Source organism: Marmota monax, unplaced genomic scaffold, assembly GCF_021218885.2.
Source record: "Marmota monax isolate L192 unplaced genomic scaffold, Marmota_monax_Labrador192_F-V1.1 WCK01_AAM20220418_F8-fsc00041, whole genome shotgun sequence".
Lineage (NCBI taxonomy): Eukaryota > Metazoa > Chordata > Mammalia > Rodentia > Sciuridae > Marmota > Marmota monax.
This window is the reverse complement of record NW_026695238.1, coordinates 13104110-13211154: the sequence shown is the minus strand read 5'-3', so window position 1 is coordinate 13211154 and position 107045 is coordinate 13104110. Positions and strand designations below refer to the sequence as shown.

Sequence of the window (107045 nt, the reverse complement as noted above, 5' to 3'; positions counted from 1 at the left end):
ATTTCCGTTCCCCCAAACCTAGTCACGTTAAGGGAAGAATGAGAGCAATTCTGGTGTGAATGTCCAATAACAGTGTTTGGCTTTCTCTCATGTTTGCTGGGAATTCTAAAGCTGATTTTATGCACATATGTCAGAACCGTTGCTCCTTGGGAGGCTGGTCAGACCAGGAGCAGCACCCTAAGGCTGATGATCCACTTAGCCGTCCTCTTTCCTGTGGTGACTGGTGAGGAGCAGAGCCTGGTGGAGAGGGGAGTGCCCATCCAGGCAGCTGCATGTGGACAAGGCATGGGGATGAATCGAAGGCATTACTTTCTGGTAAGGTGCTGGAGGCACTGCATGCAGCAGAGATCCACCCGTCTAGCCTGTTACCATGGAACCTTCTGGCAAAACACCTGTCTAGTCCATCACCACTGGACTTTCTGCCAAAGTACCTGTCTGGCCCATAACCACGAACCTCCCTGTAAGCATTTCTCATCAACCCTACATCTCATATCCCATCTCCAGGCTCTTCCTTGGTCTCTTGGCAACCTATTGCACTCCCCTAGCACAACTGGGCATAGACAGTACAAAGGTGGTTCTTGGTGTTGGGGGGTTTTGCTCCACTTAGCTATTTAGGGACTCTGGCTGACAGAGGTTCCAACATCTTCAACACATGGCTTCCAACATCTTCATGGGAGGAAGAGGCAGCGACATGTCAAACATATGGGGGCAAGTGGTCCGGCAAAAGGGAAGAGCAGGGTGTGAGAAGAGGGAGTAGGGTTCAGTGGAGATACTCCATGTGGGGGAGATGTGTTACTTTTCAGTACTAGGGACTTAAACAACATTAGGCCCAAATTAATTCAAAGGCAGGCCAAGATGACCCTGTGAGATCCCAAGTCAGTTTTTTTTTAAAATAATTTTTTAGCTGTAGATGGACACAATACCTTTATTTATTCTTATGTGGTGCTGAGGATCGAACCCAGTGCCTCACTCGTGCTAGGCAAGTAAGTGCTCTACCACTGAACCACAATCCCAGCCCCCAAGCTAATTTTTAGTGTTTTTTTTTTTTGAGGATACCTTCTGGGGTACTCCATTATCACACTCTGAGACTAGTCTGAGACTATGAGGGCTTTCATCCCTTGTGCAATGGTTAGAAGAGATAACCCTGTGGATTCTGTTACAAAAGAAGAACCCAGGTACCTTTAACCTATAGCCAATAATTAAAAAGGTAAACCATCTGTTGGAAATTGCCCATTTGTATCCACAGATAATATTCTTGAAGTGGATTTACATTAGCCAGGGATTCCATTTTCTATGTTTTTGTTACTTAAAATGCAAGAAGGCGAGAATTCTGAATTGATCATTCAGAATAAATTCACATTGGCCTTATGAACTGCATATATGTGGTAATCTTCTGGAGAAAAGAGTATTGGAGGCAAAGCATATCTTTATGCCTGCAAATACTAGAACATTAAAATTGCCTTCCATGTTCTATAGACCACAGAACACTGCATTCTTCTGTTAATCCATTATGTCCCATTGTTCTATAAAGGATTGAAAACCTGTGACTTAATGGGTTAGTGGAAAACTTGAAAGAAACTTTCTAGGTAAGAAGTTCTGCTATTTAGTTACTGCTAAAAATATAATCTTTTAGTTCACCCACCGGAACTCCAGATTATATTATTGACAAGGATTCTCCAGAATGAGATTGGTTTAGTATAGAGATTTCCAAATCACTTTTGTAAAATCCAATAATCTAAAGAAGTTGGCAGGGGAACTGGTATTACAGTGAAAACTGAAGCTTGTAAATATTTAAAGGATCTTGACAAATCAACATGGAAAATTCGAGGTAGAGCCAGGACTTTGATCATTCAGAATTCATTCCATCATTGTTTGTTTTGAGCTTCTTTTTTTTTTTTCCATAAGAAAAGTAGAGACAAAGCATCATTATGATGTCAATTCTGTCTGCCATGTGAGTTGTTGCCTAATTTCCTACTCTTTTCAAGTTCCTGTTTTTAACCTTCCCTGGTTCATTTTCTAGATCCCATGAAGCAGGCGACAAAGTAGAAAACAAACTCACTTTGGAAAATGCAATTATGAAATACCCAACAGCAAATAAGAACTTATAGTGTTACAATGAACATTTCTTTTCCTAGAGAAAACAGATTCAAATTTTTATATGTTTTCCAATTAGAAATACTTTTGTTTTGGCTTTAGATGGTCACACGATACACTCTGTAATGGTTAGGGTAGGCCGTCTACCCTGGTCAAGGAATATAGTGTGCCATGACTCAGGTTCTGTGGATGTGGATTTTTTCCACCTAAGAGGGGCCAGGATGGCAGCACAGCTCTCCTCCTTGTCCCTCGGGGCCCAGTTTGACGAAGGGAGGTATTGCTGTTTTTGACTTACTGCATCATGACCACCCTGGGTGGACATCCCTCCTCCCAGGGGACAGAGCATGGCAGACCTATGGGCCAGGCTTTGGCATCACCTCTCCCACTTCTGCCCACGTTCCTTCACTGGATGCCCATGGCGATGGCTAATGAGGAGTGCGGGGCTGATCTTTGGGGAATGTGGGTTAGCTGCGTGCTCAGGAAGAGGAGGAGAACTTGGATTTTGGCATTTATAGAGAGTTCTCTGCAATGCCTTTTAAAGAGCCTATATATGTTTTTTTTTTCTTTTTGCTGAATTACAACACATCTTGATGTAAAAACAAATGATGATATCTTACACATTCTATTTTCTTCAGAAAATCTACAGTAAAGGATCACTTCATAATCCCATAATATTCAATATTGCAGATAAAAAATAGAACAATTTAGAAAACTGCTGAAATTATCAAATGAAATTGACTAATACCTGATTGAAAAATTCAGGATTTCTCAGAGGTTAATACGAAGTCAAAAGTGATGGATACAATGTAAATTGTTTGTGCTTGTCCCAGGCTGTTGATAAACCCTCAGCCAGTCCTCTTCATTGCTTACATCTGTGGTTTTCAGAGCCAATAAGCTTTTCCCTGCTCCTAGGCCAGCTTCATAACACCCCATCCAGATGATTAAATATAGAGCAGACCTATGCAAAGTGTCATACTGATCTGATAGTGATACTTCTATACCATACTTGGAAACTTCCATAATAAATTCTTCCTCCAGAGGAACAAAAAGCAATTTTCATGTTGCTGTTATTTAGAATTATTCTCTTGCTTGAATTAGCATTTTATGTACAGAATTCTCTCTCTCTCTCTCTCTCTCTCTCTCTCTCTCTCTTTTTCTTTTGCATGGGGGATTGGTTACTGGGGATTGAACCCAGTGGTGCTTACCCACTGAATCACAACCTCAGCTCTTTTAATTTTTTTATTTTGAGACAAGGTCTTGCTAAGTTGCTCAGGGCCTTACTAAATTGCTGAGGCTGGCTTTGAATTTATGATCCTCTTGCCTCAGCCTCCCCAGCTGCTGGGGTTACAGGTGTGCATCACTGTACCTGGCTACACATAGAATTCTTACTATGTGTAGTTATGATAACTTCATGTGTTTCTGGAATGATTTAAAAAAATATACATTCATAAACTCACTTAATCTTCAAAATTACATACTCCAGTGATGAAATTTCATTATTCAAACGGTGGAAATGGTGCATTGGGGACTTAATTTTGACACTGAGGTTGGGGTTCTTCCCTGAAGGCTGTAGTGGATGCTCTGAACCACTAATACTAATACGTGGTACTCTGTCCACAGCCAGAAGACAGTGGATCTGGGAAGCCATTAGGCAAGGCTGACAGATTTGTCTGGTAAAGAAACATGGAACCATTTAGGATTCAGTTTATTACTTGCCAAAACAGCAAAATCAAGAAAAGCAAAGGTGCCAGCTCCCCATGTCCTTATTGACAAAATTGGCCGAATGATGCAGTTCTCAGAATGCACCCTGCTATTAAATGACACCCGACTGTACATACATGTTAATAAGCTGTTTTTCTTTTCTCTTGTTAACCTGTTCATTGTGACAGGCAACCCAGATAAATACTTCGAAGGGTAGAGGGAAATTACTTTTTCCTTGTCTGTGCAAGCGTCTAAGAGCCAGTCCCCAAGAGCCAAGAATCGTCAAGGCTTCAAACAGCCTCTGGAAGCTGAAAAACAATCACTGAAGGGCTTAATATAAGATTTGAATCAATGAAAAGACATGATGTGATCCCTTATAGAAAGATTGGATACCTTTAATCGTAATTTTCACTCTAAATTACTCAATTAGAGACTTGGGTAAGACAGTTTTAAGTTTTATTAAAAAAAAGGAACAATAACAATAATAAAAAATGAAAAAAGAATTGTGACATGAGGTTATTTGTACAGGAACAGGCAGAGTGAATAGAGGACCATCAGAGCACCATGTCACTAGTGACACAACCAGAGGGTCCCCAGGGGGTACGCAGACATGGACTATGTTAACATAATAATGTGCTTAAACTGACAGATGCTCTCGCTTGTTTCTTGGATTGAAAAAATGTTTTTGAAATACTTCTCAAATATGGCTTCTATCTTAAGAGGCAGCTGGATGAATTTGTGGTTCTGGAAAAGCAAAAACAATAACCTTCTTAGCCATTGTTCAATGAGCCTAGACTCCCAGTCTCAGGTACTCCAGAGCCTCATTTAGACTCCTTCAGACGTCAAGTGAGAATCAACCCAGTCAAGAGGAGTTTATATTCCCTGATAGCTTGATTATTTCTTTTTGTTGGGAAGACAGAGAAGCAAAAAATAGCACTACAGGTTGAATGTCCTTCATCTGAAATGCTTGGGATCAGAAGTGTTTTAGATTTTTTTTTTCAGATTTTGGAATATTAGGATGTACATAATGAGATGTTTTGAGGATAGAACCTGAGCCTAAACACAAACTTCATTTATGTTTCATATAAACCTGCTATGGATAGCTCAAAGGTAATTATATGCAATATATTTAATAACTTTATACATGAAACAAAATTTCATGCTGTGGAATTTTTCACCCATGATGTCATATTGTCCCTCAAAACATTTCAAATTTTGGACTATTTCATATTTTGAATTTTGATGTTCCACCTGTAGATCACGCTCTAATTCTTATTCAGAAAATCATCAATTTAATTTTTTAAAACATTCTTGCTATTTGATTTTTTTTTGCTATTTGATTTTTAAAGACAATATTATTCATAACAGCAAAATATTGCAGAAATATCCAAGGCCAATCAATGGTGTCTTCTTATTTCCTTCACTGTTATTCTTTGGAAATCCTTGTTAGCTTTTCGATAATGGCACCAGGAAATTCTGATGGAAAGTGTTATGGTTTGTATGTGAGGTGTCCCCCAAAAAGCTCATGTGTAAGACAGTGCAAGAAGGTTCAGAGGACAAATGATTGGGTTGTAGGAGTCTTAACACAATCAGTGATTTAATCCCCTGATTGGGATTAACTGAGTGGTAACTGAAGTGGTGGGGTGTGGCTGGAGGAGGTGGGAATTGGGGCGTGGCTTTGGGTGTCTATTTGTATCTGCAGAGTGGAGTCTCTGCTTCTTGATCACTGATGTGAGCTGCTTCCCTCCGCCACACTCCCCAGCTATGATGTCCTGCTTCACCTCAAGCCCCAAGGAATGGAGCCATCTGTCAACCTTTGAAACTGTGAGCTCTCAAATAAACTTTTCCTTCTCTATAGGTGTTCTGGTCAGATCCTTTGGTCACAGCAGTGAAAAAACCTGACTAAAAAGAAATCCAAGATTTTGAAATTTGAGAAATTCAGTTTGCTATCTTCTTTTAGAGAAGAGCAAGACTAGATGCCTTTAAAATACACTTCTACTTCCTGTGGAAGATAATGGGTCTGCAGGGGCAGTTCTTCATGGGCAAGAATCAATAGTCTCCAAGCGAGCGGACTCGGAGTCCTAGCGTGGTGTCTGCAATGGCATCTGCTGGTTTGTTGTTATTTTTCCCACTTGTGCCACAGGGCTCTTAGAATATTTCCAGAATTTTTGCTGCTATAGGCTTGCCACATGGGAGGGCAACTTTACCTGATATAAAATGAAAGGCAAAGTTACTTAAAGAGAAGGGTTAGCAGGGGACCACTCACTCTGTAGAAGGCCTTGTTGTTCAGAAAGATGAGGCGCATGTCCCGCACAAACCCCTCCACTCGGTGGTACTTCTTCTTATTCAGCCTTTCCTTGACCTTGTTTAACCACATGTGCTCCTGGGGGTCTTGAGTCTGTTGAGGAGAACATGGAGCGGGGGCCATTAGCATGGTCCAGGCCTGCCTCCCACACATCCCAAACACTACGGTCTGAACGTTTGTGACCCCACTTTCTCCGATTTTTGTTCCAAAATGCTAACCCTCGAATGATGGTGTTAGGAGGTGAGTCTTGGGGAGCTAATTATGTTAGGAAGGTGGAGCCCTCAAGAGTGGATTTGTGTCCTTATTAAGACTCCAGGAGGTCCCCCCCTTCTTTCCACTAGGTGAGAACACAGTGAGAAGTGGCCCTCTGTAGCTTCTCCAGAACCCCCCAGGCACCCGGGCCTCAGACTTCCAGATAAATTTCTGTTGCTTCTAAACCCATTAGTCTGTGGTAATTTGTTAGGACAGACTGAACAAAGACAAGGCAAAGATGATGGGAGCTTGGACTCATAGGATTCAGATCACAAGTTTGACTAATGCAAGTTTCTGGCTTTGTTGCTGTTACTTACATAATATGGTTCTTGGGCAAAAAAGGCACTTTGTGAATAACAATAGACCTTCAATAGGATCAGCTCACATTTCTGTAAAAGACAGAGGAGATTTTAAGGAAAAGGTAGCATGGAGAGAAAGAGCCTGAAGGCAGTCTAGAGAGAATGCATGGCTCTCAGACCTGCGGGCTCTTTGAAATAAAAAGGGAATGGGGATTTTCTCTGGAATGTGAATTTTGGTGGTAGGTCAAGTAGTCAAAACACATCACGGGCCAGTGATTGCCATGGAGCACCATTTCTCCCACCTCTGCCAGTCTGTGCTTCTCTGTGTGAACAGAAAGGAGGGAGCTTCAGGGTCACACTGACTTACCAGCTGTTCCTCAGGCAGCATAGGCCTCTTCAAGACCTCAGATTCCAGATGACATGGTTGGCTTTCTGGGTGCTTTTCCCAGGCTTTTGTCCTGCATAAGGTGCAACTCCACTGGCTCCTGAGAGGTCAGGTGTAAAGTGAGCAAGGGCACCGTCTGTGAACCAGCCACTGTTCCCATGGCTGCTAAAGTTCAAGAGTGTCTAGTAGTTTCTGCCATGTATCCAACGTCCATATAGCCAAGGACATCCCCTTCCATCAATAGTGGTCACAGGGTGACAGTGTGTTGACTGAGATGTCCCAGGGAGTGGTGGACTCTTGTTCACCTCAAAACTTGGAATTCCCATCTGAGTCACTGTGAGCCTTGGTCAACTATTGGAATTTAGTACTTTAAGCCCAGAAGTTCTGGAACTTGATGAGTCAATCAGACCTTAGTTGAAATCAGGAAACCAGCTCCCATTTCTCAATTGGGCAGAGTAAGCACAGCGCACAGGCTAAGGCAGCCTCTCCTCTATCTGTGCCAGAGCTGTACCTAGAATCTGAGCTGCAGAAACTTCTTGGAAGGGAAATCTACTGACAGGGTGTCAGATGGCTTCCATTTGCCCCAGGATTCATTCTCTAATCTCTTCCAGGTTCTAGGAGGTGCTAGGAGGATCTTGGTAAATCAGGTGGACACAATGACCCATCCTAGCAATGTCAGCCTCTTCTTGGCCACCCAATGCTTACTCAAGGGGCCCATTATGTGCCCATGGTGAAGAGATGGGAACTATAAGTGGGTTGGACAAAAGAGCTTCTGTTTTCTGCCTCTGCAGATTGCCCAACCAGTCAAAAGCAGAGGCTTAAACTGATCCTCTGAGATGTTGTACTAGGAGCAGGGGACCACATCACAGAAGGGCAGTGCTCTGTCCCCACAGGGACAGTCACATTCCTGGTAGAGATCATTCTCCTGGCCACCGTAATTCTGCCCACAAAACCATTCCCAGAACCCCTTATCGACCTCTGTGGAGTCATGCACCCCATCACCTCTGTCCAAATACACTCAGCAAAAGAAGTGCATCCCAGGGGGTTAACACCGACAGAAGTCATGGGTCTTTTTAATGTGACCGGTTACCCAGACTTCAATTGGCTTGATAGACTGTTGGGCTGGACTTCTGACGGCTCATTACAGAACCAGCTTGATCAACTTTGCAATGTTCCCACAGCAGATGATATATGCCTAACATCAGCAGTCAGTTTCTGATATTACTGCCTGTCAGAGTGCACGGTCTGGGAACCAAGTAGAAGAGGTGGGAGTGACAGGCAGCTCTTACTACTATACCCAATAGGGGCTGGGATTGTGGCTCAGCGGTAGAGCGCTTGCCTAGCATGGGCGGGACCCGGGTTCGATCCTCAGCACCACATAAAAATAAAGGCATTGTGTTGTGTCCATCTACACCTAAAAAATAAATATTAAAAAAAAGAGGTGGGAGTGACAGCTCTTACTATTATACCTAATAACCACTTGCAAAGAACTTTTGCTTTCCATGAAATCTACTGTTGCCAGCACCATTAAATAGCTCTGGATGATGCTTTTGGATCTTGAGATGCTAAGCATCCTGCTCCTTCTGCATCAGGGTGCACCCTACCAGTGACAGAAGCTCTGCAGGATATGTGTGCATGGTGAAAGGAACCATACCCCAAGAAGAAAGGACAAGGGGTGTGGATGAAGGTGCTTTACCAACCTCTGAGCATCTACTGGTGGGATGTGGCAGTTCTGATGGTATGATCTTGAACAAGTATTGCAGAAGACCAGCTGTTTCTCTTGGCGGCATACTTCGCACTTATTTGAGTTTTTTTGCTAGAAGGGAAATGGTGTAGACATCACTGGGATTTGTGAGACCCAGAAAGTTAACACGTTGGGATTCCAGAGTGTGTGGGCTTTCCATGTACCAAGGTGACGCTTATAAACCTCTCTCCTCAAAATATTAAGAAACAATATTGAGTGGAGATTTTATAAGAGGACATTCTGGTCTACCACAAAGTTCAGAAGACAGTTGCTATGTGCCACACCAGAATATTTTTCTTCATGAAAACAATGATTCTGACATGGAATAGCTTGCAACAATAGCATCAAAAAAGGATGAATTAAAAATAATCTGATATACTTATTATGTGTCTGGTAAAGTCTGGTCCAGGAACACAGTGTCTTATCTAGTTGTCTATTTTTAAAATTGACTCAACGAAGGGTGAGTCAATTAAATTAATGAAATTTAATGAGATGGAATAAACTTCTGAGACATCATTGTATCCCATAGTCTTGGCCATAAGCTTCCCAGGAGTTGAAGAAAGGGTCTGGTAAGAAGGCCCTAGACTATGGGTTCTGTGTCTGGTGGGCCCTGGACCTGTGGCAGTACCATTGGGTGGAAGGACCATGGGTGCAGATGACCAGGTGAGTGCCAGGGAGGACAGGTTCTGGGGATCTGGAGGAAGATCCCCCATGACTCAGCCAACTTGGCATGTGAGGTGTGGAACACCATTTCTAATGTCCAAGGAGTATGGTCATGGCGACTGCCCAGGGTTGAAGACTGAGACTCTACCCTCATTTTCTGTGCCCAGGAAAGAGATGGTAAACTTGTTCTATAAAAGGAAGATGGCTGGGCCCAGAAAATTGGCCAGTACTGAATTTCAGACCAATCTCAATTTATATGACCTTTAGCCAGATTTAGTTTCATTTAGTTAAGAATTTGACAGTATCTATCAGGATTGTGGAGAGACTCACACATGTTCAAAATGACAGAATTTGTAGGTCACGATAGAAATTGGCTAAGGAAGGAGCTCACTGTTAAGCAAGGGAAATTACATTTCCCCTCTCTTTTTTGGTGAAAATTTACATAACAACTAACATTGGAGCCCTACATGCTATAATTTCTGGGTATGGGGGCCATGTGTCTATGTTAGAGAACTACCCTGACGGATGGGCCCTGCCTCCTCTCCTGGAACCATCTGAGCAGAAAGAGAAGAGTTCAAGGAGAACTAACTGTCTGGAGAGACGTGGGTAGTGCCTCTAGCCCTGGCTGAAATACCTGCACCCTGGGCTGGAAGGAGGAATGCACATGCTCATGTGACCATCTAGTAGTGAGGCTGGGGTGGGGATTCTGGTGGGTGGGGAGGAGGTGGGGAGGTGACAGGGAGCACGGTTCCATGTCTTCACAGTTCTCAGGTGGGACCTCTGTGTCTAGTCCTTCTAGAAATACTCTCTCTGCACCGTTCCATGATACCCCGTTCTCTTGGGGTCTTCTCTAACACTCTGTCTTTCTTTTCAGGTTCTGCCCTTGGAACGTGGGGATTCCTTGGGACTCTGTCCAGCGTCCTTTGTTCATTTCATTCTTCTCAACAACCAGCTCCTTCCATGACCAAACTCACCATGTGTGTCCCAGGACTTTTAGACCTGTATCCTGGTCTCCTTTTGAGCCTCCAAACATTAAAACTCTGCTCTTTGTCCTAGTGAAATGCATTTTGTCATGTCTAAAACCCATCCTGGAACAATATCCATTCCTTGTCTTCCTGTGTCACATCTGCTCCTCATTTATGCTCCTCATCTCCCCACAACCCACCCAGAAGCCTGGAAGAGAATTCTGATTCCTCCTGGTCTCCATCTCAGGGATCCGACCCTACCCCTGTCCTGCTGATTCTAATTTTAAAATATCTACCTCTTTCTCGGTGCTTCTGTAAGGTCTGCTGCTATGAGGGTGTAGAGCAAAATGCCAAAGCAAAATGCCCTGCTATTTGGGTTTAAAGTCATTAGTAGTCATTCCTGAGCCCAGTGAGTTGAGATGATTTATTTATAATTTCTAATTTCTCTTGATCTTATAAATTCAAGATAAGAAGAGAATCAAAAGTCACCCATATGAGCAAATTCTAGGTGGCAAGATGTATCTGGCCAATGTGTTCCCTTTCAATAAGAAAACTTGAGTGGCCTGTTAGGGAAATCATTGGGCACACCTCCAAGGACTCCCAAGGTCACCCTTGCATAGAGCCCGGCAACCATTTTTCCTTTTTGTCCTAACAGGTGAGACTTGTGCATGCTGACCATTATTTTTAGGTTTCTGGGTCAAGATTCCTGAGTATCATCTTATAAATACAGGGCAAGTGGGCCTTGAGAAAGAATGATTACTACAGGCAAATCCCATGCTGGAGTTACATGGTGTAGGAAGCCTGCAGACTTAAGGTTTCCTTCCTTCTTTCCTTCTTTCTTTCGTACTTTATTTTATGATGGTGATAAAAACCAGGGACTAGAGTGTGCTAGGCAAGTGCTCTACCATTGAGTCGCATCCCTGTCCCTCTCTTTAATCTTCTTAGGAAGAAAAATTTGTTCTTTTGCTCAGCAGTGGTTTCTAATCTGCTGTAGAATAGAGTCACCAGGAAGTTTTTAAAAAATTCAGGGCTGGGGTGTGGCTGAGTGGTAGAGTGTTGGACTGGTATATGAAAGGTTCTGGGTTAGATCCCCAGCAAAACACACACACACACACACACACACACACACACTTTAGATGGCCTGGGGCTCCAGGACCAGAGATTTTTCAACTCAGTGATTCTGGGTTGGTGGCGAATGTGCTCAGGTGGCTCTAATTCACAGTCATCAGGTGAGACCTCTGGGTCTAAGGCAATAGTATCTGGATCAGCAGCATCAATATCACCTGGACGTGTTAGAAGTCCACCGTCTTGGGTTCTACCCCTCAGGTGCTGTATCAGGGGCCAGGATGGGACCCAGCCAGCGGTGGCCTGCCTGGCTCCAGGGGGATATCACACACACTACAGATGGAGCAGCCCTGGTCTACAGCCACTCACAATAGGGGCTGCGCTAAAGAAACTAACAGAGGAGCTTTGGAAAATCATCATTCTCGGGAAGCACATTAAACCAATGACATTAGAATCTGGGGGGTGACCCCCACCCCTGGTGATTGCAATGTGCAGACAAGGTTTTCTTCTGAGCAAGGGCTGGGCTTGAAGAAGGGTGAGGACATCCTCACTGCAACAGTTGCCTTTTCATCTTCACAGAGGGTTTGACTATGGGCTGCAAGAACCATGACTGTTGTCAATCAAGTTATCCAGACTCCAGATGTGAGAGCTCTTCAACCACTGAAGGGTCCCAGCTCCAGCACAGGAACACCGGCTGTGTTGAGGTACCTAGATCTTGTTAGGGCAGTGCATTTGACAGCAAACCAGAGGGCACGGCAACCCCCACTTTTTATCCCTCTTGCTGGCATCCTGCATCAGTCCAGCTGCATAGCATTCTATAATGAGAGGTGTCCCCTGCAGTTGTGCAAACACCAGACCTACCTAAAAGGTGCATCTCATTTTCATGAAAAGAATCCAGGTGTGATTTGGCTTAGAAAGAGGAGTCATCTATGATTTGGGCAGACCCCAAAGCAGGCAGCATTATGGCAAGCCGAAAATGGACAGGATGCATGGGAACAGAATGCTTTGCACATTATTAAGCACCAGCCAAGCAGTTTGAATAAAAGCGCCCTGTGATTTGCTGAGTGGTGATGGTTTTGTCCTAACCAGCTACAGTACTCCCGATGGCTCCCTTGAGACTGGCCACAGGGGCTCCAAGAAGGAGCCACTTGCTCTGTTGTGCATATCTATGCATGATTAAGGACAGGGTCCAGGGTCCACACTTCGAATTGCCAGCTGGGCCCAGCCTGTTCCCTCAGGATGATACTGAAGACCATCTTGAGCTCTTTGCCTGCATCTGAGTGGATGTCGCATATTTTCCTGTCTATCCTGCCTTCTTTAAAGAGCTGTTTTCCAATCAAACTTGCTGCACCCCCTAATCTTCAGGCCAGACCTGTATTTTCCACTCAAGCTCTGCCTCTAGATACCCCAGTTGTCTAAGTTCAGCCTCCCATACCCACTTTTGAGGGGAGATGAGGGCACGGGAAGTTTTCCAATTAGACTGATGGAAAGGGTGGTTTCAGTGGAGACACCCAGCCTCAGAGCCATGTCCCTGGCTGGTATTCTTTGTTCATTACACACAGCAACATACTCCAACAGGGAGTGAGCGCGTCAGGGAGAAGCAGACATGATACAGGACATGTACCAGGGCAGAGGTCTGGGGATAAGCTGGACATAGTACTTACATGGGGGTCAACTAAGACATTGTTGAGAGACTCCCGTGTTTTCCTCTGAAAGAGAGAAACTTGGAGTGAAAATATTGAATGTGATGTTTTATTAATCACATATTTGAATAGACTTATTTATTGAAGGGATTTAGGCCATATCCTTCTATTTGTTTTGTTTTGTACCTGCTTTTATGGGCTATTTGCCCTAATGAGAATGAGAACACATTAAATTATGTGTCTGAGACCGTTCAGTCCAGTGAAAATTCCTTTCCCTGGCTCTAAGACTCAGGGCCACTCTGTGTGAAGTCATGCAGGGAGTCTGGCCCTCCTTTCCTGGTTGAGTTGGAGAAACCTCACTGATGCTCCTACCTGCAACCCTCCAGCATTTTCTGTATATAAGGAGGTGTCCTGCCACCCAGAGAGCTGCAGTGAGAATTAGGCTGAGGACTCATCCTTCAAGGCCCCCTGTGACCATAGGGCCCAGTCCTGGAGGCCATGCAGGTGTCCCTCAGAAGACTTCCACTGCCTCCTGCAGCTCTCCTGGAGCCCCTCCCTGAAGACAAAATGTGTCCAAGGTCCTTGGGGCTGTAGCGCCTCTTCCTGAAGAGAAGAACCTTTCCACTTCCCCTGAACCCCAGGAGCTGGCCTTGACCTTGGATACCTTTGAAATGATGTGCACTCCTTCCAATCTGGAGCACTGGTGGCCTCACATTTGCCTTCAGCCTGGGGCAGAGAGGTCATAGACAAAGCACCCGATGTGAAGCAAGGTACAACTGACTGAAGAGGTGACCCTCTCACTGCTCCTCTCTGAGAGGCCTGGAATGGGCCCCCACTGTATTAGTTATTCTCTCAGGTGAGACAAGGAGAACGCAGTCCTTGGGGCCTGCTGTCTGGGCCCCCCTCGGCTGCCTTTGATCAAGCTCGTTGCCTGGCACTAGTACTGCTCCCCAGATGGCTGGTGATTGAATACTCGAGGGCATGACGAGATGAACACGGTCATGACTCAGAAGAAGAGGTTTCTTAGCAGCCAGGAAGTGATCATCTTGGACTTTCAGATCTTATTAGCCCAGAGAGTCTTAGCTATCGCCAGCAGGTTTGATCAGGAACAGAGAAGATGCTGACAGTAGCACCTGCCGCATGGCGCAGAGAGTGACATGGGCATCAGAAGCCAACGGCCGTGGAAGGAAGGCCTTGGAGAGAGAAGGATGAGTGACATTCAACCCAACTAATCATCCCGGGCAGAGTCACCCCTGGCTCTGGGGCTGCGAGGACATGTTTGGCCTTAATAAATAGATCAAATAATGTCTCTTTTTCCAGAAAACCCAATGGATCCAGAGCCTGGTCACTGAGTGTCTGGCCAGGAAGCCCGCGAGCAGAGAGTTCCAGAGCCGGCCTTGTGAGGACTGGATTCTTGATGTGGAAGAGAAATACAAGCTCACCAGGGTCAGAGGTCAGGGAGTGGCGGTTCCCCCATCTCCTCGCTTCACCAGGTTCTGGGACAGCCAGGCTTGGAGAGGCCACGCAAGGCACCGACAGGCTCACACCTTCCCTGCAGTCCACACAGCAAGGAAACTGCTCCTCCCTGCACTCCACAGACCACTGCCATGAAGGAGAATCCGCCTTTATGGATGGAAGTGAGGTCTGTACAGACCCTCTGGCGGGGTCAAAGGGCCTCTCACAGAGGACAAGATTTTCCATGTCAGCAGCCGTAGTAATCCATATTGTGTTACTATAACAAAATACCCATGTCCGTTTTTATTAGAAAAACAAAGAAACGAGGTTCTGGAGGTTCAGGAACCAACATCTGATGATGGCCTTGCTGCAGAGTCCAAAGGTGATGCAGGACATCGCGCGGCAAAAGACAGGGAGTGCGTGTGGACAGCATCTGGTCTCGCTCCCTGTTCTTACAAAGCCACCGTATTCAGCCTTCGGGGCTCCACTCTGGTGACCTTATCTAATCCTAATCACTTTCCAAGAGTCCCACCTCTGGACACCATCGTTGGATTCAGTTTCTGTCCTCTTAATACCTCACAAAGGGGATGAAATCGCAACACACGAACCCTTGCGGAGCACACTCAAATGACATCCAAACATCACGGCAGACTTGCAGGGTACTTCTGCCTTCAGTCACTATATTCTCAAGTGTGTCATAAAGGAAAAACAATTCTCTTGAAGAAGTGTGTGTGTGTGCGTACGTGTGTGTGTGCGCGTGGTGTGTGTGTGTACGTGTGTGTGTGTGTTTAGTAGAGGAAAGACAGAAAAGAAAGGAGTCTGGTTTTTACTGTTGCTTCCCTGTGACACACCTTCCAAGGGGAAGTTTGCAATAGGTCATCTGGAGGGACCCTGGGATATTTCTCGGAAAACTTTTGCTCCATTCTTATTTCATTGAAGACACAACCCCCCAAACAGTGACAGACAGTGCTTAAGATGAGAACGCAGAGACAATGGCCATTAGAAGTATTGTTTTGTGAATTGCTAATTATGCTTGCTTTTCCAGTTCCAGCCCCATTATTTTTTTGTTTAATTCTAAGATAATGTGGCACTCAGACCTTTCACTAACACATACATACAAGGACAGTTTTGCTTTATTGTCTATTTTTAAGGATGGTTCCCACCGCCATCCATCTCACGTGTTCTAATGCTCAAAGAAGTTCTGACCTCTTATGCTAAGAAATGTTTGAAAGCAGCAACTACACAAACACCATTTGATGAAGACAGATTTTATCATAACTGATCAATTTAAAACAGAAATGGAAAATCAACAATTTGACGGTTGAGACATTGGCAGAAGGTCATGGGATAATCACCTTTTTTCTTGTTATTGGTGGGTTTGGTAGATGCCCTGCCTGAAAGAGAGAAAAGATTGATCAATGATGTGATGATGGGGCCTTATTTTTGATTTTTGAGGATGGTATTTCTGACTGCCTTCCAGATCTTTCTACCTGGATGTCTCACTGTCAACTCAAACTCAGGTGTCTTCGTGGAGGTCATTTGGGATTGAAGGACATTTAGGCTCTTCCTTCTGGCCACATGACCTCTACAGCCAGCCCAGTAACTGTTGGGTCTCATTGCTTCCAACTTCTCGACACTCCCAGGAGCCGAGCTTCCAGCCATCCCTTCTGCACTGTAGGATGCCCTGTTCTACACTGTTCCTTGTCAGAGCTGATCTCCTTTAAGACCAAGCTCGGTGCAAATTTTTTTATGCAAGTTTCCTCAACCTCAGAGCTTTCCGGAGATGACCATCCCATCCCCAGCTACTGGAGCTGTGTCCGTTGGTGCCTCCTGTTACAGCAGCGGCACCTGCAGTCCTGCTCTCAATGTGTGGCCTTAATCCTGGCTAAGGGCTCAGACACTGGATGCCCTCCTAGATTTGTATGTTGCTCAGTAAATATTTGCTGAGAGCAGACCTTTTCTTTACTTGTGCCACAAGTAAAGGTCACCTGGGATGTATGCAGAGGCAAAAGCCACGCAGGTGTTCATCTGCAACAGAGACCTATTCCTCTTTCCTCCATGTCGGCAGCTGATGTAGGAGGAAAGGAGTTATTTTAAAATGCACTTTATTTATACTCTTTTTTCAAGAGTAAACTTGAGGAGGCTGGGCTGTCTTGCTCAGTACAAGAGTGTTTGTCTTGCCCTCAAGGTCTTGGTTTTTCTTCCCAGCATCTCTCTCTCTCTCTCTCTGTCTCTGTCTTTCTCTCTCACTTTCACCCAACGATTGTTAAAGAATCAATTTGATGGGCTTATCAAAAGAAATGTTGTTGAAATATTCTATTACCAGGAACTACCCACACAGATGCATTATATTCGGGTATGTAATGGGTGACTTTTAACATTGGCCCTCCAAGTTTAAGGACACTTTCTCCCTCCACCTTAAGTGACTTTCATGTGACCAGATCTCACAGTTCATTAATGGCAGAGTCCCGGCCACAGTGTGCCATCCTGTCTTCAAGGACATGAGTGAACGTGCTTAGAGGGCCTCAGCCAGCCAAGGTACCGCCTCAGTGGCACGTCGTAAGGACACTCACATGATGACCTGAGCAAGGGGATCACGATGGGCTTTGGGACACTGACACTCTGCGGAAGCCTGGTGTTGATGTGGGTGGGCCTTTGATGGAAGCCATTTGTCACAGAATACCTCTATCAGTTCTTTCAAGGTCCATCCGTGGCAGCGCAGGCTTAGCTTCCAGTTCTTGGCTGCTGCGTGGTTTCCTCTGATCTCGAAGTCCCTGGGGGTGAGCCATTTTCCATCCTCAGTCCTTATGCTCTTCATCTGGGCCCCTGCAAGACCAAGGAAGCTGAGCTCCCAGCCAGGAAATGCTATGGTGGGCCTCCCTCACGCTGGGCCCAGGCTGCTGTGGGTCAGGAAACGGATTCCTTTCAGACATCAGGGACCCCAGTCCAGCCCAGAAGGCAAGGACAGAGGGGGACCCCCCTCATGTGTGTGTGTTTCTTTGACCTTCATGTGATGACAGGAATAATTACCACTGACGTTACCTTCTTAAAGTATTTTGTTCCATCAAAAGAGAAAAAAAATGAATGATCCTAAATAATGAGCAAGATTCTTTCTTCCCCTTTCTCTGCACCTCAGGATGGAACCAGCCTGGGTTTCAGAAAGTCTGATGAAGGCACAAAGCGCCTGCTGAGTTCCTGCGAACCCAGGTGGCCATGTCAAAGTTGTCACTACAGGTGCATCTGCCTCATCTTGTGCAACACCTTCTTCCTGCTAATGACAACTGATGATTTCTCAAATTTTGGAATAATGGCTATTTGATGTTAAAAGTAATTATGGAAGTGTTATGGAGGAAAACGTTAAATCACACATAGGCAGTAGAGTCACAGGGCAAACACTGATACCTGCTACCCACAGAACTGTATTGTGGGAGGGAGGATCAATTAGGAGAGATGAACATTCATGCTACATTTTAAATTATAATTGGCAAAACCTATTGTCTCTTTTTTTCCCCTCATAATAATATGGTGAGGGAAACTTTATTATTCTCATTTTGTAGAGGAGGAAGTTCAGGGTCAGAGAGACTGAGTTCCTTGATGCTGATGACACAGATGCTGTCCGCCATGGTTTGGATGTACTTAGAGTGTGTTTCCCAAGGGTTCAGGTGTTGAAGGCCTGGTCCTTACTATGGTGATGTCAAAGGTGGTGAGACCTTTAAGAGGTGGGGCTGCTAAGACGTCCTTAGGTCACTGAAGCTACTGCCTGGGAGTACTTAAGGTAGTTGCTACGGGACCCCAATAACTCTCTAGTTTTCCTATCTTGTGATGTGATCTCTTTCCCTACTAGAGACTCCCACCATGATGTCATCTTACCATTAAGCCATCACCAAGGGCCAAACACAGGAGGCTGTCAGCTCTTGGACATCAGACTTTGAAACTGTGTGCTAAATAAACCTTTTTCCTTATAAAGTATCCTGCCATGGGTATTTCATTATAGTAATGAAAAATAAACTAATAACCTGTTGGTATAGCTAAAACTTGAATGCAGGTTTATTTTAAAGTCCTGTGCTCTTCCTACTTAAAGCTGAACAAATGTTATAGGAAACAGCCCCGGGAAGGTTGGTGTTGAATTTCTCACATGTACACATTTTCCATCAAGTGTTGAAATGTTTCTCACTGCATCGGGTGCCAGATGGGCATCCTGTGGGCCTTTTTCATGAGTGAAAGGGTAGATGGCTTGGTAGGGTAATGTTTTATGAATTTTACAAGTGTGAAAATGCCACATTACTGCAGCCTACCTGGGATGTTGTGCCGTAAGGACTTAATACCGATAAGATCCTTCTATCCTGGGGCTGGGGTTGTGGCTCACCAGTAGAGCGCTTGCCTAGCACATGCAAGGCCCTGGGTTCGATCCTCAGCACCACATAAAAATAAATAAATAAAGGTATGTGTCCAACTCAACTAAAAAATAAATATTAAAAAAAAGAAACTTCTATCCTTAGAGAGGCTTACTTGCAAGTTGGACCCCCGGCTGGTATCTGGGAATATGGATCTTGGAAGCAATTCTACCATTACCCAGAACTGATGAGATGACTCACTGTGTCCAAACTGTCCAAGCAACATGGTTTATGCAGAAAACCTGTTTTCCTCCTGAGAGTCGGGATTTTGGAATGTGCTAGGCAGAGGGTGCCTATGAAATTCACCTCTGGTAAAAAATCCTGGACTCTTAGGCTCAGGCCAGTCCTAGTAGAAGACCCTTCACTTGTGTTGTCGCAGTTTGTTGATGGGGAATTAAGGGAGCACTGCGTGACTCCACCAGGAGGGTCCCCTGGAAGCCAGCCTCGGCTTCCTCTGGATTTTGCCACATGGGCCTCTTATCTTTGCTGATTTTATATCATCCCTCCACTTTAATAAATCCTGGGTGTGGGGTGATATCCTGAGTCCTAGGAGTCCTCCTGGTGGGTCCCCAGACCTGGATCTGGACCCAGAGACCCCCACACAGAGATCTACTTCCTGAACAAAAATCGAAGGTAACAAAACTCACCTTGCTTAAATTGCTTCTTATGGAGAGTCCCCTTAGCCTCACCACAGGTCACAGGAAGTTTAGGAAGGTTGAAATTCACATTTTTTTCTCTGGGAATTCTTGGTCCTGCAAAGAAGTAGTAGATGTTGTTGTTGTTGTTTTTAACTCCATCTTCCTCTAAAATTGTGCACTCTGTCTCCCCATCTATCTTGAGATCCCTCTTTTATAACTCAAAATGTATTGGATTTCAAGGTTTTTCTTTTATGGCCGATTAGATGCCCATCGATAATGTCACCCTCCACTCCCACCTTCTGAATTCCTAACATGAAGCCTCGTGAGGCAAAAGCTGAGCTCCCAGACTTGTGGGGCCACAACTCCTACCGCACAATGACTTTCCTCCTGGTGTTTTGAAGAAGTATTTCTAATCATGTTATGACTTTGAGGTTCTGCATGTGGAAAAAAATAACTAAATTTTAGTCTAGTCTCCCCATTCAAGGCTTTGACTGGGGGAACAGGGCAGGGCAGCACAGGGCACCTAATGGGGTAGCTTCTCTCTGTTTCTTTGTCTCTCTCTCTCTCTCTCTCTCTCTCTCTCTCTCTCTCTGTGCTCTCTGAGTTGCTTCACTTATCCTCCACTGAGCTTCCTCAATGGCTCAGGGTGGGGGCTCGAGAAGAAACTTCAAATGGCTCAGGGACCCCTGCAGTCCCCACCTGGGGTCACTGAGGTTTGATTCCACGGACATCAGTATTGAAGGTCTTAAAATGACCTTCTGCCTTTCCAGCCAAGATCCGGGAGATCCATCGAGCACACAGCCAGGACTTCTCTCTGGGACGGGGACAGTGAGCTGTCTATGGCTTTTCCTGAGCCATTTCAGAGATACAGACTATCAGAGCTGGGGGAGCCCCAGCAGGGAACTTGGTCTAATTTACCAAACACCCTTCCCCACATCTTTAAAGATGAGGAAACGGAGCCCAAAGTGGCAAACGACAGGCTAAAGCCACGCAGTCCAGGAAGTCTGGGGGTTAGAACGTGGGTTTGGTGTTACTTCTGTGCCATCTACAGCTTTCTACCTGGCCAGAGAAGGGTCTGCCAAGTATCATGACAATCACAAAGTTTATATTTTTTTCTTTATATTTCTCTCCTCAAAAGCTGTGGGCACAGTGAAAGGAGGTGCAGGACAGGGTGGCCTGGGGCCTCTCAGATCAATTGACTAGTCAATAGAATGGGAGTTCACGTTGATCTGCCGTGTGGTTGAAACTGACCACTGCCAACGAAGATCCTAATGTTCGGAATGGGCTCCATAAACCAATGATGGAAACTGATTTATCACTCAGAATGCAGACTGTAGAACAGGAATTTAGGTGTTTAATTATTAAAAGTCTATTGATCGCATCTTTTTACCTCTTTTTCTCCCTCTTTTCAAGGGTCTAACGTTGACTCTTTTTCTCCCTGAGAAAGTTGAGAAGCAGCACGATTATCTCTTGTTTACAACATTGCATTGCAAATAACCATGTTTTTCAAAAACACCATTTAAATGTAATTTTACAGGAGCTTGTTTAGAACTTAAAGAAAAATACAAATGCCAAGATCAAAAGTCAGGCGTTTTTTCTGTAAAGGTAGTAAATATTTAAGGTTTTGTGTCCATGATCTCCAGTGCAACTCCTTGACTCTGGAGTTGTATCAGGAAAACATCCAAAGACAATATATAAATGAAAGGATGTGGATTTGTTTAAATAAACCTTAAAACAAACATTTGGAGAACGGAATTTGCCCTGTGGGCCATAGTTTGCTGACCCCTGACCTACACTTAGTTCTAAAAGTAATGCTGCAAGACATAGTGGCGCCCGGTGCTTGGGAGACTGAGGCAGGTGGATTGTGAGTTCAAAGCCAGCCTCAGCAATTTAACAAGGTCCTAAGCAACTTAGAGAGATTCTGTCTCAAAAAAGTATGTACAAACACACATATATATATGTATGGATTAGGGATGTGGCTCAGTGGTTAAGTGCCCCTGGGTTCAATTCCTGGTATCATTACAATAAGAATAAAAGTAATACTTACCTGAGATTCACCTTACATTTCTTTATTAGTATCCACAATCCATCCCAAACACATCTGAAACACTGATTTATGTTGTTTCCCGAGCAACAGGGTGAGAACAATATGAAGAAAACTTTTGTCTCTACTAACTCCTTAAAACAAATCTGTTAAACAGCTACTACAACTATTCTCACTTTAAAGGTGAGGAAACTGATGCTCAGAGATTTTTAAAAAACAAATTAAGGGCTGGGGCTGTAGCTCAGTGGCAGAGCACTTGCCTAGCATGTGCGAGGTACTGGGTTCCATCCTTAGCACCATATACAAATAAAATAAAGGCATTCTACAACTACAAAAAGAAAAACTTTATAAAAAAAACAAACAAATTAAAGAAAAGTAGTGAAAATTTCCTTTGGGAAAGAGAAAAAAACGGCAATTCAAGGTCTTGGGACAGACCTCATGGCAGACTTCATCAATCACACGCCCAAACTTAAACTTGAAAGATTTTTCTACTGAAAATACTGGAGAAAATGGCTAAGGACTTCAAAACTAAGCTAGTGAAAGTTATCAAGGGGGGGAATTTGTAGAAATTAAGGCTCAAAGTCTAAGAGTTATAGAGCTAAAGACAGCACAAAAAATTGACTTAAAAGATATCTAAGAAAAATGTAGAATCTGATTTTATGTGTTGACTGGATGTGCAGAAAAAAAAAAAGAAAGATTGAGTCACTCCATGTGATAATTTAAGACTGTATCATTCTGTTGTTTGTGGCTGTTAAAGTCAGGGACATGGAGTGCCCGCTCACACTTCTCAAAGCCTGTGCCTGTGATTCCGTGCTCATGGCTGTCATTGTGGGGTATTGATTTGGCAGTATAGATCCTAGGAGAAAACCTCCTCCATGTACACAATCATACATGTGCTTTCCTTTAAGCTGACTGTGACCAGATTAGGCTGGGGAGAGGTCTTTCCTTTAATCTAGTACAAAGAACCCTCAGGGTGGATGTTATTTTATTTTCTGAACCTTTGCCGTAAGAGTTACTCAGAGGTTTTTGCTTTTATGTTTTTAAACCTCATCAAGATAAAAATGGCCCCAGATGACATTGATTGATGATTCACATCCCAAAATCAAGTTTGTCCTACCTCACAAGACATCACCCTTAGAAAGTTAATTAAGATAATACAGAGATACATGCAGTGAGGAATTACTAACCTTGCATGAAAGAACAATCAACTTGGCTATTATACTCAAAGTTTTAAGAAGAACAAACAAAATGGGAAATTGGAGTCCTCAAGAAGGTAGATGAACCTTTTTTTTTTTTCACACTCCTTGATTGTGCCTCAGAACAAATTGCTCTAATTTGATCAGTTTCAAAGAATATGATTGGGGTGTGATAGTTCCTGGTGGCCAGGGTGAAAGGTCATTGACACAGGTGTGGTTCTCTGTGGGACTCTCTCCCTGTCACTCATGGTGCTGAAGGGACTCAGGCCAACTCTCTCTCTTTCTCCACTCCTGGTTCCATGAGATGACACCTGTTCTATCTGCTCTCTCCTTTCCCATCAGGTGGCCAAACTGGAGCGCCAGCCTTGGCTGCAACTGGATCTTTCCAGCAACAGCCATTACTTTCTCTTAGTCTCTCTTTGTTTAAATCCTCCTAGGGCTAGTGGGTTAGCTAATCTCTCCTTTCAATCAAAACCTGCGAGGGCAAACAACTTCAGGGCGGAGAGACAAAAGATCATTGTGCTCCCTCTTAAGTTCATGGCTTAGAGAAATTTGGACTGAAGACCAGATCATATTTGATAAAGTGAACTTGGCTTTACAATGGCTTGCCCTATCTTACAGTCAGGAAGTAAAACACCCGGACAGAGCAGGATTTAACTGTGCTTGTGTGTACTAGTCTTAGTAACCACTTTACTACTACTACTACTGTTACTAGTATTAAAACTCTATATCAACTTTCAAAAATAACAATGTGGTCAGAAAAAAGTGAGTCATTAAAAATAATTTTGAGCAAAAGAGGTTAGGATGTTTAGGTGACTCGGGTTTTCTCCGAGTTCCAGCAGATGTCTCAGGATCCAGGAATGGTGTGATGGGATCCTAAATCCTCAAACAGAGTGCTGGTCTAGCCCTGCTCACAGAACACGATAGGAAAGGGGGAGCCTGGTTCTGCCAGCATCAGACTGCCCCACCCCCAGGCCTTATGAAAGAGCCTACATTTTTTTTTTTTTTTTTGAGACAGAGAATCGTCAGACATCTCCTTCAAGCCAAGTGAGAAGTCTTTAAGACATCACTGTGTCTGGCCATGGGGATGTGAGGGACGTAGACACGATCAGACTCACTCCTGCTCTAAGTGTGAAAGTTATGAGGAAAGTGGTGGCAGAGGACTGTGCTGAGGGCCTACAAAGGAACAGAGAAGAACCATGATTGCCAGGGCCTCCTGGGAGCAGGACTGGAGCATTTTTGAGAAGTACTCTGCCCAAAGTAACTGCAGAAGGGGGTGGACCTTCTAGAAGGACCATTCGACACCTCAATTTCAAAGCAAGTTTGTCACTATTAAGAATGGACAGGCAGTGAAGATACTGCTTTTGCTCTACTAGTGAGAAATTTATGGCCATATATGTATTTATATTTATACATATACGTATGTTTCTGTATGTACATATTCCATGTATACATTTATATACGTATCCAGAGAAGGTTGATTTTAGACTGGCTGAATCACAATGGGGCAACCTAGGAGACAGGCAGATAAATGTCTTCTCTGCTTGCTTCATCATCCCTTTGCCACAGCTTTCTCCTGGCTGAAAGAGAAACTCAGCAGAGTTCTAGAAGGATCAGCAAATTTCCCAGGGAGAAAGGGGGCTTTCTACATGGTAGGGTGGAACCTCTACAGGTGGGATGCAAAGAAGATCTGCAGGTGGACTCCAGGAAGATGAGGTGCTGTTCCTACCCTTCCAGGCAGCAATGGTGAGGGGCCATGGCAGACACTCCACAGGGGCCGGCTGTTCTCCCTGCAGGACAGGCAGCTGTCCAAGGTGCTCGCCGGGTTGGGTGGGAGATTCTCAAGGGAAGCCACGTATGAACGCGATGAGCCTGGGAGGGCAGCCAGTCTGATTCATGTTATTAGGAGTAAACTGAGGCAGAAGTGGCGAAGGGGCAGGCCCAAGTCTGCAGGATTACCACAGGGCGTCAGGGAAGTGGGAGTGGACACATCTCCTGTGAGTTACAGGTGTGTGTGTGTGTGTGTGTGTGTGTGTGAGCTATTTTGAGCCTTAGAAGTTATCAGATCAGCAGAGGCCACAGTGAGTGGCCGGGGACCTGGGGAGGAGTGGCAGACTCATCACTCACGTTTTGTTTGTAGTGTATTATCTTTCCTTCCCTGACCCATTTTGAAAATTGACAGTATCTTATATATTTCTTAACAGTCAGCACATCTACATAAAGCAATTAGGGAAACAGGCTTGTTACTAACGAACAAAATAAAGCACGAGAATTTAATGTTTGTTGAAAATGTTTCTTTTCCTTTCTTACCTTTTGGCCAACCTCTTTTCCTTTGAAGGGCATTATTCTGAATTGAGTGGAATCTATGTCTGCCTTTCTTTATTTCTGAGAAAAAAGGAAAAATATAAAACAGTTGCATTGCATAACAGTGGTTTTCAGATTTCTACTTTACTGTAACTTTTCAAGAGTCTGATACATAATGAAAGCTATGTAGTCCATAGCCTTGCAAATTCCAAGCCTTTAATAGTAACCTGGGTTCACCTGAGATTCCATTGTATTTACTCTGACATTGATCCAAATTCATTTACTCCCATGTCAATAAAAAATTAACATATTATACCAAAGAACATTGTGATAATAATAATGATATCTAACACTTAAGTGCTTATTATATTCTAGATAGTAATACAAGATACACACACATACACACACACACACACACACACACACACCAGGATTGAACCTAGGGGCACTTAACCAATGAGCCACATCCCAGCACCTTTAATTTTTTGAGACAGGGTCTCACTAAGTTGCTTAGGATCTTGCTAAGTTGCTGACACTGGCTTTGAACTTGGGATCCTCCTGCCTCAGCCTCCTGAGCCACTGGGATTTCAGGTGTGTACCACCAATACATACATATGCTAGTAAATTTAGGAGAGAAATTTTTTTAAACCCCATTACCAATGAAGAATCTGAAGCATACAAAAATTTAAAAAACGAAGTGAAACATTGTAGATTTCCTTTGGTTGAGAGGCAGAAATCAATGGTAGCAACATAAGAATTTGGATTATTCAGGGAGAAGGGAGGATCAGCTACAAGGATGAGACACTAACATCTTAGCCCTGGTCAAGAATTTGGGCTGAAAAGAAAATGAAAGTCACCAAAGACCTTATTTAAATAGTTTTGAACAGATAATAGCAAAAGGACACTGCCCTAGGGGAATTGTAGAGATAAATGTTAAAATCTTAGAAAGCCTAAAGGTTAAAGACAGAAAAAAGTGGTTCACTGAAACCCTATCTCAGGGAAAGATGTTCTCAGATTCAGTAGTTAGTGGGTGTGGGTGGAGAGCAGTGAGGTGGTGTGTGCAGGCACGGCTCACCATGCCAAGATACCCTCTTTCTCTCCCCTGGTTCAGCTGTGAACACCTTAGGCAAACACAGACTCTTTTTCTATCTCTCTGTGTCTTTCTCTGGTACTGCTATATTCACCTTTCATCAAAATATGTTGAGGTCAAACAGATTAAAGGCATAAAGTTGTCTGGTTCAGTTGACCCAAGCTCTCCTCATTAAGAGATCTTGGGCTTAAGACTTCCAATCCCATAGAGCTCCTGGACTTTCCTTTAGAGTCGTTCTTTTTAAGTTTTTTTTTTTCTCAAATTTAATTAAGCATACAGGAAATGTGGCTGTTCTTAGATTTCCTGTCCAATTGCCATTGATTGGCACCCTACACTTGCTATAGAATTGAGCTAAGAAATCCCCTCTCCTCAAGGAAAGTGAGAAGGCTTTGCCTTCAAGGTAATTGGCCTGCATCTCTAGGAATTTGGAGGAGCAGAAATATTTACAGCCTTGACCGTGGGACAAGTACAAGGGAGACTCTGCTAGGAGCCAGCCACAGGCCCACTGGAGCTTTGAGGAAGGACAATTTTCATGGGCTTCCCCGGGGAAAGTAGGAGTTCAGTTAGTTCTTCTTGAAAGATACTCTGTGCAGAAAGATCACTAGGATGGATCACGTGGACGGTGGCCCAGCAGGAGTGTGGATCTCCACAGCCGGTTAGTTTCTGCATTAAGGGAACTTGAGTTGAGAGATTTACTCTATATTGGGTCTCTAAAGAACTAAAAAAAATAATGTGGCTCATTCATTCACCATATCTGGGAGACATCAAGGATCTACCAAAAAGACGGCCATGGGAACCAGTAGAAGCTCAAAGGAAAAATGTCTCAGACCTGGGTAAGTACACATTTGGATATGACAAACATGATAAGATAGGGATGGAGAGGAAAATGATAGAGATGCTAGAAGTAATGGAAAGAAAAAAAATATATCCAAAGATGCTTTAACTCTAGAGGAAAAAAAGAAGCCCTGACACCACTACCACATAAGTACACTAGAAGTATTTTATAGAAACAAAACATTGTAGCCTGTGCAGCAAACAATGGAACATCCTATGTCTTCTTCCTCCAACACCCAAGTACAATACGGTGTGTGCTCTGAGTTTGGTTTGAATAGCTGTGTTTCCCAGGCTTAGACCCAACATGGTTCCAGGGCAGTAGCTTTTGATTTGAGTTCCCACCGTCTATTTCTCCTTGTTCCACCAGGGGCTGGATCAATTAGTTACAATACCCCCTTCTAACACTTTGCCCTCTCCTCCCACTTCCCAATCAGGGATGGCTCATCTCTGGCTTGTAATTCTGTGCTGCACCCCAGATTCCAGCTCTTGCTCATGCCAAAGGGTCTCAATGTGGAGAAGGCTTGGTTTGAACCAATGCTTTCCTCATTTGGAGGAACTGGTGACTTTGAATGCAAACGTGGAGGGCAAGTAGGCAGGCTGCTACTTGTCACCCACAATCATCCTCTCTTTCTTCTATAAGAAGAGAGTTATGGCTGCCCTCATGGATGCTGGGGAGAGATTATACTTCTCAGCCTCACTTGCAGCAAACTCTGGCCAAGTGACCAAGTTTTGGCTCATGGGATTTGAGTAGAAGACTTCTTTCCAAGAAACCAATGATGGTTGTTCTGTTCATTTCTCCCATTCCCACTGGTTGAGAGAGAGCAACCACAAGGTCAGTCTTGTTGGACCCAGAAATGGTAACCACATGTCAAGGAAGGCAGCTTCTTCCTACCACCCCTGAACGGTTAAATGAAAGAGATATACGTTGTTTGGTTTAAGCCTGCATTTGGGGATATCCTTGTTACAATGACTTAGCCTGTATTCTTAATAAACCAAGAGTTAATCAGTTATCGTGGTTCATAGGAGATTTAGGGGCTGCAGCAAAGGTGAGATCTGGAAGAAAGATCAGGACGACAGCAAGCTCAAGGAGTGAAGGCTAACATTTCTCCTTACCTTTTTGGAGATGGTTTACTTTATGAAGTCTTTTTTTCCCTTCAACAGAAAAGAGAGAAAACGATCCTTTAGAGCTATAAACAAAGGTTTACAAGCTTTATATATCAGTAGCTTTCAAGTATTCTATTTTTAAACCTTCATTCCACTATGCTTTTGTGAGGCTAAATCCCCATCTCGAAGAAACACACCACCTTGGTTATTGTCACATAGAAAAAATTAACACAAAAACCTATATTTGCATTGTCAATGATTTACTATTTCTTAAAAAGAATATTTACATGAGGTTTTTAACAAATTTTTTTTAGTTGTCAATGGAACTTTATTTTATTTATTGATATGTGGTGCTGAGAATTGAAACCAGTGCCTCACACATGCCAGGCAAGCACTCTGCCACTGAGCCACAATCCCACCAGTACATGAGGTTTTAACACTCACAGTAAATAAAAATTTTTAGAATTGCTCAATACCAGGCAGAAGGTGACAACAGAAGGGGAATGTCCAACAGGTGAAAACAAGATTTCAGACAATGTCGGCACACTTGCTGGAATTTAGAGGAATACCTTGAAAATCCAAAGTTATATTTCCTGTTTACAACATGCAGAAATTAAGAAATAAACCCATCAGAACAATGAAGTCAAACTGTAGGAGGAAAACAAAGGAGATGGGACAATTCAGAAATTAAAAAGGACATAGATTATAGAATTCAGAAAAGGAAACAAGGATGTTTGAGAACGATTGAGAAAAATCAGTAGAGAGAAAAGAGTCACTGGGAAACCATGAACAGATCATCGGAGTTTCTGAAGGAAAAAAAAAAAAGAAGGAATACTTGAAGATAAGTCAAGAAAAAGGTACATGAAGTTCTAGTATCACATAGAACACATGTATTACCAGTACACATGTTTTCAGCCTGTAGCAAAGACGTGCACTCAAGACCGTCAACCCTGAGACATATTCCAGAAAATTTACCACACCTCAAAGTTACAGGAAGGATTGAATGAGCAGCCTAGGCAAAAAGATCAAGAGAGGGAATCTTATCAGCTACAGAATTTTCCACAGTAACATTTAATGTGGACAAAAATCTACAAGATATTTCTATAAATAATTAGCAAATTGTTTTTCAGGTATAATTAACACACATAATTAATTTCAAACAAGAGAATCCTGGGGGATGTTGTTCCTTTGATCCCTTTTTGAGAAAATAACCTAAATCACTAAACCAAAGCAGTACTGGAAAAATGTTGGCAAAAGGACTAAAATATAAGGAGTGGGGGTGGATTAGAGGGAAATATGGGTGGTAGAGCAAGTTTTTTATTTTATCACTAGGAGTCAAAGGGTATTATTTGGACAAACCCAGGAGTAATTGTGAAGCATTTTTTAACAGCTGAAAGGCAATAATAATGGTCTAAAACTGAGTGGGTGAGGAGACTGAACATATTCTGATTTTACAAATCTGGATGGGAAACTAATGGGTACCGTCTAAAAGAGAAGATCAAGGGTATCATAAAAAGACAAATCTAAGAGTGATGACAAGAGCAGAAACCTAATCCTTAAATATCCAGTGTCTTTGCTCCCACCAGTGCACACTAGGAAATGGGCGGGGCCAGAATCCAGTCACCAGAGTAACTGTAAGGAATGTAGTGAGGTATAGTCTTAGCTCAGTGGCCAGGTGTCCAGCGGAACAAAAAGGCCAACCTTCCTAGGTATCTGAAGTACACACCCACACCCACACAAAATGCAAAGAGACAGAATGTAGAGTGTTGACATTTAAAAAACCCCAAACCCTAGAATTCGTAGTAGAAATCAATGGGACCAAACAAGATCAAGCATCTTGATGTCCATAAAAGTAAATGTGCTTGACTCATTTGAAAAAGAAAATTTTAGATCCAATTACAAAGTTAAACCCAACTTTTCACTACATACAAGAGACTAACTTAAACATATATTTAAAAACAATGAAAATAAATATGCATTAGCATATCTCTACAAGAAATCAGGGCTCATCACTGAATCTCAAAGAAAGTGTAATTCAGGCCAAAAAGTGTTCAGCAAGGAGAAATCATAGGAGACTCAATAAGAAGCAGAAATATACTATTAGAAGACTTTTTTTCTTTAGCTCATAAGAGATCACTGGACAAGACAGAGGAGGCTATGAAAGACCCAAGTAACACATTTAACAAGGCAGACGTGGTCCCTGTGTAATGAACTCCATAGCCAGAAAACAGAGCACATGCCCTTTCTTCCCCTTCTCTTCAATGTCTCCTGAGTCAAGGAGAAAATACAAATGCGAATTGTGGGACGTCTAGCCAATAACAACATTGAAGACACCACTTACAGGAACCTATAGAAGACTGATAACAGAATGCCCGCAGAAAAATATCAGCCTTAAATAATTAATCGGTGATAAAAATGACAGCAATTGAATTAAAACACCTGCCTCAGAAAGGTTAAAAAAATATAAAACATTCCAGATGATATAATCATAGGCTCAGAAACCCCCAAAGAAGCAATTAATAATATAATAAGAAAAATCAGAAAATTTCAGATTATGGAAATGAATAGCTTTCATTTATATAGGAGTAATGAGTGATCAGTGATCAGGCGCACTGGGAGGAAAGACAGCAATTACAACAGCAGCAGCAACAACGGACAAAACAGAAGGCCTGCATCCCCCATAGGAGAGAAAGCTGAAGCGCTACTGAAGGCAGGGAGGGTGGGCGATGGGCCACCACGCTGTGTTCTTGGTGGGGAATCTCAGCACCACAACACGCTGACCACCCGTGAGAGCTACGGGACCCTGACAGGCCACTTCCTGCAGCTCTACTCCATCTCTCCAGCTGGTGACCTCCCATGCCATTCTGTAAAGGACCATGTGGAGTCCTGTCTTAGGCTTTGCAATGAATGTTTTCCTGCCTCAGCTGCCTGGCTCAGTCCCTCGCCTCCTTAAGATCTTATACACGGTCTGTTAATGAGGTTCTCCTTGTCCACCATTCCTAAAATGAAATGTTTTTATCACTCTACACCTGCATTACTCTTTGTTCCTTTATATATTATTTACATACTATTGTATGCTATATAATAATATAATCTATTATTATTTATATGTTATTCCTTTGTTCCATATAAAATATTACACATTGGGCTAGGGGTATAGCTCAGTGGTAGAGGGCCTGCCTAACATGCCAGAGGCTCTTGGTTTGATCCCCAGAACTGCAAAAACATAAAATAAAAATAAAATATGATATATTTATTTGTGTATTTTCTACATACCCACAGTAGGATGTAAGGTTGATGAGATTTTGTTCATTTCTTTATCTCTGTTGTGCAGCTTGGAAATATCTGTTGAACATATAAATGAAGGATGTGAGAAGGAAACAATAGTGAGACCACTTGAGTTCATGAGCAGAAAGACTCAATATTTTAGACATGTCAGTTCTCCATTCTATGCAATTTTGATAAAAATAAAACAGGGTTTTAAAGGGTTGGCAAAATGACTAAAATTCATGAAGAAAGGTGGCACATGCCTGTAATACCAGTGGCTCTGGAGGCTGAGACAGGAGGATTGAGAGTTCAAAGCCAACCTCAGCAACTTAGCAAGGCACTAAGCAACTCAGTGAAACCCTGTCTCTAAATAAAATACAAAAATGGGGTGGGGATGTGGCTCAGCAGTTAAACGACCCATAACAACAACAACAAAAATCATGATGAAGGGAAAAATGGACATAAGAGCCTAAATAATTTTGAGAAAGAAAACCATTGGGAGAATATTAAGATATTATGCAATTAGAGTACTTTAATAGAGTATGATATGTACTAATACAGAATAGAGAGAGCAATGGATCAGTCTAGAAAGCCCAGAAACAAATCTGTCTGTCTATCCACCTACCTGTCTCTGTGTGTATATATACTACCACTGAGCTACAACCCCAGCCCAGCCATGTGTGTGTGTGTGTGTGTGTGTGTGTGGCTTGATGCAGGCCATGTGTGATATTGTAATATCTTTGAATAAACTGGGACAATTGGTTGCCATACTGGGAAAAAAATTAGACCCCCACCTAACGTCACACTGAAAAGAAATCAACTCCAAAGGGACTAAATATGTAAGTGAGAAAATAAATAAGGATGTCGCAGTCTAGTATTCTCAAAAGCAGATCTTATTCAGTAAGCTTACTCTTGAAGCAATCCCAAGGAGCAGGAGTGAGGAACTAGGAAGTGGGAAAGGGAAGAAGGAAAGCCAATTGGTGTCCAACTCGTCCTCCGTCTTACTGGGAACCCTCTGAAGAACTGTAATCGTGGCTGTCAGAGGAGCTGGGGAAGCGGCTCAATGGTACAGCGTTTGCCCAGCATGCAAGAAGAAGAGCGAAGAGTGGCCTCCACACTGTCCGTCTTGGATCTGACTGTATTGGTCAAGATGCCCAGCAAAGTAGGAGAGCAGAAAAGCTCTGGGATGCTCCAGGATTAGGCCATGATTCCTTAAACAAGACTGAAAAGCATGATCATACAGGATAATGTAGACAGGTAACACAAAGAAAGTATCTTTCGTACATCAAAAGCACGATCAATCAGGGGAAAGAGATAAAAGGGAGATGGAAATAGGCTGGGGGAGTTTCTAAGAAAACATCTCTCTGAAGAGGAGATTCTTGAGCTGAAACATGAATAAGGAGCCTTCTGCCCCAGGGAAGGCTTTGAGGCAGAAAATTGCTTGGTGTATTCAAGGACGGCCAGAGTAGTAACTGAGGTGGGGAGTGTGACAGAGATAAGATTTATAAGGTGATCGGGGGCAGCTTATGTAGAGCTTTGAAGGAATAGAAAGACATTTAGACTTTTTCTCTTGATTCAACTGGAAACCATTGAAAGAATATAAGCAGTTGGGTGGCAGGCTGTTGAGTAGAGAATGAATTATAAATGGGCAAGAAGGGAAGTGGGGTGACTGGTGGGGAGGGCTCTGGTTTACCCCATGCAAGATAATAGGACTTAAACTGGGGGAGGGGCAGGGGAGATAAAGAGTGAAGAAATGTGAAATATACTTTTGAAACTTGATGGATTGAATGTGGAGGGTTAGGAAAAGGCGGAAATCAGTACGTGCCCTACATTTTTTTGGCTCAAGCAACTGAAGATATATACCACTTACTGAGATGAGGGTGACTGGTGTGGGTGATAGGGTTGCAAGTACAAACCATGAAGTCTGTTTAGCACATGAAATTTGAGAGAGACACCTATTAAAATCCAAGTGGCTATTTGGAGTAGGAAGTTGAGTTTATGATTTGGCAGTTCAAAAGAAAGAGGAGGAGATATATAATTGGTAGTCATTAACACGAAATTTAAAGAACAGCATGGTTAGAATGGAGAGAGTACTGTAGAGATGGGAAGGGACCCAGGTCTTTCCATCATGTAGACGTCAGCAAGTTAAGAAGGCCCACCACCGGTACTACCATTCAACACCATCATCAACACAGCCAGCAAGTGACTGGGGAGGCACTATTAGACAGTAAGAGATCGTGGGTCCCAGAAGACAAAAGAAGAGATTGCATTTTAATCCACATGACTTGATGGGGCTGTGTTCTCCCCGTCACCCACCTGATCATGGTGGTGCCAAGGCCTGCTGGGTGCTAGAAGGCAAAAGGCAGCCAACAACCCCAACCTTTAAGAACATGATCGGGTGACCACCGCCGGCCACCCTCAGATAAGCCACACCAGCTCCATCCTCTAGTCTGGAGAACTAGCTTTCTGAGGTCCCAGGCTCCTGGGAAGGGGTCTCTCTCCCCTTCCACTATTACCTTCACACCTGCTGCCTTCCTTCTGCCTCACCTGTCACTCATCTATGGCCATTTGTACATTTGTCCTCGGAAGAAGCCCACTGAGAATATGTAGTCTAGAAGCAGCCTCACCCCACAATGAGGTCTGCAGAGAACCCACATTAGATTGCAGCATATCTGTGACAGAGAGCATAGATGATGATGTAGAAATAGATAACACTAGAGAAATAGACAATGATGGTGAAAAATCACCACTCTTCTCACGGGTAGTTTCCTGACATTTCTGATACATCTTTTCATATGTTTGTTTGTTTTAACTGTGTATTTTGTACAATCATATATTTGGATTAAACTTTCACACACTGGTAGAATTAACTTATTCATGAAAATATATCATTCGATAACTATTTATTGAGCCCTTGTAGCTAATTAACCCCAGGAGCTGAGGATAAAGTTGTGAATAACATAAAGTCCTTGCTACATGGAGTTTACATTCTGGTGGGGAGACAAATAATGAAAAATAAATACATAAGATGACAGAGTACTATAATGAAAAGTAAATCAGAATGAAGGGATCAGAGAGCGGTGGATGGGGCTGTGTGTGTGTGTGTGTGTGTGTGCGCGCGCACGTGCACTAATTTAATATAGAGGACTTGGGACGAATCTCTAGTAAGTTAACTTTTGAGCAGATATTTGAAGGAAGTTAGAGTCATTCATAGATTCTGTCCTTCATTGGTCAAGAAGCCCAGATCATTCCCTTAGGAAAACCATTGTAGGCTCTGAGTTGACTACCTTATCTGTGGAAGTGAGGGTCACTGTGACTTTCCTGCCATGTCCTGCAGGCTGAGCTATGGTGACTTCATCTGTCACCAATGAGATGCTAACCAGTCTTCAGTGTGACCATAAACTTGAGTAAAGGTTTTTGAAGTCTTGGCCTCTCTGCTGAAGCCTTGCACACTTGTTTGGGGGGTGCCCTGGTCCTCCCAAGTTGGCTCTTCCTTCATTTTCACCAAATTATCTATCTTATTCCAGTAACAGCGGGCAATTACAAAGACCATTTTGTATATCCTCACCCAAAACAGGTACCTTGAAGGGAAACTGAGATTCGATAATCTTTGATACAGATGTGTTCTGATTTGCCTGGAAAGAACACTTGAGGAAGGGCCAAGGATGAGAAGTGGGTAAGTAGGTCAATAAAAAGGGGGCTGTGGTGAGGCCCACAGGACGAGGTCTTGTAAGTGGAAACTGCATTTTGAAAAAAGAAAGAGTGTAGAAAGCATTTTAATGATGCCAGGGATGATTATTAGCCTATAAATACAAAATAATGATTATAAAATATAATATGATAAAGTATTAAAAAATAATAACCATCCTCCCACTTAAATATTGAAATAGTTGTTCACATTTTGTATTTAGGTGAAGACAAGAAAGGAAAGGTAAAAATAAAAAAAATAAGAGGTCTCAGCTGGCTCAGATTGAAGCAACAAGAATTATAGGCCATAGTAGAAAAATCTGTATACATCCTTATTTCCTATTTTTAGGTGAAATTCTTTTCAGGCCTTTCTCTATTTCTGCCAATAAAATCAAGCTCCACATATTTGCTTTTCTTATAAGACTAACAAGTTTCCAGAGATTGGGTTTTTAAATCCATGTAACAAAGAAAAACAATTCCAGAAAGAGATGAAAGAAAATTCTCTCAACACAGTTGTAGAAGGAGAGAGAATATCTTCACCACAAAACTAATAGATATGATCTGAAGGGTTAAAGTGAGAAGTTTTGTAAGAGTCTTATTCTCTGGTAAAATATAGGAACACGTGTCTATTTATAATTATTATCAATTCATTCTGTCCTCTGTTAATATAAATTTATCATTGGAAGAGTTGTAAGAGTAGAGTGTTTCTAGTGATGTTCTTCCAAGTTAGGATTATTGACATTTCTGATGAAACCAATTTCCAAAGGAGGCTGTAGTTCTGATTCATCATGCTACTTGATAGTTTAGAACCATAATATTTTAAGTTACATCTGGATCCTGAAACTGCATAAATGTTGTAAGATTTTATATCAAGTCAGCGACTTTCTGATTCCCTCACGTGTAAATAAGTAATAAAATGACTATGGATTTTCTATTTAAATTAAGATTTTGAGAGTCTTGTCTCATTTAAATTCATTGGGTTATTATATAGATGGAAAAACTATGTTCATGGTAACACATATTTATATAATATATACAACTCTTTTAAAAGTGCAGGAGCTATTTTAAGAAACTTCTTATTGGAAGAATATTAAGTAAAAATGAATAAATGGGTAAAAGTCTGTATTATTCCCAAATTAACCTGCATTTATGAGGTCAATGCATTTCTAATTAGAGATTCTGTTGGATTTGTGAAGGGGTAGGGGGGGAAATCTTGAAGTTATTCTAAAACTTATCCCCCCAGTAAGTCATCAGGATGATTCTGACTTCCGCTTTCTCTTTTGTAGTGCCTTCAGTCATAAAAGAAAAACTAATATAGGAATAGGGAAAGGCACTGTGTGATCTAAGTGGCAATTTAGATCACAATGCAATAGTGTAGGGAGTATTTTTAAAATTCCCAGCTCACATGTACACAAAGAGATGCACAGATCCCATGTGGATTATAGATAAGACTAAAAATGATCAAGTGTTTGACAAATATAGAACAATATTTTTGAAATTTTGATGTAGAAATGGCTATTGTAAATATTATATGAAACTCAGAAACCAGTGAAAAAAAGGATGACAAATTTGACTACCAAATTCTTAAACTCCTCTAGCATAAAAGATTCCATTAACAAACCTACAAGAAAAACAACCACTTGTACAAACTATTAGCAATACACATGACAAAGATTTAGTGTCTATGACATAGGAGGGTATCCATGGTCATTCAGCAGTGTGAGGAAGCAAACAAACAGCATCTATAGCAAAGAGATCTGGGAAGAAGAAAAACAAGTGATCAAGAGCAAATCAAGTCTTGTGAAGGAAGTCAGGTCCTAAGTCAACATGATAAAGATTTGGTCTCACTTTTTCTTCTATTTGGCACAGGGTCTTTGTTCTAGTGCCTAAGTCTTTGATCCACTTTGAGTTGAGTTTTGGGCAAGGTGAGAGATATGGGTTTAATTTCATTTTGCTACATATGGATTTCCAGTTTTCTCAGAAACATTTGTTGAAGAGGCTATCTTTTCTCCAATGTATGTTTTTGGTGCCTTTGTCTAGTGTGAGATAACTGTATTCATGTGGGTTTGTCTCTGTGTCTTCTATTCTGCATTATTGGTCTACATGTCTTTTTCGGTGCCAATAACATGTTGTTTTTGTTAATATAGCTCTGTAGTATAGTTTAAGGTCTAGTATTGTGAAGCCTTCTGCTTCGCTTTTCTTGCTAAGGATTGCTTTGGCTATTCTGGGTCTCTTATTTAATGGGATGAATTCAAACTGAAAAGATTCTTCTCAGCAAAGGCAATAATCAATAATGTGAAGAGAGAGCCTACAGAATGGGAGAAAATATTTACCCCACACACCTCAGATAGCGCATTAACCTCCAGGATATATAAAGAACTCAAAAAACACCAAAAAAAAAAAACCCCAATAAATATAAATAACCCAATCTATAAGTGGGCTAAGGAACTGAATAGGCACTTCACAGAAGAAAAATACAAATGTTTAACAAATTATGAAAAAATGTTCAACATCTCTAGCAATTAGAGAAAGGCAAATCAAAACTACTCTGATTTCATCTCATTCCAGTCAGAATGGCAATTATCAAGAATATAAGCAACATAAGTGTTGGTGAGGATGTGGGGAAAAAGGTACACTCATACATTGCTGGTGGGACTGCAAATTGGTGCAACCAATCTGGAAAGCAGTATGGAGATTCCCCAGAAAACTTGAAATGGAACCATCATTTAACCCTGTTATCCCACACCTCAGTATATACCCAAAGGACTTAAAATCAGCATACTATAATGATGCAGCCACATCAACATTTATAGCAGTTCAATTCACAATAGCTAAGCTATTGAACTAATCTAGTGCCCCCAACATCTGAATGGATAAAGAAAATGTGGTATATATACTCAATGGAATATTACTCAGCTATAAAGAAAAATGAAATGATGGTATTTTCAGGTTAATGGTTGGAGCTGGAGAATATCATGCTAAGTGAAATAAGCCAGTCCTCAAAGCCCAACAGCCAAATGTTTCCTCTGATATGAGGATGCTGACCCATAATGGTGTGTATGTGTGTGGTGGGGGAGCTAGGGAAGAATGAAGGAACTTTGGACTGGGCAGAAGGGAGTGAATGGAGGGTATAGGGGTAGTGGAATGAGACCGGCATTATTATTCCATGTGCATGTGTGATTGTACGAATGGTATGACTCTGCATTGTGTATAGCCAGAGGAATGAGAAGGTGTGCTCCATTTGTGTACGATGTGTCAAAATGCATTGTGCTGTCATGTATAACTAATCAGAACAAATTAAAAAAATAAATTAAAAAAAGAGCAATTGAAGAATTCCTGCCATACTAAAAGTGGGAAAAGTCATGTTAAAGTAGCCCTATAATATTATTTTCATAGTTCAATTAAAGATGCTAATCTGTTTATTATCTATGATATTTTAGTTTAAAAAGCAATAAAAGGAAAGAATATGTAGAATTATATTATTTAAATAAATAAAATATTTCAAAACATATTTATACATGCATAGAAATATTCTCAAATCTATACATTGATATTTACAAGAAACATTTAAAATTCAGAATAGAAACATTTAAAATTCAGAATAAAAACATGAAGATATGAACCTTTTGAAAAATACATTGTTACTTTCAAAGGCATTTTTGTCTTATGAAAGGTATAAAAATGATGATAATAAACCTTAGCATTAAAAAATAGTTCATTAGTAACATAAAAATCAAGCAAATACTTATTTGTTCTTACTTCTTTCCCCACTGCCTTTTCCCAAAGTAGAATTGTTTCCAACATCCGTGGTATCTAGAAAGTGAAGATGGGGGTCAGAGAACTGTGGTTTATAAATAAAAGTTAAAAATATATGACAATTCAGTGTGTGGAAGACTAAAGATCATACTGATGTGATGGGCTTCATTTCTCTATCTTCATTCTAAGGGAATGGACTGGTAGGGAAGATGTAAGGCCTTCCTTTAGTTCCCTGACACTTGGAGAAAGCTCTTGATTACTCTGTGTGCCTGTTTAAGGAAACAGGGATCCATGAAACAGAGATAGCAAGGGTAATCCTCAAATTTTAAGTTTTTTATGAAGATTAGATGATCTCATTGGTGAGTTAATAGAAAATCACTATATAAATCAATAACATGTTGGAAGACAGCTATTGGAACTATATATTTTTAGTTTAAGAATAGTTATGTGAGGTCTTTTTCCTAACAGGTAACAGGGCCATTTGTCCTTTTAGGCTTTCCCAAGGCTGTGGAAAAGCTATTCTACCATCTCTCAGATCTACCAGAAGAAGCACATTGTTTCCTTGGTTCTATAGGTAAGGATGGAAGCCATATAAATCGGATGCTTCAGTATTGATAATAAACAGGACACTGCTGTTTTTTACCAACGTATTTGTTTTACACGAACCACATGTAACCAGCAGAGCTCATCCTGTTAAACACGTGTATCTAACGCTCTCTTGCCTTTCTGCAGTTCCCAAAGGGTCAGTCCATGCAGATATAGAGAACAGGATTCTGGCATGGCTGGACCTGTTCCTTGTCACTGTGTACTCAGTAAGTGCTACAGAAAATGGAAACTCTTATTCTGGATTCCTGCAGCCTGGGGCCCGGGGCCCACCTCCTGTCAGTGAGCTAGAGTCTTCCCAATGTTCTCCTTGAACTTGATCACCTTGTTCACCCTGGATCCCATGATTTCTGTCTCTTTTCCTCTTCATGTGGCCCCACCGCCATTTTTCTCTCACCTTTTACAGCTTCCTCTCCTGACACAGTCCTGCCCAGCAGCTGTGGTATTTCTGAGCCACCTCCACCCTGATGCCATTGAGCAGACTTGCCTATTGGGTGAGATGCTCGGCCACTTTCCACCGTTGCTTCTTGGCCTCTTGGCACACCTTTTGGGGAACACAGGACACAGGAGCACTTCTCATTTCCAGTCTCTTGTTGCCCTGTTCCTAAATCATGATTAGTAAAGTAATTTTCATCCATGTTCCTTCCCCTGCCCAAGTTTTCTTTTCCCCTAACACTGGTGACTTCTCCCTCCCACTCCTACATCAAAGGATGGCTTTACCTTTGAAACCTCTCTTTTGTTATTCCTTAGTGCATAAAGGTGTGCATATGTGTGTGTACATATATATGTATAATATATATATGTATAAAATACACCTCTCTTTTTTAGTTGATCCAAGAATTTCTTCTTGAATGAAGAGATTAATCACTAGTGTGTTTTAGAGATAGAAAACACTGAAGGAGGAGAGTCTGGTTTTAGGGCAAAAGATGATGGGTTCAGTTTTGGGAAACTTGGAGTTTGGAGCGTGAAGGTCTTGATGTCCAAGGGAAGACTGGAGTCTTCAGAACCTTGGACAGAAGACGTTCTCAAACTCAGGCGGGAAGACTGGGCTGGCTAGAGAAACCAGGGGGTGGGTGCAACGCCTGAGGCAAGTCTCCTTATTATTCTGGGCGAGTAATCAGGGCCACCTAGATCCCCGGGGACACCTTACCCTGAAGACTCACTGCTACTGTGAACCATGCCTTGGGTCAGGTTGCTTTTGTCTCATGTTCACCCTGGATCCCATGATTTCTGTCACTCTTCCTCTTCAGGCGGCCCCACCGCCATTTTTCTCTCACCTCTTACAGCTTCCTCTCCATCGTGCCCCATGGTCCCTGCTCTTCCTGAAGGAATCATCCTCTACCCATCTCATTCCACCTGCTTTTCTGGGCTCATGTCTCTGGATCTCGTTTTGTTATTGAAGTGACCCTTTTCCATATTCACTTCCCTTTTTGTTCTCTATTTGACTCTGGCTTTGGTTCTGGCCATCTTATCTTGATATTTTAGCATTTTTATCTAGATCTGTGAACTGTTTTTGCAATGTCAATCTTTGCCTATCTATATTTCCTTCTTCTGGGTTCATTTTCATCTCACAGACACTACTTTTATCCTCATCAAATGCCAGTCCTTTGACACTGACCTATCACCCAGCCTATTCCCTTGCCAGTTGCACATGAGATCGCTATGTTGCAGGGCTTTCAATCAATCACCAACTTTTATTTCCACATTTCTGGTTAGCTCCTGAGAGGTATCTTGCAAGTCATCCCTTTTCTCCCCCAAACTCCCCAATCTGGGATCCTTGGATCCACATCCACTTAGAAGACCTTGAAACTTATTCAGTCTCTTTCCATCTGGTCACCAAGATTCCCTTTTCCACTGTTTTCTCTTAACAGTTTTCATTCAGAGTCACCTCCCTTCATCCAAGAGCCAGCTCTTCTTTCTCTCTTGGTCCTCTCAGACCTGTGGAAAACACTGAGTCTGTGCACAAGTCTGCATGCGTATGTGCGCATGTGTGTGTGTGTGTGTGTGTGTGTGTGCGCACGTGCACATGTGTTTAGGAGGAAAAGAATGGCTCCCCCCCCTCCCTGTGTAGGCAGGTAAACAAAGATAATTGATGATATCATAATTGGCTTCTCCAATCACATATGTCCCTTCTGACTCTACCACTATTCATTTGAAGACCTGTGGATCCCCAAGACACTGAAGAGAAATAAGGAAATGATCGAGTACAAGTGTGACCAGCGAACGAACTTCAGTGTGGTCACAGGGAACCACGTCTAGCATTCAGACGAGCTGAGAAAAAAATACACCCACCCCATGACTGCACTTGAGGTCCAACAGAGCTGCAGCCTCTCTTCTGTCTGGCCACACCTCATTCTCCTCTTCCTTATTTCCTGCCCAAGGTCCTTCCTCTGTTCCTTCCTGTGAGCCTCTGTCTCTGATTTTGCTGGCCTCCCATGTTGCATTGTCTCTTCTCAGTGTTGCCCTGAATCTCTATTCCCCTTTATTTCTCTATTAATCCTTTCTAGATGGATCCTTCTAGTTGTTTTGTATTTAAAATATCAGGCTCTATTCCTGTCCTAATTGTCTATCTGTGATTTTCATTTCTTACTCTCCATAGATATGTATGTATCTCAACCTATGTATACACACATGTGAAAACGTGTATATGCTAATGTGTAAATGAGTATGTGCATATACAGCACACATAGTATACATATAGACCATAGACCATATATTATAAAATATAATATATACTTTACATATTATATTTTTATTTGTTGTTGTTGGTAAATGTTTTCTTTCTTTCATCAGCTACTGACACATTTCCCTGTGAATATTACGAGTTCCTTATACTAACTTTTCAGACTCTGATCATGTAACACAGGTCTTTTTTTTTCTGCCCATTACATACAGTAGTCACTCACTGTAAGACATCACGGTTCCTATTGTTACTTGAGTTTTTGACTCTTACACATTTTGTACATCTATTCTATTGTCCCAAATGGGGATAGCAAGGGTTTACCTGTCCAAGTCTTAAGGCTTTTGTGATGATAAAAACAGATCTTGTTTGTCAAAGTACATGGAAATAATACAATATAATCCAATTCTATGGTGAAGGACATCTGTCAAAAACTATACTAAACTTTGAGAGTGATTGATCTGAAGCTTTTATTTCTGACTATAATTACACAGCAGGACCAGTTGTCTTCTTAGGCTTCTACAGTTGCAAATGACAAATGACCAGTGTGGGGCTAGAAATCTAGAGACTTTGTGTGAGTAGGCATGACAGATACCATTGCTTTGCTATTTATTTCTCCTGCGACAGCAAAATATATTTACATACATTTAGTTGACAGGACTCATGCTGTTCAATGTGCGTTTGTAATGATTTCCTGCCTCCTTCCATTTTCTAAAGTATTGAAAAGAAGTTTCCAGGATAACTGGACGCAAGTCAGTCAAGTTGTTCAAAATAAAAGGCATCTGGACTCAGTGGCTTTTAGTGCAGAGTCCTGACATCCTGCAGGCCAAGGCGCGGCGTCTAATCTTCTTTACCTGATCCACTTCTCAGGGCTTCCCGAGGCTCCTCTCCATAACTCAGCTCTGAAGAGCTGTCACTGCTGTGCCCTACAGAAAGGAAGGAAGTTCCGAGTCAGTCCTCGCCTGTGCCTGAGCATCCCATCCAGTCTTTAAAAGGAGGACTGCAAAGGGAAGCTTGAGTAAGAGGAAGGGATATTCCTGCCACCAGGCCACCCTTTGGCTCCATCTGACCGCTGGACAAGGTTGCTCCAGGAACCATCCCCAAGGCTGGGGCTGGGGCCGGGGCCAGCTCTGCCAGGGAAAGCAGCCCCTTCTGTCCCCATCTCTAACACTTCTGACCCCTTCCCCTTATTGGCACAGATGTCAGCTTCCACCTGCGTTTCTTACTGGGGGCATTGGACACAACCTTTAAGAGACATCAGCACCTCCATCAGCTGGGCCCGTGACCCTGTGAGGCGGGTGAGCACTCCATCTGGGAACCACCTGATCTCAGTGAGTGAGGACTGACCTTGTGCTGGTGCCACTGCACACTCGAGGCCTCTGGGTTATACCGATTAGTCTGACTCACTAATTATAGTAATATCGTGTGAATCATCTAAAATCTCAAAAATTGTATTTTGATTTTAAAGGATATAAAAACCAAATGAGGCTTTTGTGGCAAGGAAAACTGTTTGTTATACCAAGAGTTTTTAATTGCTCTTACTTCTTTTCTGACTGTGTATCCTCCAAGTAGACATCCTCACAGAATCTAGAAAGGAAAGGAAAGCAAAACCAGTGACCAGTGTCTACTGAGACAGGATTTGGACTTCAAAGATGCTATAATGATTATTTCTGTCTCTCTAAAGAGGAGAGTTCCCTACCGAATGGGGAAGAGACATACATCTTTTAGCTCTAACTGCAAAATCAAAGAGTTTAGAAACTGATAATTTTTTCCCCATAGGTTTGCAGCTAAATAATTTATCAATGAATCTGGGCTCCCTGGACTGCCTAATCATGCTGTGGTGTGTGCTCAGAGTAAAATGCACCTGGGAACAGGGGCTCTGCATCGTGCCCTGGATGTCCTGGAGCCCAAGTGGCAGAACTTGCCCTTGGCATCAAGCTCACCTGTTGGTGTTGAGATCCGGAGTGCTGAGGGTATCTCCTCCTCACTGGATTCTGAAGAGCCATAGTCACGTCCTCTCGCTACAGAAAGGAGCAAATATCCCTTGGAGGTCTTAATGTATGCCAAGGGAACCAAGACAGAGGAATTCTATAGAGAGGACACTAGGAACAACTTGGAGAGCTCTGAAATTCCAGGGCAAGATTATTCCTCCCCTCAGACTTCCATGATCTGCCTTTCAAATTCATGTGACTCACCATCCCCTAGCCTGACGCTAAGAAAATTTCACCCTCACTGGGCATCTTGCTTTGCCTTGGCCCCTGTCTTCCTCCACTGCATTCTCTTTCTTCTTTTACTTGTCCTTTATGGATTTATTGTTGGCTTTATGTCTGCATCTGTATTGATCCTAGCTTTGCTTCTCTTTCAGGACAATCATGGAAGTCTGGTATTGAAGAAGGGGAATCTTCTATTTGGCTATTTCTCTGACAACCACCGAGAATAGGATCATGCCTCTTTCCCCCTCTAAAACTTTATAAGCTTGAGACAAATGACAATATTAATGAAAAGAAGAACACTTTTCTTACTATATCCTATAAAATAAAAAGGATGGGTGGAGAATAAGTATATTATTTCAACTCTTTACCAGTAATAGGTGTAATGATATGCAGTCAAAAAGACTCATTGTATAAACACATTTTTGCAATGTTTTCATTGTAGCAGTCAATTAAGTTTTTTTTTTCAGTGAAACAACAGTCTAAAATGCTTTCTTAACACCTTCGATTTCCCATTAGGACCAGATTGCAGAAAAAGATATCCTAGAAGCTACAGAATCAGGGCATATGAAGAATGCTCAGAATAAAATTAATCAGGAAAACAGCTGTGGACTCTGCCATTCTGTATTCCTGGAGTTGCCATCTAATTTTACCTGGAGCAGCCTGGTGCCATGAGCAAGTGGCTTCTTGGGCCTCTTCTTCATCTCTCAAGTCAAACTGGACATGGTTTTTGATCACTGCACAAAAGAACAGAATTCTTTAGGAGCCTCTGTTGTGACCAAGGAATCAACTCAGTAGAAAATTCCCTAATAAGAAAACTTAGAAAAACCTTAGGAAAAAAGGTAAGGCCACAGTGATCTGCTTTTCTGATTACCTGCCATGTAGGTTAGTGACTCGCCATATTTATCCCCGGTGACACAAACACTTCCCTGGCAAGGGGCATCTTTGCATGGCTTGGCTTTTCTTCCTACACCTCTCCCTTTTACTTTTCCCCTCTGCTGGCCATTCCATGTTTCCATCTTCTCTGCCTGATCTCCGTGGAGGGAGGCCTTGAATATCTTACGTTGAGGATGACAAGGCTCCTTGTCCCCCACGCCCCATTTACAAGATCAAGAAATAATACTCTCTTGGGTGTGAGTCCTAGACATATCTGGGAACTACTCTTTGGAGCAGTTTGTCCACACCAGGATAAGAGTCAGAGATGTACAGTCTGCTGAAGCAAATTCACATTTTTCTTTAGAAGCTATTGGGAGCAATTGGAAAGAACATATGATTTAAAATATTGTTCTTTTGTGACCTCAAGACCAGGAAAAATTTTAATTTGCCCTTTTTCCAGTATGGTTTCCCTAAAGAGGCATGTTTCCAAAATACTCTGGATCTAGAAAATTTAAAAGGAAAACAAATTACCAATTTGTGCGCTACAGAGGTTTTTGTTTGTTTGTTTGTTTTTTTGTACTGAGGATTGAACCCAGGATACTGAGCTACATCCCCAGCTCTTTTTAAAATTTTTATTTTGAGATAGGGCCTCACTAAGTTGTAGAGGCTGGCTTCAAACTCCAGTTGGAACTACAGGTGTGCACTACTATACTTGGCCACTACAGATTTTTACATCTTAAAACTCATACCGCAGGTATGACTGAGATAATACAACATCTCGATAATCATATTAATCTTGCATTTTATAAGGACATAATTCCAGATCCAGGATCCTAGTCTTGTCTCTCCTTTAATTCCCCATGAGACTCTGGAGAAGAACTTAGCACATTTCTAGGATTGTGTTGTCTCTTCTGAGAAACAAAGATGACAGTGCCTATCCTGCTTACCCTTTAAAGTTGTTGTAGAGGAAAAAAAATAAGTATATTATTTGCAAAGTTCTCTTGAAAAATCACTACAAATGCCATGGCTTGCTGCAGAATTTTGTCAAAAACAACACTTTGGGTTTCATAATAAATTATCTCAAGTCTTTATTTCTGCTAACATTAGATAGTTGAATGAACTGTATTTTGTTTGTGGTCAGATGACAATATAAACTTTTAATAAAGGAATATTTAATGGCAGCATAAACTTCTAATAAAGGAATATTTAGCTTTCTGTTCTGTATAGAAATCACTGGATAAGTCTAAAACTTTGTGTTCATAGTAATTAGTTTCTAAACAAAATCGTTACTTTGCTAGCCTATTTCTACTATATAATCAATGCATAAATTTATATTGATAAATAGAATCCATCTATTCACAATTTCAATCATCAAAAATAAATACATGATGATTTCTGGGTCCACACATTCCCCCAAAGGGTCAAATCAATGCAGACTTGGGAGTCTCAGGATAAACTGGAGCCATCATATAGAATAGGTTCAGAATAAAGGACATCAGAGAACAGTAGCTCCAATTCCTGCAGCCCAGCCTGCTGTCCCAGCCCACTGTCCCAGCCTGCTGTCCCAGCCCACTGTCCCAGCCTGCTGTCCCAGCCCACTGTCCCAGCCTTCCTTACCAGGATGGCTCCTCTGTGCTGAGTTGGAGATTGCTGCAGGCTCTTCTGTGTCGCTGGCGTCGTCCTCACTGCTGATGACTGCACAAAGGACCAAAATCCCTTCAGAGTCTCAGGGAGCCCAGCAGGAGCCCACACAGCCAGGCGCCCCACAACAAGAGCACGAGGAAGACCTGGGAACTAGGGTAACGTGGGGCTCTCTGCATGTGTGTGGCTTGGGGGCTATTCCAGGGCTAACCCAAATGACAAAACTGACACATGAGGCAGCTTTTCCCAGCCCACCGACCCTCTGACCTCCACCTCTGCTCCACCTCTTCCCTTTCCTCTGGGCTCTGGCCACCACCCCAGCTTCTGCCTCTGTTTCTGGCAATGGCTCCTCTTTGTAACTCTTTGTCTTGATCTGTTCTTTCTCCATCTCCTCTTGAGAATATCCTGGTTCCCCATTTTCCCCCTTTTCTTTAATTCCTACTGCTTTCCTTTTCCTCTTTCTTCAGGAAGCGAGAGCCTCTCCTCTCGGCACTGCCCACAGCTCCATGTCTCTGCTGCCTCCCCAGGTATTGCCTGGGCAGTGCCCGGCTCCCCAGACTAGCTGCCCATTTGAAGTCCCTCCAACATGGCAGACACTGACAACAAAGAACACTCTGAACTTGATCAAGATTTGGATGATGTTGAAGAAGTAGAAGAAACTGGAGAAGAAACAAAAATCAAAGTGCATCAGCTGACTTGGTTCAGATGATACAAAATCCTCAGATTCAAGAAAGACTCGAGGGTCAGGTAGAAACGCCAACAGGGTACATTGAAAGGTGGCCTAGGGTGGTTAAGAGAGGAGTGAATCCTCTCAGACCCTCAAGTTAAATGTGCACAGATGGAAGCCAAATTCCATGAGGAAGTTCATGATCTTGAAGGGAAGATGCTGTTCTCTGTCAGCCTCTATTTGCTAAGTGATTTGAGATCATTAATGGAATTTATGAACCTCCAGAAGAAGAATGGGAATGGAAACCAGATGAAGAAGAGGAAATTTCAGAGGAGCTGAAAGAAAAGGCCAACATAGACGACGAGAAAAAAAGATGAAGAAAAAGAAGACCCTAAAGGAATTCCTGAATTTTGTTTCACTGTTTTTTTTAAGAATGCTGACTTGCTCAGTGACCTGGTTCAGGCAGCTGATGAACCTATTCTGAAACACTTGAAAGACATTAAAGTGAAGTTCTCAGAAGCCGGCCAGCCTATGAGCTTTATCTTAGAATTTCACTTTGAACTCAATGAATATTTCACAAGTGTTCACAAAGACATCTAGGATGAGGCCAGAGTCAGACAATTCTGATCCCTTTTTTTTGATGGTCCAGAAGTTATGGGTCGTACAGGGTTCTGGATAGATGGGAATAAAAAGGACAGAATGTCACTCTGAAAACTATTAAGAAGCAGAAACATAAGGACATGGGACAGTTCGTAGTGTGACTAAAATAGTGATTCTTTCTTTACTTTTTTTGTCCCTCCTGAAGTTCCTGACAGTGGAGAGCTGGATGATGATGTCGAAGCTATTCTTGCTGCAGACTTTGAAACTGGTCACTTTTTATGTGAGCGTATAATCCCAAGATCAGTGTTCTGCTTCACTGGAGAAGCTATTGAAGAAGGAGGAGGAGGAGGAGGAGGAGGAGGAGGAGGAGAAGGTGAAGAAGCAGATGAGAGTTATCAGTTCTCTGTTGAAGTCAAGAGCTACAGTAAGCTTTTTCAACGTTGGCTGCAGTAAATCTTTTTGATAAAAGCTGTCTGGATGGTTGGGAAATTTTTCTTAATAGAAGTGTTCAAATTAAATTGTATTATTACTAAACTCTCTAATCATGGAAATCTGTTGACCCATAGAGTAAATTGTATTAAATTTTCCCTACATTATGAGCCAATTTTTCCTACTGTGAACCTACTTCATGGATGCATTTTGAAATTTAATATAGGGAAGGGAAGAGGAAGGAAATGAAGAAAATGATCCAAACTATGACTTGAAGGATCAAAATCCAGCAGAATTCAAGCAACAATGAGGCAGGACGTACGTGGCCTTGAGGATTTTGTATTTTCTTGGTAGACTCAGTATTTTTTTTAAAAGAGAGGAATTGATATTTTCAAGACAGATTTGTTCTCCTTAGCATTTTAACTATAGCTTTTCTGCCATATCTGTTGAATGCACAAATTCTCTCATGCATGTTCATTCATTGCTGCAGTTTGATTCTTCTGGAACATTTACATCATGTAGTTATTGGAATACAACTATAAAAATTAACAACTGTTAAATTAAACTAATGTTTTTTAATACCTTTATTTTACTTATTTATTTATGTAGTATTGAGGATCGAACCCAGTGTCTCACACATGTTAGGAGAGTGCTCTACCACTGAGCCATGACCCCAGCCCCCAAACTAAATGTTTTTTGTTTGCTAATTTTTTTTTGAAGAACAAAAGTAGTTTTCAATTGGTAGTAGAGTGAGTTTAAGTCTGCTTGCATAGTTGTGCTTTTCATTTATTTGTTATAGAAATGCAGTGATTTTTTTTTACTAACATAACTCATCATTTGAGGGGAAAAAAACTCCGTAACTAACATGGTTAAGAATTTGCAGTCAGACCAAACCCGATAAATATTAGTATTAATGGGATATAGTCAATTATAAGGAAGTCTAACTCATAATATGGTTATTGTTTATCACAGTGAGGTGAATAAAACAATTTTCAGAAGGTTATTAACCTGAGAGAAGTGTACTTGTAAACTTAACCTCCATTAACTAAGTATCTTTTCTTTGTGGTAGGGTCTACCTTCTGCTTTCCCAAAATGGATGAATTTATAACATTCGATGAGCCTATTTCAAGTTTTTGTTGTTTGTTTCCTTGTTTTTATTTTTGCAGTTTAAAATAAAAATGTCAAATGCAATTTTAGTTCTCAAAAAGAAAAGAAAAGAAAAAGAAAAAGAAACAATTCCTCTGACATCAGTTCTCATTATTACCACCATTTCTGCCAGTATTTTCCCAGACCCTAAGGACCTCTGTTAAGCTAACTCGCTTCAGCTTACCCAGCGCTGGCCTGCTCCAGAGGCTACCTGGACTGCCTGGTGGGCCTTCATGACATGCGGAGCCCTTTACCTGGGAACCTGTTCACAGATCCTTTCAGTCAGCCTTACCTATTACTTCGGATGGCTGGTAATGGTTGGTCCTGGTTTGAGATCCTTGCTTCATTTGCGTGGGAAAAAATGGCTTTTCCTTCTTTATATCCACCAGATGCACAGAACAGGAAGTCATGTGGATTCCATGGCTGGAGAGCTCTGCTCCTGGGCCAAATTGTAATGAATAAAGAATTTTCCTTCTCCTCCCCCATTGACAAGCATGCCATTGATAACAATCTCTTTCTGAAACTGCATTGTTGAGATGCCCGTCCTCTATTTCCTGCTGCTTAGTTCTGTCCCTCCCTTTGTACCTCTCTTGATGGTGTTTTGTTTTTAACCTATTTTTTCCCCATTTTTTTTTGTAAATAACATTTTTTTTGCCTTTTTAAAAAATAAAAATTATAATTGCAGTACATATAAAAGTGGGTTTTGAATGATTACGAAGTATGTCTCTTTGGACAAGACACAGATTGCCAACACCCCAGAAGCCTCTTAGGACATCTCCCATTAATTGCCCCCACTATCTTTCTCAAAGTCAACAGCCTTCCTGATTTCCAATACTCCCATTAGTTTTGCCTCTTAAGTAATTTAATTTTATATAAACAGAATCATGCTCTTGTTACTCACTCTCTCATATATATCCCTGAAGAAGCCAAGTAGCCCCAAATTCATCTATAAATATGTGTATGTGTGTGCATATTTATATATATATACATGTTACATATTTATATAACATGTTTGTGAGAATCATCCATATTCATTTTTGTATAATTATATATAATAATATAATTTTGTATAATTATTCTTTTTGCACACGCTATCGTATTCCATCATAGAAACAAGCTGACATGTGTTTCTCCTTTTGTGCTATTTCAAGTGTCTGGCTTTATGAATACTGCTGTGGACATTGTCTTCTGATGAACACAGTATGCATTTCTGGTAGTTTCTTCTGAGAAATGCAGTTCTGAATTCTAGAGTAAATATTTCCAACTTTAACAGATGACACCAAACTGTTTTCTAAAAGCACATGTAAAGGCAGACATATAAGAGAAAGAACTTGGCAAATTCAAGTAACTGAAGAAAGTTTGGTGAGCAAGGCATTAGAGGGTTAGAGGCAGGTGATGGGGGTAGGCAGCACACAGTCCTCTTTCAGGATGTGTCACACCAGGCAGCACTGACCTAATTCAGGACCACAGGAAGGCACTGGGTTCTAAATAGGAGAGCCATGGGAACTGGTTTGCATTTTTGAAAGTTCCATTTTTAGTGTAAGTTCGGACAATGCGTTTGAGGGGGCAAGGTTGTACAGACAAAACCAAACCAAACCAAAACTAAAACAAACCAAACCAAACCAAACCCAAACCAAACCCAAAACAAAGCAAACCAAGCAAAAACACTGTTCCTCCAGTTCTGAGAGCCAGAGGGATTGAGGTCAGGATGATCGTGCTGAGGGTGCAGAGAAAAGGAACCGTTGGAGATATTTTAAAATCAGAATTGAAGGAAGTGGTAAATACAGTGATGGTTGCTTTACACCAGTAAGTCTGGGGTGGTTTGTACATTACACTGCCATAGATAATGGTGACAACCTCAAAAATAGAAAAATCCTTCAGATCTTTGAAGATTTTCAGACACTTTGAAAAATGAGACAAACAACAGGTCTGGGTGGGAAATGTGTGTTTAGGAATCAAGAGAATCTACATGGTGACTGAGCCTTGGAGAGGCAGGATTCCCTAGGGGAGGAGAATTTTGGTAAAGGACACCTTACCCTTCTCAGGATTGACAGAGGCAACTTGTGCCTTTTATCCTCAGATCAAACAGTGTCTTGATTTGTCCTCTGTCCCTTGTTGGACACGGCCCCTCTCTACCAGTTTTCCACCCACTGCGTTTTAACTGGTTTTCTGCAGGACTCTTCATGTCCCACCCCATGTTTTTGTCCTATTTCTTGATACTTCTCGATCCTTTGTATCTTTGTCTACTCTTCTTCTCTATGCTTTTTTCTTTAAAAAATAAGAAACACACACACACACACACACACACCAGGACTAGGTGAGGCAGAGGTGGTACTGTGGACACAGAGTGAAGGAACCCTGAGGCCCAGGTGCTCAGAGGGAGATCTCCTTACACTCTGTGCCTGGGGTTCCCTCTGCTGTACCTGGCCTCGGCCCTGCTGTCCCCTACCTGATGCTTTAGCTGACCCATCTGTTACGTTTTTACCTGCTCCTCATCTGCTTTTTAAATTTAATTATCAGTGTGACTCCTGACTCTTCTATGTCACTTTTTGTCTTTCTATATTATCTCATTCCAACCCCTCCAGTCATCACCAAAGTCTCCCCAGAGCCACTCCCACTGCCCTGGAGTTCTTCCACCTGTGGTTTCCTCCTGAGGGCCTTCCCCTGGGCTTCCTTCCTTGCAAATCTTATAGGAAACATTATGCATGATTTCCACGCTTCCATTTAACCTTTGAAATAAGTTGCACCTTATTTGTTTTAATCAACCATGTGACATGGAAATGTTTGGATTCCATGTCAATCTATCTAACATCTGCCTCATTCATGTACTTATTTATTGATCTTTAGTTGACCTTTCCTATACATTCGTGCCTTGTTTTCTCTACCCAAGGACACACACCGCCTCCATGAAAGCGCACAGCCCTCTCTCCCTTGCCTTTCACAGCTCTTAAAAACCACCAGAGGGTGTGCCCAAAGGCCGCGTCTGGGACCACAAGCAGAATTGTTGCTCTCATAGAAAAGTGAAGATATAATTAGAAAATTGGGGAGGGGCAGAGCAAGTTGGTGGAATAGAACTCTCCATTGTTCATCCCCCCACAGAAACACCAATCTGAACAACTGTGTGCACGAAAAAACCTTCACAAGAGCGGTGGGAACCAGGTGAGAGATCACAGCATCTAGGTGAGGCAAAAAATTAAGAAAACTTGGCAGAAAGGACTGTCTTACATAATCTGGGTCATGCCTTCCCTAACCTCAGGCAGCACAGCACGGAGAGACCCTTCACCTGGGGGAGGGAGAGGGGAGTAAAAGCTAGACTTTGTCTTATACTCCAACACTGGGTCTTCCCCAGCAAAACTCAGTGCTGAGCAGGCCCAGATGACTTCAGATTCCAGCCCATTCCTGTGGTCTGAGCCTTCAAGCCTGCCCAACCCCAGGCTGAGTCCCACAGTCCCAGGATGATGGCCAGTCCTGTGAATTTGGTCACAGGTGACTCAATACCAGGTCAGCCTCAGCAGTCCCACACTTCAGATCAGGTCCATTCCAGATCAGCCCCAGAGCATCAAGCCAAAGGCCCACCCCAGCACCTGGACAGCCCAGTGGTGCCAGGCTTCAGCTTCCACTGTAGCCCCCCAAGAGCTCTGCAATCTCTGAGTCTAGGTCCACCCTAGCCCAGGACGACTCACTGGCTGTCCTAGGCACTGGGCCAGCAAGCCTGTCCTTGGACCACACCAGACGCCCTGCCACAGATCTCTGGGTCAGCAGACTGGCAAAGGCTTTCTAGGATAAAACCAGTTTTCGGAGACTGGAACAAGCCCCCATTTCCTCAAATGTACAGACATTTGAGGTAATAAGAAACTTGAAAAATCAGGAAGTCAGAATATCAACAAAGGAACACCATCGTGTCCCAGTAGCATGCCCCAAAGAAATGGATATATGAGCCACCTGAGAAAACATTCAAAATAATTGTTTTAGGAGAGCTCTGTGAACTTCAAGAACATACAGAGAAACAACTCAGTGAAATCAGGAAGACAATAATTGACCAAAGTGAGAAATTTAACAGAGGTTGAAATTTCAAACAAAACAAAACAAAAACAATAGAAAAACAACTAAAACAGAAATTCTGGTGCTGAAAATATAATGAATTAGGGGCTTGGGTTGTGGCTCAGAGGTAGAGTGCTTGCCTATCATGCATGAGGCACTGGGTTTGATACTCAGCACCACATAAAAAATAAAATAAAGATATTATGTCCTCCTATAACTGAAAAATAAATTTAAAAAAGAAAATACAATGAATGCAATGAAAAAATGCAACTGAAAGTCAACAGCAGAATTGATCAAGCAGAAGAAATAATCTGTGAATTTGAAAACAGGTTACTTGACAACACTTAGGCAGAAGAGAAAAATTAAAAGGAGTGAGGAAAACTTACAGGTTTTTTGAGACATTTCAAAAGAGAAAATTTTAGAGTCATAGTGGTCTGTAGAGGAGCAGAGAAAAACAAAGGGGTAGAAATCTTATTTGAAGAAATAATAGCAGAATATGTTCCCAATTTTGGAAAAGATACAAATTTCCAGGTACAGGAAAGTCAAAGGACTCCAATCAGACTCAATCCAAACAAAACTACACCAAGACACACCACAAGAAATAAGGAGACCAAATTCATGATCAAAATGGAAGTTATACTGTTGTTGTAAATAAAGGCCACATAGGACAAACACAGCAAGCATCAGACAGTGAAAAGTTGAAAGGTTTCCTTTTAAGATCAGGAACAAGAAAAGAACGTCCACGTGTACCACGTCTACCCAACACAGATTTACAAATGGCCAGTGAGTGTATGCAAAGGTGAACATCACAGTTCATCAGGGAATTACAAATAAAACCACAATGAAATATCACCTCATACCTGTTAGAACAGTTATTATAAAAAAGACAAAAGATAGTGAGTGTTGGTGTGAAAGGAGAGAGAAGGGAATCTTTGCACATTGTTGGTGGGAATGTAAATTAGTATAGCCTTATGGGAAACATAATGGAGGTTCCACAAAAAATTCAAGTAGAGCTACCATACCATCCAACAATCTCCCCACTGGGTACATATCCAAAGGAATTAAAATCAGTGTGTCAAAGAGATATCTAAACTCCCACGCTTATTACACAGCATTATTGACAAATCCCAAGATATGAAATCAACCTAAATACCTAACAACAGACCATGAAAATGGAATATACATGCAAAATACCAGCCTTAGAAAAGAAGAAAAAAATCCTGTCATTCACGACAACATGAATGAACCAGGAAAATATTATGTTAAGTGAAATAAGCCAGACACAGAAAAAGTCCCATGGCATGATCTCACTTATATGTGGAGTGTGAAAGTATTAATCATGATCATAGAAGCAAAGGGGATAATGGTTATCTATCAGTAGCTGCTGGGAGAGAGGAAGGGGTTAGAGGAGATGTGGGATATAAGATTTCTATTAGGAGGAATAAGTTCAAGAGATCTACTGTATAACATGATGACTATAGTTAATAATAGTATTGTATTCTTAAAATTGCTGAGGTCATGGATTTTAAGTGTTCTCACCATAAAAATTATAAATATGTAAAATAAAACATGTCAATTTTAGCTCAATTAGTCATTTCTATCTATGTATATATCTAATATGTATATATTTTCATCATATTGTATATAATACCTATAAATTACACAAAATATATATTATTACACATTGTACATAATAAATATATATAAATATAAACATATTATGTAAATCAGCTCTAAAATGATTAGGGTGGTTAAAAAGGCAATTGATAACCCCACAAACATGGAGGATCTGGGGAAAAACAAAAGGGTAAGGTAAGTGACACTTACTTTCTACACAGTGGGGCAACGGGCTGGGTGTCCCCACGCTCGCCTCTCCACGGTCCACGTTGGCAGCCATGTGTTGGTGGGACTCTGAAGTTTAAAAAAGACCCCGGTTGAGACCCAGTAGAACCTCGCTCTGCTCTGTGTGCATTTTGTTCTATTTCATTCTGTCTCTCCTTCCTTCCCACATTTCTATCTGTAGCCTTGTTTGCATATATTGCCACCTGCAGTTGTGAAGGTGTCTGTGCTTCACTGTTTCTGTGGCCAATCCCTCTCTGACTTCTTTTGCCTTTTTTTAAAAAAAATATATATATATATATATTTTAGTTGCAGTTGGATGCAATACCTTTATTTTATTTATTTATTTTTATATTTTATATGGCCTTGCACATGCTAGGCGAGTGCTCCACTGCTGAGCCCCAACCCCAGCCCTTCTTTTGCCTTTTATTTCTCTAGGGCCTCTTAGCCCCTCCACACTCACACAAAGGAAGTGAGTCAGCCTTACCTACTGGCTCTGACTCTCGAGGGCATTGCTCATTTCCTTGGTGGCTTCCTACTGCACCATTTGGGTCTCGGGCCGGCTCTCTTTTATTTACATTTCTCTCTTCTGCTTCGCAAGGATGCGCCAAGAGTTCATTTTCGGGTAGGTCTGTACCTAAACCACATTTTAATTCATAGACATTTTATTCGCCCCTTGCATCAATCAGGATCAAATAGGAAAATACAAATCACTGGAAGATCTTAAGGTAGAGAGAATTTAACTCAGTTGAGAGAAGAGCCGAGTGCTCCAAAGGGAAGATGCAGCCAGCAGAAGCGTCAACAGGAGGCTGGAGGGGACTGAAGGTTGCCCACTCTAGGCTGGTGAGCAGAAGCCTGGCCCGCGTGGTGGAAGGTGGGGAGAGCCATGGGGAGGAGCAGCTACCAACTCAGTGGCTCCCCAGCGTAGTGGTGGGGCTATACTTCCTCCAATTGTGCAAACTTTTTCTAATGTCTCTCACGCTGGAATCAAGGAGAGTTGGCAATAAATAAATAAATAAATAAATAAATAAATAAATAACAGAGGTGAGAAGCTACAGGTAGAGGGAAGAGTGGAGCAGGAGGGCAAAGAATGAATTCCAAGCACACAAACCTGGGGTGGGAACACCTCCTCCCCCTGGTGAACTTCCCTGGCCCATTGCTGACTTCAACTACCCACACCATTCTGTTTCCAGGGACCTCGATAGTCTGCGAGTGGACAAGTGTATTTTTTTGCAGTTGCATTTTTTTCCATTTAGTGCTCTTTTTCTAAACAAAGTGGGTTATGGAAAAATTATTTTAAAAGTTTTTACAGAAGTTTTAATGTGGAACTTAGAGCAGGTGCATGTTTTGTGCCACCATCCGAAGCTCCTTGGAACTGCTTCTTCGTGTTGTGGGCGTGAGACACGGCCTTTATTCCCCTGTGCATGCCACAGGCAGTGTCCTCCTGGCTCACTGTTGGACACACTCGTTGATGACTTATTGTGCTGTCTGTGCATCATTTGGGTTTCAGGTTGAAATTTCTCTTCATATTCATCTGGTTCTCATCCCTGAGGAGTTCTAAGATTCTAACCCCAGGTAGGGTTGCCCCAGACCACAGGGAGATTCATGAAGAACTGACTTGTCTCTCCCACATGCTCACTGCCCCTACTGAATCCCTTCTCTGCTCGTTATTAATCACCTTTCCATCCATTCATTCCTTCCTGCTTCCACTATCTGCACTGGTAGATGGACAATTAAGAACATGGCTCGTGCTTGTTGTATTTTTTTTTATAATTTAAATGTCAATTTTTTGAATAAAAGTAGTTTCTAAAAGTATAATTATGCTTTTAAAAGTCACTCTGAAAGTATTCTGTAACAATGTATTTCTGATTTTAAAAATATTTTCTTAAATAACATCCTCCTTGCTGGGCATTCCCTGGAGACTCGTTTCCAAAGAAGAGTCATGGAATAAAGACATAAAAGTTATTCTACACACATGAGTGTACTTTAGAGGTGGGGAATCTCAATTTAATTTCCTGCTCTGAGGTTGGTATTGCTTTGTTCATCATTTCTCCTGGTTGAGAAATAATTAGATCCACAACAAACATTCATGTCAGACATATAGATAGAGAGTATATCAAAATTTACTGTCATGGTTGGACAGGCACGGAGGTACACACCTGTAATCCCAGCAGCTTGGGAGGCTGAGGCAGGAGGATTTAGAGTTCAAAGCCAGCCTCAGCAATGGCGAGGTGCTAAGCAACTCAGTGAGACCCTATATCTAAATAAAATACAAAATAGAGCTGGGATGTGGCTGAGTGGTTGAGTGCCCCTGAGTTCAATTTCTGGCACTCCCTCCCCGCAAAAAAATTATTGTCATGGTTAAAAGGTTAGACTCTGGAGGCAGGTACGAATAGCAATGGTAATTAAATTAGTAAAGATGACAAAGTCATATAACATAGATGAAGTTCCAGGCACGATTGTGAAAGCTTTCATTGGTACAACTTGTTTAGATACATCAACTCTGTAAGGTACATTACTAAGTGATGAAAGGGGGAGGTTCCTTGCCCAAGATTGCAGAGTCAGGATTCGAACCCAGGCAGCAGAGCATCAATATTACTGCTCTGACCCTATTTTATAGCAGAGTTCAATCCCAATTCTTAGTTGGGTGAAACTACACAAAAAAATCAAACTCTCTAAACCAACTCTTTCTCCTCTGAGAAAGAGGGTGATAAAACATCATTTTAAAGTATTTGAGAAGATAAATAAAATATTACCGGTATCAATATATGTGATATTGTAACTGATCAGAAAAAATAAAGTCATTATAATTACTATCTTAAATGTATAATATTTTGAATAATTGGATGATATATTATTAAGAGCATTTTGGATTTCAGGAAGGTCAAGAGTTGTTAAAGTACCAAATGGTTTTCGAAGAGACCCCCTGGTGTCTGAGCCCCAGGGATGGTGAGCGAAGGTGTCCTATAAGAGGCACCCTGGTGTTATGGTCTCATGTGTTGGACCCAAGAGGGATGACATTTTCCCCACAGAAAAAGCAGGCTCATTGCACCCCTCCAGCCGCACAACACGGGCCCCCACTGGACATGTGACCAAAGGCATTAGACAGATTTAAGCAAGGCAGGAAACTGAAGCCAGGGGCTTGGGACAAGTGTCCAGACCAGAGCTGGTACCAGGACTGGCAGCAAGTGCATGCAAGGGGTAGGGAAGAAGAATCCCTCCTAGGCAACCCCGAGGGTCTTTATTTAAAAATCTCTGTTATTTAATTTCCAAACTTGGAGAAGCTACAGATGCAAAAATTAAAAGTTCTGGGCAATCAGTCACACAAGGAAGCAGCCTCACAGAACATTCCAGATGGAGTAAGACAGCAAAGGGTCCCACAAGAGGCAACAGCAACAGACCATTGTAAGACGAGGGATCTGAGTGCTGTGGCCAGGTCAGTCTTCGCAGAAAAGAGTTCTCCCCCGTTCCTAAGGGAAGAAATTAGAAGTTGATCTCAGAAACTGAAGGATGGGTTTTGTCCTTTTTGTCTTTACAACGCAGATGGTAGAGACCCCTCAAAGTGTCAATCCAGACTCATCTGGAGCTGGAAGTTCCCTCCTGACTTCAGTCTCGAGAGTGGGGTCTGGGTCAGCTGCAGCCCTGTCTGAGGGTCTCACTGGGCCCCCTCACTAGGGTCCTCTGTGAGTTACTCTGGCACCTGGAGATGGCCTGCTTTTGTCCCCAGCTGGCCTGCCCCATGGCCCTACCTGAGTTCCTAGAAGCCCTGGCGGCCTGGTTCCTGCCCTCCCACACCACAGCCTCCTGGCACAGCCTGTGGCTCCTCCTTGGTGGCCTCCAGTGGGGATCAGCGACTGGTCTGCCTCACTCCTCCCTCTCCAGGCATCCTCTGTTTCCTTTATCTTTCTGTCTGCACCTCTTCCCGTACTTTGGTTTCATGTTTCTGCCTTTTTCATTAGACAACCCGGGAAGCATCATGGGGCTAAGAATCCTTTTCCCTTGCTCCTTTGACCCCGGGCAAACTCCATATGTGGTTTCTAGATTTCAATTTCCTCCTCTATAAAAAGGGCTAACCTTTTAGTGATAACCATCTCTAATTACAACAGGACCTTAGCGGCTGCTTTTGCTAAAAGCACTGACTCTTCTCTTGGACTTGCAGATGCCCAACAGGTAACTAAAAGCAGGATGCAAATTTGGCGTCCATGCCTTCATTTTGTATCTCTCTCCTCCTGCTCAACTCTGCATACAAGCATGACAATCATTTCAGGAGTGTTCAACTAAAACTGGTATTTCCCTTTGCGGCTGAAGGCACCAAGATAAGACTAATTCAGGTATTTTTAAAAATTGAAAGGACATTATAATTAACAGATTGGCAACTGCCGGCTTTTACAACATTCTCTTCTATACTGCCAGAGCCATGCCTAGAACTTTCCAATCATTGCCCTAAACCTCCCAGAAATAGCAACTCTTGTAGGCACAAGGAGACTGCCCCCCTGCCCCAATGAACCCTGGACTAGAATGGCGGCTGCTCTGTAAGCAGTAGCAATCATCTTTGGATGGGAACTGAATTGTCCCCCTGAGCAATGGTGACTTCCTCAGAGAGCCACAGAACCAGTCCTGATATGACGACCCACCAGGCCATGACCAGGATCGGCTGCCTTACCAGCTCTGTACGCTCTCCAGCAGCGCAAACCCCTAAACCCCACTATGACACCTCGACGTTCTTACCAGCCCCTGGGAGTCAGATCTTACCTCACTAGACCTTCCCTGCTCTGCCCAGCATGGCCACACTGATTACGGCTCTTTTCCTGTCCTCACCACACTCCTCTCTCTGACCAACATCTTGGGTTGGGTGACTGAACCTAGTCCTTTGGGGCCCCCAGAGCCAGGGCCTTTGCCCTAATTACAATAACACGATGACAGCCTGGGCACTAATCTTCACAGCAGAGAGTGGACATTCGAGGTGAGCTGCTAAGGACACAGAGCTCTTTATTTTTTATTATTGTCCTTTGCCCCCTTCTGCCCCTCCTCCTTCCTGCCTTCTCAAGGCCCCATAAGCTCTTTCACATCTTGGCCACTTCCTCTCTGTGTCTATGTCTGTTTTCCTCCCGGGAGAGTCCTGCTCTTGGACAGCAGTCACTGTATTGAAACCAGCCCGGGCTTCTGCTGTCGTGAAGTGTGACACTGAGATAGAATGAGAAATAGATATTTTGGTCTTCATCCTGGCCACAGCGCCTGGAACCCCTTGTAATTTCCTAAGTGATAAAGGTGGAAAGAGCATTTTTGTTACTCACAACCATTCCCTTTCATCAACACCTGAGTTTATGCTAAAGAGGTGAGTTTTGGAATGTTCCTAAGGATGGAAGGAACTGAGAGTGGTTAGAAGGTTGGAGCCCCTGACCTCCAGGGAGGGGAGAGGGGATAGAAGTTGACTTCTATCAGTGGTCAATGATTTCATCCATCATGCCTGTCAGTATAGTGGGTTTTCTAGAAAGAAAAAAGAAAATCTCTAATGACAGGGTTCAGAGAACTTGTGGATTGGCAAACACAGCCGTGCTGGGAGAGTGCGGTGCCAAAGCTGGGCATGTGAGCTCTCTGCCCCTCTCCATTACTTTGCTCTGTACATCTCTTCCATTTGACTGAGTTGTACCCTTTAAACAAATGGGTGAACATCAGTAAAAACTTCTCTGAGTTCTGTGATCCATACTAACAAACCATCCAACCCAAGGAGGGGTAGGGAGACCTCCAATTTACAGTCAATTGGTCAGAAACAGAGGTCACACCCTGGAACTTGCAACTGACAAATGGGATGGTCTTATGGAGCATGGTCCTCAACCTGTGGGCTGTGCGAACTATAGGACACCCCATGGCTGTCTGCAGAGAACTCGAGTTTGGTTGGTGTAAGGAGAACTTCCACCCCGCAGGTGTCGAGTGCTGTGGGAAGGCACAGATAGAACCATTGTTTTTCTTTTGCTAAGGGTCTTTCTCCTTCATGTTGGCCACGGGTCATTTTTCTTAGCCCTTCACAGCTTCATACTAATCTTCTCCTGCAGGGACCTTCCTAAATCACAATTACTTCCTGATAGTCAGTCTCCTTAAATCTGTTTTCCTGGCCCACTGAGCTCTGGTTCCTTCCTCATGGTTGCTGGGCTGGCTATCTCTGGTTATGCTATTTCCCAGTATCCCACATCCTGTTGGGGCCAGTTAGGGTTGGGATTATAATGATCCCCCAAGGCATTATGGGAGCTAGTGGAGACTTTAAGAGGTGGGGCCTAATGGGAGGAAGTCAGGCCACTGGGACAATGTGCCCCTAGTCTCTCTTTGCTTTCTGGCTGCCATGAGTTGAGCAGCTTTGCTCCACTTCTGCCATGATGTTCTGCCTCACTAACAGGCCCACAATGATGGGGCCAAGACACTGTGGACTGAAACCTCTGAAACCACGGACCACAATAAATCTTTCCTCCTTTAAGCTGATTTCTCTCAAGTGTTTTGTTACAGTGACAGAAAGTTGACTAATACAAGGTCCATACAAATCACCCCTCCTTGCCATCTCCATGGTCCTTCCACATTTCTTCCCTGGTTCACAGTCTCTACTGCACGATGTCCTTGTTTCCTTTTCTTTTGAGCAGATGAGAAATGTTTTATCTAGTTGTAATTACCTTGTTCAAGCCTTTCCTGCCTCTCTTCTCCATTATCTTCTTGGGGATATAGCATTCTCACCTCTGAAGAGAGGGAAGGAGAAGAAGGCAATTAGAGATCTCCGGCAGGGACCAGGTACACCATCTCGAAATTATACATTTAAGAATTTCCAGTCCCCCAGTTACGTAGAGTTCAGTGAATCCCGCATGACACAGTTCACCTTCCCACCCTGCGACAAAACAGAGGAGACTCCCACAAAGGAGTCTATGCTTCCCACACACTAAGGAGATACTCAGTGGGAGGGGATACACTGTAAGCTGAGATACTCCTCTAAAAAATATTCAGAGGATAGCAAGGCAAATTTCAAAATAAATAATAGAAGTGAAATGTCTTTTCTGAACTGTTTGAACTGTAGGAATAAACTGTTCAGAGAGTCTGGGACCTTGGAGAGATCAGTATATGAAAGGGGAAGTCCCAATGGCTTTAAAGATAGGGCCAGAAACAAGGGGGGGCTTGGGCTGAAGAGGGTCAGGCAGGATGAATAGTTTCCAAAGGAGTATACAAGATACAGGACAGATGGAGGGGACATCAGGGCCCAGGAGGTGGCAGCATGTCCCCTGAGGACAGGTGTGCTGGTTGTGCTGCGGGTGGGGGCAGTGCTGCCACCCTGGCCATGAACTTTAGGCTTGGATCACCCAAGCACTGGGAGTACTAGAAACAAACACAGGAGATGTGGGTGCTAAGGCCAGAGAGGGGGTGTCTGCAATCCAGAAAGAGGTCGAAGCCCCTGGGAAGTGGGCAGTGAAGGTAACACTGTTCCTCTTGTAGCTCCAGCCTGCGGGGCGTCCTATGATAAATAGAATATGACTTGCCATTGGTGCCTGGGTGTTCAATCTCCTTTGTGACCTGCTAGAGAAATTATTCTGTTCTGTATTCTGTATAAGGTAACTACGGACACACGTCAACAAGCCGTAGGTCCCTGCTTTTACATTTTCACCCTGGTTTATAAACCTGTCATATCTCTTATTGCCTAGGAAATAAACCTCAACTTCTTGGCATTCAATGCCAGAACCTTCGCAGCCTCCCTTGGATTTATCTCACTAGAGTTGGTTCCTACATTGCTGCTCACTCTCAAATTCAGCCGAATCCAATTTGCCGGTTTCACAGACATACTTTTGCACACCTATTCCCTCTCCTCTTCAGGGGATGTGTCTGTTTTACTTGTGATGTCTCTATCTTATATTTTGAGAACTTGGTTGAGACCAAACTGTTGGAATAAAAAAATTGTCTATGCAAGTACAAAACCAAACAAACAAACAAAAATATTGGGGGGCATCCTTTTTATTGCATACCAATAAAAGTATGAATCATGCCTTCTTGGAAAAAGTGAAGAATCAAATCTTTAGTTTTGTATAACACCAAAAATACATGTTGATTATTTTATTAATATATGGTTTTGCCCCTTTTGATTAGAGAGTTAACAAAACCATTTCTTATTCTTTTAGGACAGTTTGACCCAGGATTACCTTTCTAACTCATTACTCTGGAAACCTAATAAAAAGGGGCCTTTTTGCTGGGCTACTAGGCAAACACTGGGCTTTAGAGTTAAAAATGACCCATGACTAGTTAGTTGCCTGAGAGGGACTACTAATTCCTGTAGAAAGCTACAACATTATGAAGGTCTTCCTTCAATGGTGATTCATTACTTGGCTTGTCCCCTGTGGGCTACCTGAAAACCAGGACTTTGGAATTCCAAGAGGTCTTGATTCCATGGACATGTGGTGCTAACTCAGGGTGGACCCTGCACCCAGAGCTAAGCAGTCACTCAAGGTGTGCAGTAGTGAACTTGGTGGACTTCTATGTAGTCCACTGAAAGGTTTCCCACTGAAGAGACAGGGTCATGCATCCCTCTTGGGACTTTGTTTCTAGTTCTATGCTTTTTTAAGTAAACCTGGCACCAATATGACTCTGGTTGCCCTGAGTCTAAAAACCCAGCTGAACAGACGTCCAGTGGTGCTTACTGAACAGCCATTCTGTCATTAGCACCTGACATGTCTGACTTATTAACTACCATAGCCCATGCATGGCACGTGGCCTTTTTGCATGTGGTGGAAGCTTCAGATATGCTTGTTGAAAAAGAAACTTGACCCTGGACCTCAAAATGTGGTAATATATCTAATTACCATGTTCAAAGCTTCTACGAACACGAATTAAATCAGGGTATTCCTGCAAGTTGACCTCACTGAACAATGCTTCGCATAAATCCAGGTTGAATTTCTTCTCCAGTTCACAGAGAACATTGTACACCACTCTTTGTACAGGGACCAGGTTTCTACAAGACTCTTGAGAATCCTTTAAAAAGAAGTGAATGGAAAAATTTAAATAGAGACTTCTACGTTACAAAAGAATGCTAGAAAGTAATTTTATAGTTAATGTATTTCAATTTCTCTACATAGGTATCATCTCATGTAAAGCTTCAGAATTTTTGTGCATTTGGATAGCTACTAAATGAAACAAGTAAATCCTATCTCTTAAAAAATACCCAATGGTAAGGCTGATCTCCTCATCCTTATTTACATTTAATGTAAGAAAGAGCAAAGATGAAAGTGGGTTCATAGTTAACTGACATGTAGCCCTCTAAAGAGCCTGGCTAAGGTGCTTTGGGAATAGACTTATCAGGTAATGAGGGCTGATCTATTGACTGGACACCCCTGCACTTCCCCCAGTACTGACTTGGCCTGAAGGGCTCAAGGAAATCAAGTGACCATTTCTCCTTACTATGAACTTGGCCACGAGAAAGCATATTCATAGGGGAAAACAAAGAGTCAGTGCTCTGTATCTCCATAATGACCAAAGATTGATCCCAATTCCAAGACTCCAGAAGTAACCCCCTTCAAAAAAAAAAAAAAGAAAACTTGTTAAAAGATGTTGCAGATATAACAGCAATCATCCACTCTTAAAAATTCATTCTAACAACACAGCAATTTGCCATTGGATTTTAATGTTTTTAGAGCTAAGTATTTTAAGTTGATATTAGTTGAAATAAAATGTTGTGCTTACTGCTATTTCAACAAATCAATTCAATAAGATCATTTATCAATTCACTACAATTATCTTAAATTTTTACTTTATGTTATATTGTATGAATTTATATTGCATGAAAGGTAAGCATGACTTAATTTGGGGCTTGTTTACCAGGTTGTGACATAATAAACTTCACTTACTTCAAACATTTTATTGGTAATGAGTTCACGGTCACGGAGGCCCTCGAGGAAAGGAAATGTCTTTTTTATGGCATTTGAAATCTCCACTTTGTGTCTTTTGAAGTGATGGAATATAACCTCATAGATGGTACTGTCGTCTACACTCTGCTCTTCTGTGGACATCCTAAGGGAAAAGAATACCATGGGAAATCAAGATTCTGAGATGCTTGTAGAGGATCTTATACATGAAGATTGGGCTATGAAGAACCAACATATATTAAATAGGTGGTCCGGAGCAGAGCTACCCAGATAGATGGGATGAAACAATGGAAGAAAAACAAAATCTAACCTTGAAAGTACATCTTAATTAACAACTAAAAGAGAATAAATCTCAGAAAAATAAAAACAAGATGTCCCCTCTTTGACTTACAGCTATTAAGAGAAAAATATCATCCCATGCCACAAATCAATTCATAAATGTGTGACAATGATAGTAACAAAAATGATGATAACAATATGGTAAGTTGGGAATTTCCAAGAATATCAAAGCTATTTCCTGGGACATCAGGTTCTGCGTTGATTCACTACAAATCTGTCTATGCTATTGTCATGAACACGGACTCTTCTTAGGCAACTTGAATTTCAGAAATTAGTCATTTCCTGTGAAAATAATTTGAACTCTGACTCTTTAATTCTGATTCATAGTTGATGATTTTATTGCTCTAATAACAGTGTTTTAATCAACTTCTCTGTGTTTCTAAATGTTATGAAAACCCAAGCTTTCTTTGTCAAACCAGAAGAGACCTGTGCACACTTCCCAGGACCTAATGTGCAGCAGGGCATGAAAACACCAACTCCCCTTATTTTAAATTCCTGTGAACAAAGTTTCTGGTTAAAGATCATAGACTGAAGAGAACTATTCATCTTCTCATTTACTAAAACTAAGATACTTAAACGATGAAGCATTAGATTCAGAACACAAATAAAATGGCAGAGGATGATGAAAAACTTCTCAAGACAAAAACTAGACAGAGGAGTGCTCATTGCTGTTGTGGTAGAAGATGCACCCAGAGCTCAAAAAGCAATCAGTGTGTCCCACGAGCCCCAAAGAGACAGTGGAGATTGCAAAGGAGTCATGGGGTGACATGCTGTTGGAGAGATCAAAACAGAAGAGTATGCCTCACCCCTCAAACCGTGATCTGACCACAGTCAGCTTCCCAGGGACAAACATTGCTGGAATTTCTATCACCACATGCTAATTTTGCCCATTTGGGGTTTCCTATAAATGGAAAAGAATATTGTCTCTGCTTTAGTGTCTACTGTCGTGCTCCTCATCGTGCTGTTGTGTTTATTTTTTTATTTTATTGTGGAATGATTTTCCATTGTGTGAATCGACCACAATCTGCTCATCCAACTCCCTGCTGATGGACATTTGGATCCATTCCAGTTTGAGTCTGGAATGGATAAAACTACTGTTCTTGTAGAAGTCTGTTTATGGCAAAATGTTTTCATTACCTAGGAAAGAGACTCTGGGTGGTCGTTTAGGAATATGTTTAAGCACTTTACAACTTTTTAAGCTGTTTTTCAAAGACTATTAGAAATAGATCCTCTAACGTTAGCCATGCTAGTGTGTGTAATGTGGTATCTCATACTAGTTCTAATTCATATTTCTTTAGTGACTAATCATGTACAGTACATTTTCATGTGTTTTTTGGAAATTCATATATTTTCTTTTGTGAGGTGGGCCCACTTGTATTATTGGGTTATCTTTTACTTATCAATGCATAGTTATTTGCTTTTTATTTTGGATAGAAATATTTGTCTGAGTTACGTATTGTGAAGATTCCCCTCATCTTTGGCTTGCTTTTCATTTTCTTAACTATGTCCTTTGATGAGAATAAATTCCTAATTTTGAAGAAGTCCAATCTATTCATATTTTTATGGCTAATTAGTATTCTGTGTAAGAAATCTGCCCATTACCAGGTCATAAAAACATTCAAAAATCAATCTATAGTTTAAGCATGTCTATTTCTAGATTTTCTACTCTGTACCATTGGTCTATCTGTCTTTTCTTATGCCAATGCCATTTTTGGTTTGAAGACTGCAGCTTAAAGAAAGTCTTGAATTCATCTATGAAGAACTGTCTTGACTTTTCCACATCTTTGTTTTCTATGTGTTTTGGTTTGGATGTGAGGTGACCCCCAAAGCTCCTGTGTTAATGCAGGAATGTTCGAGGTGACATGATTGGACTAATTAGTGACTGGGTGGTAGTGGTAGGCAGGTGGGGCGTGGCTGGAGGAGGTGGGTCACTGGAGGTGTGATCTGGGGTTATATCTTCCTGCAGCCCCCTCCCCACTGCTTCCTGGTCCCATGAGCTGAGTGGCTTTGCTCTACCACCACGGTTCACCATGCCATTCTGTTTCACTTGGAGTCAACTGACCTTGGACAAAACCCATGAAACAATGAGCCCCAAATAAATCTTTCCTCCTCTATGTTGTTCTTGTCAGGTATTTTGGTCACAGTCACCAAAAGCTGACTAACACCCCAAGTATCTGTAGAATCCATTAGTCAGTGTCTATAAGAAAAGCCCTTTGGATTTTTATGGAGTTTGCAGTGAGCCTATTAACATATTTTCAAGAATGACATCTTAACAATATTGAGCCTCCAACCTGTTCCCCTTGTATGCCTCTCCACTTATTTTTCCCAGCACTATTTGGTTCCCAGCATAGCAGTCATGCACTTCTTTCATTAAATTATTTCTAGCTATTTTGTTCTTTTCAATGCTATTTTAAATGGTTTTAGTTTAAAATAATTTGTATTTTATGGAAACAGAACTGGTTAAAAATATTAGACATTTATTTATGACTTTGCTGAGTTCAGGTATTATTAGTTCTACTGAAGAACTTACAGATGTCCTTTGAATTTTATAGTAAATAATAATGTCGTCAGCAAATAAAAATGATTTTACTTCTTTTCCAACAATTATTTCTTTTTCTTATCCTAGTGTACTATTTACGTGTTTAAATATAATGTGCAAGTTATGAAAGTGAACTTTTTCTTTTTTGCTAATTTGAAGAAAAAGCATTCGTTATTGCCACTAAATATCTCTCTCTCTCTCTCTCTCTCTCTCTCTCTCTCATACACACACACACACACACAAACACACACACAGTCATGCACCACATAGTGACATTCCATCAAAAATGAACTACACATACGACAGTGGTCCCATAATGTTGTACCACCTAGTGGACACTGAGCCCTCTTAGCCTGTGTAAGTTCAGTGTATTCTACAGTTTTCACACAACAAAATTGCTCAGTGATACATTTTGCAGAATGGATCCCATTACTGAACCACACATGACTCTGGGTGTGTATACATATACACATTTATAACACTATATTTGAAAAATGATGATGTTGAAAGGCACAAAATCAAAAAAATTGAATCCAAATAGAAGTCACAACCAAGACAAGGAAATGTGAAATTTGTTAAAATGAAAGAGGAGCAAAGCTGTAGCATGCAACCACAAACAAAGCAAAAGGCAAGAGTGCACGTATCAGTGGCCGAGCAGAATTCAGAAAGCAGATCATTGAACCAATGTTTTATAGACATTGGAAAACAGTTCACCTCCCAATGTTTACTCTTCACACATGGAAAAAATGTACAAAATAAATAGACTCTAGGTAAATTAGTAAGAATAATTTATTACTTAATCTTGTGATTTAATAACAGATAACCCATCATTGTTTCCAATATCCTTGAAATATACATATCAATACTGATCATGATCTTAGCCACAAAAGAAGTCTCAATAAGTTATAATCAATAGGAGCTACACAGATTTCATATTAAATAAAATTAATTACTTGAGATTTCATAGAAGAAAACACTGTTAGGTCAAAGATGAAATTAAACTTGCAGTTAGAACTTATTTAAAAGAAATGAGAAAAATGATGACAATGAGAACGGGTAAAGCAAAGAACCTGAAATAACTTTACAACAAATAGAAGAGAGAAGATGTATACGCACATCCATAATGATTTTCAGAGGGACTCTGACCAAAGACTCAGGAGCTGTTTTTAGTAAAATATCTATATGAAATGAAATCAATCCAATACAAATTCTCCTAAATCAGCAAGTATTATGGTAGATATTAAACGAAATAATTTAGATAGAAAAAAGATGGTGCTGCTTATCATTACCACCATTATTTTAAATATATTTTAGAAGTTTTAACTAACGCATAGATATGAAAATGAAGCAATTTGCATAGGTAGTCAATTGCTGTACATACAACATTATGTGCCTTGTAATCATATTCATAGAAATCTAGTCAAAACCCATGAAACTGGAAAAAGCTTTTGCCAAGGATCATGAATAAAAAATAGATCTATAAAACTTAGAGTTTTTTTATTTGAGACAATATAAATGGAAAAGAAGCCATACTTCAGACACAATAGCAAATACACACATATTTATAAATATCTGAAAGATTCGAGATCTACATGAAGAACACTATTGCTTTGGAAGGAAAAGAAACAAGATCAAGTAACTGGAGATATATAAAATGTTCCCAGTTAGGTGTGAACGTTCTTTTTCCAGTGCTGAGAATTGAACCCATGGCCTCGAGCATCCTAGGCAGCACACTGAGCTGCCTCCCTAGTCGTAAATGAGAGGATTTTAGAACACTTTTCCGCCTGAAAGGGTGTTGCATTTGCAATCTGAAATTCAATAAAAATCGGGTAGAATAATATAACTAGTTTTATGACAGAAGAAGTATCTAAGTCAGACAAGAAAAATTTAAAAAATAGCTCGAGGAAGATTTTCCTTAATAAATTTAAATGTCTAAACCATATATCACGAGACATTGCAGTAAATATTTTCTACACTTTTGACAAAGAGTTAATACATCTGATATATAAAGACATTAGTGTATTAATAATAAACGGCAACTCAAAAGAAATGGATCTAAACAGACAGTTTAGAGAAGAGAAAATCAAAACATCTAGCAAACATATAAATACTTAAAAGCTAAACCATCAATGGCAAACCCGTTAGGGTGGCAAACATGATCTCATTAGTGACTCCTGCTGTGTGGGAAAAGATTCAGAGAGACAGACCTTCAAAGCTGGGTGAGCATGAATTACTACAGTCTTCAGAATATGCCTGGCAATGTCCCCTAAATGTTGATATATACTACAGATTGATCTAGAAGTTCCATTTTGGAACCTATTCTAGAGAAATAAAAATACAACATGCATCTTCCAGAAACAAGAGCTCTAGAGCTTTCAATAGCTCCCTCGTCTCCTAGAATAAAGGCCAGACACTTACACTTTTTTCCAAAGGGCCTTCTTTCCTCTTCTGTGTACCCCTCTCTCACCATGTCCCCCTCTTAGTTATTTCCTGAAGACACTGGGCACACTCCAGTCCTAGAGACTTGATATTGGCTGTCTCCTCTGCCTCGCAGGTCCATTGCCCAGACATCCATGCAGCCAACTCACCCCCTCTGCCCTTTTGGGTCTGGGTTCCACTGTCACTTCAATGAGGCTGGCTTTGGCTGACCTATCCAGAGTCACAACCTCAAATCCCCACCCTGACCTGATTCCACCCCCCCAATCTCGCTCAGTGTCCTCAGAACTCCCTAACATACTAAATTAATTACTCATTTAACTTATTATTTATCATATCATTCATTGTCTCTCTTCTTCCAAAAATACAGATGCCAACAGGCAGGAATTTTGTCTTTTTATTTTTTGTCTTTCTATTTGGTTTTGATATAAACAAGGTGCTCAATATTTGTTAATTAGATGCCCATAATACACAATTATTTATTGAAGCATAGTTTTAACAGCAACAACAACACTGACTCCCAAACCTGAAAACAACTTGATTGTCCATTCAACCAAATAATTAAGAACATTCTGGTAAACACACACTGTTCAAATATTACAGTTATTTATTTGTAGTAATTTGGATGGATTGTAATAGTTGTTTTTTTTTTGTTGTTGTTGTTGAATAAAACATAAAGTTCAGATTAACATAACATGATTTCATTTTTACATAAGTCAAACTAATATATTCTTTTATTTGTGTGTAAATTTTCAGAATGAATGAATGTTACCACCCAAGGCTGTTGACAAGAAGTGTAGTGAACAGTGCCAGGCTTCCATCTAGGTATCTGGCGATATTTCTTTTACTATTTTTTCTTTATAAATAAAAAAGGAAATAATAGAAACATTACAGCAAAAAAGAACAAGACTTTAAGTATATTTCATACTCCCACATCTTTGACATGATACTGTTTTTTTTTAATACAATGATATTAATCAGCTTCCTATTACTGTGACAAAACACCTGAGGTCATCAACTTGTAAAGGGGAAAGGTTTATTTTGGACATACTTTCAGCAGTGTTAGCCTATGGTCGCTTGGCCCTGTTGCTTTGGAGCCTGTGGTGAGGCAGCACATCATGGCGGGGAGAAAGCAGGGAAGCAAAGCTCCTCAATTCATGACTGCCAGGAAGCAAAAATAAGAGAGAGGAAGAGACCAGCACCCCCATGTCCCCTTCAATTTCACACCTGAATTCCTTCCCCTAAAGCCCACCCGGAAAGGTTCGCTGTCTCCCAACAGGGCATCAGCTACGGAGCAACACAGGGGCCTTGGGGGACATTTAGGATTCAAACCAAAACAACAATCGACTAGGAAACTTAAACATTTCAGAGTTGAGTTTTCAAATTCAAAAACAAAGGAAGGCAAGAGCTTAAATTTTTTAGGAATGAATCCTACAAACAAGAACCGTATGCTGAAAACTATAAAACTTTGGAAGATAAAATAAGGCTATCAATAAATGATACATTCATGTTCATGGTCTGGAAGATTCAATATTGTTAGGATGGCAATTATCCTCAAATTGACCTATAAATTCAATGCAATTCTCTTAAAGGCTTTTTGCAAGAATTGAGAGGTTAATCGTAAAGTTTATGTTGAAAGGCAAAAGAATAGCCAAAACAATCCTGAAAAAGAGCAAAGTTGGAGGACTTATACTTTTTTAATATTAATTTTAAAGCTACATGAATCAAGAGAGTTTTAGGATGGATGTAAAGGCAAATAAAAATCAATGGACAGAGTTGACATTACAGCTATAAATCCTGATGTTTGTAATGAACTGATTTTCAGAAACAAATGAGGAAAAGATAGTCTTTGCAACAAATCAAACTAGGATAATTGAATATCCACACATGGAAGAGATTAATTTAGACCTTCCCCTCATATACCATATACATAACTCACTTCAAAATGGATCACAGACCTCAATGTGAGAGCAGAGTCAGCCTCACAGGTGTGCGCTGTGTGCAGTCACCTAGGTCCTGTGTTTGGTTTCATGCTCTGCTCTGTTTTGAAATTCTTAGTAATTTGTAGACAAGGATATCCCTCTTACTTTTTCCCCCTGGGACCCAAAAATTATGTACAACGTATCAGAATGAATGAACGCTCCATCTGGGAAACCAAAATCTTTGTGGCTTTGGTTTACATATAAATTTAACTACAAATACCAAAAGCATGGTCCAAAGAAGAATAAATTGAAATTCAATGAAATTTAAATATTTTGTGCTTCAGAGGCACTAAGAAAATGAAAGACCAGATAGAGTCAGGGAGAAAACAGTAGTCAGTTATATCTCTAATAAGCCACATACCCAGATAGGCAAAGAATTCTTTTTTTTCCAGCTATGTAAGTAAATGTTTATTAGATAAAATTGTTAGCAGCAGAAAAATAGGTCATCATCATCTGGTAAACCCAGTATAATCCCATTTTTGTTCCTCCTGATGATCCCACCACACCTTCCACAGAACGTTCTCTTTATGCAGAGCACCACCACCCTGAAGCCACGACTAAGAGTGACCAGGCCAACTGATCACCAAGGGCACCTCCAGGCCTGACCCTAACCCTGAGCACCGTGCTGAAAGGCAGAGGGTGTTGAGTTGCCTGGATCTTATGTCTGGATCCCAGGGAGGGGACTACCTCACACAGTTCACAGGCGTCCAGTACCACTGCTTTCAAGTCCAGCCAATTTCTGGTGTCCACAGTGGAGAGCTGTAAGGGCGACCCAAAGAGGTCCCAAAGTACACGGAGATGCCACCGTGGGTGGGTGGCCTTTCTGATTAAAGGCCCGCTGAGCTCCCCTGGATCAGTAACAGTTGGATTTGAATAACCATTAGATCCTGTCTTCTTTGTTTAATAACAATTAGATTTTAACAGGAACAGCAATGACCGAACAATCTCTACAAAGGCAAGAGTTCTTGTTTGGTCCTCCGCTGTGTCTGAAATGCTGCCGCCAATGACGGAGTGTGTAGGGTGAGTAGATGTCACACTGACGTGGCCGAAGCATTTAAGTCAGTCCCAAGCATTATGAAAGCAACTGTTGTGGACACAGCATACCTAATACTATATATATATATATATATATATATATATTTAAAGAAAACCGGCTTGAAAGACTCCTATCTGAGGGTGCTCAAGAGGTGGTGAACGTAGGCTTTCCACCATCCCATGCTACCTCCTGTGTGACCCTCGACCTGTTGACCACAGTGCAGCGTTTCAAAGGTCAGGAAAAGACTGTTTAAAAACTAACATGTGTACAGCCAATAGACCGAGGACTCTCTTCTGTACAGCTGGTGTTAGTCGCAGCCTCCACAGGATCAGGAACACAGTCCTCCTCTCAGAGTCCTTCTGTCGTTTCTGAGTAACTGACCACCTCACCTCTCCTGGTTACATGCCACATGATGTGACTGAATTAAACCCAGACCAATCCTTACAACACTGAAGACAGGACTGTGTTCTCGGTGAACATGCAAAGCTTTAAGTGCGAATACTTCTACACCCACCCCTAGGAAGCCATTAGGCGTTTGAAAAAAGTTTAAAGGTGAAACTCTGCAGTTAGTCTTAAGAACTTGGCTATGAAGGAGCTCACTACTCACTCAGTATTATTCCAAATGAGTTAAAAGAATTTGTAAAAAGAAAGGAAGGTCCCGTAGAGACTCGAGATTCTGCAGTAGCCTAATCATCTTCTTTGTTCAAGAAGACTGTGGTCATTGTCAGAATTCACTCCAGAATCCAGCGGTCTTGAGATGTCAGCAAACCCATCAGGGCAAGAGGTACACGGAGAGGTCAGGAGACCACTCAGGAAGCCCACAGCAGTGGGCAGAAGGCAGAACACAGTGAGAACCCAGCCTCAGAGCAAAGCCTGTCCCCTTGGAAAGACCCACAGAGCACTCCTAGGCACATGCCCACCCTGATTAGTTGTTTATCTACAAATAACAGGAGAGATCTTCGGCGCCAGGTGTCCCTGACTCAGTCAGGCTAGGTGAGGACCCATAGCAATCCCCTAGCAACCACCAATCAGCATGAGACAGGGAAATACCTGGGAAGCCAGATGACCCTCCCAGTAGTTTATGGTGTTGGGAAACCATGTAGTTCAGCACGAACACCCCTCTTGGCTTAAACCAATCAGTTCAAATGAATCCCCCTCTTGTAGTAACCAATCACCCCTACCCAACTTGTTCCCGTCAGTGACTGTGCTAATCATGTTTTAGAGTTGTTTTATGATTTTCCCGTGATGTGTGATGATTTGCTAGGAGATGCTATGATATATGTGAAGTCCCTGCCTTCCCCAAAGAGTGTATAAAACTGCTGCAAACCCTGGGCTCTGGGCCTCTCAGTGTCACCAGTTGCTGTGTGCGCGTGGAGGACCGAGCTAGCTCGCAATAAACGCCTCTTTGCTCCTTACATCGATCTTGGTCTCTGGTGGTCTTTTGGGGGTCCCGAATTCGATCATAACAACAGCATCTAGCCTCCGCCCAGGGAGACAAGCCCGGGTGCCCCTATGCAAAGAATTCTTACAACTAATAAGAAGACAGACAATGGGATCTAAAAATGGTAAATGATTTGAATAGATATTCTTCCAAAAATATAAATGGAAAGCAATACAATTGTGAAAAGATGTTCGACATCATTATTCATCAGGGAAAAAACAAAACTATAATAGGACATCAATACACATGACAGAATGGCTACACTCAAAGACATAAAATTACAAGTGTTGGCAAGGCTGTAGTGTTTCCATAGTGCTGGTGGGAGTGTAAGATGATCCTTTGAAAATGTTGTGTTAGTTGCAGCCTCTACAGGATCTAATTTTTTAAATGTTAGATAATTTTTAAAATGTTAGACACAATGTTATTGAATGATTTGACAATTCCACACTCCTATGCATCCTCTTAGAAATGAAAACATATTTCCGTACAAAGACTTGCATACAAATATTCATGGGAGCCTTATCAATAGCCAAAAAAGTGAGAGCAACCCAAATATCCATTGATTGATAAATGGATAAATAAAATTGGTAGAGCCATAAGATAAAATACTATTCAGCAATAAAAAGCAACCAAAACAACTGTATCCTGTAACAAAGATGAACCTCAAAAGTGTTATGATTATTGGGAGGCTGAAGCAAGAGGATCGCCGAGTTCAAAATCAGCCTTAGCAACACCAGGCCTAAGCAGCTCAGTGAGACCCTGTTTCTAAATAAAATACAAAAAGGGCTGGGGATGTGGCTCAGTGCTTGGGTGCCCCTGAGCTCAATTCCTGGTACCTCCCCATGCCCCACAAAAAGAAAGAAAAAGCCAGATACAGAAAACTACACCATGTATGATTTGAATGTCCAAGAAAAGAAAACCTATAGAGATAGAAATTATATTCCTGGTTGCCTAGGGTCAGGGGAGAGGAATAAGAATTTACTGCAAATAACCATGAGGAATTTGGGGGGTGGGTGGTATGAGAATGTTCTAAACTAGTGACAGTTGCACAAATCTGCACATTTACAAAACAAATAAACAAACAACACAAAACCCCACTGAATTGTACACTTAAAACAGGTGAATTCTACAGCATGTAAGCCAAACCTCCAGAAAAGCTATTAAAAAATAAAAGTGGGTGCCCCAATAGTTGAGTAGACTCAGTTGAAGAGTAAGTCAATGAGCCACATTTTCTTTCTGGAATGCAGGGGAAAGTATAGAAAATGTGAAAGACAAAGATACACTGCATAAGATGCTTTAGCATTCCACAAACGGGAATTTCAGGAGAGAATAGAAAGTACAAAAATAAGGAAATCAAATAAAACAAAGAAAAAAATTCCCCAGAATGAAAAGACCCAAGACCAGCGGAGGGCCCGGCATCAGCAAGATGGCAGAAGAGGAAGTCTCTGGCTTTAGTTACCATCACAGGAAGATCAACTAGCAGCTATCCACAGGAAAGACCTGGGGTGTGGGCTGAACCAACCCCCTTTGACTACAGGAAAAAGAAGAAAAGTCACACTAGATGGTTAGGAGGAGCAGTTTCGTGTTGACTCTGGTGCTTCCTCCCCAGGCTGCCTTCATTCCTTCCAACAGGGGACTCCTGGGCTAAGGTTTCTTCAGTGGGTAAAAACAGAGCCTGAGGAGGACATCTAGCTCCCCCAGAATGCTGAGGTGCTTTCAGGGAGGTCATTCCTGTCTTGCCCAGTGGGGAATTCTGGAGGAATCAACAGGCTAGACCACTGGGGTCATTCAGAAACAGAGGGTGCAGGCATCCCATTTTGGTGACAGCACCAGGTTCCTGCCATCAGAGGCACTCTATCAGAAAGCCCTTCAGTGGCTCTGCCCACCTATAGAGCCACACTTGTGACTGTCTGTCCAGGGAGCATGCTCAGCAGTTCTGCCCAGATTAGGTTCCTAGCCAGCAGTCTAGCCCGGCCAGAGCAGGCAGCCAGGCTTGGGACCCGCCTGATTTCAGAAAATAGCCTCTGGGTCCACCCAATTAAGCAGACCAATAAGAGCCCCATCCAGCCCCAGAGCACAGCCTATGGCATCACCTGGGCAAGGAGCCAAGCTGGCAACCTACCTACATATGAAGTAACCAGAGAGCCCCGACACTGACCCTGCACTTTGCTATAACACAGCCCACAGCCTTTCCTGGGCAGGGAGCCAAGCTGGCAATCTGCCTACATATGAAGTAGACCAGAGAAGCCAATCAGTGACCATGCCCAGCCTCAGAACCCAGCCTATGCCCCTGTCTGGACAAGTAAACAAACCAATGACTGTGCCCAACAGCAGAGCACAGCCTCTAGTTCCCAAAACCAAAGAGCACCAACTGTGAACTTGTCCATCCTCAGAGGCCAGCCTATGAACTGCACAGCAAGAAACCAACCCAGCAACTCCTTCCCATGTGGGGTACAGCATGTGGCCCCCAGCCAAGACTGCATCCTTGTCTGGACGCTGAGCACATCCTGCAGTCATGCTCTGGCAGAGAGCTCAGCCCATGATCCTGCCCCATTTAGAAGCATGACCTATAGCCCCACTCAATGACGTAGCCCAGTCAGTGACCACACACAAATGTTGGGCAGAGCTTTCAGCATTGTCTGACCAGGAAGCCTGGAGAGTGACACCATCTGACTAAGGAGCCCATGTAGCAAGCACAAGTTGTGGGTTACAGTGTGTGATGCTCCCCAGACAGGGCTGAGAGTAACCCCAACTGATCTCTGAGCACAGCCAGCTGCCCCAGTGCAAAGGGAAACCCAGCCAAGGACTCCACCTGAGTGTGAAGCTTTGACTTCGAACACACCTGATTACAGGGCCAGCCCTGGCCCTTCCCCACACCAGAGCAAAAGCAAATCTACAAAGACTGGAAGAGGTTACTGCTTCCTTAAATGTTCAGACATAAGGATCATGAATAATTAGAAAAAAGGACAGCACCTAAGGAAACTAATAAACTCCAGAAACTGGCTTTAAAGTAATAGACACCTATGAACTGACTCACAAAGAATTCAGAATAATCTTCAGTGACCTAAAGAAGGCACAGAAGGAAAACAATACATGAACAAAATGAGAACTTTAACAAAGAAACAGAAGTCAAATTTTTAAAAATCCTAGAGCTAAGAATACAGTGACTGAAAAAGAAAATGTCTCAAGAGCTTCAACAGCAGACTCAGTTGAATAAAGGAAATTATCTGAACTTGAAGATGGGTCACTTGAAATTGTCCAGTCACAGGAGGATAAAGAAAGAAATAATAAAAATAATTTCTCATAAATCCTATTGGACTTATGAAACACCATCAGGTAAAACAATATACACATTATGGGAAGTCCAGAAGGAGAAGAGAGAAGAGTGAGGGGGAGAGGGAGAGGGGGAGGGAGGGAGGGAGAAAGGGAGAGACAGAGAGAGAGAGAGAGAGAGACATCAATTTCTTTAAAAAAATAGTCATCTCATAATATATACAAATATCATAGCATCATGTGGTACTCCATAAATATATAATTATTTGTCAACTTAAAACAAATAGTAAATAATGGCTTAAATTTTCCTAAATTTGGGGAAAGAAATGGACATCCAGACTCAAGAGGTCCAAAGGTCCCAAAATAGATAGAACCCAAAATGTCTACACAAAGAACACTGAAATGGAACTGTCAAAATTCATAGACTTTGGAAAGCAGCAAGACCAAAGGAACCAAAAGGACAACCAAAACTTTAGGGGGCTGGTGGGGATGGGGTCTCAATATGTTGCCCAGGCTGGTCTCAAACTCGCAGGCTCCAGTGTGGATCCTCCCACCTCAGACTCCCAAGGGGCTAGCCGGGGATGCGCCACCCCACCTGGCACAAAATACCTTGAGACAAGCAAAAATGGAAACAGAACAACCTGAAGCTTATGGGATACAGCAACAGTAATCCTGAGAGAACATTAATAGTTATAAAAATTTTCAGTAAGACAGAAAAAAAAAATCTCAAATGAGCCATCTAACTTTATACCTCAAGGAAGTAAAACAAAGTTCAAAGCAACCAGACAGAAGGGAAAAAAATGGAGAATAGACCAGAGATAATTTAAAAACAAACCAACCAGAGTTAGTTCTTTGAGACTGTAAACACAATTGACATTTAGCTGAAGTAACAAAAAAGAAGAGAGAATTCAAATAATAAATGTATAAATAATAGAAGAAACATTACAACTGGTACCACAAATATGCAAAGGATCGTGAGACTATCAGGGTTGGGGATGTAGTTCAGTGGAAGAATGCTTGCCTAGCATTTGTTAGGCCCTGAGTTTGATCTCTAGCAACACACACACACACTATATATATATATATATATATATATATGAAATACAGCCTATAGTACCTCAAGAAAAAAAGAAAATCTGAGTGGACCAATAACAGGTAAGGACATTGAATCTGTAACTAAAACTCTCCTATCAAAACAACAACAAAAAAACAAAACGATGATAACAGCACCAGCACCCCTGGTCCAGATAGCTCTACTGGAGATTTCTACCAAACTTTTAACATAATACCAATTCTTCTCAATGCTGAAAAAAAATAATCAAATTGGGGGACAACACTTCCTAAAAAGATCAGCATTGCTCTAATACCAAACCCAGATAAATACCTCAAGAAAAGAAAACTTCAGGCTAATTCCCTGATGAAAACAAGTTAAAAAATCTCAACAAAACACTAGCAAACCAAATTCAAAAGCACGCTGAAAGGACCGATTACCATTATTCCAGGGATGCAAGAAATGCAAGGATGGTTCAATATATGCAAATCAATAAATGTGATACCTCGCATTACTAGAATGCAGGACAAAGCTCACACCATTATCTCACCAGTTACAGAAAAAACATTTGATGAAATTCAACAGCCTTTCATGGTAAAAATTCTCAAACATCGGGTATAGTATGAATGCATCTCAATATAATAAAGATCATATAGGACAAGTCCACAGCTGGCATCCTCAAGAACAAAAAGCTGAAAACTTTTCCTCTAAGGTAATGAACAAGAAAAGGTGTTCACTCTCACTTACCTCTTCAAAACAGTACTGGAAGTCCTAGCCATAGGAATCAGGCTAGAGAAAGAAAGGAAAGGATGAAAATCAGAAAGGAAGAAGTAAAACTCTCTATTTGTAGATTACGTGACTATATATATATATATATATATATATATATATATATTACATGACTACATATATATATATATATATATATATTACATGACTATATATATATATATATATATATATATATATATATATATAATCCTGATGACTCCAGAAAAAAACCAGTTAGAACTAATAAACAAATTCATAAACTTACAGGATACAAAATCAATATATGAAAATCAGTTGTGTTTCTGTACACTAGCAATGAACTATCTGGAAAGGAAATTAAGAAAGCAATCTCTTTTACAATAGCAAAAAAAAATTTAAAAAATAAAACTCTTAAAAATAAATTAAACCAAAAAATGAAAGATTTGTACTGAAGTCTATGATTGATAAAAGAAGCTGAAAAAGACAGAAATAAATAAATAAATAATGCTGTGTTCATGGTTGGAAGAATAAATATTGCTAACATGTCCACACTACCTGAAGTGACCTACAGATTCAAAGCAATCCCAATCAAAATTCCAATGGCATTCTGTAGAAATAGAAAAATAATTCCAAGATTTGTAATGGAAACACAGAAGAGAGCAAAAACCAAAGTAATCTTGAGAAAGAGCAAAGCTGGAGACACCACATCCCCTGATCTCAGACTGTATCACATAGCTATGGTGATCAAAAAGCATGTTTCTGGCATAAAATCAGGGACATAGACCAGAGGAACACAGTTGAGAGCCTAGAGATAGTGCCAGAAATGTGCAGTCAGATAATACTTGACAACATTGCCACAAACACACTTCGGGAAAAGATAATCTGTTCCACAAACGGTGCTGATAAAACCGGATATCCACAGGGGAAAAACAAAGAGAAAGAAACTGGACTTTTATCTTCTACCACTCACAAAAATTAACTCAAAATGGATTAAAATCATGAATGTAAGACCCGAAGGCACAAGAATCCTAGAAGAAAATATAGAAAAGCAGCTCCTTGGCATGGGTCTTAGCAATGAGATTTTTGTGTAAGACACCAAAAGCATAAGCAACAAAAGAAAAAATAAAGAAAAATTACACCAAACTGGAACCTTCCATACAGCAAAGAAAACAAGATGAAAAAGCAACCTACAGACAGGGAGAAAGTATTGCAAACCCTGTGTCTGGTAAAGGGTGAATATTGAAAGTATATAAGGACCTCATACAATAGAACAATACAACAAATGATCACATTTCAAAGTTTGCAAAGAACCTGAAGAGGCATTTTCCCAAGAAGATATACAAATGGCCAACAGCTATATAAAAAAAGCTTGACATCAGTAAACAGAGACTCAAACCACAGTGTGGTGCCGCCTCATACCTGTTAGGACCGCTAGTGGCTAGTGTCAAAAGGACAAGAGATAAAAAGTGTTGGCAAGGATTTGAAGGAGGGGGAGCCCTTGTTCACTGTTGGTGAGAATGGAAATTCATGTAGCCATCATGGAAAGCAAGAATGGAGTTTCCCATAAAAATTAAAAATAAAACTACCATATGACCCAGCAACCAACCCATCCATATTTGGATATATATGCAAAGGAAGTCAAATCTGCATGTTAAAGGGATTCCTGGACGCCCATGTTCGCTGCAGCATGACTCACGACAGTGACAACATAGGAAGGAAACACCTTAAGTGTCCATTGACAAATGGATTTTAAAAATTATATATATTTGGAAAAAATGTAGATCAAAGGAAATGCAACAAATCCAAAGGCAGGTAAGAATTAGTGTGAGAGAGGAACAGAAATTCATGTATAAACCAAATGAAAGATAAGAGCAAGAATAAATACAGAGACTACAGTGATCAAAATAATTGTTAGTGGAATAACTTGGTTTGTACAATGTAGAGCTACCTCAGTTGGCTAGGATACACAATTCAGCTATATTCTATTTATAATAGACACACCCCAAAAAACCAACTCAAGATTAAAAATGAAGAAATTAAAAAAGATATACCAGGCAAATGCAAAGTGAGGGAGGGTTCTGCGCCAAAACTAACACCACGAACACAAAGCATTTAGGTTGAAAGAGTTACGGACACCACAGAAGCTAACTTTGAGTAGAAGTTTCCCACAAAAATTAAAAATAAAACTCTTCCAGATAAAGTAGCAGAAATCATGATCTGTAAGAAACTGCTTAAGAATATTGAAAGGAAATTCTAACAGTGGTGCAGGAAAAGTCAAAAACTCACAATTGTAGTATAACAGGTTAACACAGAGTTGTTAGAAATTGGCCAACTTAGTGAGCTGAAATCAAATCAAATGAAAGATTTGAAAATAATCATGAGCACCTGGATTAAATAGATGGGTACGACAGAGCTCACAATTCGTGGCAGCACATTTAAAAATATCTGACATCTTTCAGATGTCAAAAGGGGCTTCCCCTACTTCCTCCACAAGTTCAATAATTAGGCCTTTTGAGTCAACGGACAATAGAGATTTAACAACAACAAATTTATTACATATTTAACACAGAGCCACACACATTCGGAATGAGACTCAGAGAAGGTCAAGAAGGTTGACTCTTACAGAGAGCTGCACAGGAGGACAGGCGCTCAGGCCTCTGGGAGAGGGGGAACAATCTATGGAGAGTTGAGGGAAGGATCCTGTTATACAAATAAATTCTCCCAGGCAATAGCCACCTGTGCTCATCTCTGCTGGGCCAGGCGTCAGACCCCCAATCTCTCCTTCCTGGGAAAAGATCTTTCTGGGCAGAAAGGGGGACATCAGATGGAGAAGCCCAGAACTGCATCTGCTGTTTATTGGTGCAGATGGGGGTCAGTTCCATTATATAAAAGAACAAAGTTTTGGAGGAGTACCTGTGTCTGCAGTTTCTCCAAATAACCAACTTGAAATATGACAAATAAATACATTTCAGGGTGTCATACCATGGGGTTCCACAGAGTGCTCACTCTGTTTTACCCCACTCTTCTCAGTGCTTGATACATGGTTTAACTCATTTCTCCCCCATACTCCCTTTATGAAATGGGTACCACTCTTTTGTATTGCTGGGAATTGACCCCAGGGCCTTGCACATGCTCACCTCGTGCTCTACCACTGAGCTACACCCCTACGTGCAATGGATGCAAATTCTGTCACCCCCAGTTTTACAGGTATGACCCAGGCTGGCCCAGCTCCACATCTGGGAGGTGGCAGAGCTAGAATTCAGATGTCCTACTTGGCCTCTCTACCACCTCCTCCCTGTCTCCTATCTGGCATTATTTGCCATGCAGTTAATCATTACACTATTTACCTTTCAAACACAGAGAAGCCTCAACAATGACCATCCATCAGGCCACAAAAGAAATAGGAATAGACCTTCAAAACCAGAAATCCTAAGGAACACATTTTCTAACCACAGTGTGATAAATAATGAAAAGTCAAAAGGAGAACTCGAAGAGGCATTAAAGTTTCCTTCCAAACATTTCTTAGGCTAAAGAGCAAATCAAATAAGAAATAACAACTGGTCAAGAAATTAACGCCAATGAAGACAGTGCATATAAATCAGACATTTCCAAAGTGGCACAGAGATGAACACTCATAGCCTAAAATGTGTGCTTTAGAAAACAAGGAACATTTACAAGAAAATTAAGTTTTCAACGAAGTCATTATTAGGAAATAAAAACAAGGTAATCTTCCAACAAGTCTGAAGTAAGAAATTAGGAAAGAAAATAAGTAGAGAAATATAATAATGAAAAGCATAATTTAATTAAATCTCAAACAAACAAACAAGATGTAGTAAATCTATAAAAACAAAATGTGGTTCATTGAAAAGACCCACCAAATGGCAAGACTGGTCAAGAGAACAAAAGAAAAGATAAACCGTGGTAAGAATAAGGAAGAGGATTTTTTCTCCAGAGAAGGGCAAGATCAAAACATTTTGAAAGAAATTCTTTCACAGGGCTGGGGCTGTAGCTCAGTGGCAGAGCGCTGGCCTAGCATGCGTGAGGCACTGGGTTCGATCCTCAGCACCACATAAAAATAAACAAAATAAAGACATTCTGTCCATTTACAACTACAAAAAAAAAAAAAACTTAAAAAAATGAATTATTTTACAACTTCCTACCAAGAAGTATGACAATCAAGGAAAAATGTCACCTTTGAGGAAAATGAAAACAGAACTAAGAATCAACCCTGGAAGTAAATATAATTAAAAACAATAGAGGAAATGCATAAAATACTTCCAAACCTGTCTGATCCTGACCTCTGCTCACACCGCACAGTTTCCCACAATTTTAGGGACAATCGCCAGCACCCCAGCATGTCTGAATTGAATAAATCATTCTAAACCTTTTAAATTTTTTTCAGATGGCCCCAAATCATTTCATGAGGCGACTTTAGTTCTGCTATCAAAACCAGACAGTTAAAAATTAAGAAGCAAAATTTTTAAGCCCAAGCTACTAATAAATACATCCGGTTAAATCCCACAACAAAGTAACCATAAATCGAATTCAGGAATGGGTAAAAAAAAAAAAGTAGTGTGACGTGATCAAGTAGGTATTAGCTCAGGAATTATGAGACAGGTCACATTTGAAATCCTGTCCATGCTTTCGGATAAGACTGGCAGATTAAACACAACTATATTTACTAGATACAACCTAGAAACTCAGAGAGATCCTTAACTTAGAGGGATCCTGTCTCAAAAAATAAAACCAAAAACAAACCATCAAATAAAAATGCCTGGGGGTACAGCTCAATAGTGGAGCACCCCTGGGTTCAATTCCAATTACCCCCATTCTACACAAATAGAAAGAAAGAAAATGTAGTGTATATACACACAATGGAATACTACTTAGTTTTTTAAAGAAAGAAATTGCATCATTTGCAACAGCATAGATGAAGCAAGAGGATATTGTTTTAAGTGAAATAAGTCAGGTACAGAAAGACAAATACTGTGTGATCTCATTTGTACATGTGTGGAAACTAAAGTGGGTCTCAAAGAAGCAAAGTAGTGAAAGCTACCAGATGCTAAGGGCTGGCAGGTGGGTGGGGAAGGGGGAACGCAGGTCAAAAGGTACTAAGTTTGAAAAATAAGTTCTGGTGAGCTTCTGTACAGTATGGGAATTATAGTGAATAAAAATGTATTGTTTTTTTTCCTCAAATTTACAAAAATAATGCCCCGGTGCAGCAAGGTTCAGAGGCCGGCTTTAGGCAATGAGTGGGTCACCAGGGCTCCCAGATCGTCAGTGGATTTATCCATAGCTGAATGCACCACTAGGAGGCAGGACCTCACTGGAGGAAGAGGGTCACTGGGCGACATGCGCTAGGAGGGTTTATCTTGTATTCCTAGTTGTTGTTGTTGGTGGTAGTGTTTTTGCCACACTGGGGATTGAAGCCAGGGCTTTACACATGTTAGGCAAGTGCTCTACCACTGAGCTACACTGCCAGTTCTTGAAAGGCATTCTTAAACAAGGCACAAAGGGGAAAATATCGACAAACTTGAGTTTATAACACAAACCTTTTGAATGTAATTTTGGGTAATGTTGGAAGAGCAAAAGCAGAATACAGAATCACCCTTACTTAGTATCTGCACAAGATAATCTAGCCAAAAATTCATCAGGGGGTTGGATGATCAGAGGCAGGTCGAAAGCACAATCTAGAACAACTAGAAAACTAAATCAAAATAATTTTTATTTCTATTTTTTAAAGGCATTAGAGAGCTAGAGAAACAATCCAGACTGAGGGACTGAGGTTCCAGAGGCAAAACTTCTCAGAGACAGCTGAGGAGCTGCTGCTGTTCTTTACCTCCTTCTCTACCTGGGGCATCTGTTCATTGTGGGAAGGGAGCTGAGTAGCTGGGCGTGGCCAAGGTTGAGTGAGCTGGGGACAGGAAAAACAGAAGAGTCTGGTGATGGTGCAGGCGTGGAGACTGGAGGAGCCTCACACACACTGCCAGGTGCCCCTCCAGGTATCTGGAGAAGTTATTCAGAGCAAAAGGCTAGAAATTATATCAAGTGCCCCTGAAAAGCAAAGTAGAATTTCCTGCCAGCCTACCACACTTAAAAGCCAAAAACTGTCATGGTGAGGGACAGAGGACATGGAGAGGGAGTCAAGAGCCCTGGAGGGAACATGGATCTAGTCGTGAAATCTGTAGTTTGTTGGTCCTCTGAGGGTAGGGTACTTGTCAAATCTGGACACAGCCAGAGGCTGAGAATCTGGGCTTGGCTTGGCCAGGGGACTCCCACCAGAAAGCGGAAACCAACACTGTATTTGATGGTCTTGCGGGGCTGGACTGCCAAATCATAGCCTTCAAGGAATCAAACAACTTGGTTTCCTGTTGAGAACTTTTCTCAGTTCTAAAGCTGCATGAAGCAAGAGACTAAAAATATAACAAAATCTTTGAAGAGCAGAGAAGACTTAACTGCCCAGTCTCTCTACTGAAATTCCTGAAGATTCTTACCTACAATCAGAGAAAACTAAAGGTATATTAACTTTTATTAAAAAATGCAAACTAATCTTGACTCATTTCATGCCCTGATTTGCTTAAAGTAATCAGACCATTACTTTAGCTGCCTAACATAGAAAAGGGGGAATTATTCTTACATGGAGGATAACATCTAGAGACTCTATGTCTTTTACACATAATGTCTGACATTCAGTAAAACATTAATAGTCACATCAAAACATAAGACTATAAGACCAAAGAGAAAAATAATGGAATCATATACAGAGATGATATGGAGATTGGAGTTGACACACACCCAGTGATAAAAATGTTCAAGAAAATGGATAAAAAGATGGAGAAAATATATGGTCAGAAAATTCCAACAGAAAGTTGAACTCTACAAAAATAAATCAAATGGACATTGCAGACCAGAAAAGCACAATTTCTTAAACTAAACTTAATAGAAGGATTTAGCAGGAGACTGAATACAGAATAAAACCAAAATTAGTGAAGTAACAAATTGCAAGACAGATCAATACAAAATACCCAACTAAAATTTAAGAATGGAAAAATTTATAAAGGAGTACGAGACATGTGAGAAACAGTCTAAATGTCTAACATGGCTTGCACTTTGAGTCCTAGTAAAAGAGAAGAGGAAATAGAAGGAAAGAAGAAACATTTAAAGAGATGACTGAGGATTTTTCAGAAGAAAGAAATCAAGTCATAAACTTAAGAAACTCTGAAAACTCCAAATGGGAAAAATAAAGAAAAAGAAATCTGGACACATCACAGTAAACCCGAAAGAGAAAAATCTTAGAGGCAGTCAGAGAAAAACTTCTTAAGTTGCCACCAATCCTCAAACCATAAGCTTTGAAAAACAAGCCAATTAATCAATTAATCAATGACCTTGATTCTGGTGAAGGGCAGAACTAAACCAACCTAAGCCCCCCTACCCATGCTGAAAAAACACTTTAAAAAGCTGTTATAAATGTAAATGTTATTAAGTCCCTGAACAGATGAAGACATGGCAAGGATTTTACCAGGAAAAATTAAAGAGACAGAAGAAACCCAGGGGGTGCCCAAGTGCAGAAGCCACTTTTGAAGTGAAGACCTTGGTGGCTTCCAGAGAATCAGATCTTAGGTTTGGTAGCCTGAGGGTGAGGGGTTCAGAAATGAAGTCCAGTCATTACTATGTTATGTGGATGTATTAGTCAGGGTCTCCAGAGAAACAGAATCAGCAGGAAGTGTACTTATAAAAAGGGGACTTATTAGATTGACTTACACAACCAGAAGCTGGATAGTCCACAATGGCCGTCTGCAGGCTGGAGAGCTGGGAGAACCAGTAGCTGCGCAGTCCAAGAGGCTGAAGCCCCACAACAAGAGGGATCAATGGTGCTACCCTAGTCTGAGACCTAAGGCTTTGGAAACTCCCTGGAGAATCACTGGCAGAGTCCACTTTGGAAGAGTGAAGAAGCGAGAGAGTCCGATATCCTCAGACAATTGAAGCGGCAATCAAGAACCTGTTCAAGAAGAATCAAGCTTACATCTGCTGCTGCTTCCTTGTCCTTCCAACTTTTATTCCATCCAAGCCATCATCCTATTGGACAGTGCTGCCCATGCTTAGGGAGGGTCTCCATTTCAGTTGGCTATCCCATATGCCAATCATTCCTAAATACATCCTCATTGACACACCCAGAAGCCTCTTAATCATTGGCATGTCTTAATACAATCAAGTTGACAATTCAAAATAACCACTAGAGTGCATATATGATTACATGACCTGTGTAACTCTATATCGTGTACAATAAGATGAATGAGAAGTTAGACTCCACTTATGTGTGATATGTCAAAATGCATTCTATTGTCATGTATAACTAATTAGAACAAATAAAAATATATATTATATATATTAAAAGGAAAAAAAGAAACGAAGACCAGAGACCACTCAGGGAGGAGGGTCTAATGGCTGGCTCCATTCCACAGGCTCACGTGAGGCTGAACGTCATGGAGGAAGAGTGTGGCAGAGGGAAGTAGCTCACTTGATGATCAGGAAGCAGAGATAGAGGGAGCCTCCACTTGCCAGATACAAATTTATACCCCAAAGTCACACCCCTGTTGCCCACCTCCTCCAGTCATACCCAACCTGCCTTTAGTTACTACTCAGTTAATCTCATCAGGGGACTAAGCCACTGATTTGATTAAGACCTTCATGATCCAATCATTTCTCCTCTTAACCTTCTTGCATTGTCTCAAACATGAACTTTTGGGGGACATCTTACATCCAAACCATAACAGGAGGAAATGGTAACTGTATGGCAGAGATGTCTGGCAAATACCACCTCAGTGTCAAGATTCTTTTTTTTTTTTTTTAACTGAGTACTGAGGATCAAACCCAGGGCCTTGCATATGTTAGGAGAATATAAATTTGTTATTTGTTATGGTTTGAATCTGAAATGTCCCCCAAAATCTCATGTTGAAAGCATGATCCCCAATGCAGCCAGGTTCAGAGTATTTTAAGCAATAACATGATCATGAGGGCTCTGACCTCATCAGTGAATTAATCCATTTAATCGATAACTGAACCGATTACTAGGAGGTAGGTCTTGGTTGGAGGAAGTAGATCACTAGGGATGTGCCTTTCAGGGCATATTCCCAGCCCCTTCACCTCACTCTCTCTCTCGCTGTCTGCTTCCTGGCTTAGCAGCTTCCTCCACCACATCTTCTGCCACGATGTTCTACCTTATCTCAGGCCCACCCAAAGGAATGGAACTGGTTGACCATGAACTTAATCCTCTGAAACCATGAGTCATATAAACCTTTTTTCCTCTAAGTTGTTCTTGTTAAGTATTTTGGTTACAATGACAAAAAGTTGACTAACACAATTTTTAAAGAATAATACTCACAGACCATATTCCCGAGATTGAGGACCCAACATTATAAATATATCAATTCTTTTCAAGTAAACCCATAGGTCAATGTAATCCCCACAAGATTTTGACAAGCTGAATCAGAAAGGCAAAGACCTGAAACACTTTGGAAGAAGAGAAGATTTACTCTACCAACCATTGGAAATTATGGGGAAGCTGGCATCGCTGTGACCAGGTGGGGCTGGCACAGGAGGGGCCATGACAGGCCAAAGAAAGGGAGGAGAGGACACATAAACACACCTGCTAGTCAGCATTCACATCACTGTGACCAAAATACTTGGCAATAACAACATAACAACATAGAGGAGGAAAAGTTTACTTGGGGATCACAGTTTCAGAGGTCTCAGTCTGTGGGTTGCTGACTCTGGGCCCCAGGCAAGGCAGTACATCGGCAGAAGGGACAGAAAATCATGGTGGGAACAGGAAGCAGAGGGGTGGGGGGAAGGGACCACAGGAAGAACAATCCTTCCAGAGCCTGCCCCCAGTGACCCACCTCCTCTAACTATATTGCCACCCAGTCATCAACACTAGGATGGACTGTTGAGGTTAAAGTTCTCACAATCTAATTATTTTACCTCTCAATATCCCTGCAGTAATAGAGGCTTTTAGGGGACACTTCATATCCACACCATAACAGTCCACCCCAGCCCCCAAAAGCGCATATCCATATCACAATGCAAAAATGCATTTAGTCCACCTCTAAGAGTACCAGAGTCTTAGCAGTTCCAGTGTTTCCCAGAAGTCCAAGTCCAAGGTCTCACCTGAGACTCAAGGCAAATTCTCAGTTGTGAACCCGTGTGAAAGTCAAAAGCAAGTTGCATATATCCAATGTCCAGTGGCATGAAGTAAACATCACCATTCTAAAAGGGAGGAATAGAGGCATAGGAAGAAGAAATGAGGCCAAAGCAAGACCAAAACCCAGATGGAGAAACAGGTCCCCTAATTCCACCCATAATTCCTTGAACAGCACCTAGGACACTTGGCTTTGAGATGCTATTTCCAAAAGGCTTGGGCAAGCCAGGCCCAGTGGTATATGCCTGTAATCCCAGTGGCTCTGGAGGCTAAGGCAGGAGGATTGTAAGTACAAAGTTAGCCTCAGCAACTTAGTGAGGCCCTAAGCAACTTGGAGAGACCTTGTCTCTAAATAAAATATAAAAAGGGCTGGGGATATGGCTCAGTGGTTAAGCGTCCTGGGTTGGAGCCCTAGTACCAAGAGGAAAAAAATAAAGAAGGCTTGGGCAGCCCTGCCCTTTTGGCCTTGCCAGGTGCAGCCCACATGGCCTTTCTTTTAGCCTGGCTCTCTGACCCTGCTACTTTGTCCTCCCAGGCCTTCCTTTGAATTCTCAGTGGACACCTTCATGACCCCGTCACTGTAGCAGTCTGAATTCCTGTAGAACCAACACCATGTGGACGACACCAAGGTCTGCTGCCAGCTCACATAAAACCTGGACCCCCAGAATCACAACTGCAGTGACCTCTGAGTCCCTGTGCAGTGCAGCATGGTGAGACAACTTCCTAGGGCCCCCTGCGTGAGTAGAATGCCCATGATCACAAAGGAATGTCCCCTTCGGCCCCTTGACCCTGAAATCGTTGTGGTCTTACCAATTCCTGAAAATACCCTCAAGGCATGTTTTCCTTTGTCTCTGCAAAGTACTTAGAATTTCTTTGGGGGTTTTAATCTCTTTAATGAGCACACTTTCCTTAACCCAGCTTTACTTTGTTTTGGCCAAAATGTGAGGTTTTTTAAAATATCATTTATCTCTGCTTTCTGCTTCCAATTCTTACAGTAAACCTGGCCCAAAACTGCCAGCAATATTCATGCCACTGACGGTGCTGCCTTGAAATTTCCTCTGCCAGATTAATTAGTCCAACACCTTTAAATGTGGCTTTCCCAAAGTTTCAGGACATGGGCAAAGTGTAGGCAAGTTCTTTGCCAGAATACCTGTTGAGTGGCCTCTAGTCCCATTCCCAGTGGAGTCCTCATTTTTCTCTGAACCTCACAAACCCAGTCTGCATTCCTGTTGGCATTCTGGTCTTTTGAGCGCCAGCAGAATTGCCCATGAAGCTCCACCTATCACATTCTATAGCTTCCCCATCTGCAACTAGAAACTTTTAAAATCCCTTCCACAAACCAGCAGCAATGTTTCTGAGTCACATGGTCAAGTTGCTCACAACAACGACCCTACTTCTCAGTACCAACTTCTGTTTTGGTTTGCTTTTGCATCGCTGGGATCCAAATACCTGGCAAGGGAGGTTTTCAAGATGGCGGAAGAGAGGAGGTTGCTGCTCCATGAAGTGAAACCAGGAAAACCAACAGGCAACGTCTTAGCAAGGTGGGCGAACACAAAAAAGCAGGGGGACTTTACTGGAATTTAAAACTGAACATTCAAAGCAGATCAGCCCTCAGGAGTCTGGCTATAATAAAATAAGGAAGAAATCCCCACTGGCACAGCTGCTGCCACAGCCAGGCTGGAAGCTCCAGCCGGAGCAGTCCCTCTTTGAGAACAGTGGAGGGATAAGGGAATGAAGGGGGTTAGGTGGGTTCCAGGTGGCTAAGGGAACAAAGCACCAGGCAGCCCACCATAGGAAAGAACAACCAATCAGGCGCCGACAGACAGCAGTGATAACCACCTGTCAATCAGCGGGGTCTCCTGACCAATCCTGGAAGGACATGGATCTCAGCAAGATTCCCCATCCAACCCCAGGAGGACAAGGAACTCTAAAAACCTCCCTTTCCTGTCCCAAGCCCTCCCTTCCTGACCTAAGCCCAATAACATTCCAATATGGCTGAGCCTGTGCACGATTCCCCTGGACCGGTTCTGATGGACTGGAGGGTCTCCCCGGGGAACGAATCTCAATAAAGCCTTGTTCAGCTGCTTTTAACCTGCCTCCTTTTGATCACCAGTGCCTGACCTTACAAAAGGAACCTGCATTTTGGGGAGGCCCAGGGCATATCTGGGTATGGAGCATTTAGAGATCAAGGACATTGCTGGTAAACCTGAAAGATGCACTGCATGATATCTGTGTGTGGAGAAGCCACCATCTCTCCAGGCAGCATGCAGGAGACTAAGGAAGGAACTATTTTGCAGCTGCTGTGTGTGGGGCCAGCAACTGAGGGGGCCGATTCCTGGCAAAACCAAGTTTGACCCAAAATACAGGCCCAGTAAACACACACTGCATGACACGGAGTGTGCTTAAGTGCCCAGGAGAAAATCAAATGTGGAGACAGGTTTACACAGGGCACAACTGGTCGTGGAACCCCACCTGGCTCTCCCTTCCCCTCTAATCCAACTGCTTGCAAGACCAGCTGGGAAAGACCCATCTGGCTGGAAGGGCGGGTCAGGAGAAATTGTTTGGAGAATGAATCCGAGAACAGGAAATGTGGGGTCTACAGGTAACTTAGGGGGACTAAGAATTGGGTTCCCCACCACATGAGTAGATCTCAGGGGATCCCTGGGGACATCTTTCAGTGTGAACCAGCAATCACTGGGCCCTGGTGGGGCACTGATTTAAAATCTCCAGCCCAATTGGCATTCAGCCAAGAGCCTGGAGCCCACCTAAGCCTAAGCCCTACCTCCAAGAATTCTGCCTTATGGGATTACCTCTCCCACTCCAGCACCCAGAGGGCGGAGCATCACCCTCCAGAAGACCCCTCCTAGCACTGCTGAGAAGAGAAGGTGGGAATCATCTGGACTCCAAAGGAAATAATTCTTTAACTCTCCATCAAGATTCTTTTCTTTTGTTTCTTTTCTTTTAGTTCTTTTTTTAATTGTGACCTTAATGGTACATGGACATTTATACAGTCTCCTATTTTTTCTTCTTCTCATCTGTAGCATTTTCAAAGACAGTTATTTTGCATGGATTAGTTTTTTGTGAACTAGGATGGTTTATTAGTAAATTTTAGTTTTGTTTTGTATTCTTTTATTTTTAATGTTTTTTAAAATTTGCTTTATAAGTATAGATTTAATCCTGTTTCCTTTGATTCTCTCTTTTCTTCTGCTAACAGCCAATCTCTATTGTTCTTTCACTCTTCCTTTAATCTTTCAGTTCTTCTTCTCCCCTCCTTCCTCATGATCACCACATCCTGTATCACTTCTGTTCTCTCTCTGTCCACCATCTGAAAATGTAAACCCTTTTGCAAACTTGTTGTTTTTATTATAGGCAATAACTGATCGTATCATTTCTGTTTACTGAGATAATTAACATTGTAGACATCATCGTTGGAACTATTTGGTTTAATGCTTTATATTGTTTGCAGTGGTTGTTGTATTACTTGTCTCCCCCTAAACAGTGAGGTACTCGAAAACTTCAGGGACACTATAAAGTCCACAGAGTATAAACTCTACTGCCTCAGATCTGTGCTGTTAGATGGGTAGATACACAAACAACATGAAAAAGCTAGGGAACAAATATCCCCAAGCAAACCAAGTTTCTCCAATAACAGAATCCAACCACGCCACAGTGGAAGAAATAGCAGAGAAGGAGTTCAGAATGTACATGATTAAACTGATCTGAGAAGTAAAGGATGATGTAAGAAAGCAAACACAGGTAGCAGAAGATCACTTCAATAAAGAGAGAGTCTGAAAAAAAAAAGATATTCTTGAAATGAAGGAAACAATAAGCCAAGTTAAAAATTCAATAGAAAGCATTACCAGCAGACTAGATCACTTGGAAGACAGAACCTCAGGCAAACAGAGTTGGCCACGGAGAGAAGATATAAAGAAACCATGATCAGAACTTCCAAGATCTATGGGATAATATGAAAAGACCAAATAAGATTTATCAGAACACATGAAAGTACAGAGGTACAAACCAAAGGAGTACACAATCTTTTCAATGAAATAATATCAGAAAATTCCCCAAATCTAAAGAATGAAATGGAAAATCAAACACAAGAGATTAACAGGACCCCAAATGTTTAAAATTACTACAGATGTACATCAAGCACACTATAATGAAAATGCCCAGCATACAGAATAAGGGTAGAATTTTAAAGGCTGTGAGAGAAAAACATCAGATTACATTCAGGGGGAAACCAATATGGATCTCAGCTGATTTCTCAACCCACACCCTCAAAGCCAAGAGATCCTGGAATAATATCTACCAAGCTCTGAAAGAAAATGGATGCCAACCAAGAATCCTACATCCAGCAAAATTAAGCTTCAAATTTGAAGATGAAATAAAAAACTTTCATGATAAAGAAAAATTAAAAGAATTTTCAACCAGAAAGCCTGCAATTCAGAATGTTCTCAATAAAATATTCCATGAAGATGAAAGGAAAAAAAAAAGTGAAAACCAATGATGGAAGGAACTACACTAAAGGAACAGTCAATCAAAGGAGAAACTAAGTCAAATTAAAAACTAGAAATAAAAGCCAGGTGTAGTGGCACACACCTGTAATCCCAGTGGCTCAGGAGGCTGAAGCAGGAGAATCATGAATGCAAAGTCAGCCTCAGTAAAATCAAGGTGCTAAGCAACTCAGAGTAACTCTGTCTCTAAATAAAATACAAAATAGAGCTGGGAATATGGCTCAGTAGTCGAGTGCCTCTAAGTTCAATCCCTGGTACCCCCCCCCCCATACACACCAAAAAAAAAAAAATACAAATAAGACAAAATGACAGAGAACACAAATCATATCTCAACAATTAATATCTCAACAACATATCTCAACAACTAACCTTAAACATTAATGGCCTAAACTCATCAATCAAAACACAAAGGCTGGAAAATGGATTAAAAAACAAGACCCAATAATATGTTGTCTCCAAGAGACTCACCTCATAGGCAAAGACATCCACAGACTAAAGGTGAAAGGATAGGAAAAAACATAGCACTCATATGGATTGTGTAAACAAGCAGGGGTTTCTATCCTCATATCAGATAAAATGGACTTCAAGCCAAAGTTAATTAGAAGGGACAAAGAAAGACATTTCATACTGCTTAAGGGAATTATACATCAACAAGACATAATAATCATAAATATTTATGCTCCAAACAATGGAGCATCCACGATACGTCAAACAAAGCCTTCTTTTTTTTTTTGAAGTTGTTATTTTTTTGCCAAATTTTTTTTTTTTAATTTTTTATTGTGGGTTGTTCAAAACATTACAAATTTCTTGACATATCATATTCCACACTTTGATTCAAGTGGGTTATGAACTCCCACCTTCACCCCATACACAGATTGCAGATTCACATCAGTTACACATCCATTGATTTACAAATTGCCATACTAGTGTCTGTTGTGCTCCGCTGCCTTTCCCATCCTCCACCCTCCCCCCTCCCCACCTCTCCCCTCCCCTCCCCTCCTCTCTCTCTACCCCCTCCACTGTATAACCCTGAGGGTCTCCTTCCATTACCGTGCAATTTACCTTCTCTCTCCCTTTCCCTCCCACCTCTCATCCCTGTTAAATGTTAATCTTCTTCTCCTGCTCTTCGTCCCTACTCTGTTCTTAGTTACTTTCCTTATATCAAAGAAGACATTTGGCATTTGTTTTTTAGGGATTGGCTAGCTTCACTTAGCATAATCTGCTCTAATGCCATCCATTTCCCTGTAAATTCTATGATTTTGTCATTTTTTAATGCAGAGTAATACTCCATTGTGTATAAATGCCACATTTTTTTTATCCATTCGTCTATTGAAGGGCATCTAGGTTGGTTCCACAGTCTTGCTATTGTGAACTGTGCTGCTATGAACATCGATGTAGCAGTGTCCCTGTAGCATGCTCTTTTTAGGTCTTTAGGGAATAGACCAAGAAGGGGAATAGCTGGGTCAAATGGTGGCTCCATTCCCAGCTTTCCAAGAAATCTCCATACTGCTTTCCAAATTGGCTGCACCAATCTGCAGTCCCACCAGCAATGTACAAGTGTACCCTTTTCCCCACATCCTCGCCAGCACTTGTTGTTGTTTGACTTCCTAATGGCTGCCAATCTTACTGGAGTGAGATGGTATCTTAGGGTGGTTTTGATTTGCATTTCTCTGACAGCTAGAGATGTTGAGCATTTTTTCATGTACTTGTTGATTGACTGTATGTCCTCCTCTGAGAAGTGTCTGTTCAGGTCCTTGGCCCATTTGTTGATTGGGTTGTTTGTTCTCTTATTGTCTAATTTTTTGAGTTCTTTGTATACTCTGGATATTAGGGCTCTATCTGAAGTGTGAGGAGTAAAGATTTGTTCCCAGGATGTAGGCTCCCTATTTACCTCTCTTATTGTTTCTTTTGCTGAGAAAAAACTTTTTAGTTTGAGTAAGTCCCATTTGTTGATTCTAGTTATTAACTTTTGTGCTATGGGTGTCCTATTGAGGAATTTGGAGCCCGACCCCACCGACTGTAGATCGTAGCCAACTTTTTCTTCTATCAGACGGCGCGTCTCTGATTTGATATCAAGCTCCTTGATCCATTTTGAATTCACTTTTGTGCATGGCGAGAGAAAGGGATTCAGTTTCATTTTGTTGCATATGGATTTCCAGTTTTCCCAGCACCATTTGTTGAAGATGCTATCCTTCCTCCATTGCATGCTTTTAGCCCCTTTATCAAATATAAGATAGTTGTAGTTTTGTGGATTGGTTTCTGTGTCCTCTATTCTGTACCATTGGTCCACCCACCTGTTTTGGTACCAGTACCATGCTGTTTTTGTTACTATTGCTCTGTAGTATAGTTTGAAGTCTGGTATCGCTATACCGCCTGATTCACACTTCTTGCTTAGCATTGTTTTTGCTATTCTGGGTCTTTTATTTTTCCATATGAATTTCATGATTGCTTTCTCTATTTCTACAAGAAATGCCGTTGGGATTTTGATTGGCATTGCATTAAACCTATAGAGAACTTTTGGTAATATCGCCATTTTGATGATGTTAGTTCTGCCTATCCATGAACAGGGTATATTTTTCCATCTTCTAAGATCTTCTTCTATTTCTCTCTTTAGGGTTCTGTAGTTTTCATTGTATAAGTCTTTCACCTCTTTTGTTAGGTTGATTCCCAAGTATTTTATTTTTTTTGAAGATATTTTGAATGGAGTGGTTGTCCTCATTTCCATTTCAGAGGATTTGTCGCTGATATACAGGAATGCCTTTGATTTATGCGTGTTGATTTTAAATCCTGCCACTTTGCTGAATTCATTTATTAGCTCTAATAGTTTCTTTGTAGAGCCTTTTGGGTCTGCTAGATATAGAATCATATCATCTGCAAATAGTGATAATTTAATTTCTTCTTTTCCTATTTTTATGCCTTTAATTTCTTTCGTCTGTCTAATTGCTCTGGCCAGTGTTTCGAGAACTATGTTGAAGAGAAGTGGAGAGAGAGGGCATCCCTGTCTTGTTCCAGATTTTATAGGGAATGCCTTCAGTTTCTCTCCATTCAGAATGATGCTAGCCTGAGGCTTAGCATAGATTGCTTTTACAATATTGAGGTATGTTCCTGTTATCCCTAGTTTTTCTAGAGTTTTGAACATAAAGGGATGCTGTACTTTGTCGAATGCTTTTTCCGCATCTATCGAGATGATCATATGGTTCTTATTTTTAAGTCTATTGATGTGGTGAATAACATTTATTGATTTCCGTATATTGAACCAGCCTCAAACAAAGCCTTCTTAAATTCAAGAATCAAATAGACCACAACACAATAATACTGGGTGACTTTAACACATCTCTCTCGCTACTGGATGGATCTTCCAAACAAAAGCTAAACAAACAAACTATAGAAATAAAAAATACAATCAATGATTTAGACTTAACAGACATATATAGAATATTTCATCCATCAATGACTGCATACACTTTCTTCTCAGAAGCACACAAATCCTTCTTTGAATAGACCATGTTATGTAAGCTATCACATATGTTGGCATACAATTGTAATATTACCTTAATATATTTTTAGCATCTGTAGGGTTATTTTGACAGCTCTCTTTCCATTGATATTAATTTTTGTGTTCTTGCTTTTTTCTTCAACAGACTTGATTTTTATCAAATTTTAGCTATATTTTTTCTTCTCTATTTCATATATTTCTGCTCCTACTATTATTTTTCCCCTCCTACTACTTAATTTGAAAATAATTTTCTGTTCTAGCTTCTTTCTGACACAAGCGTTATAAATGTTCATCTGAGTACTGGTTCATCCCAGAGATCCTGGTATCTTAAGCTTTTATTATCACTTCAAAGCACTCTTTATTTACTTTACTTGTACTTTCTTCCTTGACCTCAGAGGTATTTATGAGTGCACTATTTGATTTTGAAATAGTTGATGTGGGGATGGGGTTCTATATAGCTTAAGGTGATTGATTTCTAATGTAATCATGCAGGAAACACAGTCTTCATGATTTCAGATTTTAAAAAAACAATGGAAATGTTTTTTTATATTGGTTATATTGGTTACATACATGTCAAAACTGATCAAATTGCATACTTCAAAAATATGCATTTTATTGTTCTTCAATTTTACCTCAATAAAACTATGGGGGAAAAAAAGATTGGACTTGTAGCTCAGTGGTAGAGCATTTGCCTAGCATGCGTGAGGCCCTGGGTTCAGTCCCCCGTACTGCAAAAAATAAGCACAATCCCATTATGACATCTAAGTAAAAACAATTAATTCCTTAAAATCTTCAAATATCTGGTTATCCAAACAAGGCCCATATCTTTCAAACGGTTGATGTGTTCTTTAATTTTTTAGGTGTGGAAGTGGGGAAGTACTGGGATGGAACTCACTGCATTACATCTCTAGCTCGCCTTAAAAATTAAAAAATTAAAAAACCTGACAAGAAGAACTTAGAAGAGGAAAGGTTTACATGGACAGAGTCGTAGTGCATGGTCAGCCGACTTCACCGCTCAGGTTCCAGGTGAGGCAGCGCATCATGGGGAAGGGCCTAGTGGAGGAAAGCTGCTCATGGTGGCGCAGGAAGTGGGGAGGGAAAAGGGACCACAGGAAGACCAGCCCATCCAGGACGCACCCCCAGGGACCCACCTCCCTCAGCCACACCCCGCCTGCCTATGGTTTTCACATCAGTCCATTTGAACCAGGGTGGATGGATTGGGTTAAAGGTCTCACAATCGAATCATTTCATCTCTGAATATTCCTGCATTAACAGACAGTTTTGGGGGGACACCTCATATCCAAACCCTAACCACCCTCCTGCCTACATGGCCACTTGGCGATCACTCCATGGTGTCCTCAGAAAAACAGGTGAGAATCAAAACAGAAACTTCAAACTGAAGCTCAGGTGGGAAACAATTCAGTCTCAGATAAGACAGGAAATGTGAAAAAAAATATTCAATCCAATTATATCTGAGCAAGCACGACATTTGGGTGAGCAACTTGGGGCAAATATCAGCGAGAGGCCTACCAAACCACAGCCAGCACCCGAAAAATGAACAAGCGCAGAATGCAAGATTCAGGCAGGATCAGTCTGGAACAATGACTCAGAAGACCAGGAGAACATCCCCCCAAGGGCTTGACACCCCACAAAGACCCAAGCAAAGCAGCGTCGTGTAGAGGGGTGATGGATTTAAAGGACCCAGCTAAAAGTGCGGCTTGTAGTGCTATGGGAAAAAATTAAGATCCTCTCCAAACACACACACACACACACACACACAGTTTGTTTGGTTTTTTAAAATTAGAAATTACAAGAAATAAACCTACTAAAAATTGAGTAATTGTCATGGAGGAAAAGCTGAAGGTGACCACTAGAAACATGAAGTAAAAGAATCAGACAGAGGAAAGTATCCAGCAGCCTTTGGGCTGAGAAGGCTGAAGTTACTCCAGTGGAATATAATTTTGCATAAAATTGAAAAGGAAAAAGTTGTCAAAAATGTTCGAAAAGGAACTTTCTCTTTTTATTTTCTTTTGCCCCTAAAAGTAGACTCGAATATGCAGCCAAAAAAGAACACAAGAACCATCATGATACACTGAGAGTGCTCATGGAATCAATCCATCAGTAACTTCCCACACCACTTTATTTATATCTTATGAAATCAATGCCATCATAGGTTGCACCTTAAAATGTAAGTTTTAGTAAGACGAAAGCCACCACGCACAAAGTTAGGACAAGGAAGCTACATTTATACTTTTCCAGGATATCCAGCTAAATCTCCCATATCATGAAACAAAGGACAGACACCCAAATAATACTGGCAAAGAAAATGAACCTGCAAGAGGAGAGGGAATCTAACAGCCGACAAACGAGAGAAACTGAGCCACCTCCTACCTAATCAGGAAAATACAAATGAAAAAAACGTGCACCTCCTCATCCGTCACTTTGACAAAGTCTGGCTGGGCGTGGGGAGGTGGCTCGTCTCATCTGCTGTTAGTAGGAGAATACATTCATATTCAGCCTCTTACAAAGGCAATTTAGCTGAGCCTATAAACGAGTACACATTGATTCCCTTTGCCTCAATGATTCCACATTTTTGGGTTTTGATACAATTATGTAGAATTCCAACATAAAGTATATAATCATTATCACAGCCTCTTAGAAAAGTGAACAATTGAAATAACCTAAATGTCCATCAGAAGGGGATGGTTTAAATATTATGGTACCTAGGGCTGGGGATGTGGCTCAAGTGGTAGCGCGCTCTCCTGGCATGCGTGCGGCCCGGGTTCGATCCTCAGCACCACATACAAACACAGATGTTGTGTCCGCCGAAAAAGCAAAAAATAAATATTAAAATTCTCTCTCTCTCTCTCTTTAAAAAAAAAAATATTATGGTACCTATATCAATCTCGTGGAATAGCATTAAGCTGCTTTAAAAAAACAAAGTTCATGTACATGTTTTAAGGTGAAAAGATCTCTAAGATTTCCACTTTTAAAATAAGTGGCAATATAAAATGCTGAAAAAATGTACAGTATCATCTCATTTATTATAAAATGCATTTATGATAACAAGTTATATAGACAAATGCACAGGAAAGAGAAGACGTGACCAGACTTCTCACAGACCTGGGACTGGAAGCTGAAAGTGAGTGAGAAGGGAATTTTTTCCCATTGTATACTTCTATGCTGTTTGAAATTTTATGAGCAAGGTTGTATAGTGTATTCCTTTTGTAGACATAAAAAACATTAAGTCTTGTTATTTTTGAGCCCACTACAGAGGAAAAGATAGAATTTCTATTGTTTTTCTTGTCAGAGGTAGGACCTACCCAGAAACAGAAAACTAAAGTGAAAATAAAACTCGGCCTGCACTAGCTTTTCTCCTCATGGGCCCTATCTCTCTTTTTTTTCCTTTGATCAGGATAAACAGAGAAAGAGCTCAGACCCCGTCAGCACAGGGACAGCCCCGGATCTGACAAAGCTGGTCCCCTGCAGGTGCTGGACCATAGCACCCCAGGCTCGCTGGCTTGAAAAGATGCCAGATGTTTACCCTGGAGCTTGTGTTGCCCCACCTACCCTCTTTGAAGTGACCTGTGAAAGGTGGAGGGAGGTGGGGGAGGACTGGGAGCATTCAGAGGTCATGGGAAATGGCCAATCCCTGCTGGGAGGGACAGAGTCCCCGCCACTGAGAAGCAACTGCAAAACAAGAAACTCGTGAGTTCCTGTGCTTCGTGGTGAGCTGCACTCACATCGACAGCCGTCCTGCTCCTTTAAAAAAATCCCTCTTCCTCTTTCTTAGCTCTTACTTCATCTAGTGCAGACCTTGCTCCCATGGAGCAGGACTGAGCCACAGTACCGCCTTAGACCCCGGCTGAACTCAAGCAGCACACGGCCAGAGACAGAAGTCCAAGGGAGAAGAGAGACTCACCTGGTGCTCGGGTCGCCAGCCCCGTCTGCCATCCTCCTGCCCTGGACCTGCCTGGGTCTGGGAGGGTGACCCCTTGTCCCTCAGTGTCCCCCGCCTGTGTCCAGTGTGGCTGCCCGACCCTGAGCAGGAAGTGGGCCCTTGGATTGACTCACCAAATAGCGCTCCGCCCCGTTGGGGAAAAGAGAAGTGAAAGTATTTGTTCGACCTCTGATGAGCCACTGCCAAGCTAGTCCTCCCTCCTCCCTCGGCCCACGGGCTCCCAGCTCTCCTGAAGTGTAGCAGGAGGATGAAGGCCTGCAGGGCAGGGAAGGGGACCCCAGGGACAAGCAGGGCCACTCCCAGGTGTCCCCTCTGTCTGTCTCTAGATGATAGTCCTTATCAATTGTGTCCCCTTCATGACTAAGCACGCCTGTGCCTGTGCCTGTGCCTGTGCCCGTGGCTGTTCCTTACAACCAGAGACTTAGTGAGTCCCAGCGTGTCTACGGCAGATGCTTCTTCCAGGAGGGAAAGCTGGAAACTTCTCTCGGGCCAATGGGGGAGACTGGACTAAACGCAGGAAGGTCCTGACGTTCAGACCAGAGCTGGAGAGAGCTGACGTGCTCAGCCTTACAAAGGAGGCAGAATACTCTTCGCATTCCTAGACATCAGTCAGAGGCAGGGGAGGTCTCTCCAAGCCCCTGGGGGCCACATGCTGAGCCAGGTTAGGGCTAAGGCTGACATTTTAGATGCAAGGGTATAAGGTGCCTTGACCGTGAGCTGCTACACATCAGCAAGGGCTGAGGAAGAGACGCTGTGTATCAAAGAAGTCACTGGACCTCTCAGTGGAGGAGGATGGAGGAAGGAGCCCAGGTGGTCTAGAAGTGAAAGGGCAGGGGGACCCAATGGGGGGATCTCTGCCTCCCAGTTATGCTTGTTTGGCTGGGGCACGGTCAGGGATGCAGCCAGCAGCCAGGGTGTGCAGACTCCAGGGCCAGGAGGGGATGGGCAAAGGGCAGAGGACTCAGGGGCTGGAAGTGGCCAGAGCTCGAAAGTGATAGTTTCATACCATGGTCCACCGAACCCGACTCCTTCTGGTGGTGAGCAAGGGTGCTTGACACTGTGGGGGGAGGACGGAGGTTCCTACCGTTGATCCACTTTTCTTTCCCCAGAAGAGTGAGCACCAAACTGATGGGGCGGATTCCAGGCACTGATGAGGACATCTTTTCCAGTGGGCAGGGCCACTGTGCCTACAGGTACATACTCGTGCCGACAGGTACAGACACCGCCACCCCACATGCGCTTTCTCTCTGGGGCAGAGGGGCTGGTAAGCTGAGCCTCATTGGGCGCAGGTGTCCTCTGTCCGGTCTCTAGGGGGCAGGGTGGGCCACACGAGCCCTGGCACAGACTTCACCCTCCTGTCCTGGCGAATCCCCCGGCCATCCCCGTGTAGTAGGCTGGCCAGAGCCAGTGCAGAGCTGGGCGCTGATGTGAACATGCCAGGCCTTCTCTGTGTCTGCTCGAGATCCAGGAGCCTGGAAGCCAGGGAGCAGGAGAGCAGCAATTGAGGAGGACCCAGGGCAGGGGAGTGACAGAGAGATGGCTTTGGGAGCTTCACCAAGAAGAGCTGGGACCTCCGAAACAGGGGATGGGAGGGTGATTCCCCAGCCTGGACACCCCTTGGGGACAAGAGATCTATCTCTGAGACAAGGAGTCAGCATCCCAGCCTGGAGTTTGAGGGCAGGATGCAACCCCAGCAGCTGTGGCCACTGGGACACAAGTTTGGAGAGTCTGGCCTCCCTCCTGTGGGTGGGCACATGGAGAGTGAGTGCGGGGGCCTCCCGAGTCTCCTGCTGGGAGGCAGCTCATGGATCAGCACGACACACCTGCCCCCTCCCTTCTTCTGGGGCAGATTCTTTGACTAGAGCTTGGTGGGTGGGAGTGTCCCCTTGTCGAGCCTCTCCATAGCCATCCACCTGCAGAGACTGGGGCTCTATTAACACCCCCAAGCTGGGTGCACAAGGACAGGGTCCAGCGTGGGGCTAGGGCCATGTGGTTGACTGGAGCAGCTTGAGACCGTGTAGATAAGTCCAATTCTGAGATTCGATTTGGGGAATCACTTTATTACCACACACCTAAGAACGTCCCCAATTCCACTTTCATCAGGAATGAAGGAGGTTTGTTGACCTCCTTTTTGCCCATCTCTCAATTGGGTTAGAACTCAGGTGGGGGGAAAGTATGGCATGTGGGGGGCCTCCTGCCCCTAAATATGTTTAGCCCATGGTCTGTGTCTCTCCCCCCAGTTCTCTCCTACCTGAGCCCCACATGGGTGAAGAGTCTGAGGATCAGAACCCCTTGCAACTATGTCACCATGATGCAATTATCCCCCTGGCTTAGTGGGTACTCGGCGGCTTTTAAAGACTGTGGTAAGACTGAGCCTCACTCCTTCCCCACCCTGCCCTTTGCTTGACAGAACTTCAGCGATGGGCTAAGGGGTGTAGAGCTTTGGTCACTCCAACCCGCAAAGTTTGCAAGATGCAAGAGGGATGATTAGAGGTGGAAAGGATTATTTCTATGGAAGAAGAGAATGTATGGGGAAGGGATGGATAGGAAGAGAGAGAGACCATTGCAGAAGAGGAATGGGTTGAGGGTGAGGGGTTCTGAGGAGTGAAGAAGGGAAGGGAAGCACTGGAGAATGTGGGAGGTCCATCTGGCCACCTTCTGAAGGTCTGGGGTCCAGCCACGAGAAACACCTCCACAGAAGCCCTCAGTCCTTGTGCGGCATAAGGGAGGAGGTTGGCCCAGCCACATCTCCAGTCCCCACCTGCGATCTGCATCATCACCCGCGGCCCTTCAGTTTATCCTCTGTTGTAGCCACAAGTGAACAAGGACCGCTGTATCCTGTTCCCTGATTACTGGTGGCAGAACCAGGATCCCCAGAGTCCAGTGACACTACTCTTGCTTCTTTCCTATGGTCCCCAGGCAGCAAGGGTGGGCACAGACTGACCATGTGCAGCAGAGTCCCTCTCCCATCAGCCCACAGCCCACCTTACTCCTGGACTTGGCTCCAGCCAAGTCTACACTTCCCTCTAGTGGCCTAACCCAGTATTACAGTCTCCTTACACCTAGGTTCTTTTGTCCTTTGTTGGAAACAGAAATCAAGAATCTTTCTCTTTTCAAAAACAACCCAAATGCCTTGATATTTGTAGTAGAAGCTCTGTTATTTCATTCTAAATAAAGGTGAACCAACTAAGAGATTGAGTTCGGGAAGTTTTAATATTTGACAGTTCATGAGCATATCTGGGCTTGTGGTCTAGCAGAGACCTCCTGATTCAAATCCCGAGGGAGGTGCTGCCATCTGGGCCATCCATCCTTGAGGGAGACCTCTGTCTTCCCAGAAAGCTGAATCCCACCTGGGAGCACCAGGGTGGCCCTTCCTTCTCCACCTCCCTGGAGGCTGAAGCCCTCAAACCTGCCCACCTCCCTCCCCTGAGGCCCCCGCAGCATAATCCTGAGGTCCTTTCCAAACATGTAGATCTTGTCATTTAAAATGTGTTTAAAACATTCAATAAGCTACAAAAACAGATGGTGCAGAATGAGCTTTTAAAGGAAGGCCTGAGAGGTTCTAGGAGTGGGTTACGCTGAGAAGTTCAGGAAATGCCTTGCCCAGTCCTGCCTCAAGCACCCTGGTCTCCCTTGGGGTGGCCCTCACCTTCCTCTACCATTCAGTGTCCTCTGACTCCTGAAGGGACGGAAGCAAAACGTCTTAGCTTCACCCAACTCTTGCTAACTTAGGGTCCTACTTCTCTGACTGAAAAACAGCAACCTGCTTCAGAGTTCATAATTTTTTATATCCTGGGGATTCCCCGGGGCAGCTTGCTGTGGTCGTGGGCACCAGTGAACACTCACGGCCAACACTCGGAGATCTGGATCAGGATGGCTCCGTGCTGTAACACCCGACAAGAAGGAACTAGGGCTGCTCTCAGAGAGGGGGAGAAACACTTCATCCTAGTTAGGGTCAAACTGGCGCCTCTTGGGGAGCCTCAGGGGTCTATTGAGCTGGATGCCCCAGAAGCAGAGGAAACAGCATGGCTGCCGGAACTGGAGGAGGAGGCAGTTGGGTTGCACAGCCACTTGAATAAAAGTGAAGCCTTTGACAAAACGGCCATTGCTAATGTTTCTGCAAATCCCTCCAAACGTCCATTACTAAGAGTGGTGAGCCAGAATGACCTCTGGACTTATCGGATCCTGGGGGAGCCAGGTGAGGCGTGCGTGGTCAGAGATGGCCTCCACCAAGCACACGGAAGGAGACCACTGGTAGCTGCCTTCCACTTGTTCCAGCTCGTAAGTGGGTGCTTTTATTCAAGTGGGTGGCATGTGGTAGGGACCTCAGTGTTGCTGAACAGAATAAAAGATGTGGTGGAGAAGGGAAGGGTAGCTTCATGAAGACTTAGTGGTTAGGGGACAGGAAATGAACTGTCCTAAGGAGACTCGATCACGGAAGAGGATCAACCCAACTGTCCCTGCATAGAGGACTTGGCATCCTAAGAATATTCATCCTAAGTGTATTTCTAATCAGCGCTGATGTATA

The 107045-nt window shown here is 42.1% G+C and overlaps 1 protein-coding gene, 1 long non-coding RNA gene and 1 pseudogene across 22 annotated transcripts; 2 read left to right on the top strand and 1 right to left on the bottom strand.

The window, feature by feature from the left end:
* Positions 1-4234: 4234 nt before the first annotated feature.
* Positions 4235-102617, bottom strand: LOC124089757 (nuclear body protein SP140-like protein). 21 transcript variants are annotated; one of them, XM_058577527.1, is made up of 31 exons: positions 102479-102607; positions 90513-90611; positions 88107-88344; positions 80343-80384; positions 65481-65643; positions 64440-64608; positions 62277-62339; positions 59019-59087; positions 56105-56254; positions 55606-55689; positions 50030-50176; positions 46872-46949; positions 45032-45115; positions 44112-44189; positions 43711-43755; positions 43023-43094; positions 39886-40092; positions 38889-38942; positions 31452-31520; positions 28185-28223; positions 25154-25228; positions 20994-21041; positions 19613-19717; positions 17255-17397; positions 15927-15965; positions 13138-13182; positions 8737-8852; positions 7019-7136; positions 6670-6741; positions 6062-6193; positions 4235-4539 (listed from the first exon to the last, which is right to left on the bottom strand). In XM_058577527.1, the coding sequence occupies exons 4-31, from the start codon at positions 80372-80374 to the stop codon at positions 4411-4413; spliced, it is 2625 nt and encodes an 874-aa protein (XP_058433510.1). In that variant the 5' UTR covers positions 80375-80384; positions 88107-88344; positions 90513-90611; positions 102479-102607; the 3' UTR covers positions 4235-4410. The 21 variants fall into 21 exon arrangements, 20 of the variants coding, with proteins under 20 accessions (XP_058433510.1, XP_058433511.1, XP_058433515.1 ...); XM_058577528.1 differs by lacking the exon at positions 90513-90611 and having other exon boundaries at positions 102479-102609; XM_058577532.1 differs by lacking the exon at positions 80343-80384.
* LOC124089760 (nucleosome assembly protein 1-like 1) lies at positions 47482-48615 on the top strand (annotated as a pseudogene).
* Positions 102618-102627: 10 nt separating the features above from the next.
* Positions 102628-105707, top strand: LOC124089761 (uncharacterized). Its single transcript, XR_006850849.2, has 3 exons — positions 102628-103327; positions 103627-103710; positions 104758-105707. It is a non-coding gene; the product is annotated as an uncharacterized LOC124089761 (long non-coding RNA).
* Positions 105708-107045: the final 1338 nt, after the last annotated feature.

Bases quoted from the DNA above. Each gene is read 5' to 3' on its own strand.
- LOC124089757 (XM_046439987.2), bottom strand. From the start codon at position 102,510: ATGGCAGACGGGGCTGGCGACCCGAGCACCAG. The intron at 17,398-19,612 runs GTGAGTTTTGTT...TTGGTCTTGCAG, and splicing joins TAAGAAGCAATTTAAGCAAG to GGGCCCAGATGAAGAGCATA. The intron at 6,194-6,669 runs GTAAGTAACAGC...TCTCCTCAACAG, and splicing joins TTGCCCAAGAACCATATTAT to ACTCAAGACCCCCAGGAGCA.